Consider the following 144,179-nt stretch of genomic DNA (forward strand, 5'->3'; position numbering starts at 1 on the left):
ACCATTTTCTAACTCATGTTCATACATGATAAGTGGTTTTGTTTCTTTTTCCTCACATGCAGAATGTAGTGAAATAATACAGCATACTAGTAGTAGAAAAATGATCGATCTGGAACATACTAGAACAATCCAGGTCCCGCCTGATAGGAAGAACTCAATTCTCCAGTGTCGCATGATATGTTATGCCACACGTATCACCAGGAGCGGACCAAGGCAAAATTTTCACCTGGGCAAAGTGAATTTTTGGCGCCCCCCTGGTCGTAGCCTATGTTTTACATTTTATTACAGTGATTTTAATATTTTAAACTCATTTTTTAAAAAGAAAAACTAATACTCAAATACATGATAAAGGTATATTTAGTACTTACTCTGAGGGAAGAACATAGACTGAAAGTATTTGAGAACAGGATCCTGAGAAGAATATTCGGACCCAAGAGGAACGAGAATGAGGAATGGCGGAAACTTCATAACGAGGAACTACATAGTTTATACGGTTTACCCAACATTGTCAGGGTCGTCAAGTCTAGAAGGCTTAGGTGGGCAGGTCATGTAGCTAGAATGGAAGAAAGTAGAAACGCTTTCAAAGTCTTGACTGGAAGACCCATAGGAAAACGACCATTAGGAAGACCTAGGCGCAGATGGGAGGATAATATTAAGGTGGATCTCGCAGAGATAGGGATACAAAGTAGAAACTGGATGCAATTAGCTAAGGATAGAAGTCAGTGGAGAGTTTTTGTGAACGCGGCACTGAACCTGCGGATTCCATAGGCCATAGAGTTAGTTAGTTAGTTAGTTAGTACTTAAAAACATGCAGATGGTATCAATTACATGTTTCTTTATATTATTATTATTATTATTATTATTATTATTATTATTATTATTATTATTATTATTATTATTATTATTATTATTATTATTATTTATGTACCGATAAGTATAAACAAAAGAAACATCGAACAGCATTTATTAAATACTACTAATGGTGACATGATTACTGCTATATTGTAAATTGTTTGGTTATATCAATAACATCAGGAGGCATTCTACCATATATCCAACTATGTAACAATCTATTCTAAGAACGTGAGGAAATACCAATAAATACACTCCAAATATGTTGAACGTGTTTTGCGCACAGCAATATAAACAACCCTTTTTAAGTAGGTCCCAGTAGCTGAAGTCCATAGAGTTCATAAAACGTATCTCATGAAAACGTATCTCATGAAAACGTATCTCATGAATGAATGAAAAGCTGAACACTCTTAGAAGACTAAAGCTTAGTAACAAGTTTTATATTATTAGAAACCATCTAAATTTCGAACTTTGATAAGTAAGTAAACCATATCAAAGTCAATTTAGGAAACTTTATGAGAAAACGTCGATATCTTTTTCTTCAATAGAAACAGTACCTTAAAATCTAGAATAATTTACACAAATTGTTTTCCGAATTTTGCAACCTGATAATAAATAGCATAACAAAACTTAAGAAAAACTAAATAAAAAGTTACATTCCACTATTACTGAAAATTATAATTTTAAATACAATATATCCTTCTGAGCTTCTTTTGTCTACACAATCTGACAATGACATCTATGTCAATGTCTTGAAGAATGTCGAACTCGTTTGATATCATGACGAGTCCCAGGAAGTGCTCCTGGCATATGGTACATCTCAAAAAACTTTTACCGTATTTTACGGACTATAAGACGAACTTTTATCTTCGAAAAATTTCCTCCAAAATTCAAGTGCGTCTTATACTAAAAATTAGTATTACAATGTCCAGTGTTTCATTTAAAATTGCCGCCAATATTAAAAATGGCCATATATTCGATGCCGCGGGAAATATATGGCAGTGAAGACGCATCTTAGTGTATATATAAAGAGGACAATGATGACAAAGAAGAGGAAGAAGAAGAAGAGAAAGAAAGTTCAGATGGCGATATTCAGGGATTTTTAAAGGTCAGTTCGGTTTTATAAACTAAGATTTTTTTCAGTCTGACTTTGCAATCTTATAATAAAAGTTGTAAAAATGTTAAGGTATTTAAAAAATGCTTAAGAATTAAGGTGCATCCTACAGTCCGTAAAATACGGTAATTAATTTTACTTTTGAGAAGCTTCCTTTGCATGAAGCCACACTGACAGGAAGAGTGAGAGCAATTCTGAGTGCAACTCATACATTAGGGAAACTTTCAATCAGCTGGTTACTCTTCAAGTATTTTAATACTTAAGGGGGGGGGGTTAGCATTTTCATCTGGTAGTAGGAAGAGTAAAACCAATAGTTCCTGTTGAAGTTGGAAACCTTCAATATCACAATGCTCTTCATCTGTTAAAGCCACCTGAAGGTCAGGACATTTCTTCATCAGGGAATTCTTGTTTTCATTTTTGACCCTGTATAAAAACCCAAATACTGTAGGTCATGATGCTGGTTTAGTTGAGAAGACCGCTCTTCTAGTGAGCTTATGCCTTGACCCAAAACATGAAAATAAAATCTACTTTTGAAAGAAATTTTGGGATCCGCAATGTGCCCATCAGGGGGCGATTTCGAGAGTCATTGCAATTTCTCTTGCATCTACTAGTAGCTCTTCAAACCCTCTATCGGTTCGCATTGCTTCAAAATGACATTTCGGACAAGTTGACATTGCCTGGGAGAAGTTCACAATCAACATAGCCAGCTATAAACAATACCAACTCCCCTTCCATTCTTTCTTTTACATGCCATGTCTCCATTTGTTGATATAGCCTCCCTAGTACTCTGAAACTCTCTTCTTCCATGCTCGTTCTCTTTTATAACCACTTTTAACAGGTGTATTCGTTCCCTTTTATGAGCACCTTTTCAATCCCTAATTAACATAGCAGAGATCACATAAGACTACCAACCAATAGCAGGGGTGTACTCGTTCTCTTTTTCAACCCCTATATAACATAGCAGAAATTATATAAGACTATGAACACAAAGACTACGAACATCTATTTTTGTAACCCCGAAATAAGAAAGGCTACGACCGCCTTTTTAACCCTTATGTAACATAGCCTAGGGGTGTACTCGTTCTCTTTTACGACCACTTTTCTCAATCCCTATTTAACACAGCAGGAGTGTGTTCGTTCCCTTTTATGAGAACATTTTCCAGCCCTTAATTAACAAAGCAGAGATTACATAAAACAATGAACTTATATACAACCCCTATTTAACACGGCAGAAAATGAATCAATAGCAGGAGTGTACTCGTTCTCTTTTACGACCACTTTGAGCTAATCAAAGAGTATGGCACCTTTTTAAACCCTCATCTAACATAGCAAAAGCTACTAACATAATAGGCGTGTACTCGTACCGTTCTATCAACCCCTATGTAACATAGCATAGAATACATAAGACTATGAACACATAGCAGAGAATAATGGGGGTACACTCTTTTCTTTTACTACTTTTTTTTTAACATAGCAGAGACTACGAACGCAACACCCTATGTAACATAGCAGAGATTACACAAGAAAGGCTACAAGCATTTTTAACATAGCAGAGCTGATAAAAGAGAATGGCCTACTTTTTTAACCACTATTTAACATAGCACAGGTTACATAAGACTAAGAACATATATTACAACCCCTATTTAATACAGCAGAGAATACGTAAGACTATGAACCACTAGCAGAAGTGTACTTGTTCCCTTTTATCAGCCGCTATGTAACATAGCAGAAATTACACAAGCATTCATCAAGTACTACATGTCCCAAAAGTACTGACCATCAAGATCAAAAGTCAAATATTTAAACCCGATCAACTCGTAAATGGAGCCACATATTGAGGTGCTATTTCCAAATTTAGTAACAGGTTATCAACTACTACACGCCCTAAAAGTACTGACCATCGAGATCAAAGGTCAAATATTTAAACCCGAACATCTCGTAAACGCAGTGACGGATAAATTTCTGTGACCTATTCAATTTTGTATCAACCAGAAGAAAGTGAAGAAATAAATTTGAATGGCTTATGTACTTTTGTATTAAAGCCAAGAAACGACATTTTAACTAGTTCAGTGTTTTATACCTATTTGTACTATACAAATAAACGAAAAACTAAATTCGGATGGAGTATGTTTTTTGTACTAACCGGAAAAAGCAAAGATTTGCCATTTTAACTAGCTGAGAATTTTATATTATCTTGTACTATTTAAACAAACGTAGAGATGAATTTGAGTGGTATATTCAATTTTGTAGCAACGAGAAATGCCATTTTAACTAGCTCAGAATTTCTATACCTTTTTGTGCTATTCAAATAAACGAAGGGATAAAATTTAATGACCAATTTTGTGCCAAAGAGAAACGCCATTTTGACTAACTCAGAATTTTATATTATTTTATACTACACAAATAAACAAAGGAATAAATTTGAGTGTCTACTTACTTTTGTACTAACCTAAGAAAGGGAAAGAACAATTTTAACTAGCTGAATATTTACTACCATTTTGTACTATTCAAATAAACAAACGAATGTATTTGTACTAACCAGAAGAGGTAAAAAAGGACCATTTTAACTAGCTCAGAATTTAGGTATCTTTTGTACTACTCAAATAAACAAAAGAATAAATTTAGGTGCCCTACTTTTTATATCAACGAGAAATGCCATTTTAAATGCTGAGTAGTTTGAACCATTTTGTACTGTTCAAATAAACAAAGGCATTTTGTACTAGCCAGAAAAAGCGAAAAAGGGCCATTTAAAAGAGCTCAGAATTTAAGTACCTTTTGTACTACTCAAATAAATGAAAGAATAAATTTAGGTGTAATACTTTTTATATCAGCGACAAACGCTATTTTAAATGCTGAGTATTTTGTACCATTTTGTACTATTCAAAGAAATAAAGGAATAAATTTGTACTAACCAGAAAAAGCGAGAAAGTACCATTTTAACTAGTTCAGAATTTTATACCTTTTGTACTATTTAAACAAACGAAGGGATAAAATTAAGTAGAATATTTTTTGTCAACCAGATGAAATGAAAGTCCATTTTAACTAGCTGAGAATTTTATATCACCTTGCACTATTTAAATAAACGAAGGAATAAATGTCAATGGTCAATTCAGTTTTGTACCAACGAGTAAAAAAAACGCACATTTTAACTAGCTCAGAATTTTTATACCATTTTCTGCTATTTAAACAAAGGGAGGGGAAATTTGAGTGACCTACTCAATTTTGTACCAATGAGAAATGCCATTTAACTAGCTCAGAATATCTGTACCTTTTCATGCTATTCAAATAAACGAAGGAATAAATTTGTGTGGTCTATTTAGTTTTGTACTAACCTTTAAAAGGAGGAGGAGAAGGATTGTTTTAACTAGCTGAGTAGTTTAGACCATTTTATACTATTTAAATAAACAAAGAATTAATTTGTACTAACCAGAAAAGGCGAAAAAGGATCATTTTAACTAGCTCAGATTTATGTACCTTTTGTACTACCTAAATGAACGAAAGAATAAATTTAGGTGTCTTACTTTTTATACCAATGAGAAATGCCATTTTAACTAGCTCAGAATTTCTGTACCTTTTTGTGCCGTTCAAATAAACGAAGAAATAAATTTGGATGGAGTATTTAGTTTTGTACCAACCAGAAAATAGTGAAGAATGAATAGAATTTGGGTGGACTATTTCCTTTTGTATCAACTGCAAAAAGTGAAGGGCCATTATAGCTTTTGTACTATTCAAATAAACGAAGGAACAAATTTGAGTGGCCTATTCAATTTTGTACCAAACAGAAAAAAGTTAAGAGGGTTCATTTTAACTAAGTCAGCATTTTATACTTTTTGTGCCATTTAAATAAACGAATGAATAAATTTGGGTGTCCCAAATTTATACCAAGGGCTCGGAACTAAATCGTTCAAAATAAAACTCAATACATAGATTGGTATACTTTACTTTTGTATGTTTGAATTTAGAGAAGAGCTTTAAGAATGAACAGATTTTTGAACAAGAAAATACAGCCAATAACTAGAAGTAGAAAATATTACAGAATGGTATACGATCTGTGAACACTGTTCTCGTGGTTTACAACATATATATCTTTTTTCACAACCCCATTATTTTGACTGAAATATCCCATTGCAAGAGATGAGAATGGAGAAAATAGAACACTTAACTCTTTTTATCTCTCGGTCGAGCATAAAGGTGCCTTAATTTCGTACTAGGTGATTCGTAACGTTTCCAAAAAAAGTAGTCATCCAAAATAGCTCGTCGAGAAACAGTCGATTTTTTTCTTGATTCTACTACAGGTGGTGCGTCATGAAGGAGATCACGAAATTTATCACCTTCCTCTTTTCCAAATACTTTACTTGCGTTGTGTATGTCACTGAAATATTAAAAAAGAAAAAAGTATAGTTTTGTGAAATTATCTTTTAAAATTTAGTTTTATGTCAGAATGCTGAAGCCTTTCTTGATGACGAGTACTTACCTACGCCATCTATATTTTTTATAAGGAATCATTTTTCTGCTTTCTTTGAAAAATACTGTAATTAAATATGTGATGGGATGAGATGAGGATATTAAACATTCTCCGATTATCGCCGCGGGAACGTCTATAAAGGAGGATCATTTGGACTGCCATACCTGACATGGCAGCTATCAGAGTTCAACAGTACAATTAGAGCTGCTGTGTTAGCGTATGAAGCAACTGATTGCTGGAGACTCTCGTCGCTCATCCCGCGCCCTCTTCAGTAGTGTTTGGAAGAAACTGCAATGACGAAATGAAAAGTGGAAAGTTGAATTCAGTAATGAGAATTGCTTCTGTATTTGGGACAGTGACGAGCCTGTAGTGTTCGTAAATGTGTAGAGGAGCAAGAATCCCGCGTATGTTCGAATTCGCCATATAAGACCTACATCTGCCACTCGGGTACTGGAGCAATAAGTTATACATGTTGCTCGCCATTCATTCAAGGAAGTACGACTAGTGCGTCTTATATTCTAGGGATGGCCACAAAGTTTCGGTTCCGGCGGAACCAGTTCCTCGAGGAACCGGTTCTTGGAGATCTGGTTTTCAGAACCGGTTCCAGACCTGGATCCGAAATCCCTGTTTCAGAACTGGATCTTAGGAACTGGTTCTAGATCTGGATCTGAAAACCTGGTTCCTACCGGATCTTAGGGACCAGTTACAAACCTGGATCCGAAAACCCGGTTCTAGAACCGGATCTTAGGAACCGGTTCCAGACCTGGATCCGAAAGCCCCCAAAGACCCGTAAAGGAGGCAGAAAGTTCACCTTCAAAACACTGCAAAGGGGACCACGCGCTTATGCACTCCCCGCCCAGACCCGCTTGTGCGCCCCACAAAAAAATTTGGTTCACCAGTGGGTGTTTAGCCAAATGATTTTGCCAGTTTGCCTATTTAGCCAAGGAGTTTGCCAGTTACACAGATTGTTTAGGCAAATGAGACAAGCGGCCGTCGTCTGGGCGCCTACCTGTCGCTTCCACCATTTCTTCTAGCACTGTTCTCAGCCTGCCAGCAGCTCGGGTTTAGCGTAGGGATGGCCAGACTTGGATCCGAAAACCCGGTTCCAGAACCAGTTCTTGGGAACCGGTTCCAGGCCTGGATCCGAAGAACCGGTTGCAGACCTGGATCTGAAAAACCGGTTCCGGAACCGGATCTTCTAGAAGCGGTTTCATTCAGAGCCGAAATCCGGTTCCGCCAGGAACCTGTTCTGGTCTTCCATGGTATATTCATGACATAAATCCTGTCTTCCGATCTTATGTGGGCATTCTACTGGGTCGTATCTGTTAGCAGTCTAACACAGATCCCCACATCGTAAACGTAACTCAACGTGGTCTACATGGTATATGCCTTATAGCTTGACCTGCTAAGCCCATCAAGTATGCGTGGGACAGTATTGGACCGCCAGCTGGACTCCGGCAACAATCATTGCTTAGCTACTCCAAGATTTACAGTGATCGTAAGATTCCTCAGACATTCAATACAACCGGTTCTCTGCTGAACAACCATTCGTGTGGCCGCTTAGGGCGATAACACGTGCTAACATGCTATTAATGTTTGTATTTTGTTTTTGGACATCGTCGGGATCCATATTGGTATTACTACTATCTGCTATCATTTATTTATTTATTTATTTATTTATTTTCTTTTTGTACCTCTACTTTCAGCCAGGTCTGTGAGCAGTTCTTGGGCATTCTTAAATGCATTCCCCCAGTGTCTGTTTCTGTTTATTTAACTTTTGATGTGTTTGTTCACATTTCTTTATTATTTTAATTCTTCTACCTGTATCTCCTTATGTTTATTTATATATTATGCTTTCTTGGCTTTGTCATCTTTTTTTCTATAATTCATTATTCTTTCTTCGTAGGTAATTTTCTATTTACATACCTCTTAGCACTGTTTTGATCCAGATAATTTCTCTTTTCTAGGTCTTATCTTTTCAACAAACTTCTTACGTTGTTTAACCGAATATTAACTTCAGCCAACACCATATTGCAATATAAGAAGATGATTGCCACAAGAAAGGCCCTTGCTTTATTTCACTAATATTTTTTTCCTATCATGTTATAACTTTCATAAACTTTGTAAATCTATTAGACTACCAGGTATATTAAAATTCTTATTATATTATGCTTGTTAAATTGCTACCTATAAGTAGTAACTTCCATTTACAAGAAAAAAAGTGACTTTCCTCTCTTGTTCCTTTTTCTTAAATCGTATTTACCTATTGTATTGTCATAATATACTTATCAACAACTGTATTAAAATCCCATTACAATTATGCATGCAATGTATTCAATCTATCTATGATTTCTACTTTTTTTTGTAATTTTCTTTCACATCTTTCGTCGCATGATAATGAGACCTTTATTCCTTTTGTTATGTTTGATAACATCATTCTATCGTAATTCTATCATCTACAAACTTTATTTTCACAGCAACTGTTTTTTTTTTCAATAATTTTCCCACGACATTATGTCCAGTTCTTTAATACCTGCATAAAATATTCTATAGTTTCAGCTTTGTACTTCCTCACTACATTCCTATATATTCCCACTAAATCTACAATATTATTTTTCATTTCTTCTTTCAACTGTAAAATGGTACTTTCCATGTTATTATTGTTCATCTTGTATCCATATTCATTCTAAAGTATGTCGATTACCTATATTTTAATTTTCAATAGTTTCTCCCAAGGTATTCTCCTCCTTCCCAATGACGACATACTTTAGCTCCGGAATATCACACCTCATAGAAGACCATTGCACATATTTTTTTCGCATGATATTTGGAGCAACTAAGGAAGTTGGTGGTAGTTTCTCGTAGATTTCCTCACCGCAATGCCATAACAATTGAAGTTACTCTGACTATGCCTGAAACTAACGTTAAACTATCATACTGAATAGGGTAATTACTGACATTTCTGTTAACTTGATTACAGAAAGAATTATTCTTTTCGCAGAACACTGTTCGTCTGGTTACTCCACTCAGGATCAATTCTATTGTGATCCTTCTGATAGTAAGTAACTTTCGACTTCGTATTAAAACTAGGGAATTACTAACATGTTAGAGGTAATTAGACGCACAGGAACATACTAAATTTCGTACGATTTTTATATAAAAGAAAAAGGTAATTTTCTTACGAAGATGTAAAGAATTGATCATTCACAAGAAAAGAATGTAAAAAAAATTATACAGTTTTGGTTTGTGTATGAGATTGGAGTAAATTGGACTCCTTGAATCACGACTTTTGTTGAAAATACTCATACACCAACTTTTCTTAATGTTATACGAATTAGACACTTCAATAGTGAAGGAAATTATAATACACATTTCATTATGTCAGAAATCTTGCACTATCAACAAAGATGAATTCATGAAGAGTTCGGATTGTGACAATGTATTTATGTTAAATATATACAGGGTGGGCCATTTTAATTAATCCACGGAAATATCTGAAAAATGATAAAACATAGAAGAAATTTTTGAAGTACACGTTATATATTGCTAAGGGGGAAAACCAATTCCGCCAAAAGTACCCCTCCTCGCCCCCCGTAAATGGGGGTAACGGGGGGTAACTTTGACATGTCAAATGGGAACATGGGTCGAGTAATACCTCGTTCGAAAGGTCTTGGAAAACTAAGTAACGCTGTACCAAAAGATGTTTCATATTGTGCATCAGTTTCAAAATGGCCGCCATGATATGGTTCGGAAACTCCAGTACTCGTAGTATGAAAACCATGGAAGGTAAATGAATGGAACAAAATTGAAATACGTAAATATCATAGGGCATACCGAATGATGTAATCCCTGTGATCCCAGTGGCCTCCCTGAAGGGGTCTTGTGGGCTAACTTCAAAATTTCAATGTCCGACCGGACAACAATTCGGGCGTACGCTTGACCTACCCAATGCTGTTTGAAAGGCAGACTTCATGCATAGAGAATTGGTGCAGTAAGTTAACGCGGATGGCCGCAGTTACATTTTGATTAACTATTAGCATTCATGTCATATTGTGAGCTTGGGGGACGAAACGGTGTGTACGTATATCCCCGAAATGCTTTGTGAATAACCAGCACGCATTGCATAAAAGTTTCTCTTTTTTTAGTCACTACAGCGTCATATTTACAAACAAATGTTTCAACCACACCATACCTATTTGTAAGGTTAGCCTTAATTTACGAATTAAAGTAGAGTTCTCATTTGAAATCTCATAGTTACTTTCCAGCCCACTCATACAGAGCGCAGGGAGAGATTATTTTGCAGGACTTGGATTTCCCTCTATACATTATGGCAATTTTGCTCTAATATTTTTATCTCTGTTGTATTATTCTCGATCCTTGGAACGCCTCCGTGGTTTTCCTATTTAATTCTCGTTATTTTCATTTATGTCTAACCGTATTCATACTATGGGCACTAGACGTTTTCTTAGACACAGTCACCATGTCTTTGCGATCATTTTGAAAACGGTGTCTTATGTCGAAAATTTTCTTACAGAAGCATTTTTGATATTAATTTGCCTATGTAACGTGATGTTACTCGCTTCAAGCTGCTATTTGAAATTTTCAAGTTGGCCCCGGATACCTTTCAGTTGGCCCTTGGAGTCAGCCCGACAACACCTCTCGATGTGCCTTACGTCAGTTACCTACTCCAGTTTTTCTTTTGTTGATTTATCTCCAATCGCTTTCATACTACGGGTACTAAACCTTTTCTCTGACACGGATACTATGTTTCGGCGGCCTTTTGAGAACACTGCCATTTCACATCAATCGTTTTCTCCTGCAATATGTTAGATTTTGCAAGATTTATCGAACGAGGTATCACTCGACTCGTTACTATTTGAAATTTTGAAGTTAGCCCCCAAGACCCCTTTAGGGAGGCCACTGGGATCACAGGGACCACACCGTTCGATATGCCCTGTGATATTTACGTATTTCAATTTTGTTTCATTCATTTACCTTCCATGGTTTTCACACTACGGGTACTGGAGTTTCCGAACCATATTATGGCGGCCATTTTGAAACCGGTGCACAATATGGAGCATCTTTTGGTACAGCGTTACTTAGTTTTCCAAGACCTTTCGAACGAGGTATTACTCGACCCATGTTCCCATTTGACATTTCAAAGTTACCCCCCGTTACCCCCATTTAGGGGGGGCGGAGAGGGGTACTTTTGGCGGAATCGGGTTTCCCCCTTAGCAATATATAACGTGTATTTGAAACATTTCTTCTATGTTTTATCATTTCTCAGATATTTCCGTGGATTAATTAAAATGGCCCACCCTGTATATACTTCCACATACTTTCATGAAATAAGACCTACATATATTATGAGTCCGTAGGAGATAGGTTAACAAATTTTTAAATTGCTTTAAATGGAAAACGGCAAATTGCTTGGTGTTAACTGAAATACTGTCCATTAACTTTGACAAGTATCTATATTATTTTTTTCTTGGCTTATTGATTTGTATGGAGAATTATTTTTCATTTTTCTTTGAAATACACTATAATTTAGGGATGTGATTTTAGTTATTTTTTATATTACTTAAAATAAATTTTACTATTAAAAATTCAAATTATGTATTCACAACAAAATTTAATTTTCATAAACTAAAAAACATTTAAACAGAATTGAATAATCAAACCATTAAATTTACAATTCATTTCAAAGAAAAAATAATTTTCCATTTGACTAAAAACCAAAGACGTCACAGGTAATCAACATATGTGAAAAACTACAATCTCTTATATACGGTAAACACAAATTTAGGCGATGGAAAAATAGCTGACGGAAAAATAGGTGACAGTAGTAGAAAGAAAATTAGTGACGGAAAATTAGGTGACATATAGCAAATAGCAGAAATTTTGCGACAAGGTAAATAACTTAAAACTAAGTGATACACTGTCATGTGTCAAAATTAGAGGCTTGAAACCAGGAACAATTTAAAGTGCAAAGCAATTTTCACTACGAAAAACTCTAAACTTATTCATCACCATCACAATAGGTATTCTGGCATTATTGACAGGTCAGGGAGCTCCCTCGTGGCTAAGCGGTTAGTGTACGCGCCTTTGGCGTGGGAGACCCGGCGGGAGCTCATGTGGTTCGGATTTCACGTTAATCAGTAGGTTCGCGTCTCATATAGCCTCGCTGCTCAAAGGGACGCTAAACTAAAATCAACTCAACTCAACTATTGACAGGTCACTTGCCACAACTGAGATTTCCATGCTCCACGGTCTTCCGATAACTTCTTCGTCTTCACGTACGATTTCTCTGTTTTGATATCGTCCATTAATTGCGGTCTTCTTCGCTCCCTCCGCCTGTTTCCTGTCACCATACCCTCCAGCACGTCCTTCATGATACAGTTCCTTCTCAGCCAACATACCAGCCAATTTCTCTTCCTCTTCTTAATAATATTTAAAATTGTTCTTTTCTCAACACAATTCCTACGACCCCCTCATTCATTTTCCGCTTCACCCAGGTAATTATCTCAATTATTCTTCACATCCACATCTCGAAAGCTTCCAGTCGCTTTTCGTCATTTTGGCGTATATCCTTGTTTCTGCTTCATACAGTACAATACTCCACACAAAGCATTTTATGAGTCTTTTTAACTCTTTATTCAAGGTTACACGAAATATATTTATCTTCCTCCTAAAGACTTCTTTCGCCACGCCTATCCTTGGTTTCATTTCACTTTCACACTTCATATCATCACTAACAATACTACCCAGATATACAAAACTAGTCATCTGTTTTATTTTGTCTTCTCCTATTTCCATATTTGATACTGACCGCTTCGTTCTAATCACCATGGCCAATCGCAAGTCTTTCTAACATTTATTTTCATCCCATATTCTTCACAGCCCTTCTCCAAGTTTCCTAACATCTTATTGATTTTCTTTTCAGATTACACAACAAGCGCCATATCAAACATATACATCTAATCATTTTACCTCCTACTGAAACACCATCTTCATTTTGTAAGCTCTTTTTTATTATCTATTCTAGATAGATATTAAATATTGTTGGCAAGAGACAGCATCCCCTTCGAACTCCCCTTTAATTGCACTTTCCTCTGTCAGTTCCTTCCCTATTCTAACACTTACTTGTTGGTTCATATCTAAGTTTATCATGAGTCTTCGATCTTTCCATTCCAATCCAACCTTCTTTAGAACTTCCAACAATAATTCCCAGTTCACACCATCAAAATCCTTTTCTAGATCAATAAATATCACATACACCTCTTTTCCTTTTTCTATAAACCTTTCACCAATCACTCTTAATAATCCAAAGCACCTTAACTATCCTGAATCCGAATTGTTCGCTCTCAAGTTTCTTTCATTTGTTCTTCCATACAACCTTCTGTTCAGACTTGGAAGTAAAATTTTTGCTGCATGATGTATGAGACTACTAGTTCTATAGTTCTCACATCTCTTTAGGTTCGATTATGTAGCCATCAGTATCATGATCTTCGTCAGGAAGTCTTTTGGCCACTCTCGTGTTTCATATTTTTCATTGCAGAGTCGAAACAATTCTTCCTTGCTCTTCTTTTCCACATTCTTAATGAATTCGATTGGTATATTACCTATCACAACTGTCTTTCCATTCCTAATCTGTACTAGCTTTCTCAAACTCATTTCAAAGAATACCAAACCCTTTATCATCCTCACTTCCATCATTTTCTACTTCAATATCTAGGCTACATGGTCTATCCCTACTCTCATATAAGTCCTCAACATATTCTTTTAGCTTCCTAAGACTTCACTTTTCTCGCTGACTACCTTTCCATTCTTATTTTCTACTGTCATCGTCCCCCTTGTTTTCTCCGAAGTTCCATAGATTTCACCTCCTTTTATATTTTCTCATATTTCTCAAATCTTTCTAATTCTTCTATTTTCTTGTATTTTCTTTTGTAAAACTCTTCCCTTGCTGTGTCTGTTTCCCTTTTCAACTCGTTGTTTAACTTTTTGTATATCTTTCTGCCCTCGTCTGTATCAAGCTGTGTTCATTCTTCCTTTCCCTCATTTTCTGCAACATTTGTTCTGTAACCCATGGTTTCTTAGCCGTTTTGTGTTCGTGGTAACCTACTATTTCTTCTGCAGTCTGCTATATGCAAAGTTTATTATGCTTCCATCGTCTGTAACTACCCGCACAAATCCTTTCTTCATTTGAGTGTTTTTCTTCGAATTTCTTAACGAAAATAATTTTTTACTTTCTAGTTTTTCAACACTTCAGCATTCAATACTTCTGCTTACATTTTTAAGTCGAATATCCACTTCGGCAACCCAAGGTTATGATCAGAGAAAATGTCAGCTTTGGGAAGGATCTTCTCTTTCTTCAAGCTATTCCGATACCTGTCCTAAATCATAACAGTCTATCTGGTATCTTCCGCCAAGTATTGGGGATTTCCATGTATATCTTCTCTTGTGCTGATTGAACCATATGTTCCCAATTACTAGTGAATTATTTATACATTAGTTGGCCAGTCCTTTGCCCCATTCATTTCGTTCGCCTAAACCACATTTGCCTATAGCACTACCTTACTCTTTTCTCCCACAACTGCATTGAAATCTCCCATTACAATTACAGATATCCCTCTTCTTCCTGTCCATAATTTCTTCTATTTTCTCATAATTTTCCTCTACTTCTTCAACTGTGTGCGAAGTCGTCTATGCATATGTCTATGTCACTCCTAGAACCTTCTTCCTTCCTTTACACCTTAACATCATAACTCTATCATCAAAACATTCTACTTCCACCACCTTCACTTTTATGCGCTTACCAAGAATTATTCATACACAATTATGACGCCCCTTTCATTACCTGAGTAAAACTTTCTATATTCTTAGCTGTTCAACACACCATTACCTTCACATCTAATTTCACAAACTCCTACCAAATCTTGATTTTCCTCCCTGCAACATGATAGTACTTCCCTGTTCCTATCCTAAACCTTTTGTCCTTGCATGTCTTCTTTGCCTATCTATCTTGCCCGTATTGTTGCTTTCTCGTCCAATAGTTCTTCCCAGGCCAACCCCTTCCCGGAGATCCGAATGGGAGAATATTTTACCTCTGGAACTATATTTTGACATGCGAAAGTCCATTTACATATGTACTCTTTTCTACTGTCAGCCAACTAGCGAAAAATGGAGCGGTGGTTTCCCGTTGCCTGACACCGCAGAGTCGACCTCCCAGCCATTAAAGTCACTCTGACCACGCCCGAATCTAATGTCTACTATGATTTCCGCCAACTTGGCTACTGGAGAACTGCTGCCTTCTCCCAGAACACTCTTCGTCTGACTACTTCATTTAGACCAATTCGGTAGGGGTGGTCACTCTGGTAGTGAACTACCGACGACATAGCTCTAAATTACACTGTAGCACGTAATCCTCCTCACCCGACACTAGAGGCCTTATGCAGAGGCGTTTTGACGTATGATTAGCGTCATACTAAAGGTTTGACTACTGCAGGAAACATGTTAGTTCCACTTTTTAGTATGACACTAATCACGTGTAAGAACGACTTTGCATAAGGCTCTAAGTGTCTTCGTAAAGTTGGTGTTTATCGGGAAGACTAAACTTACTAAAGAACATAATATTTTTCTAATCCAGTGGTTCCCAACCGGTGTGTTGCAAAATTCCATCAGGTGTTTCCCGAGATTTTTGACTTTGAAAATCATGAAGTATAGAGTACAACATTCCCTTCACGAAAGTGCATTAGTTTTGGTGGGATTTTCGGCTCAACGAGAAAAACAAACACTCCCCCACAACTCACGTACTGCAGTGACAGGCGCACCTAACGAAGGACAGGCGAGATCATTCTGCGCTGAGAGAGAAAAATCACATTTGGTCGAAAAAATATGCGGAATACTAGTCTGTATAAGCTATATTATTCATAATAATAATAATAGAAAGCATGTGACTCGCGATGTCGTGAGCGTACAGTATAGTGTGTCTCCCTCTAAATCGCGTTGAAGTCGAACATGTAAAGAGAAAAATGAAAATGAATCTTGCACAGAAGTTTACAAGCAGTTTAACTTATAAATATTCAACGTTTGTTAGGCAACTTAACGAAAAAGCTAAGGCAATTTTGACTTTAGAAGAATTGTGCAAAAGAATGATTAGATGCCAGCGGTCATCCGAGAGTCCGCAACCTGAACTTATGTCGACAGCTTCAGGATTTTGAGTGTACAAATATTTTTAATACGCTTGCCAAGATACAGTAATAATAGGATAATATTTATGTTGTATTTATGGAGGTCAATGTGGATAGGTACTCTTTAGATGTATAATGCCTTGCGCAGCGTGTATAATTGTATCTGAAATACTATCTACTGAGTGGAGAAGAGAGGTATATCTGTGGGAGTAGAAACATCTCTTATACCATTCTGGATGTTGGATTCATGTGAATACTAGTCACATCTTTCGTAATCGTAATACTGAGTAGGATCTAGGGAATTCTTTCGTTTGTGGCGTACAAACGAGATCGAGAAGGATTGGTGCTTAAGACCTGGTGGTCACATTTGTGTACATTAAGTTTTAAGCTTAATATAATTACTCTGGAGGATTCTAAATTGCTGGGTTTTTATGTCAGAATTCTAACTTTTCTAAATCACTTTCCACTATTTCTGTGGTGTTTTAATCTGTTGTCAGGAAGCAATGCACATTTCTTGTAGACTACTTGCAGGAGCTATCACAATGGACAAAGCTCACCCACGTAGGCTGTTTTATTCTTGGCGAAACAAGCTATTTGCAATAAATTCTCCTTTTGTTTTAGTGATGTATTTTGAGTTTCTAAACTATATAGATCAAAATGATGTGTTCGATTAATCCCATTTTTATTTTACATACGTATTTCAACCCTAATGCACGCAAAATGTTTCGTCCATAATTCTCTAAATATGACATCCGCAAACGAATTGACGGTTGTATTTCATTTGTTACGTCATAAAGAATAATAATTCAAAATATCAGTAACACCGGAGAGTAAACAAAAAATCAGGTCTGAAAGGGTTAATCGGTACCAAACAAAGGTAGAATTTGTAAGTCAGATGAAGTAACCAAGAAGAGGCTATGCCAATCTCAAGAAAGGTCTTGCTAGTGGGCGTGTTGCAGAAGAAAGATCGAATATTTCTGCTGCAGTTTATTGATGAATTAAGTCGGTAAAGCGTTATTTAAGTGTGCACATCGCTTTTCAAGAACAACATAAATATCTAGTAACTGACACAGAATTTGTATTGTTTTCTTTATGAGCATTTTTTTTTGCGATATGTATACCAAATAACGAAGAACTACAGATTTCCTGCAACCTTTCGCAAAAAAATAGTTTTGTAAGCGTATGAATATTCTGATATTTACATGAGTAGAAGTACTGCCATCTATTGTTCCTATATTCACTAAGTTTATCTTCGTCACATACTATATTTTGTTTCTCTTAATCAGTTATAAATATACCTCTATTATTTCTCATAAGAGTCATGTCTGTAAGAAAATGTTTTTGTAAAAGTAGTTGTTTGGCAACTGTAGATAAAACATCATTAATCTATATATATAAAAGAGAACGCACAAAATCCTTTGTCCGCTCATCACGCTAATACGGCTGAACCGATTTCTTTCATTTTTGGGGGGTTGTTAGGATTTGGACCCTAGATGGTTTTTATCATATCACTTTAATTTTCAATTACCAGTGTCTTGAGATAATTGACCAATCAGGTGTCAATACGTACAAAAAATCCTTTGTCCGCTCATCACGCTAATACGGCTGAACCGATTTCTTTCATTTTTGGGGGGTTGTTAGGATGTGGACCCTAGATGTTTTTTATCATATCACTTTAATTTTCAATTACCAGTGTCTTGAGATAATTGACCATTCAGGTGTCCATACGTACAAATCCTTTGTTATTAGTTCATCATAGGTATAAAAATAAACGTATTTATATGCAACCCGCATGACCCTGTGACTCGGCGGGTTAACATAACTGACAGGCGCTATAAATCACTTGAAAGCGAAAAAGTAAAAATTATCTAAGTAACAAAGTTTATTGCGTTCCGGGATGACCGCAGCGAAGCGGGGCGGGTTGGGGTGACCGCAGCGAAGCGGGGCGGGTTAACATAAATGACAGGCGATATAATGTTAACATTAGTGCAATCTTCTATGGTTTTTATCATATCACTTGAAAGCGAAAAAGTAAAAATTATCTAAGTAACAAAGTTTATTGCGTTCCGGGGTGACCGCAGCGAAGCGGGGTGAACGCTGCTAGTAATGTAATAAAATGTTTCCTCATCATGTCATGGTGTTGATTTAAAGACTGCCATTTAACACTTTAAAGTGTAATGGAGTTGAAGAAGCATAAGGTACACAACCATTTTTTTACTTTGTACAAGCCTTCTCGATTATTTTGGCTCTACTTATGTCTCAGAAAGTTATAGAAAACTTAGTCGTCACATGAGGAAGGTTTTACAGTAAGGAGGAATTCTCTCATTTTCCCCCTCAGAAGTTTGGGATGTAAACGGTGCTGTATTAACTACGAACTCAAGAACAATTAGTCATTCCGAAAGATGGAATAATAAGTTTATCTTGGCTATAGTTATCCCTCGATTTGGAATTTATTAGTCGTCTAATTTTCCTCTAAGTCCTGTGCGTCACCCAATTTTCGTCCTCTAATTTTCCCTTATCAAATTTCACTACAATCTTTACTCACAAATATAATTCCTGAAATTGAAGCAGAAAAAAGAAAACAGGGATGTTGTAGGCATTGATACTTCACCCAAAACAGAGACAACAATAAAACACAATTAAGAAGAGGATATAAGATAGATAATGCCGAGCTACATTGGAAACACCTATTGAATGAACAATAGTTAAATATGCAGTCATAGCGAATTAATGACTTCTCACATGCCACGGTAATACAAGAAAAAGTCATCATTTACTTGCAACAATTAATGAAATAGAATGCGTATGTATAGTCTAACATACAAATCAAAACACATCCTTGAAAACCAACGATATAAAATTCATTGGTATAAACATACGTTTAGCAGATATCACAATGAAGAGTAAATGTGTGTATTTCATATTGCTATTCAGAACAATAAAAACTATACAATCGATTAATCACATGTATACACAGTGTATGCAAGAGAAATAGAAATATAGAAAGGTCTGTTAATGGAAAGCGAATAAGCCTACATTACAGGAACATTAATTCTCTAATAAAAGGATTATAGCAAAGAGTCTGAAACAATAGCAGCAGGTGCAGACTATGGAGATATGGAGACATTACGTTCAATGAGTTAAAAGATATTCATTTTATCAATATCTCAATATAAGGAAGCTTGCTTAGACTGTTTTTCATTTAAAAGAAATTGTCTGAAGGAAAAGAATAAAACAAAAGTACTTTCAATGGTCAACTCTAGGGATGGGCCCAACAATTTCTAAATTTGAAAAAGGAGAGACCTCCAGTTTTCGATTTCTTTTCGTTTCTACCTAATGACTCTCCTGCACTTCATCACATTTTTGATCTAATCCTATCTTTAGGCATAACAGGACTGGAGATATCCATTAAATTATAAATATATAAAACGTTGATATAAAATGCCCTTTAAAATATTTATTCAAACACTTTTCAAAACTTGGAAAATTAGGGAGAGAAACACCGTTAAAATTCTCCGCGAAAAGAAAAAAAAATCAATTTTATTAGTCTACGAAAGAAGTCCAAGTATAGATGACATGCGACTTTGCTCACCATTGATAGTGTGCCAAGGAGGGTAAGCTACTTTTATATAATTATAAAAGATTGATTTGTAAAAAATCACGAGCTATAGATGCTTTCGTGGTTTCAGAATTCTTTGCACAGAACTCGGATTATTGTGGAGCTGAAACAAGAGGAGAAAAGAGGAACATATAAGTTAAGTAGAGTGTGTTCAAAGAAAACTTCAAATATCTGTACCTCAGAAGCAAACTAAACCAGGTGATAATCTCGTACTTTTACAGCAAAACTGAAAAAACCTATTGAAGTAAGAACCTATTGAACTATTTTAAGCTTTATTAAGTATGCTTTTAAAAACACAAAGGTACCGTTTACTATTATGTTTCTGTCATGAATTTTATTAATAACTTTATAAGTGTGAGTGTAAAATGAAGGAATACTTTACCACAAAATTACACTTTTGTTAAATGTTACCATGGAATTACTGCTTATATTTAAAGCAAACATGCTACCTACCGTCTTCCTTGGGTACTGGCTCCTAGAATAGTCCCTAAAGAAACAGTTGATAACAACTTAGTTCAGAGTTCACGTCATGTTCAAGCGCAAATTCATAACAATAGAAAATAAGTGATACGACATGGGTAGCCTCAGTGGTTCGGAAATAAAGGTTTGACTGTATTTTACTTTTGCACACATGTATTTATATATGCGACTGGCAAGCTGAAGATTTCATAAGTATTCGCTCACATATAAATAAAAAAGAAAAATTACCTTAAACGAATTCCTATTTATTGAATGTATGCGTGTACATATGTGTAGTAAAAGAAAACATACAGATAACACACAAATTTCCACTTCATTTGAAGAACAAGAAAAAATAAAATATATCACACATTTTTTATCCCGAATTCGAACTCATGCTAGTTGCGTGTGTTATATTCTTGTAATGCTCATGCCAAACTTTTGAAAACAATTTCGATACAAGGTCTCTGTATTTTGAAGAAAAATATACAGGTTTCAGTTCATCACTTAGCTTAGGAACTTCAATTTGCCACACAGATTGTTGCGCGCACCTTCACATAAGCACACGTAAAAAAAAAAGAATTCATGGAAGAAAAGTTCCCGGGATTTATTTTTATTTGAATATGAACTACTTTTGATATAGATGCATGTTCACTGCTACATTTCTTGCACGGGCGGAAAAGAGTTAAACTATGTTCACATAACGCCTTAAAGTTTTTGAAATTTTCCAACTCCATATTGAGATCGGCAAAGGGATTCTTTTGTTTGTAATCAACATTTGTCAATCCCAGGGTGTCACTATATAAAAAAATGAGTTATCCTTTCTTACACGCTGAACATAAGGGCATGTTGAGGATCTACTTTCAACTCAGTGTGTCACCTTTTAGTTGCGAACCTGAATAAAAGTACTCGGAAATTGTATAAGTGAATCAGATAATTCAAAAAGAGCTTCAGTCAATCTTAGTTTTAAGAAAAATAAAGAAAACATTGCAGTTTTGAAACTAACCATTGTTTATGTAGATAAATATTACATTAATCGAATACGAAAAAACATCTTGTTTCCTTTTTTTCTCACTGCCATGGTAACAATTTTTTTTCTGTGGACTGAAGCCCTTCTTGCACGTAAATTATAGACGAAGTTTTATGGGAAGAAAGATATATTTATTGACTACATTAATTTACTAAGCACAATGCGTTACATATTGTGTTAAGGTTTGTTCTTTTCAAATAAAAAAACACACAATGAATCGTTTTGGACTTCTACCTCGATCTGCTCAACTGTAAGCCAATTCATGATCAATTCATAGAAGTCTTTCTGGTCATCGGGAAAATAGGACAGAAGTTTCCTGACGTCATTGATTTTGGCTTGATGGGAACTTTACCGGTGACACAAGGTGCAGGTGGTGGCAATGTGGTGTTTGTTGCTCATCTTTGCACCTTTTGAATGAGTGTGTCACTATACTGTCAATGGTTTGAGTTCGAAAGATTTTACCAAAGTTCTCTTTATAACAAAACAACTGCAGTTAATTTTAGGTTAGGTAAGCTAGTTGAGATACGGTTAGGTTAGGAATCTAAGAACATTAAGGGTGGCCGAAAAGTAGGTATACACCCCTGCATTGATCAAATATAACATTCGATTTTATGGATTTATTTGCTTCGACTGTTCCAGGCTTAAGTTATAAGCAAAATGACGTTAAGAACAAATGATAAAGAAACTAGGTCTACCTGATTGACAACAATAAGAATACAGTGAGCTGATCAGTACAGGGTTGTATACCTACTTTTGGGCCACCCTGTATAATGTGTTAGGTCTATCATAGTCCTTGTTTTCTTGGTCATGTCCTCTTTTCGGACCCTGTAATTTGTGCCCGGGTGGATTTTTCATTTAGATAAAATTGCTATTGCCCCTAACATATAAAACAAACATAATTCCCCGTGCAGAAACGGTTGAAAATTTAACTTTATTTGTTTATTTTATGTAGATCGAAGTCAATGGGATATAAGTTATCGATAAATATTTTTCATGTTGCTCTTCCATTTGAGGTTTAATGGGGCCAACTTCTACCTAAAGTTGGGTTGAGCAACTCTGGATATTCAAGATAGTCGGCTGGGCCAGTCGCCCCTTCCTGACTCCCTATAGTCACGCCTATGGATATTCATAATTTGATGTTAAAGTCAAATTTGGTATAATAATAGTTATACGTACGGATAGTGCCTTCGAGGAGAGCTGTTAATATTTGGGTTGAAGGTGGCAGCAGCAGCTAAGTATGGTCCTTCATAAGTACTTTCTTCCGAAACAGATTTCGATGGTCGTGGGTTACTCCAGCGTCTCTCCTGCAATAATAAAAATAGATCATAGTTAACACTTTTAAAATCATTAAACTATCTTATTGATATACATTTTTAATTTTTTAAGTATAAAGGTTTTTAATATACCGCTGTTATAAGCCTACAGCAAATAGGTTGGCACTGGCATCATGCGTAAAATTCTTCCAATAATACGATAGCTATAATAGTGAGTAGTGACCAGATCCGTAGGTAAACCAAGGGGGCGCCGAACGAACAAGAAGAAAGGAAATGTATTGGAAAAGAGTAAACGACGCGGCACTATATCGTCATCCTTATCTTCTGTTAGGGAATGCACATTTAAAACAATATCACACCACCAACCCTTAAGAATAATAAAAGAAAGTCTATCATTTACATATTCAACCCGTTTAATTGCTGATATTAATTAAACTGATAGAAATTAAAACGCTATTTGTGTGATCACATGCAGAATAAAATAACAAACGTTTACAGTTATTACTGGAAATTAATGCTGTCACTCATTCCGAACACTTTAAAAGCACATAGTTTCTAATGTATTGAAATTTCATTTCTTACCGATAGTATGAAACGTTACAAATGGTTACACTGTAAATTTCCACAACTGATCTCCAAGTGGATCTTTATACCAACCAAAAATAGTTTTGTCAAGTCAGGTTGACTGCCAAGGTGATTTGAGGGTACTGGTCCCAGGAGGCCATAAATTTCATCTTACCTTTGGCTCTGTTGTGGATAGTTATATCACATTTTTGTCGCGATATTTTGTTTCTCTCGAAAATATACCAATGGGAGCCGAGTGATTCTCATTGTCTCACAGTAATTTGTGACAATGAGCATCATATTGGATGCTCACGAACCTGGACAAAAGACGAATTCTGAATCAGCTCTTATTTGTAAAATAATATAATGATCGCTTTTGGCTGTCGCAATGGTCTGTCCAAGCAGCTCGATATATATATATATATATATATATATATATATATATATATATATATATATATATATATATATATATATATATATATATATATATATATATATATATATATAAATCAACAAAAGCTGCTAAAGCTTGGTGTGGTGAGCGTAGGGGGCGCTGAATTCTACTTCGCCCCGGGTGCTGAAATCTCTAGCTATGGCTCTGGTAGTGACATAGAGAAAGCAGATAAAGGAAAGTTTTACATCATAGAGGAGAAGTTTCTGGTCTTAGATTTTCCTTTCTTTTTCTTGTAGTGTTTTCAAATTTATGTGATAGTGTAACATAGCAACCAACATTAAGTTCCCCTATTTATCCTGTTCACCTTTTCCTCATTTTTCTTTTAATACTAAGGGGGAAAATGGAGGAGAAAACGGTACGAAATCATTGTTATAGCAAATATAGCTGTTGATTCAAAGACAATAAAGGATGACTATACGAACCACTCCGAAGAGAGGTCAACCCTCAATATTGACTGAAAAAAAGTGAATACTACGGATAGTTGGGGGTTGTCCCTCTCCCGACTTAAACGGAACATCCCGAATTTTAAGATTTTCAGCGTCCCGAATTACATATAAAAGGAAGGCACGATATGGTGGGACTGTAATATTACTCAATTCACTTACAAGATATGCGACAGATATTCTTAGTGACATTATTCTAAATTTCAACTCAAGATATGTATATATGACTATCGAGATATCGATATAGTTCTATAGCTCGATTTTTTGGTGTTAAGAGCAGCAAAATAACTGTGAATAATATTCTTTGTACCAATTCAATGATTCATAACCTCGTCTATTTAACTGATAACATTTATTTTGTCAGCTTGAAGGAGAGGGGCTTTTATAATAGATAATTTCAAAAGTTACGAAGCTTAGCTACGAATCATTGTTGTATTGTCAGTTGTCAACATAGTTACCTCATAATCACTTTTCGTTTCTCAGCTCCGCGCAACGTTTAAGAGTCTTCATCCCGGCGAAATTAAAATATCGCTAATTTTACAGTAATTATGTGATATCTTCAAATAGATAAAAGATAATTGAAATATGGAACAAGAGTGCCCTAGACAATATTATTTTGAGTGAGGTACCGTTATCACAAGTCACCTAGTGGCTTTCCGTTTTCAGCTGTTTAGAAACGCGAAAATAAATGCCGATTTTCAAAATGGCTCGAAATCGAAAGCAGATAAGTGAGTCGTGATAACGGTTTATCATGTAAAACAATATTGTTTAGGGCGCTCTTGTTCCACATTTCGATTATCTTTTATCTATTTGAAGATAGCACATAATTACTGTAAAATTAACAGTATTTTAATTTCGCCGGGATGAAGACTCTTAAGCCTTACGTTGACGAAGCGCTACCGTAAGCTAGGAAGAAATCGAGTCAATAACCAACATTGGGAAGCCAAGTAGAATAACGGATAATCAGCGTTGTAATTGTTATAATTTTAACAAAGGATTGGTGATTTTATGCAACGAGTATTTAATAACATTCAAGAATCACTGAAAATCAACATAAAAAGTTTATTTTTCTGTTCAGTATCGTATCTACACCAAGTGCAACATTCTCCATTATAGGGGAAGGAGAGGCACGTTGCAAGAGCGCTTTTTCTGCTTTAGCGTTGGTTCCACTGTGTTGAATTGTGACGTGTTTGAACACGAAACGAAAGAGGTCTCTCGTGATCAGTTTAACAACGGAGGTCCAAAGTTGTTGTAGACGTAGCGGGCGAAAGTTTGTTTTTTGTAGAGGTAAGTATTTTTTAAAAACTTTTGTCTTTCTTTACTACATCTTACACATATCTAACAACAGTAAGTAATATGTGGTATCCAAATAGTATCACAACTGAAGTATAATTACATTATATTTCTGTTCCCGTGTTGCTTGCTATTTAGTGCCGAGGAAAGCTTTTATGTACAAACATGTCGATGGGGTAAATTGCAACATCTGCTGCAACATGCCCCATGGCATTGATAAAGATATTTTTGCCGGTTAAGCATTGTTATATACACAATTGTTGTTGGTTATGAAACAAAGAGTATTATGATTGTTGTAGTTATTATTGTCATTATTATTATTATTATTATTATTATTATTATTATTATTATTATTATTATTATTATTATTATTATTATTATTATAGGACAACAGTGATGGCTTTGTTTCCCCTCATCTTAGTTAAAACTCCAGACTGCAAGTCAAAGTGAGCTTCATAGATCACCTGCAAATGAATCTAACAAGATAGTGCAGAATCCTTCAGATGATCAAATACCAGAGCCAAGTGGTCTTCCAGACAAACTTGACCTCTCACCTGAATATGTATGGGTCATATTCAAAAGCTGGACCTCGAAAACTGATAGCTCGAAAAAGCAAGAGATGTGCTATTCTCACACTTCAGAAAAAAAAAAGTGCTATCGAAATGGAAAAGAAGTGTCTAAAAAAGGCGGAAATGTGAAATCAGTAGCTAAGAAGAGTTTATTCTCAAGTCCTTCCACAGAAGATTGTAAGATTGTATCTGTTTGGTTTGTGAAGAACTGTATGAAGCAGAGGATGCAGAAGAAGACTGCATATAAGTTGTGAGAAGTGGTCTCATTGGTCGTGTGCCGATTGAAACTAGATTTGATAGCTAGATTGGAACTAGATTTAAACCAAGTTCGATTGTTGCAACTTACCCCAGATGGTGTTGCAACTTACCCCATGGGTGGGGCAAGTGTCAACAGTCGGACTTAGTTCAAAAAGTTGGTGCTATCAAATGTACCATTCGATGTTTTGCGCTTAAATTCTTTTGGTACGTAGCTAAGACATGTACCTTTTAATTCACTCAATATAGTTTTTGTATCTATAATAGTTTCCGAGAAAAAAAATCAGACCTGAAAAGTGTTGCAACTAGCCCCACCTTTCCCTACCAGCTTTGCCTATTATAAAATATAATTAAGTAATAAACTAATTGTTGAGCAAAGTAAACGAAGCAACTAATATCCTGTGAAAATATCTGATAAAGCCAAATGTTTAGTTGGCGAAACTTTTACAAGATATTAGTTTTATAATAAAATTGTGTTGCTTTGCTCAAGAATTAGTTTATTATTTAATTATAAAAAGTTTTTCAAATTCATTTTGCCTTTTAGAAAATATCCAAATCTCATAGATTTATAAGTTACGAATTTCACGTTTTAGAAATGTGATATTTATAACGTTTCAGATTTTAGAGAACTTCTTATTTTTTTAAAATTATGACTCGATGAATCAATCGCATCAAAGCAAGACCGCCACTGATGAATTCTAATCTCTAAGATAACAATGAGAGTCGTAATCAAAATTCCAACTCGTATCCTTGAAATTGGATATACTGACTGAACCTGAACCTACATTATATCTCGGATGTGAGATTGATATAGTTTTATGGTATTACTCTATTCCTTGTGGATAACTTATCTAATTTTCCTGTCCGGTATTGATGCCCGACACTAAAGCATGGAATATCCTCAAATAACTTAACGTACGGTAGTCCCATGACAAATGGATTTTCCCTTTAATTAGTAGCTTCCCAATAGAATGAACTGACCAGTTAGTAAGAAAAGGTGTGTGGTGGTAAGGAAGGAAGCATGCTTAGTAACGTACTCCCATGCGCAAAAAAAATTGCGCGTATACTGTAACTCACGATTTTTCGCAATTATTTCATTTTCCATATGTTTATGGGTAAAATTTAGTTGTTAGTAAGTGGAGATAATAGAAAGCAATCCATCTAAGGAGATATTTCCAAAAAATATAATAAAATAATAAAAATATAAGCAAAAAACAAAATTATGTTCGGTTTTGTGTATACTGGCAATAATGTTTTCGAGGGAATTTTTGGAGTAGCACAGCACGATTGCAGAGGGAATAACAAGATTAGTAGGAGAAGACCTGAACCAAGGAATGGAAATTGGAGTAAAATATTGCATTTATTGGCTTAAATCTAGGGTGTAAATTGTCTGCCAAATATAAATTAGCTTCTGTAAGCAAGATGTTATGCGAAAATATATAAACAAAGAGAAAAACTGTTGTCTTAAGTTTGGAAGTGACATGCTCTATAGCCATGAGCATTTATTTCTTAAGAAAAAGATAGGCAACAAAAGAAAATCTGTGTGGTCAAGTGGGTAGTGTGACGGACTAGTAATTCTTATACTGTTTTGACACCAGATCGAATCCCATCCGGTCCTGTTCAATTTTTTTTCTTTACAAAACATTGTAGAAAGTGTATAATTTTTATGTTGATAAAACTGAAACAATACAATTAGGAAATAACTTTTTGTTTCCTCTGATGACGTATTTATTTAGAATTAGTGTACTATTAGTAATACCGATTGCTTTCAGTTTATGATGTTGTATAGCTTCCTATATCATCCTCTTTTCTTGAAAAAAAAAATATCTCCAATAAAGTATGAAAAATATATATAGTCAGAATCAGACATCTTAGTATCAAACGTGATTTATCGTGATGAAATGAATAAGTTTCCCGTTATTAAAAAAGAAAACTATAGAAAATCATTGAATTTGGTCTTAAGGTTTTTATTGTGCTATATGTATTCTTTATAAGACTATACTTTATAAGGCAAGATGACCGATCATACCCTCAAATTTAGCTAGTGAGTGAAAGATGTTTTCGGCACAAATATTTTACAGGTTTAGGTGCATGAAACACCAATACGCCATGATCTTGACCTTCTTTATTTCACATTATTATCCGACATATCATAGCAGGTAAAAAGCAGCATCAATCGGCAAGAAGAACTGCAAGTTGTGGTCTTAGTCTGTTTTTGATGCTCCGGACTCGATCGCCTAGCACGCTCGTCTATACCTTGACTCATACGTCTATCATTCAGTGCAGGCACATATCCAGCTTTTCTTTTCGGAGGGGACCCGACACGAATCCTCGTAAGCACGTAATTCTAATGTTTCAAAAATATCAATAATAATAATAATAATAATAATAATAATAATAATAATAATAATAATAATAATAATAATAATAATAATAATAATAATAATAATAATAATGCAACAGTTCTGTATTTCTCTTAAACGTTTCTTACTTGTCATTTATGAATCGGTCAAACTTAATTCTAACTCACACGAAATCAAAAAATATTTTCTAGAGACATGTAAGGAAAACTGTCTGCTACGTATATCACATAACAAAAATAGCAAATGGCAATGAGTGTATCGTTCTAATACAGTAATGTTATAAACAGACCGGAAACGAAATTGTAATCCCATTTAAAAGTGTTCTTTAATTCCACCTGGTATCAATGGCATTACGGTATATTCTTACAAGTAACACTTCCCAAGTGTAACACTCCGATTTTTGAAAGTTGACGCCCGAAAGACAAAAACAAGTGGACCAAAGTGTACGAAATTGTGCACAGATATGGCAGACGTAAAATGAAGGAATACGTGTTTTGTATTTTCCTGGAAAAAAACGGTTAGATGGGACGCAGACCCCTCCAAACCTTTGATCATGAAATATCAAAAGTGCTAGTAACAATATGTCTGATGTGTGTAAAGGACGAAGAATTCCGATGACACGTTGTGTATGGACAATACGCAAAAACTAAACGAATGCCTGTTTTAGGGGACAAAATCCCCTATCCAAAATGATGAAAGTTGACGCCCGAAAGGCAAGAAGAAGTGAACCGAAATGAATGAAATTGTGCACAGATATTGTAGACGAAAAATGAGGGAGTATGGGTTCCGTATTTTCCTGAAAAAAAAAAAAAAAAACGTTTCGGTGGGACACAGACCCCTCCAAAACAATGTCAGAAGTGCTTAAAGGACATGAAGAATTGGAACGACACATTGTGTAGGGACAATACGCAAAAAAAAGGTTTATTTTCTGCGAAAAATTGGTTTTAGGGGGGCAGAATCCCCCCCCCCCAAATTTTGAAATCGTGCGCAGATATTCTAGACGTAAATTGAGGTAATTGTGTCTCGTATTTTCCTGGAAAAAAGCGATTGAGTGGGGCTCGGACCTTCTAAGCTGTTGATTAGGAAATATCAAAAGTGCAAATAAGTATGTATACGTCAGAAGTTCCTAAAGAGTATGGAGAATTGCAACGAAACTTCGTATAGGGACAATTTGCAAAACAATAAATGAAATGCATTTTAATTTGTATGAAAAAACAGTGTTGGGGCCTAGAGCCCCTCCAAAAAAAAGTTAATATTACCGTAAAAGTGCAGGAAGGAGTGGACCGAAGCAAATGAAATTGTGTGTAGATATTGTATAGACTGTATGTAAAATAAGGACTTTCGTGTTTTAAAGATGTCCCTATCAATTTTGGCACATCAACAGCAAACAGGAAATTAATCGGCACGTGTTTTTGTTTATGCGGAAAAACATTGTAAGGGTTAAAGTTGCCTCGTGAAATACTACAAAATACGCTATACTGTTTGTGCTTGTTGTTGATCTGCCAAATTTGAAGAAATCTGATGGAGACACTTGTGAAACACGAGAGGCTTTATTTTTCATATCCAATATCTACAGACAATTTCATTCGCTTCGGTCTAATCCTTCCGACACTCAACGCCTCGGTCCACTCAAAAGGTTTTTTTCTCTTTTCAGGAAAATACGAAGCACGTATTTCCTCATCTTACCTCTACAACATTTGTGAACAATTTCATTCAGTTCGGTACATTTTTTCTTGCCTTTCTTGCGTCAAATTTCAAAATTCATGGGGGGGGGACCTTTTGTCCTCTAAAACCGTTTTTTCGCAGGAAATAAAAAAGCCGAATTTGTTTATTTTTTGTTTATTGTCCTAACACAAAGTTTTGTTCCAATTCTTCATGTAAATTTAGGCACTTCTGACATACTGTTATTAGCACTTTTGATATTTCATGATCAAAGGTTTGGAGGGATCTGTGCCCCACCTAACCGTTTTTTCCAGGAAAATACAAAACACGTATTCCCTAATTTTATGTCCGCAATATCTGTTCACAATTTCGTTCACTTTGGTCCACTTGTTTTTGCCTTTCGAGCGTCAACTTTCAAATTTTGGGTGAGGGCTTTTGCCCCCTAAAACCGTTTTTCAGCAAAATAAATAAATAAATAAATAAAATAAAATAAAAAAATAAAAAAGCACTTATTTGTTTATTTTATGTATAGTATCTACCTGCCAAATTTTATCAAGATCGGAGTGTTGCACTTGGGAAGTGTTACTTGTTAGAATTATAACAACAACGCATTGTCCACAGTTTGGACACTGACTCAAAGTAATCTGACATAAAAAAAAAAACCTCAAAAGGGAAAAAGTAGGTTTATTAAAAAGTGCTTGAGGTTTGGTAAGGGACAGCTTCCAGGACCTCACGCTGGATATCACTGAGTCAATGCATTATATTTGTTTCTTGCAAAGATGATAATTAGATGCGTAATGTGTAAAATTATATCATAGTTTGACTTTTTATATGTCTTTCCTTAACACATCCATATTATCCGGCGTTTTGCCTGCCTGTTTTATGTCGGATAAGCGAAACTCTACTGTATTTTCAGATAGCATATACACAGGAGCTAGAGGTCTGCACGGGCCGGAATTTTTAGAACGGACCCGGCCCGTTCCCTTTAATTTATAATCTATAGGCATTAGCGGATTAAGGGCAGAGCCAATGGAGCCCAGGGCCCCCAGCTCAGGGGGCTCTTTAAAATCCCTCTGTTTAATACTTACGCTCGTGGTATCGCTAGATTTAAGTCTTTGCATCAGCAGCATTTACCTGTTAATAATGAATGCAATTATTTAATTGTTAATAATGAACTTAACTAAACTAATTATTGTAAACTTGGAGCACATTCAAATATTACAGCATAGTTCTCGGTAGTTCCATAAGTAATTTCAGAGACCACGGTATTTCAGTGGTAGAGCGTTCACCTTTGGTGCATGGAGTCCTTGGTTCGATCTATGCTCGCGCCAAGTGAACCTTGTGCTGGACAAACACTGTGTGCGTGGGTTTTCTCGAGGTTCTCCCGTTTTATCCCACTTTTTTCATTCCACCATTTCATTCATTTCTTATCATCACTGTCTCTTTTAGCCTATCCGGCATAATCGTGGGACGTAAAACTTAAAAATTTCATTTCAAATAATTTCAATCAAAAAACAGTTGCAGGAAGTACCGGTATGTAATTTCGAATAAAACAAACTACTATATACAATTCTGAGTATATTATTCTTTTATGAAATTCTCGCGAACCTTATTTCTAAATTGAAGGGTAAGAAGACTAAATTCATTCTCTTATTATTATAGATCCATTTCAATTGAAGCAGTTGGAATAGTTTAAAAAAAAAAAAAAAAAAAAAAAAAAAAAAAAAACATACCCTATATTCCAGTGTGCCACAATCGGTATAACGCGCCACACTGGTGTGTCCAGCAAAGTGAACAGTGTGACGCAAACTTTTTCCTATTATTTGCAAGAATATTTGTCGAGTTCCTGTTATATTATTATTATTATTATTATTATTATTATTATTATTATTATTATTATTATTATTATTATTATTATTATTATTATTATTATTATTATTATTAACGATTTTTTCATGGATCAGCTGTCTGTATACGGTTAAGCAACCACAAGTATCACATTGAAGGAATGAGTGTAATTATTTACTTTAATAGTAATACAAAAGTCTATTTGCTTGTATATTCTACCGGTAATAACTGCATCCGTCTAGAAAGCTAGGACTAACAACAAAGGGATACCAAGTTGTGACCACACACCGCCCCAAATCGTGGGTGCCACAAGTTCTCTTCTACGCCTTAGAACAATAAGGGATGTAGCGTTCAGGGAGAGAGAGAAACAACTTAATTCCATTGCAGTTATATGCTTATTAAATGTTAACTTATATTTATAAATTGTGTAAGTGATCGTATCGTTTTCTGTTTATTATTATTAATAATAATAATAATAATAGTAATAATAATAATAATAATAATAATAATAATTCTTATTATTATACATTTCTTAATACGTTGATTGCCATGTGTATGGAATTCCATACACACGGCTGTCCTGTACAGTAGAGCGTGATTATTTTCCATACGCAAACAATGTAGATATTCCAAGTTTGTTGTGTTCGTTCTATAGGTGTGTATGTAATTAGATACATATGGCGTAGAAATCAAAATTTAATGTCCATGCCAAGTATATGCAAAACCATACACAAAGACATTTATGGAGCTCCTCCGTGGCTAAGCGGTTAGCGTACGCGCCTTTGGCGTGGGAGTCCCGGGTTCGATTCCCGGCGGGAGCTCATGTGGTTCGGATTCCACGTTAATCAGTAGGTCCACGTCTCATATAGCCTCGCTGCTGAAAGGGACGCTAAACTAAAATCAACTCAACTCAACAAAGACATTTATGAACAAAGACATTGAGTTTGAGTTTAACGTCTCGTTCAGCAACGAAGCTATATGAGACGTCGGCCTACTGATTAACGTGGACTCCGAACCACGTGAGCTCTCGCCAGGAATCGAAGCCGGGTCTTCCACGCCAAAGGCGCGTACGCTAACCACTAAAGAGCTTATGACTGAGACATTTATGAGCTAAAACAAAGGCGAAAACAAAGATGTGTGATGTGATTTTGAGTTTATCGTCCCTTTCAGCAGCGAGGCTATATCAGACGTGGACCTACTGATTAACGTGAAATCCGAACCACATGAGCTCCCGCCGGACGAAAACAAAGACCTTTGGAATTGACAATTGTTTGGACATTCCAGTCGAACCTACCTAATATTAACAACGTTTCTACGATAATTTCGTAACTTGTATTATTTATTTTGTTGATTAGCTTGGTTAGGCTTATTTAAACACTTTCTTCTTTGCACCGACGTGTCACATCTCTTGGATGAAGATACACTAGCTCTCACTGGAAATCTAATCCAGAACCAATGCACTTGAACCATTTGACCACAACAAGGCACATTTAAAAAGAAGTTTCGATTTTGTTCGGAAAATTGTGATTAGGTGTAACATTTAAAAATATATTTAAGAAAGGGTACGGAGTAAACGCACTGTACTTTCTCGCTCGAATTTTTTACACTGACTTACGTTAGGCTGCAACTGTTATTGAAACATTTATTTGGGAAATTGCGAATAAAATAATGTTTTGGAAAACTTTGCTAGAAGAAACTTCAGGCCCAAAAGTAAAGTACCCATTGGTCATATTTCCGTTAGAAATAACTTGATCCATATATTAGAATTATAAAGGATATAATTGTATGTGAACTATAAGCAAAAGCGTCTGAGTAATTTCTGAGAAAATTATGCAAAAAGTCATCCCCAAGAATAAATTATCCCTTGTGGATCTTTTCAGTACAAACGAGCTATGCTATATTGTTAGTGTTTTCATAAAACATTTATTTATGAAATACGAACACAATCGCCTGAGTCGTTCTTGAGAAAATCGCAGGGTAAAACTTACTGTCAAAAGTAATATACCATTTCTAGATTTTCCGGATGAGGGAATTATACCATATAGCTAGGTTATTTATGTAACACGTATTTATAAAATATGAACAACAAACATCTCCTGAGTTGTTTTTAGGAAGGTCATCGGGAAAAGCTTACCCCCAAAGGTAAACTCTTCTATCTGTACTTTTGACAGTATATCGAGTAATTTTTAAGCAAATCGTCGGGAAAAATTTCACTGTCAAAGTAAACTATCTCTTTTGGATTTTTCTTTTCGGAACAAGCGAGTTATACCATATTGTAAGATTATTACAGAAAATATTTTTACTGAATTAGAACAAATTTGTCTCAGTTATTACTGAGACAATTGTCCAAAAAAAATCAACCCTTGAGAAAACCACTTCTTCTGTATGTTATCGGAATAAACTATTTATGCTCTATGTTAGTTTATTAATGAAATATTTCTTTACGAAATATGAACAAAATTGCCTGAGGCGTTAATGGGAAAACCATCGGGGGAAAGCTCACCCTAAGATTAAGCTACTCCTTCGAACGAGTTGTCATATTGTTAGGTAATTAATGATACGTTTATTTATGAAATGTGGTTGAGAAAATTGTGCAAAAAGAACGCATACCATACAGTAAATTACACCATATATATTTTTTCAGAAAAATTATTCATATGTGGTGGAGATTTGTTAATAAAATATATATTTATCAAAAGTAAATATAATCGTCACAGCTTTTTTTATTTGAGAAAATTGAATTATTTTAAATTTAAATTCTTCAGTAAATTACCCTTGCTTTTAGGTGTCGAAGGACATAAAATTCGAAAGATATTATGTTATTAAAACGTTATGTCTAGAATTCGGTGCAGATACGTTGAACAGTATGGCCTCTATTTGAGTGCGTGTAAAAGCGTGATGAACCGAGAGACAAATAGATGGACAGACATCGAAAAATCATTTTTTTTCGATATGTAGGAGCCATGTAACTTGAATTTATTGAAATCTAGTATTCGGTTTTTATAATTATCACCACACTTTCTTCCTTCGTCGCTCAAATGTGAAAACGAATAGGCCTACACCGACACGTACTGTGATAATTTGTAATCCCAAAAATTTAATTTGTTATGTTTAATGTGTGGTTACTCTAGAAAAAAAAGCTTATGCATGTTACATCATTTTATTATCAGTTTTTCATGCTATGTATAATTCGGTACGATTATAGTTAATATTCATGGCATCTTTTGGAAGCATTCGCGTTCCTCACAAAGAGAGCTGTAAAATTTAGTTTTGTTTAAAGAAAGCACTCTTGATTTTTTTTTTCACACAGACTTGCATTCGTTGCACTTGTGGATATGAAACAAAAGGAGAGAGAGAGAGAGAGTCAATACTTTAAAAAGAAACACACACACAGAAACACTAGAACAGTTTTTTTCTTCATGACAACGAGCTATCGCTGTGACTGTGTTCCTCACGCTGTGTGTAAAGCTGCAGGTTGCTCTTGTTTTGTTTTTTCCTGTTCCTGACTCATAGACACTCGCAGTGAGTTGAAGCTGTGTAAAAACGGAGAGGGAACGGTTAAGCATACCATACCATAAACTAAAAACAATCGCTATTAGTAATAAATAGTAAGCTAATTCTGAAAAAATACGTCATCAGAAAAACAAAAAGTTATTTCATTATTATATTATTTCGTTTCTTATTAACATAAAAATTATACACTTTCTGCAATGTTTTGTAAAGAAAAAAAAATGAACAGGACCGGATGGGATTCGATCTGGTGTCAAAACAATATATGAATTACTAGTCCGTCACTCTACCCACTTTACCACACAGATTTTTTTTGGTGTCTATCTTTTTCTTAAGAAATAAATGCTCATGGCTATAGAGCATGTCACTTCCAAACTTAAGACAACAGTTTTTCTCTTTGTTTATATATTTTCGCATAACATCTTGCTTACAGAAGCTAATTTATATTTGGCAGACAATTTACACCCTAGATTTAAGCCAATAAATGCAATATTTTACTCCAATTTCCATTCCTTGGTTCAGGTCTTCTCCTACTAATCTTGTTATTCCCTCTGCAATCGTGCTGTGCTACTCCAAAAATTCCCTCGAAAACATTATTGCCAGTATACACAAAACCGAACATAATTTTGTTTTTTGCTTATATTTTTATTATTTTATTATATTTTTTGGAAATATCTCCTTAGATGGATTGCTTTCTATTATCTCCACGTACTAATAACTGAATTTTACCAATAAACATATGGAAAATGGAATAATTGCGAAAAATTGTGAGTTACAGTATACGCGCAATATTTTTTGCGCATGGGAGTACATGATAAACTACAAGTTGGTAATTTGCGGAATCAGACAGACAACTGCCCCAAGCCTGATAAGAACATGGGCTTTGCTGACCAGATGATCATATAATTTGAAATAAACAAGGGGGATGGGATGTAAAATTGACAACTATTGTAAGATGTGCTCCTACTTGCATGATAAAATTTAATTACAAATAGTTTTGTTGTAAGTAAAGCTGACGTATCATGGTAAAGTTGGTAAAGTTGGGAAGACCTGTCTCAGGGACACACACATCCAGCATATGCAGGAAAGTTGGAAAACGTAAAATTTTAAGCGGAAAATGAGGAGTACTCCGCGGAGAAAGTATACAGAAATAAATAAATAAAATGAAGAAAAAGAGAGCAGTATCCAACCCAATGTGCTCTCAAAAGATGAATGAACTCACAGTTTCGTTGTTTGTTCTGTCAATTCCAACAAAGAGTCAGGTTATTGAAGAGCACTCTAACAAATGAAGGATGTCCAATAGCATTAAGTAATAATACTATTTTCTCTTGATGTAATTTATCCATTGGTATGAGTTTTTTAGATTTTTTTTTACATACAGGGTATTATATTTTCTGTGATATTTTTTTCATCACTACTGGTAACGTCACTTGTATTCTGAAACAAGGATCTTTTTTTTTTTTTTTTTTTTTAAAAAAAAAACTACATTTCTTTCATTGTGTTTACAGACTGATAAGGTAGTACCGTTAGAAAACTTGTCTTATTGTTCTATCATGAAGAGAACAATGTAAGATTCTTCGTCTCAATTAAATTGGCTAAGAAGTATATCTGCATGTTATAAAACTCCTTTCTCGCAGTGAAATATATCTCAACAGTAAATAATAATAATAATAATAATAATAATAATAATAATAATAATAATAATAATAATAATAATAATAATCTTTTGGACCTTGATACACCATTCTGTGTGAAATAAAAGTTATTGAGATTTATTGCCTGTTATACAGGGTGTTAATGAACTATATCGACAAACTATAAGGTGATTCCTCACATCAAAATAAGAGAAAAAGTTCATATGGACCTATGGCAAAAAGTACATATTTTCAGAGCTAGGGCTGTCCAAAATCGCACAAAAGCCAAATTTCAACAGGTCCTATTTCGAATTCCAGAAACTGTGGATGGTAGTCCTTATCAGCGTAAAATAAGCCAAGCATACACAATCCATAAGTGCATATTTCGTTAATATTCAATAGGTGTACAGGGCATTCCCTACAGGGTGTAATTCTCACATATGCTCTCAATAGAGTTTACAGATAAATCCTGATTTCAAGGAGGATCCAAAGTAGGCGGGAGGTAAGCCTTGACAATCATGGATATCCAATGCTTCGGAGGGAAGTTGAAAGTGTTAAGAGCCTGCCTTACTGAAAATAATACAAAATTTACCATTTTTCTTTTGCTTGTTTTTCATAAGTGAAAGGAGATAATAAAATGCAACTTACCACAATCAAAGATAATGTTATTCTACAACAGAAAATATGAACCTGAAGAATTTTCAGTGTTGCCATCCATATAAATTATAATGTTGCAAGAATAACAATTTCCCTAAAATCTAAGTTAAGGCAGCGGCTAGAGGAACGAACTCAACTGCGTTTGATTACGTATCACGTTGTTTTGGTTTCCTGCGAACTACTTTTTAAATAATAGTTGTATTTAGTTTGTAATAAACAAAATAGTTTTAACATATAGTTATTAAAACTAAATAATAATACTATTTAAAAAGTAGTTCACAGCAAACCAAAACAATACGATACGTAACTAAGTACAGTTGAGTTCGTTCCTTTAGTCGCTGCCTTAACTTAGATTTTAGGAAAATTGTTATTCTTGCAACACTGTAATTTCTATGGATGGCAACACTGAAAATTCTTCAAGTTCATATTTTCTGTTGTAGAATAACATTAGGGACCGCGCCAAGGTTGGACGACGACAAGCCTGGACACTTTTTGTGTCCAAACTTGTCGTTGGCCAACCTTGTCGTCAGCGACCCAAAATGAGATATGTCAAAGCATCTCGGGGTCGATCCCGACAAGCCTGGACACCTTCAGGAATGTGTCCAGGCTTGTCGTTGGCCAACCTTGTCGTCAGCGACCCAAAATGAGATGTGTTCAGGTTTGTCGGGGTCGACCACGACAAGCTTGGACTCCCCAGGAATGTGTCCAGGCTTGTCGTCGTCCAACCTTGTCGTCAACGACCCAAAATGAGATGTGTCCAGGCTTGTCGGAATCGACCGCGACAAACCTGGACACCCCAGGAATGTGTCCAGGCTTGTCGTCAACGACCCAATTTGAAATGTCTGTTCCAACAAACTCTACCAGTTAAGGCGTTTCCAGTTTATACATACATGCCCTTCAATATAGAGTTGCATGGCTCGCATCTATATCGCTATTGGCTGATTCTCGCCAGGCAGCTAAGTGGTATAAAAATAACACTGCAGCATAATCAGAGAGAGCAATTGCCCTTGTACATTGGTAACACTAACTGCCCTTGTACACCCGTACAAGTCAATAAACAGTTGTATTTGTCAGATCATTTAATTTAGAAAACGAACACTAACGAGCACTCTGGTTGCTTAGTGGATTAATACCAAGGTTCTTCGAGACCTTTCGTATTCACCCACCAAGTGACCACAAGTGATGGTTAGTTGTCCAATATTGAAGGATATGACAAACACAACTATATATCCATTTATTTATTTATTTATTTATTTATTTGACGAGTGTACATTTAATAAAATCCCACCTCTGAGTTTAAACCCGGCGAACTTGTACCTTTTCATACACACGCACAAATATATTCATTTTCACAAAATTTATATTTGGATTGAAATATTTTTTGGTAAAAAAGAACAAAGCAACTTCATGGAGCCTGCGGTGCTACTTTCCGGGGTATTTATCATCTCCCGAACCTGGAAACGGAACGAAACTTTTCTGGTGGAAATTCACGCAATGCTGCTCTTTCAGCGCTAAACAAACTTATTGCAACGTGCTTTGAATGCACCAAATTGGCCCATTGGAATGTGTCCAGGCTTGTCGTTGGCCAACCTTGTCGTCAGCGATCCAAAATCGATTCCGACAAGCCTGGACAACTCAGGAATGTGTCCAGGCTTGTCGTTGGCCAAACTTGTCGTCAGCGATCCAAAATTAGATGTGTCCAGGTTTGTCGGGGTCGACCACGACAAGCTTGGACACCCCAGGAATGTGTCCAGGCTTGTAGTCGACCAACCTTGTCGTCAGCGACCCAAAATTAGATGTGTCCAGGCTTGTCGGGATCGACCACGACAAGCTTGGACACCTCAGGAATTCGTTCGAGTCTGGCGCAAGAGGATAAATTGAGAAGTGTCCACGCTTGTCGTTGTCCAGGCTTGTCGTCGTCCAACCTTGTCGTTGTCCAACCTTGTCGCGAGTGACCAAAATTAAGTGTCCAGGCTTGTCGTCGTCCAACCTTGTCTGCGTCCCATAACATTATCTTTGATTGTGGTAAGTTGCATTTCGTTATCTCCTTTCACTTATGAATAAACAAGCAAAAGAAAAATGGTAAATTTTGCATTATTTTTAGTAAGGCAAGCTCTTAAGGAACCAGCAGCTTCATTTCGTGTGTGTGTGTGTTGGGAATGATAAGTATAAATCAAGTTATAGATGGAGTATGACATTAGTTTTTTTTTTTTTTTTTTTTTTTTTTTTTTAAGGAAGATAATTTATTTAAAAACTGAAATCAAAATTTTCCTATTACTTCAAGAAAGTAGAATCCGTACTTATCTTGTTCGACATCAATCTTACCGGTAGTTGGAAATATCTGGAAATTACGTTTAGATTCAGAAGCACATATTTTTGGTAAATGTTTATATTGTTTAAAACATGAAACTTCTGTTAGCTTGTTGATTCTTAAAAAAGAAGAAGAAGAAGAAGAAAGAAAGAAAAACTAGCACAATTATACCTTTATAAGCTTTTTGGGGGGAGGGGGTTGTTATTGGTGATCGAACGAGAGTACCAAACGTATCACCACCCTAAGAACACTCCGATTATATTTCACATGTTTATTCCCACGATAACAGTTGGTGTTTTGGTGTGTCACTTCCTCTGCAGAGATAAGATTTTAAGTCTTACGTGAAGTTCAATGCTTTCCAAACATATATGATTTTTTTTTTTTTAATGTATGATAGCTTTTCACTGCAAAATCATAAAGGATAATGTAACTGAAAATTGCGCGGTATTTTTATACAAAAATAACGATTTTGGCTTGGTTACATGTAAATCATTTTCAATCACTTTTCTACTAACGTACAGTACTTTTGTCACATTAAACTCTAAACTGATTACAGTAAACTTCCGATTGACCGCAGAATTGTGCGGCATGGTAACGGTGGATAAATAACCCGTAAAATGTGCGTAAAACAACACAAATGAACACGAAAATGATTTTGAACAGTTTTTATTCACAGTAAGGGCCTACATATACAATTATGACAGTACATATACAGAAGTAGTTTTCTGTAGACTACTTGCAAGTGTGTCGGTTTACCTTATCACCAAAAAAAAAAAAAAAATCAGTTTTCTTAAAGTTAAAATACATGTTCTTTACTTGTCACTGACTTTCTTGAACAACATTCTATCAAAGTGATGCATCGTATTGTATCTCCAGATACTGGACGAACCCGTAAATGTATGCTAGAGATGTGTCATGGTTCTCTTGCTTCTCCGGGAATGAGGCTTAAGACCGAAATGGCATCAGGGGCGTCATTTAGGAGGGCAGGAGGGGGCAATTGCCCCCCTCCCCAAGACTTCGAGGAATACATATACTTGAAACGGTTGTCTACTAATATACTAGTACAAAATGTGAAAGTCTTATGTCGTTAGTGCTCTTGCCCCCCTCAAGCAAAGTCTGAAATGACGCCCCTGAATGGCATACAGCCGAAACTTCAGCTCAGGGACCTATTTTGGTCCTATGGAATTCCGAACCTACGCCGCTGTCCTGAAATAATTTAACTTTTAATCATGCGGCTAAAAAACAATATTTATATTATCTGTTTAATCTGTGCTGCTATAAATTATAAACTATCGTCGATCCCATGCCTGTGCGGGTTATATGCATAGACTGTGTACGATCGAAATGGTGTATGACCGAAACGATATAGGATTGAAACGGTTTATCATCATCAACACTCAATAGGATTCGACTAAAGCAAAGATTTGTTTCTTATGAAAGCAACCAGAGCTCTGCCAATTGATTTTGAATTATAAGAATTATAAGATATTAACAACATGAATATGAATAATTGTGAGCGACAACATAATCATAGTGTTAAATAGTAGTGGATGCAAGATATAATTTCTTACGTGCTTGATCAAGAACATTTCATTCCCATATTTATGAATTTTTATACAGAATATTTATTATTATTATATTTCTCGTTTGTTCTATATTTGCAATTTGTCACTGACTGTAATTTCCTGCATTCATGCGAAACAAACGTACGACATGTTTAATATATCATTACAGAGCATGTTGTTAGATTAGACGCAAATTTTAGACATAAATTAAAAAATGTCCCGTATTTTTCATGCGCACTTAAAAGTAGATCGATAAAATGGAGCAATTATAGTTTATGTCAAACGAAACGAGACAAATTAGCAAGTCCGGTTCAAACTTTACTATATTGCCTGTACTATACTCTTACCAACATTCATATGTAAGTACGGTAAGTAAGGTTAGGTTAGCCTTTGCTTACTTAAATGAGGTTGTCTTACATATATGTGTAACGCCGATTTACCAATTTTAAAGTCATCCATTGCCTGCAAATCTGAATTGTATCGAGAGTTTCAAATTTATATACATATATGTTACCAGAAGGATAAAATTGTTATCGAACTTGCGCTGGTAAGAGTCGGAGAGAGCAGAGGCAGGCAAGTATCACATCCATGCTGGGGCAGGCATTGTTCGGAGATTATAGTATGTGTTTAAACGCTTGATTCGGTTGTCAGTTTACTAAGAAACGATATTGCAGTGTTCTGAGTATTAATATATGTTAAACAGTTAGCGAAAATGTCACAAACAAACAAAATGCCTCAAACAAAAAAAAAAAAAAAAAAAAAAAAAAGACAGCACAAGGGAGCTTTTAGTAAAAACTATGTGTATTTTAATTTCTTTCTGACAAGATATGCAAGGAGAGAAAGTGTCCTTCAAAAAGAAAGCAAAAGAACACTTTTAATATGGATAATGCACAAATATGTTCTGCTCACTTTTCAGCACAAGATAATCAAAGGATCTGAAGGTCTCCCGCAAAAGTTGTGTTTAAGATCTGACGCTGTACCTTCATTATCGATATCAAAGTGGCATGGGAAAGAGAAACTGGACGCTAGTCAAGTTGGAAAACAGATATGTAACAGCAATAATTTACTTTTATTGACATTTGTTTCTGCGGGCCTGAAATTTAAGGAGTTTATGTACGTAAAGCGAAGTGGAAGGGTGTACCAACGAGAATATAAATGTATACTCTCATTTATTATTTAGTTTAAATGATATTCTTAAGTTTTGTTGAGTATTTGAATCATTATTCTAGCAAAGTGCTCAAAGTGCACTTTGAGCAGAATATTCATAGGAACCTATTACGAACCGAACTTCACCTAACCTAATCTTGTCTAAACGAACCGTACTTGCTACGTACAAATTACCTTGATTTTATTTCTTCTCCAATGCCACATCGTGTGACAAAATCACTTGTTCTGCTCAAAGTGCACTTTCAGCATTTTTATAATTGAAGGGCTGACCGACAGAGGAGGCTAAGCCACGGAACTAAGTTTTAAGAAATTGAAGGGTAAAGTGTAGGACAAATTACTGCAAATTTTTATCTGTGAGGATGCTTTTTTATGTACACCACTTTTTTATGTGTATGTATACCACTCTACAACCTGTAACCATCTGATGTGCAACTTGTAATCTGTAGCACATAATGTAAAGTGTTGTATTGTTTAATAAACGAATACTAATACTGCAAAGGAAATATTTTGCAGTAACTATATGTGAGTTTGATTAATATACAGTAAATACAATAGATTAGGTTAGATTTCTAACCTAACCTAACCAAATTAGGCTAGGTTCGGTTATGTTAGATTAGATTTGGAACGTAACCTAATCTATCCTATCACAACCTAATCTAATTTATTATTACATGCCCAGAATCTCTGAATACTTTGAATCATGTTTGCTTTATGTATTTTACTACCTGAAATGCTCTCATGGAGTGGATTGGTTTATGGAAAGTATTTGAACTCCTCCCTCTCCTTATAATTCACGTTTCAATGAAAGTGTAATGACAAAAATCTGTAATGTCACCCCTTCCCCACGCCCAAAGAGGATAAATTTGAACTTATACGGTATCGGGACAGTGACACCGAAAATTATGGACTGAACACCAATTTCGGCTGTTTTCGATTATTTGTCGTCTCCTTCCTTCTCCTCTCACCCCCTAGCCGAAAAATGATCTTTTTTTTTTTTTTAGGCCTGGGTGCACTAAAGTATCAAAAATACTTGGTACTTTAAGTTAGTCAAGGAGGAGTTAGTCGTCAAACATTGTTACAATGATTTTTACCTAGGTATTTATTTTTATTTATATGAATAGAAATTGTTCCCTTTTCTCCTTAGAACGGAAATTTTCAAAAACAATGGGACATGTTTTCCTTTAAGTTTCATGAAGAATATATATACCAAGTTTCATCTTTCTAACTTGATGGGCTCGTGAGATACTATATTTTAGGCACAAATTTTGAACCCCTTCTAACCCCTTAGGATTCGCCCTTCAATCAAAGTAATGTAACAAAAATCTTAGTGAGGCCCGGTTAACTCATGTACTAAAAATTGTAAAAATCGGCCCAAAGGTCTAGGGTAAGTTAGCGAGCAAACATTATATTCATTTTTATTTGTATAAATAATTAATCATTATTGACGGTATTTATTTATTTATTTAATAAATTATGTTGTCTCATCTGTGAGTAGAGAAAACTAATTATTCGTATTTGAAAAGAAAAGGAAGTACATAATTATGTTGTGAATTCAGTTTTACGAGTAAAGCGCGAAGTGTAACAAGCAGGCAAGTGAAAATAATTCTCACCGATACCTCCACATGACGTCACGGACAGGGAACCAATCAGAACGCTAATCGCGAACTAGGCCTACCTGTTATTTTATATACCTTCGAAGTCAAGGATGTTATAAAATAGAGGATCTGCCCATAGAACAAAATAGTAAAGCCATACGTCACAACTTCGCCACACCTACTCTGCCCACTCCGAGCCACTAAGATCGCAATGTTTCTAGCCAACAATCATGGCGGAAACGAGAATAGCAAATCAGACGTGTTGGTTCAAACGATGCTCAGTTTTTTTTTTTTTTTTTTTTTTTTTTTGCTTCATTGAGTTCATATGATGAAGATACATATGGGCAGATCCTCTATTTTATAAAATCCTTGTTGGAAGTGGTGTCATTTTGTGTTGTTTCAACACCTCATTTTTTGCTGTGTAGGAGTGACTCATGTCATGTTTTTTTAAACTTTTGTGGTGAAAATGTTATCAGTAATTCTTAAAATTTTGAGGATCCCTTGATTATGGAGTCCTGAATCAAAAAATGAAAATTCGAGCGGAGTGACACTCCCGGACTTCCTTTTATTGTCGGGCAAGGGGGCAGTACGTACATGTGAGTGGGCCCCTAGAAAGTATCCTTCCGGTGGGCCCCTGGATTGCATACAGCATTGACGTCCCCCTTTTATCACACCTTCTTGCCTGCGACCCTCACAATTAATTTCCTGTTTATAAGTTTTTCTAAAATATTATTTTTGCTGTCATTTCAACTACCGGCATTTGACACACAACTCCAAATGGAGAGTGAACTATTCTAATCATCTGTTAGTGTTATATTAACACACACGCTCGCGTTATATTAACACGCTCGCGTTAACACATATGCACGTTGTTGAAATAACATAACGATTTTTTTTACAGTGTAGATAATCCTTCCAGATCCTTAAATATTATCAACATAGATATTCTATCATTATTGGCAGATCACTTGCCGCAACCGAGAAGGTTTCATGCACCCTAACCTCTTCGTTTCCTCGTACGATTTTTGTTTTAATACTGTCCATAAAATGTAGACTCTTTAGTTATCTCCCTCTTTTTCCTGTCACCGTATCTTCTAGCACGTCCTTCATGATTTATGTCATATGATTAATTTCAAATAATTACAATACATTTACAAAGTGATCAACATCTGTTTACACACAAAGGCATTATTTATTAGCTTGAAATTTTATTGGCTTGTATAAAAATACGTTTCACTTCAATTGAAAGTTTTTTACAATGAAAAGTAATGAAGAAAAAATATTTTCATGAGTAAAAAATGAATTCAAGGGTCCAGATTTCTCAAGATAGAATTATCTGCGTTTGAACTAACTACTGACGAACGCTGACAGCTATTGTTTCACGCAAGTGACATTTTCCTATAAAGCGAAGTGTTTCTGGGTGCGTATGATGTCATTGTATCACCATTTGAATGTTGATTTTTTTTCTGACATGTTTCAGCTGTTGCTACAAGAGGTTATTTTCTTTATTTCCTAATTTTACTGAAGAAAGTCTGGACGGATTTAATTTGCTTATAATTTTCATAAAAATGCTCATAATGAAATCAAATAAAGTGCAAACGGTAGCGGAAGGATTAAAATTTTTAGTTGGCAACACTGTTAGATAAGCGGCAACTCTGAACACGTTGAGAGAGGGAGGGCAAGGGTCAGTTTCTTACCAAATTCCATCCATTGTTGTTTTCATTGTTGTTTCAATGTTGACTGTTAAAAGTAAGTTGTAAGCTGTATTGGTGTGTGTGTCTTAAAGAAATAAATAAATGAAAAACTCCTCTGAGTAGACTGTTTTTTTTTTTACCGTATCAAAGATGGCGTCGGTGAAAGAGAAAGCACAATGTGTTCTGTGGTACGCATAGCTAAAATCACCAATTCTGGTGTGTCGAAAGTTCACCAAAGAGTTCAAAAAGCCGGCACCGACTGAGAGTGCAATCCGAAAGTGGCATGCTAAGTTCTTGGAGACAGGAAGCGTCCTGGACCGTCCTCGAAGTGGGAGGCCGCCAACATCGCCTGCAACAGTGAGCAGGGTAAGGGAAAGCATCATCAACAGCCCACAGAAGTCGATTCCTAGACGGTCCATAGAACAAAGCGACTTCTGGCTTTGGGGTCATGTGAAAACGGAAGTTTATGCAAAGAAGCCAAGTGGTTTGGAGAACTTAAAGGACAAAATCAGGGCGTCTGTGGCTGGCATTTCGGATCAAACACGGCGGAACGCTGTGAGTAGATTCCAGCGCCGCCTACGCGAATGTGTGGACGTAAATGGCGCCCAGTTGGAGGTATGGCGGTGAATGAACTGAGCTGGTGCAGATTACAGGTAAAAATTTAATCCTTCCGCTACCGTTTGCACTTTATTTGATTTCAATATGAGCATTTTTATGCAAATTATAAGCGAATTAAATCCGTCCATACTTTATGAAAACCCTGTATATATATATATATATATATATATATATATATATATATATATATATATATATATATATATATATATATAAACTCCTCTTTTGCACGGATTCGGCTTAATCAGTTTCGTCTGTCCTATTATTTTATCTAGTCGAGGGGGTAAAAGTGAGAGGGAATGCGGGAGGACGCCGTCCCCCCACTTCTCGAAAATATATGTGGCGTCTCCTCACTTTCTAAATAATACAATGGGCAAAGATAGCACGGGGGACGGCGTAACGTCAAGCGTCCCCCTTCCCTTTCAGATCCACTTTACCCCTGCACTAGTCTATCTGTCCAGTTACCTATAGTTAGGACTGATTTACTGGCTTATATAGGAAAAATGTCAAGGAAGTTAGCTGTTCGCATATGTTGACTGAAAATTTCCCCTATTCATTTCATAATCAATATTCTCCTATTCATGTATAAATAAATCCATGTTTATTGGAAAATATTAAAATTTTTCATCTAATATTTAGAATAAGTTGAATAAGATTTGATGAAATGTCTCTACGTGGACCTACATCCGCGACGATTCTGCTCTTCGAAGTGAAGTTTCAAGCTTCAGCGTTCAGGAGTACGAATTCTTTCTAGATTCCCCTATAAAAACGTAAAAATAAAAAAAAGTTTAACCGCCTGGATTCGAACAGGGAACTGTAAATTACAAATCCGACGCTTAAACCACTACGTTACAGAAGCATATAATATATTGGGCCATTGCAGGCTCAGAAGCAAGCGAGCGCCAACTTCAATTTTATGATTTTGATAAAACTTCTACCTCAATTTTCTCCTCACCCTTTGAGACTGAGGATTTCCCACTTGATAAGTGAAGTTATAAATACAAATACAATAAATTTCAAGTCATTTCAACATACTCAAGAATAAATCCAAATGAAACCTCTATATCCTACGCTACACGCATTAGTCATGTCAATAACAACACCTGATACAGCGTTGCCAAACTTTGGAGATACGATGTTGCTAATCTCTTCAATGTGATTTTTTGGGGAGGTAACCCAATTTACTCCGTGGGTGTACAAGAGACCCCAGGGCCACCTCTCCTAGGCAAGCTTATGTAGTTCGGGTTAGACATATTCTATTTATAAAAGTCAAACATCTCAATACGTCACGCAAATTTCTATGAATAAATGATCAGGCTATGTTGCTATCTGCTCTGTTTGCCTGCATGACACTAATAATATCGCTAAGTATGCAGGCAATTCGCCAATATAAAGTTAATGCGCCAAAATAATTGCAACTTAAAAAAAACTATTTTGTTTCAATTTAATTATTTCAAAATAGAACATAGGCCGTAACCGTATAAGACAGTAATGTGTTGTGACGATTTAATTGCAATTTATGCTGAATTGTTTCAATTGAATTATTTCAAAATGAATAGTGATTATGCTGAACATAAACGTGCTTAGGTCCTTGCTATCAGGAAAAAGGTTGCAATGATATTTAGATTTGAGCAATAATATTTTTGTAACCACATGTTCATTAGTGAGCAAACTCAAAAAATAAAGACTTTTTAAATGTGAACAATTAGAGCTTGTAATTTTGATTTGATTTTCAGTTTAGCGTCCCTTTCAGCACCGAGGCTTTATGAAACGTGAATCTACAGCTTAACTTGGGATCCGAACTACATGATCTCCCGCTGGGAATCGAACCCGCATTTCCCACACCAAAAGCACTTACTCTAACCGCTTAGCGACGAAGCTCGAGCTTTAATTAAGTATGATTTTAATCTATGATATACAGAGAACGAGGCAACGACTAGCTTTAAAGGTTAAGAACAAAGCTATTAAAATTCAAATAATTCCATATTTCAATCCCTGAACAATATGCAGTAAATGTGCTTTCAATGGGATGGAACAACAGCGCATCACACCAGGATAGAAATAAATATTCGAATAACAAATAATGACTTGAACAATTATTCGAATAATGGACGGAAACTTATTTGAATGACGAATATTCGCATTAATTTAAGATTACATATTAAGAATGAGTAGGTCCTGAAGTCGCTCAGCAGTATAGCTCCTACTTCTGGAGCGCAATTAAGCATATACAGGGGTGACCATCCCCCCCCCCAAAAAAAAGCTGATGGCGCACTTCCCCCCAAAGTGATGCCACTTTTGAGCTGGTTTTCAGTTTACCGCAGGCCCTGGAAAATGTAATCGCACAAACAGAAAACTATACAAAATATTATAATTAATTCATTTATTATACATCATGTAGCAATTGAACAGCATTACTTATTAAGTGTCGTATATGGTATAAATAAGAAATAAATAAATGCTCCCAGCAGAAAATGGGTAAATTACCTACACAAAGCGATAAACCGACCAGCCCATCCTTTCATATAGCAACTTGCATGGTACTTCATTCATATAGTTTCTAAGCAGGGGGTAGGGGGATTCATTCTCGAGATTTAAAAAAAAACATCGTATCGTGTTCTAATGTTATTCTGACGACAGCAAAATTACTTATTCGACATTAGAGTAAAATTCTTCCCCAATTTTTTTATTCTCCCCAATTTTTTCTCGATGGCACAACTTGCGCCATTCATCCCTCCTGTGGGCGGCCGTTCTCTCTTAAAACGAACCAACCTTTCCTTTCATACGGCTACTTGCGTGGTACTTCATTCATCGAGTATCGAAGCAGGGGGGTTCACCCCGGAAAATTTTTGAAAATTAGCTTCTCAAAATCGTGTTTTAATGCTATTCCGACAGTAAAATTGCTAGTTCGAAAGTAGAGTAAAATCCCCCCAAAAAATTTTCTCAATGGCGCAGCTTGCGCCACACTCCCCCTTGTGGGCGGCTCTGAGCATATATATTTTTTTCAGATTATTTTTAATTAGTGCTGAATTCAGAGTTTATTATATTTTGTTGTGTAAAAAAAAGTATGCCTAAATCAAACACTGCCTCTAGTGTCACCTACTGCTTAATAAATACTTAATTATTTTGAATCTCTTCCTCCTTTCATATAAACAACTACAAGACACTAAAAAGTTCCATGTAATGTCGATACTTACTGGAGGTATAACAGGTGGCTGATCTTTAGGAGCAGTTTCAGTCCGAGAGGTGGTAGCAGATGTGCTGGAAGAGGTAGATGTTACTGCAGGCCCTGTCGGGGGTCTTCTCTTTGTGGGACAGCACACACAGCAAGTACGAGGACAGGATACTGGTGGTGGATTGCAGTTACACATCTATAAACAATCAAATATTAAAATCTAAATTTATGTTCTCTTCCAGCATCTTCTATATAGATTAATTAATTCCAACAACTGAATGTTCCGGCACATCACAGTTCGCTGTTCCCCTTCTCAGTAAAACAGGTATGGAAAGGAGCAGGCAGGAAACCTGACGTAAATAATAATAATAATAATAATAATAATAATAATAATAATAATAATAATAATAATAATAATAATAATAATAATAATAATAATAATAGCGTAACAGGAACAAGTATATCGATAGTTTAGTCCAGTTTTTCTCAACCAATGTGTCGTAACACACTGGTGTTTCACGCAGTCCCCTAAGGATTTATCGCGAAACTTTAGAATTTAAAGATCGTGAAGAATTTAATAATAATTAGTTAAAATCGAGACAGACCGTGCCAGGCAACACCTCCAGTGGTAGCAATAATGCTCAGTGCTATAGCATATAGTATCATATAGTATATATGATTCAATCGTTGGACAAACAGTTGTAGGAATGAGGGTATGACGACTCACTCTTTGAATTAAAAATGTATATTTTAAAATTGTGTCCTAGAAAAAGGATATGGAAATGGAATTAGGGTCTCGAAACTTCAATTACTTTTACCTTGAATAAACAGAAATATACAATCTTCAGCACTCCTTACAAAAAGCTCTTAGAATCTGAGATGAAACTTTTCTGTGGTTGATTGATTGATATGTATTTACGTCGTTTGTCAAAAAGGGATGAATTACAGAAGGAGAACTAGAGTTTAAAGTTGGATTTGAACCATTGTAATGCATTCAATGTTCACTCACCGGGTATGAAACCACAGAACCTTATGCATCAAAAATCAAAGGTACATTCGCTAGCTACTAGATCAACAAACAGCATTGAATTTTGAGGCACAACATGGAAATATAAGGAAAGGGACCAGGGGTTCACTGTGACTTTTAATGGCATTTTATCTTTTCTTGGGAAATAACACAAACTGTTATTTTAATTCATATATAAAAGACTAAGCCCTGAGAGAATATTATTATTATTATTATTATTATTATTATTATTATTATTATTATTATTATTATTATTATTATTATTATTATTATTATTTTTATTATTATTATTATTATTATTATTATAAGATGCCCATATATCAGGATTCCTTACTGTTAGAAATGAGGATTGGTAGTTTGATTTTTCATTTAAAATAACACTAGTCAACAAGATTTTGGCATAGAAATGAAAATACTTGATTCTAATAGAACTTTTCACGTAGAATTCGAATCTGCAATCAGTTTTTCTCCATCACCCTCAGTTTCCCTGTGACAGAGGGATTTTCGGAAAATTTCCCCTCAAATTTTTCTTTTTTCTTTCTTTTTCTTTTTTCTTTTTTTTTACAATGTTTGTACCTGTAGCTCGGGTACCCGCAGGTATATAAACACAGAAATTATATTGTAAGTTAGCTTGATTTATACTTAGTAAGCCCTCCAAGTTTCATAAGAATCGCATTATTCTTTCTAGAGAAATAAACATATTTATATAAAAATATGCTATGTGTACTGTTCATTTTATCATATTCATTAGTGCAGATAAAAACACATATAACTTTCACGAAAATTACAATATAAGCACGGTTAATACCTCATTGAACTTCCAATAAAACATATTTTCAACGATGTGTACACCATGTCGCCATTTTTGTATGAGGGAATTTCTAGAGGGATTTTGTGAGAAATTCCCTCCAAAAGTAGTTTATAAGATTTTTGTCTTAACTTGCTATTTGTATATAGTGATACAGAAACAGGAACTGCACTAAAACATAGTTGTATGTCTACTTAATAAATAATGTTAATTTCATGTGAATCGCATTATTCTGTCTAGAGCAGCGTTTCCCAACCGGTGTGCCGCGAATGGGCCGCTAGTGTGCCGCGGAGAAATCGAAACAAAATTATTAATTCTATAGCAACCAAATTGCAAGAAATAGGAAAAAAATGTATATTTTTGTATTTCACACTACTATGAATTTCTACAATGGAAAAAATACGTTTAATTATAATATATTATTCTACATGTATTACTGTGTAGCAGACAGTATTTCGGCTCGTACACATTTCCACTGTTAGCTGCAATGTTACGCTTCAATTGAGAGTCATACTAACACCGAGAAATGGAAGCACTTGTACGGCATGCGTCAAATGAACGTTCGTAGAACGCTTATTCGCACGTGAATGACAGAACGACACTTTGTTCAACAGCTGTGTTTTGACTTCCACGAATCGCAAGCTGTGTGATTGCAATAATATGTACCGGTTTAGGTTAAAACAGCAAAGTTAAAAGTACAAGACATTTGTTTGTTTGTTCGTTATTTAGTGATCTTCGTTGTTAGTGAAAGGTTGGATACAGTTTTCGAAAAAGAAAGTGAATTTTTAAAAATCTGAGTCCTTTATTTCATTGCAATTATTTTCTATTTTAAAATTAGAATAAAAATAAGCATAATGAATTAGCATGGGGGAAAACCAGTGATCTCTGTGAGTTCATCTCTGTGAGAAGGAGATCAGTAACCACAGAAAAAATACAATGGTATTTTATATTTGCAAATAATAATAATAATAATAATATCTATGAGTGTGCCGCGAGAATTCATGTTACAACCGTAGTGTGCCGCAAGTTGAAAAAGGTTGGGAAACGCTGGTCTAGAGATATAAACTATTGTGTCTATTTATAGGTAATAAAGAATATACTATGCAAGACTTTTACCAAACACAAAAATCTAACGTTGACGTATTATTGTCGGCACATAGATGGATACTCAAATACAAGCTCAAATACACGCATGCTTTCTGTGGAAAATAAGTCACTTTTTAATATTTTGATCTGGCAACAATGCATAAAAAAATTGATGACTCACGTAGCCTGATGACAGTTAGTAGCGTTGAGTGACGGTCCAAGCTGGACGTGTTTTAGATGTGGCCGCGTGTAAGTTGAAGTGTTTGTGCATTGTGAAGTTCGAATAGATTGTGTTGTGTGGTGATGCACTGAGTTAGATTACGTTTGTGCTGCTTCATGATTGATGGAGTGTAGATTCGTGTGTGTATGTGTGTGTGTGATACCTTACAAGATGCCGAGGAAGTGTGTAAATCACCCGGACAATTTCTGTTATGTATGTGGGGAGCTGACATTTGAATCGCAACGTCGATGTTTTACTCCACTTGTGAGGAAGTGTTATCAGTTATATTTTGGTTGCTGTGTAGGAGACACGGATAAGAATTGGGCTCCTCACTACTTGTGTTGTACTTGCGTGAAACGTCTGACTGAGTGGGCAAATGGTGAACGAAACATGAACTTCGCAGTACCGATGATCTGGAGGGAACCAAAAGATCATTCTTCAGACTGCTACTTTTGTATGACATAGATAAAAGTAATAACCAGTAAATCTAAGCACACAATACAGTACCCTAATTTGCCATCAGCAATTAGGCCAGTTTCACACAGTGCAGAATTACCTGTACCAGTACCTCCTGCTCATCTTACGGTAAATGAGGATTACGTACTTGAGGAAACTACTGAAGTTCCAAATGAAGAAGATGATCCTACTTATGTAGGAAGCACATCTACATTGGATCCCTATCTGATAACTCAGGGTGAACTAAATGACCTCGTACGGGATTTGAAACTCTCCAAGATACAGGCAAAACTTCTTGCTTCTAGACTTAAAGGATGGAATCTGCTCCATCGTGACACTAAAGTGTGTATTTATTGAAACCGTCATACAGAGCTTCAAAACTACTATTCTCAAGAAAATGATTTAGTGTATTGTAATAATGTCTGTGTTGTGATGGATACACTCGGACATGTACATATAAGTACAGAGTGGAGATTGTTTATTGACTCTTCCAAAACTAGTTTGAAGGCTGTCCTTTTGCACAATGGCAACAAATTTCTCAGTGCCTTTGGCTTAGGCAACTAATATGAAGGAAACCAATGAAAACATCAAAATAGTGTTAGAAAGAATTCAGTATGAGAAATGCAAGTAGACAGTTTGCTGTGATTTAAAAGTTATTTCTTTGTTAATGGGTTTGCAGCTTGGTTATACGAAATATTGTTGTTTCCTCTGCGAATGGGACAGCAGGAACAAAGCGGAACATTACATCAAGAAGGAATGACCAAAGCGTGTATTAACTCCTGGACAGAAGAATGTTGTTTATTCCTCACTGGTGAGCCCTGATAAGATAATTCTACCTCCTCTTCACATAAAGTTGGGGTTCTTCGAAAACTCTGTTAAGGCAATGGACAAAAGTAATGCGGGATTTTGTTACCTCAAGGGAAAATTTCCTCGGGTTAGTGACGCTAAAATCAAGGAAGGGGTTTTTGTAGTCTCCCAAATAAGATGTTTGATTCGTGTCCAAAAATTTGAGGATCTCTAAACTCCAGTTGAGAAAGCAGCTTGGTGTTCATTTAAATGTTTAATAGAGAATTTTTTAGGAAACCAGAAAGCCAAAATTTACCGTGAAATTGTGCGATTTCCTGCAATCATTCAAAGAAATGGGTTGCAACATGTCCCTTAAAGTTCACTTTCTAGACTCCCACCTGGATTTCTTTCCTCAAAACCTTGGTGCTGTTAGTGATGAGCATGGGGAACATTTTCTTCAGGACATTTCCTCCATGGAGAAGAGATACCAGGGACAGTGTAGTTCACAAATGCTAGCTGATTACTGTTGGACACTCAAAAGAGATGTTCCAGAAGCCAAACATAGAAGAAAGTCGACAACTAAAACATTTTAGTTAAGATAAGTAAGTGTTCATTTATTAAGAAGATACCATTAACTTCTTTTGTGTTATTAAGTAGACATAAAATTGTTTTAGTGCAGTTCCTGTTTCTGTATCACTATATACAAATAGCAAGTTAAGACAAAAAAAATCTTATAAACTACTTTTTGGAGGAAATTTCCCACAAAATCCCTCTAGAAATTCCCTCATACAAAAAATGGTAACACGGTGTATATATCATTGAAAATATGTTTTATTTCAAATCCAATGAGGTATAAACCGTGCTTATATTGTAATTTTCGTGGAAGTTATATGTGATTTTATCTGCACTAATGAATATGGTAAAATGAACAGTACACATAGCATATTTTTATATAAATATGTTTATTTCTCTAGAAAGAATAATGCAATTCTCATGAAACTTAGAGGGCTTACTAAGTATAAATCAAGCTAACTTACAATATAATTTGTGTGTTTATATACCTACGGGTACCCGAGCTACAGGTATGAAAATGTTTTTCTTTTTAAAAAAAGGGAAATTTGAGGGGAAATTTCCCGAAAATTCCTCTGTCACGGGAAAACTTAGGGTGATGGAGAAAAACTGATTGCAGATTCGAATTCTACGTGAAAAGTTCTATTAGAATCAGGTATTTTCTTCCGTGTGCTAGAAAAAAGTATTTGTTTGTCGACTAGTGATAATTAAACATGTATCTGATCGTTTTTTTTTTGCCACTTAACGTAGAAGGGAAAGAAAAGGAGGGGGGTGATTCACTAAAATGCCAGCCTTTCTTTAAAATGAATGCCAGCCTCAAAACAGTATTTTCTTTTGTGCAAATACTGTACAAGACAGCGCATCTGATACATAAATCGCAGTAACTATGTGTAAAGTGAATCATGACACCCTAGCCTCCTAAACGGTAGTGCGTATTTAATTTAAATCTACAAAAAGAATATACTTTCATTAAATAATAATAATAATAATAAATCGGGTCCCAAAATGGAATCTGGGAATCAGGTTTACACCCCCTCTCCACCCCGGATTCATGTGCATCCCATTCTTGTAAATTAAAATTCTGGTCACCTTGAGGCTACGCTCATCTTCCAGGATGCGAACCGCCCCTTCCAAACGATCCTTCTGGATCGCTAGTGCTTCATAGGTGTAACTAGTGGAGGGAAGAAGGCCAGCCCTCCCCAGGAGCAAAGCCGGGTCTCTCTAGATTCTTTTAGTGGATGAAAATGTGATACTTTATCTCAATTTAAGCAAAACCATTTTAGAGGCATTCGACGTATTTAATAGTGACGCTACTTCGTTCACCCACTGATATTTTTTTAAAATTTGACCTTTGTGCCTGATTCTAATGGAGGTAATTGGACCACTGGGGTAGAGTCGATGGATAAAACATCTGTTGTCATAATTACCGAACATTTTTTTCCAATATAATATAGTCCTTCCTTCCACACTACCACTTACAGATATGAAGACAGTATCAGAAATTTCCTGGCAAATAAAAACACACAGAAAGTACAATTTTGTTGATAGCTATAGGTCGGCCTGCAATAACAACTGTTCATTCCTTCCTATGAGGCAGGGTGAATAAAAACAGAAATAAGAATTAATTGTAAAAAGAATTATCCGAATCAAGGCCAAAAAGACTAATTTATTTTATGTATCCTGTTTGTCCGTGTATCTGTCCTTTGGGGAGACAAAAACAAATGAATCAATCTATCAATAAATAAATCAAAAACTACAATCATAATCAATTTCAGCCAGGATATAGAGAGTCAAAAATGTGTGTGTGTGGGGGGGGAGGTTGATTCATCCATCGGAAGTGGCAGAAATTCACCATTCTATAACGTCAAAGCGAAACAGTAATAGCGTAAACCATTTTCCTGTAATTGATTAAGCGTCCGAGGAATATATTTCATCTCTATCCTTAACTCTCTACTAAAATCGTAAATAATAGAATTCCACTATGACTTTCGGTTTCAATATTAATTTATATAGAGCAAAATCGATGAAATGTGAGAAGCTTTTTTAAAATCTATTTAGCGTCTAAGAACAGGTAACGACTTCTCTCTTAAGGGTCTTTACTACAGCGAAATTAAACTACCGATAATTAGGGTTTTTCTGTAATATCTTCGAAACAAAAATAAAAATATTCGAAAAGCAAAAACGTAGTCCACTAGACAATATTATTTTGCATGTGATACCGTTATCACAATTCATTTATCTGATTTGGATTTGCAACTGTCGGTAGATTTAGGATTTTTTTATGGGTTCTGTACATATAGGTAAATTGTGCTACAGGTATCACATGCAAAATCGAATTATCTAGTGCAATACGTTTCTGCTTTGCGAATATTTTTATTTGTTTTGAAGACATTACAGAAAAACTCTAAAATTAACTATAGTTTAATTTCGCTGTAGTGAAGACCCTTAACCTTCTATTCCAACCGGAAGCGGCAGAATCAACCACTTCCACTTTTAACGTAGATCACTATAGAGTAAAAACGTTCATAGATAGAGAAGTGGTTTTCTGCAATCTATTAACCGTTCCAAGAATATATTCTGCCTCCATCTTAGTCTCTATTAAAACCGGAAGAGAGAAAAAAATTATTACCATCAAGTTTCGATATTATTTATAACTTAGAAAATATGAGAAAATACAAACCAAAATTCTCTACGTGGTGTGCACGTGACACTGCTGCTTGTTTTTAATTAGAACGGACTTTCTATAGTGCTTTTTCTAAGGAAATAAGACGGGATGTAATTATACAAGAGTGAGTACCTTAGGTAAGTGTTGTATCCTTAGCGACTACTAGATAGCAATAAAAGTTCCATTTTTACCGATGTACAGCGGTGGACACTTCTAAATGGTACAGCCATATGGAGATTTACGGCTAAGGTGTACCATTTAGAAGTGTCCACCGCTGTACGTAAGTCCTCCAACAGCCGCCAATGTTAATAAGGTAAATGTAAAACCATTGGATTAGCATAAAGAGAGAGTAAGTGAAGTGGTATGAGGAATTTAATGTGATTTCTTGTCACCTTCATACAGTCATTTGTGTAAAGTCAAATTATGTTCATATTCTTTTAAATTATGAGGCATGTTGTGCTTTCTGTTGCTTTAATCTTTAAAAGAATCTGTCATTGTTTGGAGTGTAAGTGTCACCATTAGGGAAACATAAACAATAGATAGAACACGTTTAGCTTGATGGTGAATTTTGTTTTATTTTTATTTTTATTTTATTTTATTTTATTTTCCATGAGGCCGCTATAATAATTTAGCAAATCAAGAAAAATTATAAATGCAATATTACTGGAAAGACCTGCACAAAACTCTTCAAAGGGGGCACATCGATCGCTTCTAATGAGAAAGTTCCACCAAGATCGGACCAATAGCCTCCTAAGGAAGCAACGGAACAAAGTAGACATTTAGGACCCATGAGACATACGCGTGTCGACAAGAAAGGTTACTGTTGGTCCCATGGGGCCTACGAAGTGCTAAAACGTGATTATCGAGAAATTGCCCTCTTCCTCCTTAAAGGCGCAATTTTCGAAAACTTCAGAACATCTATCTGGTTATTATTCGATTCGACTAAACTTGTGCTAAAATGTCATCTGGAATGTCATCAATCAGCTTAGCGACCCAGAAAACTATGAATTCGACAGTAATCTCGGTCATTTTGGACATTTCAATTTTCACGTTTTCTCCCTTCATTACGATGGGGCTGAGCTTGGACTTTAATGGCATCGAGAATGTCATTATTTATATTAGCGATAGCAACCTCCCACTTTTTTCATTCCACCATTTCATTCATTACTCATTATCACCGTCTCCTTTAGCCTAACCGGCATAACCGTGGGACGTAAAACTCAAAATTTCATTTTCATTTCAGCAACCCCGAAAACTATGTATTCGTCACTAATATCAGTCATTTTCGATTATTTTTACATATCAACTCCTTCCCACCCAGCCCTGGGATACCTACCTCACAATACCTTTTTTTCAGATTGTAAACCATAATCTGTAGATAATACTTTTCTTACATAAATCCAAACTACCTTACTTCACTACTTTAAATTAATACACGTATAACGAATATTGTGATTCACCACCACTTCCTTCATCATGATGAATTTTACGAAATTTATGAGATTGAATTGAAAATATATAGTGAAGAACTTTATGATATAGGCGAATAGATAATTTAGTCTGCACCTTTTTGAACAATTTTCTCTTAATGAGGTAGAGCAGAAGAAATCACATGTGCTCCAAGTTTGGTTAAAACTGTTCGAAGCGTTACAAAGTTAAGCTGGAATATTCGCATACATATACATCCATTTTAATATACATTTTAATATTTCTTCCAAATTTGAAACAAGGATGTTTATTGTTGATTCTTTTGCTTTCTTTGGTATATTTGACGATCTTTCAATTGTACTCTCCTTGATTTAAGGCTTGACTAATAGTGATCTGTATAGCTCTCATATAACCGAAGATTTCTTTTTCTGCGGTACTTCAACTTGTTTCTGCTTGACTACAATTTTATTTTTCGAGAACAAAATTTGTTCTAAAAATTAGTTTATTAAAATCATCGACCTTTAAACTCCCTCCACCGCACCGCCAACATCTTCTGGATCTTTTAATATGTACTTTACGGCCGGTTGCACAATGTCCGCTTAAGAGCTTAAACTCAGCTTACGGTAAATTTTACGTTGCACAATGTTGGCTTTGTGCAAAGCGGGGCTAAAAGCCGCTTAAATCTAGGCGGCATATGAACTACCGCTCAACTTCTTAAGCGGGGTTTTCTTGCGCATTCGATGTTTCGTTGTTTAGAAAATTCTGTTTCAGTGCTGGGTAGGATTAGAGATGCCGCCTTACTTATACTGTTGATGGTTTTGAAAGAAAGATACGATTAGACACCAGGAGTTAAGCGAACATTGTGCAGCCGGCCGATAGCAGTTCTCTTCAGACTGCGAAAATTTTGCAGTTCTTTTCCTACTTTCAGTATCCATACTCATCCAAGATCTCTTGCTAACAATTCACTTCCACAGCATACGAACACCAATCAGAGACCATTCCCTGAACTAATCATAAGGACACAAACGCTGAAAAAAGAAAATCGAAATGTCGAAAGTTTCATTGAAATATTGCCAGATCCAGAAACTCCTGCTTAACAAAGCCATATTTGAAAACTGATTGTGCAACAGACTACGGTTTAATTCTGCCACTCCGAATAAGTTTGGCTGAACTCAACCAGGAGTTAAGCGAACATTGTGCAACCGGCCGTTAGAGCACTCCCCCCCTCCAACTGTGTCAGATTTCAAAACTACATGAGTTATTTTTTCTATTCCTTCGTTGACTGGACTACATTCTGGGACGGTATCTTTAAATAAAGCTCTAGTCAAATCAGTGATCCTAACCTGTGGGAAAAATCCCATATCTGGGAGTTTTTGACCTTATTTTCTCGGAAAGGAATAATAAGCAGCATATATGGGATTTTTAAAAAAGATCGAAATTTACGGCTTATTCATTTAGATATTTTAAAAAGTGACTAACACAGAGAAATTTAATTTTTAATATTATAGCATAGTTTTAATAACGTGGGAAATTCACACGTAAAATGGGATTTTTTGCCTCTCGACATGGGATTTCATATTGCTTCAGGTTGGTATCACTGAGTCAAATTCCTTCCAATATGTTATTGATAATTGCTTCCAGTATAACGTGGATTTACATCTGAAATATAGTCAATATTAAAATATCAATAAAATAAAGAAATGACCTCAGGATATCAGCTGATGCGGTATAACTTACCTTGCTAAAAGTAGTTGAGAACCATTGTATTGAGAACCAACATGAATAATGTACTGATTTGAAGGGTTAATTATATATCTAATTGTATTTCTCAAACTTCGTGATTATTAATGTAATGTGAAATAAAAGTAATGAAATTGACACTAAAGAAATAACACGCTATCAAGAAGAAACCCACTTTCAAACTTAGAAGGAAACTTTCAGTTAGACTTTATCAGAGTAACTAGTTTGTTTCACAATTTTACTACTCTTTGATTAAGAAATATTGGAAATAACAATTTTCTATAAACTGCGCAATAATGTTTCCATCTCGACGATCTGTAACAATGTAATATGTGTGACTGCTTATTATTATTGTTCTCTTAAAACCTTTCTTATTTTTTCTTAGTTATCTTGCTGGATTCAGAGTAATTTAGCTGAGTATCTACTGTCTCTGAATCCGAAGTCTGCAATCTTTGAATTCTTGTAACCAAGATTAAACAGCGAAGACAAGACAAGACAAGACTATTGAGTTGAGTTGATTTTGAGTTTAACGTCCCTTTTCAGCAGCGAGGCTATATGAGACGTGGACCTACTGATTAACGTGGAATCCGAACCACATGAGCTCCCGCCGGGAATCGAACCCGGGTCTCCCGCGCCAAAGGCGCGTACAAGACAAGACTATTGTACCAATTGTACAATTAATGGCTAATTTACATATATCCTTTAACGAAGCAAGCACCTTAACAACTCTTCCTAAACAACCTCATACTTCTACAAGTGTTACTTCCCCTCGTACACTTTATAGTGAAATGGGCTGACAATCTTCTGCTGACAATGTATCTTCACCCTTTAACAAATGGATTTCAAATCATTCCCCTGCTTCTTCTACTGGCTCCGAACATCATATCCATCCAAATTTTGACCCCCCCCCCTCTTCTACTGCAGCTCCGTCTGAAAAGACACGGAAAGGCACACATAATGAACAATTTCCACCTTCTCAGTCTAATCTAAACAGTAAAAGAAGTTACTTGTTCCCTGCAGCGGTTCCTTCTAACTCTACCGTTCCGTCTCCTCCTTTTCCACCCTCGAAACCTACTCCTTCATAATTTCTATCTGATAATAAAGGTATCTTTGCATAAATGGTAAAACACCTTTTCGCAATCTGTACGCACGAACTAGTCACCCCCGTGAAGTTAGCGACCAAAAGTTTAATAAATCGATATTTTTTTAGAGTTCTGAGTAGCACTCAAAGAGTTCTAGAGTTCTTGCTAGGTTAGACCAATAGTTCTGGGTAAATAAAGATTTTATAGCGATTTTAAAATTTTGGTGCTAACTTCACGCAACACCAAAAATCTTAAAATCTCTAGATTTTTTTAGAGTTCTGAGTAGCACTCAAAGAGTTCTAGAGTTCTTGCTAGGTTAGACCAATAGTTCTGGGTAAATAAAGATTTTATAGCGATTTTAAAATTTTGGTGCTAACTTCACGCAACACCAAAAATCTTAAAATCTCTGGTGCTAACTTCACGCAACACCAAAAATCTTAAAATCTCTATATTTTTTTAGAGCTCTGAGTAGCACTCAAAGAGTTCTAGAGTTCTTGATAGGTTAGACCAATAGTTCTGGGTAAATAAAGATTTTATAGCGATTTTAAAGTTTCGGTGCTAACTTCACGCAACACCAAAAATCTTAAAATCTCTATATTTTTTTAGAGTTCTGAGTAGCACTCAAAGAGTTCTAGAGTTCTTGCTACGTTAGACCAATAGTTCTGGGTAAATAAAGATTTTATAGCGATTTTAAAGTTTCGCTGCTAACTTCACGCAACACCAAAAATCTTAAAATCTCTAGATTTTTTTAGAGTTCTGAGTACCACTCAAAGAGTTCTAGAGTTCTTGATAGGTTAGACCAATAGTTCTGGGTAAATAAAGATTTTATAGCGATTTTAAAGTTTTGGTGCTAACTTCACGCAACACCAAAAATCTTAAAATCTCTAGATTTTTTAGAGTTCTGAGTAGCACTCAAAGAGTTCTAGAGTTCTTGATAGGTTAGACCAATAGTTCTGGGTAAATAAAGATTTTATAGCGATTTTAAAGTTTCGCTGCTAACTTCACGCAACACCAAAAATCTTAAAATCTCTAGATTTTTTTAGAGTTCTGAGTAGCACTCAAAGAGTTCTAGAGTTCTTGCTAGGTTAGACCAATAGTTCTGGGTAAATAAAGATTGTATAGCGAATTTAAAGTTTTGGTGCTAACTTCACGCAACACCAAAAATCTTAAAATGTCTATACATTTTTAGAGTTCTGAGTAGCCCTCAAAGAGTTCTAGAGTTCTTGCTAGGTTAGACCAATAGTTCTGGGTAAATAAAAATTTTATAGCGATTTTAAAGTTTCGGTGCTAACTTCACGCAACACCAAAAATCTTAAAATCTCTAGATTTTTTTAGAGTTCTGAGTAGCACTCAAAGAGTTCTAGAGTTCTTGCTAGGTTAGACCAATAGTTCTGGGTAAATAAAGATTGTATAGCGATTTTAAAGTTTCGCTGCTAACTTCACGCAACACCAAAAATCTTAAAATGTCTATATATTTTTAGAGTTCTGAGTAGCACTCAAAGAGTTCTAGAGTTTTTGCTAGGTTATACCTGTAGTTCTGGGTAAATAAAGATTGTATAGCGATTTTAAATTGTCGCTGCTAACTTCATTCGAAACCGAAAATCTTCAAAGTCTTTATGTATTTACAATTGTCAGTATTGGCTAATGGACATTATCCTATATTTTGCGACCTGTTTATAATTTTAAAAAAGTAATTTTGTCACCCGACTTTTTTGTTAACAATGTCAACAACAATCCTTGTGTTTAACAATGTCAATAAGAACTCTGCAGCAAATACCATAAAAATACTATATATATTGTTTGCGTTATTTTTTATTCCTTGTATATAGAAAAAAAACAAAATGAAATTTATATTGACAATATAACAAAATAAATTTTCAGCTGAAATTGTATACGTAGCGGAAGTAGTAGCTTAAGGTGACCATCGAGTAGTCCACATAGTTCCACCTTAGAAATTATCTCATTCTAGTAAAAGGTATAATTATTATTTTTATACAAAATTATCGCATATTAAATGCAAGTAGTGTTATCTAAAAAATAATATTTTTACATACTACACTGAAGAATGGTTCAATTAAGCCCAATGAAAATTTAATTATTTTTTATTCTAACAAAATTAAAATTAGTCCGTTAACTTATTAAACTCTCTCATATAGACATTTTAAGATTTTCGGTTTTGCGTGAAGTTAGCACCGAAACTTTAAAATTGCTATAAAATCTTTATTTACCCAGAACTATTGGTCTAACCTAGCAAGAACTCTAGAACTCTTTGAGTGCTACTCAGAACTCTAAAAAAATCTAGAGATTTTAAGATTTTTGGTGTTGGGTGAAGTTAGCAGCGAAACTTTAAAATCGCTATAAAATCTTTATTTACCCAGAACTGTTGGACTAACCTATCAAGAACTCTAGAAATCTTTGAGTGCTACTCAGAACTCTAAAAAAATCTAGAGATTTTAAGATTTTTGGTGTTGCGTGAAGTTAGCACCAAAACTTTAAAATCGCTATAAAATCTTTATTTACCCAGAACTATTGGTCTAACCTATCAAGAACTCTAGAACTCTTTGAGTGGTACTCAGAACTCTAAAAAAATATCGATTTATTAAACTTTTGGTCGCTAACTTCACGGGGGTGAACTAGTCCGTTCGAAACCATGCATTCCGTTGACAACTCCATTGTCGGTCTTAATACTTCCGAATCTATATCTGGCCCTATTAACAATCGTCAATATCATAACTTTCTTACTGATACTGAACAACGTGCTCAGGAAGAGAATCGGAAATAATCCCGTCTCAATGATATTCTCAGCAATCAAATGAAAGCCATAAAACAACTCTTGACTACGGCCTCTCTTAGTTTTACTAATGAACCCAATCCTAAAATACTGAATAATTTAATTCAACAAGTTACTAGTATACTCAACACTAAATAGCTTCTTAATGGCTAACATTGTTTTGAAAATTTATTACTTCTTCAGTGGAACATGCAAAGTGCAAAAGGGAAGGATTATGCACTAAATCATCTAATTAAATTATTTCACCCACATTTACTTATGTTACAGGAGACCTGTTCTAAACCTCACTTTATGCTACATACTAAAAACTGCCGGATCATCGAACAACTTCTAGAAGATGGGTATGGAGGTATTGCCATTGGCATCCGTCATGACATTCCCTATACCTCACTTCCGATACATTTAACTCACACACTTCATACCTTCCAAGTTTTAGGACTTCAAGTACAAAATTTTTATTTTGCCAACATTTATGTTCCTTCTTCTTCGGTTACTGTTCAAAAAGATTTCTGTCAGGAACTATTTCATAATAATAACTTTGACGTCATAACCGGTGACACCAATACCCCAGGAATTTGGTGGGGTGGAGCGCGTACTAATTCAGCTGGTCGACAATTAATCAAAGTTTTATCAACAAGTGATTATCTTCTAAACGATGGTACGCCAACTCGCATCTTTGCTAGTGCACCCGATATCTCACTCATCAAAACAACTCATTACATTTATTCCTCATGGAATGTTTTTTGTGACGCTCTAGGAAGTGACCATTTCCCCACCTTAACGGAAGTGTCAAGTTGCAAACTACCTACTACCAAAAATGGTCACATTTCTCCTTTCAAATCGAAATTACCTCATATTACCACAGCTGTACATTGGTCTTCATATTGTGAGTTCATTACTTCTCATTTTCAAAACAATAAGTTGTTTTTCAATACCCTTTTAGACCAACAGAATGCAACAAGAAACTTTGATAGTCTTCTTAAAACGGCAGTTTGTCTTTCCAAACTGCAGTTAGCATATCCTAAATTACCACCTACTCGCTGTCCTCTAGCCAAACCTCCTTGGTGGACATTAAAATGCCAACAATGTCTTAACTTCCGACAAAGAACCTGGGAAACTTTTCTGCACACCAAAGAAAAAGTCAACTTTATAGCTTATCAAAAAGCGAATGCACTTACCAAAAGAATACTTCGCCAAACACAACGTCAACATAGGCAAGAGTTTTGCAACAACTTTTCATATCAAACTCCTAAAACAAAAGCTGGAAATTTTTCAAACACTCTTTGTCCAGCTTCCTGGATACGCTTGGGTCGAGGAATTTCATCAACAATTGACACCGTCTTCTGTGAATAATAATCGCCTCGATATAATAACTTATTTTTCTCCCACCCATACTCTACATTAGAACAGCCGTTCACAATGGAGGAACTGATTACAGTTCTAAAGTCAATAAAAGCGGACACATCCCCAGGTCTGGATTTAATACATTTTAAACATTTAACATCTCTTCCTCCAGAGGGAATTACTGCATTGCTGAAATTATACAATATAGTCTGGAAAACTTCACAAATCCCATCCATTTGGAAAAAAATTTTGATTACTCCTATACAAAAACCTAACAAACCCATTGACAAAGCGACTAGTTACAGACCGATATCATTGCCACCATGCTATTTAAAAACACTAGAACAGCTGATTCTCACCCGCTTGCAATGGTATCTGGAACACAACCAGCTCTTACCCCCCAATGTGACAGGTTTCCGAAAACATATGTCAACAATAGATGCTATCAGCCCACTCATATTAGACATATGGACCACTTTCCATCGTCAATATCTTATGGCAAGTATAGGTCTTCAACAAGTATATGATTTAGTCCAACTAGATAATTATATTGATTCGAAAATGGCGCATCTAAACTTTCCGGCCTCATTTATTCGATTTTTGCACAATGTTCTTATCAATAGAGAAATATATACTTCTCGACAAACTTCTCTGGGCCTTTTGCAAGGCAGCAAACTCAGTCCTACTCTTTTTAATATCTATATGGTGGACTTACTTCAAGCTCTCACAGGAATTGTTTCTGCGTCTCTGTATGCCGATGACCTACTAACTTACTTCATCACTGATGATTTGCATAGTGGAGGAAAGAAACTGGAGTATACGTTGGGAAAAATTTCAGCTTGGTGTCAGGAAAACGGCTTACAAATTAATTGAACCAAAACAAAATACACTGTTTTCACCAGATAAAAAAAAAACTAACCTACTTTTCCACCACTACAACTTCCAAATTTTGAACTCTGTAGTACAACATGCATCAAATATTTAGGATTATATCTTGACTACATATTAACTTGGAAAACTTATCTAACTCAAGTTATATAAGACTGCAAGAAAGTACAGGACATTCTTCGCAGCTTAAGTTCGAAAAAATGGGGCATTTACCCTAATATATTATACATAATTTTTAAACAATGCATTGAAGCTAAGATTCTCTACGGAAGTATTATTTACTTCACTACATTGCCACAGTTCTATATGTCTCTAGCAAAGCTGCAGCATTCCAAGCCTTGATTCTGTCCAAACAATGTCATCTTGGAGGAAACAAGCACGCTCACTTTACCTATAAAAATTTTTAAACTGGCCTGCAAATATCTTCTACTCCGACTCACTATTACTAATTCACCGCTTTTCAAAAAAAAAAAAAAAAAAAAAAAAACTAGGCAAATTAGAAGTAAGAAAAGACATAACAAGCTACCATGGCTCTACAAAGCTTTTCTATTTTTAAAAGTCTTGCGTTCGAAAATTATCAAGCTTCCGCATCTACCGTGCTTCAACTTTGCATATGAAACCAATACGACTACTATCAAACCTCTTCTACCGTTTTATGTTGATACTCAAAAGTAAACATCTCTCTCAAAATTTAAATAAAAATATTTGGTATAGTTTTATAGATCGTTTTCCTTCAAACATTATCTTTCTCTACACTGATGCATCAAAGGTCGAACATAAACCTGTTGGTGTGTCAGTTTTTATCCCACAACTCAAAATTATTCAACAATCGAAACTTCCAGTTTCTACAACCATCTTTGAGGGCGAAGCCTTAAGTATTCGGCATGCGTTATTATTAATACAACGTCACAATTTCCAGCACGCGTGTATATGTACGGATTCCTATAGTGTCTTGAATGCACTTTCTTCTATTCTTGGACCTTATCAAAACTACTTGGACCTTACTTAACATCAAATCTCTTTATCGCAAATTACTCGCCATGGGTCACACAATAGATTTCATTCCCGTCCTCAGCCAAATAAAATCAAATGAAATCATTGATAACTTATCTATAAAAGCAAGAGACACAGGACTTCTCGCCAATATCAAACTTCTCCCTCTATACTTTAAATATTACATTGACTAGATAATTTCTGAGCAATCTGTCATATGGAAAAACCAAAACTTATTATTGGGAAGTTTATCCCGCTCGTTCTACCACCTGGAATGCCCTGTGCTCCTGGTCTAGATCCAAAATCATCCTATATTATAGACTTAGGTTCAACACTGCAATCACACCTTACCTCCTGTACAAAATTCGCAGGACCACTTCACCCTTATGTTAGTGTAATGAACAGGCAGGCACTTTGAATCATCTTCTCTTTCACTGTTCTCTCTTGTCTAAACATAGGACAATAGTTATGAAAGTTTTACATCAATGCTATGGCTACGGCCCATTCTCAATTAAACAACTTTTGACAATAAACGATTGAGACATTTTGCACTACATCATTACCTTTTTCCAAGATAATGGTCTTGCATTCTGAAGAACTATAGCATTCTTATCTGGAATCTAATATTGATTATTATATATTAACATATACACATATATATATATATAATTATAATTTTTTAAACGTCTTTTCCTCCGCTTAAAAAAATAATTGATTAATTACACTTTACATAGACCTATATTCTGACAATCATAATATCCGGTTTTATTACCAAACTGAACTGTTATTCAAATTCACTTTTTCAATTTCAGCGAAAAAGACCCAATAGCACACCTTCCGACTAACAATAACAATTTTACATCGCTTTTCATATTAAGAATGTGTGTGAAACGGACTTAAGTCTGCACTCTTCAATTTTTAACACATATCGATAGGTGAAGTGGAAGTGGACTATTGTACCCAAGGATGTTATAAATAGAGGATCTGCCCATATGTATCCTATTAAATCGGTGAAGCCAAAAAGCAACCGAGCATCGGCACGTCTGATTGGCTACTCTCGTTTTTACCATCGTCTGATTGGCTACTTTCGTTTCCGCCATAATCGTTGGCTCAAAACATTGCGATCCTATTGGGCGGAGTGGGCAGAGTATGGGTGGCGAAAGTGTGACGTATGGCTTCAAGATTTTGTTGAAAGGGCAGATCCTCTATTTTATAAGATCCTTGATTGTATCTAACTTTTATGTATCTTGTTCTTGATTTGGTAACCTCACATAGAGGTTGTACAAAGAAGAAGATGCGACGCCGTAGTAGCTAAGTCCGCTATGGCCCTGGAATTGTTAAACGATAAAAACTAGATGAATCTCTGCTAAAGGCATTGTATAATGTACATTTGTAGCTCCTTGCATCCAGTGAAAATTCTTGAAGAAAGTAGATGTTGCGTACGCTGAAGACGAGTCTTCTAGAGAATGGTTTAACTTAGAAAACTATGTTAGTAATGATCTTGAAAATTGTCCTGGTGGGAAGATGAAAAATGTCAAGTGGATTACGGACAGTTCTCTGGTAATGAGAGTAATGCATAACGGGACGTATGTAGATCACGAAGATTGTCTGGCAATATCATAAGTGTTTTCGCTAAGAATTGAATCCGCTTTTTTATTCACTGATGGTCTTGCCTTTTGTATTTCGATAAGCGTAAGAAGTCAAATTGGGAAGAAAAAAATCACAGTCAAAGTCGGTATGTCAATATCCAGAAGTACTTTCGCTAGATGCATCATTAAATGCCTTCAAGTGACTCTTGTCTTTTTTTTTTTTTTCTTTTAAAGTATCCACGTAGAAATGAAGAGTATATGGGCATCTAGTTTGGTAGTTTTAGAGAGGGATACCATTTATCTGTAAAAATTCAATCAATAATTGGATGTGAGTCCAAGCGGTCGTAGCTAAAATTTGTGCGACAGAAAAAGGTCCATAACCAAGTGCTCTGTGTAGTTTGTTGATCATATAAGATCTGCCTTTAGTAAATTGTTCACAAACGAAAATTAAATAATTTAAAGATCCAACATCACGCTGACACCAACATAAAGGTGTAGCCGATTTATATATTTGATATAATTTATAAGCCGTAAAGGCGGTGTTAAGAGAAGACAGTAGAATATAATTACTTTGTATCGAGACCAATTATGTATAGTAAGCCATGGTTTGGGCTGAGAGAGAGACATGATTTGCCAATAGTGTCGCCCTGGTCCGAGCCTATTTTCGGATTTCCAAGCATGTAACGTCTGGACTTGATTTCGTTTGATGAAGGGAATGAAGTGACTAACTTTAATAAAAGCTGGTTGTCCATCAGTACACGCAGACTTTGCAGCTAGTTCGGTATCATCATGGAATTTGATATTATAATGCGATTTCGTGTATAAAAAGTGTATAATACATATTTGTTCTCGAAGTTGATGGTATAAAAATTTTATATTTAAAAGAAGCCAAGTAGTTTTAACATCCAAAGGTGTGTGTCATAGCGTTAAGGACACTGAGATCATCAGAGCAGATACAGGCATCGGAAAGTAGTAATTTTTTGATTAATAAAAGAGCTTGCCGAATGGCAAAGGTCTCACCTTCGAAGGTGGTAAAATATTGAGGAAATTTAAATTTTTTGGTAATATGAAGAGTGGGAACAACAACTGCTGTGCCAACATTCTGATGTATGTACTTAGATGCATCTGTAAAAACAAGCATACAATTTGAAGATAGCTGATCCACACAAGAGTGCCAAATGTATTTTTTTATATTTGGTAAATGTCCTGAAGTCGAAGAAGAGATGTAATGGGGAAGAATTGTCTTTATTTGCACCAAACTCGTTGTATACTGAAATATATAGCATGGCAGTGATGGAGATGGTAGGATCATTCCTTCGTACATGTGAACTTTAAAAAAAGCTCTGACTAGCCATGGTGAGTTATTTCTATACGACACCTTCTGATGTCTGTTTTCCAATATATGTTTAATATGATGAAGCTGTGCTATAAGAAAATTCTTCCTTTTAGCCACTCGTGACAAAAGAAAAGTTTCTGCCAATTCGGAGATTTGTAAATCAATAGAAATCATACCAGTTTCCTCAAAGAGAGTATTTTTCGAGCAGAACGTAGGTTGGGAAAGGATGATTTTAAGTGCATCATATAAAACTTTGGTAACTAGCTGGTAAAAATAGTTCATCTTCTCCTCAAAAAAGATACTTCCATAAAGAATTTTCGCCATCATACAGTGTGTAATAATTTTGTAAAGACAAGTTGGATTGAGTCCCCAGCGTTTTGCACTTAAGCTTTTGATAATATTGTAGTACGAATCCAAGGCGGTTGGCAACAGAGCTAAGTGAGGTTTCCAAGTCATTTTTGTGTCCAAATAAAGCCCAAGGTATTTGAGGTGGCGAACATAGCGTAAAGTGCGATCGTCGATATGAATGATAGGGAGTGTGTACAACGTCTTCGCTTGAAGACGGAGTATACAGTTTTCTCCCAGTTGATGTCGATACCATTGTTCATAGAATTTCTGTAAGGTTTGTTCAATAAGAATTGTCCCTCGGTGAAGATCATCCGTAGTCAGTATTAAAATAATATCATCAGCATACGAATTCAGTTTTACTTCATGCTGAAGTTCTGTTATAAAACATCTATGTAATTATAAATTCAACCCAAGTATGTTATAAAATAGAGGATCTGCCTATATGTATCTTCATCCTATTAAATTAATGAAGCCAAAAAACAACTGAACATCGGCAAGTCTGATTGGCTACTCTCGTTTTCACCATTGTCTGATTGGCTACTTTCGTTTCCGCCATGATTGTTGGTTCAAAACATTGCGATGTTATTGGGCGGAGTGAGCAGAGTAGGGGTGGCGAAACTGTGATGTATGGCTTCAAGATTTTGTTGTAAGGGCAGATCCTCTATTTTATAAGATCCTTGATTCAACCTTTGCTGTTACTTTTTCTTCTTCAAACAGAACTTACAAAAAACAAAAGATAAAAATAGAGATCTACACTGTGTCGTTGTGTATAAAAAGTGACAAATAATTACCTTGGTGATAATAGTACTTATTTGAGGCATTAGAAAACTTCAACTATTTATTCTTTCCTCTACTTTTTTTATTTTTATAAAGAAAATTTAGTGAGATAAAGTAGCAGCAAGAAAACAATGTATCTGTAATATAGGGTTATTATAAATGATGGACCCATTTTTAAAGATGTGTATTTATTAAAGTCCAAATCCAAAATGAACAATCTTTATACCAATGGGAAGTGGAAGTTTCAAAGTTTTTTTTGGAATACATTATAAGTGTTCAATGTGTCCACCGTCTGCTGCACGGCAAACATCTATGCGGTAGCTGAACTCGTCCCACACAGGAGCAAGCGTATCTACTGTTACTGAATGCACGGCAGCTGTGATACGGTTCCGCAGATCCTCCAGAGTTATTGGTAGAGGTGGGACGTAAACAGCTTCCTTAACATAACCGAATTTTGTACGAAATGCCCGCTGCACTAAAATTTGTGACTCACTTCTTGCGAACTCAAGAACGCAGAAACCCTTGTGCTCCACGGTATCCATCTCACTCACAACTGAGAGGGAAACGAATGGCGTCCTATTGCCGCGCGAACTCTACCGGCCGCTTCGGGAACTATCATTGGCCACCGAAACTTTCAACCTTCCTCTTTCCATTGGTATAATTTTGTTCATTTTGGATTTGAACTTTAATTACTACGAATTTTTAAAAATGGATCCATCATTTATAATAACCCTTCTCCCAGAATCCCAAAGGTAACATTAGCTGTATTAAGATCTATCTGGAGTGCTTCTATTTTATCACCATCAAACCAAATAAGTTAAGTTCATAATACTTATCGCATGAAATGAGCCCTGAAGATATGTTACCTTGACCATCTGATGTCCTTTTCTCAACTTATTGAATTTGAGCAAAGATACTATTCACAATTTGTGTGATGTGGAATGATCGTTTCACTCAGTCTGTTGGTCGTATACAATATCAAACCTGCAATTTTGATTAGTAAATGGTTTTGGAATTTGTCCATTACAAATATAGATGCATGTGTATATTCTTCGCTATTTATTATAAGTGCTTCTCAGATATTGATTAGGCATATTAAATATCAAAGAACTCTACGTGTTATTATACAGGGTGTTTGAAAAAGAACTCCCTGGTTTCAAATATAAATTTAATTGGGAAATGAATGAAAACTTATATCAATGAGTACATATAAAAGAGAATTCCTTCAAGTTTTGTTTAGTGTTGGTAGACTTCAACGTGGGATCCATTTGTGGCCCTCCACACGTCGAGACGATATTCCACTTCTCGCCACGTATTCACCAACATTTCAGGTGTAACTGTACCTACCGCCGTGACGATTCTTTCCCGTAAATTATTGATTATCTGATCTTTTCACTGTACACAACATTTTTTTTATGTGGCCCCCCAAAAGAAAAAGTCCAGTGGGGTTAAATCTGGGCTTCGAGGTGGCCAAGGTATTGCGCCAGCCCTGCCTATCCACCTTCCTGAAAAGCGAGTGTCAAGAGCCGATAGTTTTTGCTGTAGCTGGTTCACCACCATGCTGACGTCTAAAATTACGTTGCACTGTTATAACTGACTCAGTTTTCACAAGCCAAATAACACACTGCGCTTTCTGTTGCGGAGTACACATTGTTGCTGTTGAGTTGCTCTGCACTGCACGCCTACCTGGACTGAACTGAGGAAACAGAGGGAAAAAACAGCACTGGTGCCGTCTCAAGGTCAAGCAGACCTGCCAACTGCAGGGAAGCCAAACTTGGAGAGTTGATGAATCAAACACCACAATCTAGAATAGTTTATGTCACTTTGTACAGATTCTAGGATACATTAAAACTAGGAAGTTCTTTTTCAAACACACTGTATAATGGTTTATTGAGTTACTACTGCGGCAATAAATAAAAGTAATTTCATAGTCCATATACGAAGTTTTATCAAATGTCTAATCAGTGTTGGGTTACTAGTAAAAATGTAACGCGTTACAAGTTACTTTACTTTCTCTTAAAATGTAACGCGTTACTTGCCCCAGAAAAGTAACCGTTACTTTACTTCGAACGTAACGCGTTACTTTTAGGTCCAAAACTTTGAATATGTAAAAAAAATTCAATTTTGTGTATTATTATTATTATTATTATTATTATTATTATTATTATTATTATTATTATTATTATTATTATTAGAAGTACCAGTTGTCGATTGCAGTTTTCGGATCAAAGTCCTTAAGTGAAGGGATACTGATGGAAATTGTGAGCAAACCATCCAGTATGTTATCTTAAGTGGATTCCTGTAGACAGTCTTAACCAGGGGTGAATCTAGGACCGACTTCTGGGGGGGGGGAGCAGTGGGTTGTCATACTGCTACTTTAAGGGCTTCAAACTTTGGGATGGGTTTTATTTATATATATAAAATAAGAAAGTTTCCCCGCCCCGATCGCCCCCCCCTGGATCCGGCCCTGGTCTTAAATCTGTTGAGACTGTTAAAGCCTCTCTCACATGAAGCAATACTCACAAGTAAAATAGCACAAAATGGAACCATTTCAATTCAGCGTGGAAAGGAGGGTTGTTTAACTTTAAAAAATAAAATAAAAAAAATAAATTGAATAAAAATTAATTAAATAAACTGAATTAATTGAATGAATTGACTACTGTGTTTTTGTATGATGTTCCCTATCCTTGAGATTACATGCTATGTTGAATGTATCACTGACTAGTGACACCGAACCTACTGGGCCCGTATGGGCTCGTCATCAACAGTCACTGATACACTCACCAAGCCAATCATCTACGGAAAATAGAACTCAAATCTGGCCCGAAATATAAAGCTTCCAAACTCTCTTCCATCTCGACTCACAGTCCGATATCCAGGCCTGCAGTTCATCATTCACATCCCATCCGGAAATAGGTTGTGAACCACGACTACAGACACAGGACACCGACCTACGAGTGGAGCTGGCAATGAGCACAATGAAGATCTTAATGTTGTCTGTGAAAGCCCTATCTGAATTTTAAAAAAAATATCTTGAAACGGAATTTTGTAACTTAAAAAAAAAAATCCAAACTGAGATTTTGATAGAAACTGATAAAATGAGAAATTTTATACAGATTCGGTTGTTTTCAACTCGGTCACACTAAGGAAAAGTCTCTTCCCTGAATTTCACAGCTATTTCATTTCCCCAGTAAACTTATTCCGTACGTACTGCTCTTTGTTTTGCTCATGCTTCGCATGCATACCAAAAACATCAACTTCATATTTCTATCACTTCTTAAAAATTACAAGATAATTAGTTTTGTATACGAAAAGAAAGATGTTTTCACGGCTAGTAAATTTTATTCTTTAAAATATTCATGAATGTAGTGTTGGACAAAATATTCGATAACAGGAAAATCTTTACATTAAACTGACATACCCATCTAAGAAATATGATCGATTTCTATATCTTTCAGAGCCAAAACATTCTTTACTTTTGCTCATATTCCCAAAATATTCATATTCTTTAATATTCATTTAATATTCTTGACTTTCATAAACATTGACATTGAATCGACACGCAAAAAACAAATAAAAGGACACAATAGAAATACAATACACTACTGAAAATAATGCTTCACTGCCTACTGTTGTGGTTAGCGATTTTCACTTTTGTTTATATATTCTTTGGTGCTTAAACTTCTCTGTGCATAGAGATTGTGGCCGGCATAGAGGATTTACGCTCTTCGCGACCTCTCTTACAGCTCGGACCCACTAAACAATCTAGCACAGGTAAACATTCAATTACATATTGACATACTTAAACCTAAATCCCTACTCTAACTATACTAACTTAACCTAAACAAGCATATATATATATATATATATATATATATATATATATATATATATATATATATATATATATATAAAAATCACACATATATTTCACAAAGCACCATCCTTATTTTGTATTTATATTTCGTTTTTGTTTAGCTACCACATTCATACCGAAGACGCAGTGGTAACTTGCGTTAGTGTCGTTCTGAATATATTGAGTTTCTTAAAAAAAAGGAAGAAAAAGGTATTTACTAGTAATTATAAAAAAAACTGAAATTTCTAAACTTGATGGGTATCAGATTTAAAATATTACGAAGGTTTAGCCTATTGCCGAAAGTTTTCAGTTACCGGTACGCAAAATTCATGTACCCTTGCACTTAACAGTAGCCGTGAATCTGACACTTATTTACAAGAAATCAACGTTTAGAATCATTTTGTTTCAAAACCAAAGAAAACATGCCAAAATAAATAAAACTTAATTTCGAGCAGTGTTACCGAAAATGAATACTTTCAAGATTTTTGGGGAATCTAAAACATCTTTTCTTCACTGGGGGAAAATGTGTGTGTGGTACACACATTTTCTTGAGGTTACGACAATCGCTCTGTGCTGAGATTCTAGCTTTCTTTTCCCCCCCCCCACCGAATGAAATCACGATGTCACATTGCCCGAATCTGCATGTGTGCGGCGTTGAGGGAAACTTTACGCACTTAACACTTCATGTTATGGATTTTACACATACACCAGAAAATATAATCACACATATCTGTTTTCGAGCCAAGGAAATGTTAAAAATGCCAAATACCTGGAGTGAGTTTCACTTTCACTGGTTCTTACTTACTTGAATCCGCTTCTTAAACAGAGACTGAACTGATATATATAAAAAAATTTCCTGACGCATTTCTCCACTTGAGTTTTCTGGGAAACTCTTAAATTGTGGTCTCAAAACAGTTTAGGATACCAACTCCTGCAGCACCTATCCGGAAAAACCCATCGAGCGTCGCTTGACTTCTTCTTCCTCGATGCCTGCACAACGACTCAATGTTTCCTCTCCGTCACCGTCTCCTCTGGCTTCTCCTATGTTCTCTGACTGACCGAGAACGCAAAATTTGCCAAGGAGCTCATTCCGTAACACTAGACACCTTCCATGCTAGTATCCCTTATGCAATACGAAATCACTTCACAATTGAATATTACTGGATTAATAATTTTGTTGAAAACACCAAACACAGCACGTTTATCTCTGCTGACAACTTCCAATATTCGCCAAAACGAAGAATTTATCACAGTTTAACGTAACCACAAATTATTCCACAATTTCTGCAGACGCTGAACACCGCACGTCTGTCTCCTGAAATGGCTGACGCCGTAAGACAAAGAATTACATGAAGATGATCCCTAATTGGAAGATAATCGTGACGTAACTATCGGATGATAGGCTTCTGTGCGAAGATCAAAGAAAGCCGAAATCTCAGCCGCAGCTGTGATTGTGGATTATCCAATCAAATAATTTACATCGAAACAAAGAGATGCACCAAGAAGAAATTATGGCTGACTTTCTTAATTTGGAATTTTGAAGAAGATTTTACGAAATAAAATTTTTAGCTTTCTTGTGAAGATTCCCTATGCCGAAATATGAATAGAAATGAACTGAAAACCATTGAAAAAGCTGGAATATACACTTATTTGTCTAAAATAATGATATATACTTGGATAAATGCGTAAAATATATAAAATATAATTAATAATCATGTAATCTTCATATAATATCCATTGAAACGATCTGTTTTACAAAAATTACACAAAATCTTCGACCTACGGTTTTCCTACTATAAAATAAAAGTTTTCTCTTACATTCTAAATAAATTTTAAAATTTCCCTGCCAATATACAAGGTGCTCAAAAGCACCGGGCCATGTTACGTTATGCTGAGCATAAGGTAACATCCTCCGGGAGCTTCGGAGAAAGAAAAAAAAATCTCAACTTATGAGTTCTTCTTAAGTTTTTTTTCTTTCTGTTACTACTAAATTACTGGAGACTATACAAGACAAAACATTCTTTTTTTTCAATTCTAATTACAACTATACATTCTAATCAATCCTAACCTAACCTTAACCTATAAACTAAGTTTTTTTTTCATCCTTCTAATAATTCCTTTCTTTTCTCTTCTGAACAACGAAACAATTTTAGATTGTCAAAACTCTGAACTCCTATGTTTTCTCCCTTCAGAGTTTGCAATCTCGCTGAATTTCGAGTTAGAGATACCACTTTGTAAGGTCCGACGTAGGTATGCATAAACTTAGCGAATACCCTTTTTGGTATCGACGACACATGGTGAGTCTTCACCATCACCAAAGAACCTTCTGTGACGATGTCTTGCTGTTTCCGCAGCTTTCTCTCTTTCTTCGGTTCTGCTGCCGGAATAGAAACTACAAATTTCTTGTCTTCCTTTACTTGCACCGTCTCTTTGGGCCAAATGAAGTTTTCTTTGAAGCTCTTGGATGCTGAATACGATAAGAAACGCTCCGCTGGAGTACATCCGAGAGCATCACACCAAGAGTGATTGCACAAATCTTGGGCTGCTTTTAGAAAATTACTCCATTTGGACTGGTTGTCACTGCAATACAGGCGGAGAATGCGATGAAGGTCACGATGTCTGCGTTCGATAATGCCATGAGAAGCCGGATGGTATGGCGTGGTAAGTATATGTTTTATCCGGTGTTTTTGACAAAACTCTTTCCAGACGCCCGATAAGAACTGCGGACCTTGGTCACTCACCAAATACTTCGGGTATGGTAGTTGATAATAATATCTCTTTTCCAGGACCGCCACAATCTCTCTTGTGTGTGCCGTCCGAAGAGGGAAGAAACACACAAAACGACTGTAGACGTCCAAGATGGACAAGATATATTTATATCCCTGGCTCTTAGGAAGAGGCCCGACCAGGTCGAGGCATTGCTTCTCAAAGGAAGAAGACGCCTCAACATGACAGGACTCCTTTCTAATCACCCTGTAGGAGTACTTGGTTCGTGCACAAAGAAGGCACTCTTGAATATACTTTGTAAAAGTCTCACGCATACCTCTCCAATGGAACATGGCCTTAGCGAACGACAAACATCGCTTCACTCCAAAATGGCCTTTATTGTGGATTGCCGAAACAATATTTTCACTGAGCTGGAAGGAATGACCAGCAACCAAACAGAATTTTGAGAATTTCGGACATAAACCAAATTATTCTCCACACGTACCCTAGTATTGTTTTGACAACCCTTCCAAATGGTATGTAATTTTCTACAATACGGATCTTTCCGCTGTTCTCGCCTCAGTTCCGTGACATTCAAGAAGTCAGTGTCTTCCGCGGTCAAGAAATTTACAAAATGATCCTCTTCTGCCTGAGGAATCTCTGGAGGATAGCGACTCAATAGGTCTGCGATTTCATTGTCCGTGCCTTTGATGTGAATGAACTGAAGATCAAAGCGTTGCAGTTTAAGCAGAAGACGAGTAGTTCGAGCATCTAGGTTCTTTAAACTGAAAGCATATGTGACTGCTGCATTGTCACAATGGACCGTAGTCCGTCGACCTAATATGAAGTATGAAAATTTTTCGCAGAGGAAAAGAACTGCAGCTAATTCCAACTGGAACACTGACAACGAGGCCTCGTGCGGTTTTATTCGCCGACTCGCATACGCAATAACCTCCGGATCATCCTGTCCCGGGGGATATTGCGCCACATAGCCGGCCAACGACTCCGCAGATGCATCGCTGTACAAATGAAAATCAAGGTTGAAATCCGGTTGCGCAAGTGCGGGAGGACTACTTAAAAGTTCTCTCAACTGATCAAATTTTTCCAGTAACTCCGGAGAGTATTCAATCTTTCGGTCCTTTTTCAGAAGATCATAAAATGGAGCTGTTAACCCCGCAAAGTCAGGGAAATGTCGCTTTCGCCATCCCACGAGACCAAGAAATCTTCGTAAAGCTTTCTTAGTCCGCGGCAGAGGAAAGTGACGGATGGCCTCGTTACTTTTTGGATTAATTTCGACGGATGATCCTGAAATAATGTGGCCAAGAAAAGGAATTTGTACTTGAAGAAAATTACACTTTTGAAAATTGAGCGAAAGATTTGCCGAACGAAGAGTTTCAAAGACCTTTTCCAAATGCCGAAAATGTTCGTCAAGAGATGATGAAAAACAAAGGACGTCATCAAGGTATACAATGAGAAAGTTTTTGAAAGGTTCTAAGGCGAAAAAAGTATGCATGATTGATTGGAAAACTGCTGGAGATGATTTCAAACCCATGGTTAGACGTGTCATTTGATATTGACGACCTTTGTAAATGAAACTGACATATTTGTAAGAGTCTGGATGGATCGGGACACTGTGATATGACTGCGTACAGTCCAACGAGGTGAAAATGGTTGCACCACTGACTCGCGCGATTAGATCGGAGATCGGTTCGACTTGAATCTTTGGTGCAATCACACGCTCATTGGTACCACGCAAATCAACTACAGGCCTTAGCTCTCCAGACGCCTTACGCACAATATGTACAGGGCATCTGTAAGGTGAAGGACCTTCTATGATGATTCCAAGTTTCAACCACTTGTCCAGCACTTGCTCGAATTCCTTCTGAAGGTGAACAGGTACAGGATACAACTTTCCTACCACGGGAACGTCGTCTGAAAGCTGTATTCTATACGGCTCAACCTTCACGACTCTGGGATTCTCTGTAAAAAGACAACGAAACCTGATTAACAAAGAAAATAAACGATTCCTAGAATCTGAATCTAAATCAGTTCTCTGAGAAACAAAATTTTGAATGTCTTCTTTCGAAATAGCTGGTTGGTATAAAGAGTCTTCCTCGTTATCTGATGATACTTCCGCAACTGTGACTCGACAACAATGCTGCTGTTCCATGTTGATGGAAATGGTCTGTCCAGAATCAGTCTCAAGAGAGACTTCTTTCGACTTGCAATTTAGAAGAACATGATACCGAATGAAAAAGGGAAAACCTAGAATACAATCTGTTTTTAATTTCTGAATCACATATACTGGAACCTCGAAAACGTAACCTTGAATCGTAAAATTTAGAATCTGAAAACCCTTGACTTGAAAAGATTCGTCTCCTGCGAAACCTCGTAATGATATGTTGGATTTTGGACGAAGTTTAGCTGACGGATAAATCTCCTTGATTCTCCTCCAAGCGTCTCCAGACAACAAATTCGTGTCCGCTCCAGAATCCAAAATGCAAACTAAAGTTAAACTTCCAACTGAACAACTTAACGTAGGTGAAGGATAAGTTAACAGAATACCTTTTTCCGCACTGGAGTCACACTCCTTCTCGTCGATCACGAAACGAATCGAGAACAGAGGCGTGCCCAATTTTGTTTCCCGATTTTCGGAATCTGCCAAAACATTGAATTTTGAATTTGGAAGGTTGGTATCAAAATCGAACGAGGTTGTTACCAAATTGGAATTTTGACTACTCGCTAACCGATCTTGTTCTTTCTGGGGAGTTGAGGAATCCACATCGCAGTCCACACTCTCCCCTAATGAGGGCTGCGGTATGCATTTCCCAAACTATTCCCGTTCGTTTCCGGTGGCTGAGCCATCGTAGGTACGAATGTCGTATATTGCGGATGCCATCCAGTGGACATCGCCATGTTCACTCCTGGGGAAGAAGTGGACGTGGGAGCCGCCACTCCCCCTCCAGGAGGTAAATTCGGCGCGTATCCCGGATAGGCTTGCGCTCCTGCTGAGGTCATCGCGTTTGGCGCGCATGTCTGAGATGTACCCCGCGGATACCCGTAACTCATCGCTGCTGGATAGTAGCGTTGGTTGTACCCATACGGAGCATTCCGATTTCCATTACCATCTCTTACCCAATTCGGTCTTCCTTGATTGGGCCAAGGTCTTCGAGACTGAAAGTTCCTTCTTCGACCCCTGCTTCCGGAAAAATCGGTCATCTCCTTTGCCATTGGAATTTCCTTCCTTCCTCTTGCCTTCGTCTTCCTCCGTCTGAGACGAAGTATCTTTGGTGGTTTGTTTTCCTGACTTTTCGGTCTTTTTGACGACTTTCGCCTGAAGCACCTGAAAGCGTCTAAACTTCTTGTCCGTGACCGGTTCACTCGGCTCTGGATGTCCCTCTATCTCGGCTATTTTGACCATAAGGTGTTGAATGTTTTTCGGCTCAACGGCCCTCAACAACTTGGCATCACCAGCTGGTAAACAATCCAAGACTATCTCAATAAGTTCGGTTTCATCCGGGTGTTGTGCCACCGCATAATATTCCGCTACAATTTTCCATGCAAAGTCCGTCAATCGGTTGTACTTCGCTCGATCATACTTCATTCCCTGAATGAACTTCTTTTGCAACCTTTCCATCCTTGCCGAAAAATAGTGTTCCCGGAACAGACGCACAAAATCCGCATAACTATTAATGTCTTGACATACAGTCTGAAACCATGTCTTGGCCCCAGCTGTTAAGCAACAAGGTACCAAGGTTAGACGTTCGTGTTCTGATGCCGAAATTACCTTAAAAGTTTGTTCCAAATTTTCTAAAAATGATCTCGCCAAACCATATTCACCAGAAAATGTAGGTAAGTGATTTAATTCAGAAAGTCTTAAATTTAGAGTTCGCTTACCAATGCCTTCCTCGCTTCTACTGGGGTTCACGGGAGAATTGTGGCCAACGACGGGGCTCTTTGCACCCGAGTGATTTTGACCGAAAATAGAATAGTGTTGGTAATTTTGTCCAGAAGTTAAGTTGTCTGGCATTGATACCACCGCGTGACCACACATTCCCTCCTGAACTCCAGCACACGAAGGAGTCATGTCTGCTGCATTACTAGAGGACACCACATGGTTCAAACGACAACTAGTATTGGAAGATCCTGACACCTGAGGTGAAACTAACAATGGATTCGACCTCCTGGACGACGCCTGATAACCTATTGTCTCAACACAGGATGTATGTGACTTGTTTAAGTTCAACGTACGTGAAGATAATTCAAAAGGAAGGACATTTGTGCCGTGAATGTTGGTCGGCTGACAGACAGAGACAGTCACCGTGGGAATAGTACGAGTCTCCCCAACCGAAGAGACCGGTACATCCACTTGGATGTCTGACTCGGTCCCGTCAGACTCGATTCCATCGCCGACAACAAAGTCTCGCGCTCGTTTACGTCCACACCGTTTATCTTTTCTTTGGTTTTGTTTCTCTTCCAACGTCTGAATCCTGGCTTCAAGTGCCTGACACGACCTTTGGGTACTTAGTTCGAGATGTGAGAACTCCTTAGTCAAGTCATCACATCGTCGATTCTGCGCCTCAACCGATAACCGGAGACCTTCCTCAACGGCATCTACCCGCGCGTCTATTTTATTCTGATAGTTCCCAACAGAGGTATATAAATCGCGAACTTCCGACCTAACAGCCTCTACGTCTTCGTTTACACGAGCCACTTTCTCATTAATCATTTGTAACATTTCGAATTTGACATTATCGAATTTTTCATTCATATCCTGAAATTTACGGTCAACCTGATTACTCATCGCCTGAAAGTTACTATGAATATCCTGGAACTTACTATCTACTTTTTCGAATTTATCATTCAGCGTTACAGTTAAAGTTTGACTGAAGCGTTCCATCATGGCTGCAAAGTCAGCTAATTGCACATTTGAACCGGAAGCGACGTTTCCTCGACTTCCTTCCTCCTTGTCAGAATCGTTCGGGCTACCCCGCGTTACACGTTCACCTTCCTCACTCTCGGTTTCCGATGATTTCGGAAGTGGCAACACTGTCACCTGTTTCGCCAGGCAAGGCTTACATAACCACGGCTCACTACTCTTGTCTAACTCCTGCACTTGTTCCTCTGACAAACCATAACATTGGGCATGTACCCATCTAAAGCAACTGTCACAATAAACACTGAACCCTGCAATTTCGTCAGAACAGCATATATATTCGCTCGGATGACGAGATTCGTTACTCGATCTGCTACCCACAGACATTTTCACTTTCATTAAGTTTGTTTCCCACAACATCACGCACATACAGATCCAGAAGTGACCATGATTCATTCAATGCAGCGATTGTCATAATGATCCCCATTACAAATACTCTGCTGTGATTGTTTGTTTTCCTTAGCGCTCGCGTAGGATTGAAACAACAGAAATCCTGGATAATGGGTCGCCATTTTAACTTTAAAAAATAAAATAAAAAAAATAAATTGAATAAAAATTAATTAAATAAACTGAATTAATTGAATGAATTGACTACTGTGTTTTTGTATGATGTTCCCTATCCTTGAGATTACATGCTATGTTGAATGTATCACTGACTAGTGACACCGAACCTACTGGGCCCGTATGGGCTCGTCATCAACAGTCACTGATACACTCACCAAGCCAATCATCTACGGAAAATAGAACTCAAATCTGGCCCGAAATATAAAGCTTCCAAACTCTCTTCCATCTCGACTCACAGTCCGATATCCAGGCCTGCAGTTCATCATTCACATCCCATCCGGAAATAGGTTGTGAACCACGACTACAGACACAGGACACCGACCTACGAGTGGAGCTGGCAATGAGCACAATGAAGATCTTAATGTTGTCTGTGAAAGCCCTATCTGAATTTAAAAAAAAATCTTGAAACGGAATTTTGTAACTTAAAAAAAAATCCAAACTGAGATTTTGATAGAAACTGATAAAATGAGAAATTTTATACAGATTCGGTTGTTTTCAACTCGGTCACACTAAGGAAAAGTCTCTTCCCTGAATTTCACAGCTATTTCATTTCCCCAGTAAACTTATTCCGTACGTACTGCTCTTTGTTTTGCTCATGCTTCGCATGCATACCAAAAACATCAACTTCATATTTCTATCACTTCTTAAAAATTACAAGATAATTAGTTTTGTATACGAAAAGAAAGATGTTTTCACGGCTAGTAAATTTTATTCTTTAAAATATTCATGAATGTAGTGTTGGACAAAATATTCGATAACAGGAAAATCTTTACATTAAACTGACATACCCATCTAAGAAATATGATCGATTTCTATATCTTTCAGAGCCAAAACATTCTTTACTTTTGCTCATATTCCCAAAATATTCATATTCTTTAATATTCATTTAATATTCTTGACTTTCATAAACATTGACATTGAATCGACACGCAAAAAACAAATAAAAGGACACAATAGAAATACAATACACTACTGAAAATAATGCTTCACTGCCTACTGTTGTGGTTAGCGATTTTCACTTTTGTTTATATATTCTTTGGTGCTTAAACTTCTCTGTGCATAGAGATTGTGGCCGGCATAGAGGATTTACGCTCTTCGCGACCTCTCTTACAGCTCGGACCCACTAAACAATCTAGCACAGGTAAACATTCAATTACATATTGACATACTTAAACCTAAATCCCTACTCTAACTATACTAACTTAACCTAAACAAGCATATATATATATATATAAAAAAAAATCACACATATATTTCACAAAGCACCATCCTTATTTTGTATTTATATTTCGTTTTTGTTTAGCTACCACATTCATACCGAAGACGCAGTGGTAACTTGCGTTAGTGTCGTTCTGAATATATTGAGTTTCTTAAAAAAAAGGAAGAAAAAGGTATTTACTAGTAATTATAAAAAAAACTGAAATTTCTAAACTTGATGGGTATCAGATTTAAAATATTACGAAGGTTTAGCCTATTGCCGAAAGTTTTCAGTTACCGGTACGCAAAATTCATGTACCCTTGCACTTAACAGTAGCCGTGAATCTGACACTTATTTACAAGAAATCAACGTTTAGAATCATTTTGTTTCAAAACCAAAGAAAACATGCCAAAATAAATAAAACTTAATTTCGAGCAGTGTTACCGAAAATGAATACTTTCAAGATTTTTGGGGAATCTAAAACATCTTTTCTTCACTGGGGGAAAATGTGTGTGTGGTACACACATTTTCTTGAGGTTACGACAATCGCTCTGTGCTGAGATTCTAGCTTTCTTTCCCCCCCCCCCATCGAATGAAATCACGATGTCACATTGCCCGAATCTGCATGTGTGCGGCGTTGAGGGAAACTTTACGCACTTAACACTTCATGTTATGGATTTTACACATACACCAGAAAATATAATCACACATATCTGTTTTCGAGCCATGGAAATGTTAAAAATGCCAAATACCTGGAGTGAGTTTCACTTTCACTGGTTCTTACTTACTTGAATCCGCTTCTTAAACAGAGACTGAACTGATATATATAAAAAAAATTTCCTGACGCCTTTCTCCACTTGAGTTTTCTGGGAAACTCTTAAATTGTGGTCTCAAAACAGTTTAGGATACCAACTCCTGCAGCACCTATCCGGAAAAACCCATCGAGCGTCGCTTGACTTCTTCTTCCTCGATGCCTGCACAACGACTCAATGTTTCCTCTCCGTCACCGTCTCCTCTGGCTTCTCCTATGTTCTCTGACTGACCGAGAACGCAAAATTTGCCAAGGAGCTCATTCCGTAACACTAGACACCTTCCATGCTAGTATCCCTTATGCAATACGAAATCACTTCACAATTGAATATTACTGGATTAATAATTTTGTTGAAAACACCAAACACAGCACGTTTATCCCTGCTGACAACTTCCAATATTCGCCAAAACGAAGAATTTATCACAGTTTAACGTAACCACAAATTATTCCACAATTTCTGCAGACGCTGAACACCGCACGTCTGTCTCCTGAAATGGCTGACGCCGTAAGACAAAGAATTACATGAAGATGATCCCTAATTGGAAGATAATCGTGACGTAACTATCGGATGATATGCTTCTGTGCGAAGATCAAAGAAAGCCGAAATCTCAGCCGCAGCTGTGATTGTGGATTATCCAATCAAATAATTTACATCGAAACAAAGAGATGCACCAAGAAGAAATTATGGCTGACTTTCTTAATTTGGAATTTTGAAGAAGATTTTACGAAATAAAATTTTTAGCTTTCTTGTGAAGATTCCCTATGCCGAAATATGAATAGAAATGAACTGAAAACCATTGAAAAAGCTGGAATATACACTTATTTGTCTAAAATAATGATATATACTTGGATAAATGCGTAAAATATATAAAATATAATTAATAATCATGTAATCTTCATATAATATCCATTGAAACGATCTGTTTTACAAAAATTACACAAAATCTTCGACCTACGGTTTTCCTACTATAAAATAAAAGTTTTCTCTTACATTCTAAATAAATTTTAAAATTTCCCTGCCAATATACAAGGTGCTCAAAAGCACCGGGCCATGTTACGTTATGCTGAGCATAAGGTAACAGTTGCATTACAACGTTGTAAAGACTGCTTTCCATGTCCGTTGTGAAGACTTCACACTCCGTGTTTTCTCCCACTCAGTGACAATTATTTTTGTACGAAACATAAACTGCGCAGCCCTATGAATTTAGGCAAAAATCAATCCCACTGAATACTGGTCGCCAGCTCTAAATTTCTAGTCGCTAATGGCGACGTGGCAACTGGAAATTTTACGCCCTGCTCTAGCATATGCAAACTGATCTGAAAGAATTTCAATATCACATACCACCAACGAACTATTTTCTAGTAATAAATTGGGCCTGCTAATCAGTCACAGTTTATTACTATATATCGTTAATTATGACACCCATCAAACATATCCACAATATATATATATATATATATATATATATATATATCAATTATATAATATATTATCAATATATTGTTACACAGTTGTGCCTCGAAGTCCTAGGCCGGACTCCAAATTATAGGGCGAGACGCCCGCGCGTTTCAAATTGTGTATGCAGTAAGGGAAAGAGAAATAGGGAGAACGGAATCAGGTGAGGTCCAGATTGAATTATCAACCTGATGCCTCATTGACACCAAACCACACGCATGGAATAGTGGTATGACCCTAGCTTTGATTTTTCTCAGATCACAGAGCTGGGTCCTAGAGGCAATAGTTAGGGAATACCACGAGAGCAATAAATATATGAAATCTATTATGTAGTTAGAACCTGGTATAAAACAAAAACTGTAAAAAGAAATGTAAAATAGGAATTTCAATCCCGGCGTGATAGAGAAGAAATCATAGAAATACTAGAAGTCTTAACCACTATTGAGCATGCGCGTGAAGAAGTCTCTCCCATGCTCGATGAGGCTCGTGACGTCGCCTTCGAGCTACGTCAGAAAAGGCAGAAATGCGTGGGACGAAGCGCCTTTATAAACGAGGCTTGTCTGCCGCACCGGTTGATTCTACGGACGGACGGCTAACAGTGAACTTCGCTCTGGTTAGGGACGGTCTTTAGAAAAATCAGGTATGTGCTAATTTTTTCTAAGTCCCCCTCCACACGGGATGAGCACTTTGAGATTGTTTAGTGATCAATATGAGTTTTATTTTCAAGTCCCATCAATCTGAGACCACATTCCCTCTTCGAGACTTAACATTTTTTCCTTTCGGGCCAATGCAAGTTGCGATGTACAAAGTTCACACTTTACTATTTTCAATAACTCGCGGTTTAGCATAAAAACCTTCTAGCACCCATTGAGTATTATAGGGTTGTGCTCCCACTTGAATAATGTAGGAAAAACTTCCAAGTTGTAACTCCAAGTAACCGATTTTGTTAAATTCATCTGTATTCTTATTCTTTATTTTTTTTTAATAAAAAGTAAAGTGAAATGGTCTCTTTGATTCAGTCAAGCTATCACACCTACTTAGATTCAACTCACAGTCTTCAAGTGTTACCTGGGTTTCGATTCCTAGTACCAAGCTCTACCACTGTTAGTGCACTTTCTCATCATCTTCGAACCAGTAGGCTAAAGACGTTTTCAAAACCGAGGCTATTAGGGAGTTGGACTCCGAACCAACTTCGTCGTACTGGGTGGAGAGTGAAGAAGTGATCTCAATTACGATTTCACAAAGGAAAGTGTACACAATTGCTACGCCAATCCCAGAACCAAAACATCATCATAACATTTTATGGTGTTCGGTGTTCGCCGGGTAACCAACTGTGTGTTCTTGAAACGCTAAACAAATCTCTGGTGCTCATTCACTTTATAGGGGAACCAACTATCTCAGTTGCCTTAAAACGCGAGTTTAGCAAATCGGGAGTGATTTTTTTTTTTACAAAAGAGCTTTCAATAGATAAAAGTGAAAAGTGTACGCGAAAGTTTTCTTTTGACTAGTCAAGTGGTGTATCAGTAACATGTAGAGTCAGTAAAGTTCAGTGGCGTACTTAGCCTAGGCGGTGTTCAGCCTTTGACTCTGATATACAAATATAATTTTTTTTGCCGCTCTAAATAGTGCATTTCACATGTAGTGAAGTGGCGACGAAAATTTTTTATTCTCAACTTCTCTCGCTTTAAGTTGTTATAAGTCAGCGGAATAGTTGCTAGGTTCCGCAGAGCGAGACTCAGTTCACCTCACGACGTTTCTTGTGTAGTAAGGGAAATGGAAAATCGGGACGCGAGTGTTAAAAAGGAATTCAGGTCTTGTCTCATGTACTTGCAAAACCCTAAGTCTGCTTATGCTTCCGCTCGCTTTGGTGGGGTCACAGTCAGTTTTATCTCTGGTCAACAGAACCTCCCGTTTTACGGGATGAAAGTTCGACTAGTTTGTCCGGCGATAAGTGGCTAATACCTTTACCACTTATTTGGGGAGGATCACAGGCAGTTTATCTCTAAGACAGCAGAACCGCCCATATTACGGGATGAAAGTTCGACTAGTCTGTCCGGCGATAAGTGTCTAAAATCCTTTCCCATGCAAAGCTTGGGGGTCACAGGTATCTTATTCTCCAGGTCCAGCAGGGCCCCTCTGTAATAGGGGTGCAAGCCCGACGGCTGCCTGGGAATAACTGCCTAAAACTCACCATTATGCAAATGCAATACCTAAAATCAAAAATGCAAGTACATGAACCAATGGTTGGATGATCGAAATCCCCCGTGTGAATTTAAAAAAAAAACAAAATAGTTTAAAACAATGTTGTTTGGGTTTTGTTTAAAAAAAAAAAAAGAAAACCAGTTAAAGAATAGAAGTAAAAAGTAAAACTCCTCATAAGTGAACAAATAGGCATTATCTGTTATAAACAGCTGTCTAGTCACTTTCCGTTTCCCGTTCTAAAAAGTAAAGCAAAATTTATAAAGAAAGGGAAGTTGAGTATTCAAGTTCAAAGGAAGTTAAATGAAGATATTGAATTAATAATAAGTCTCATAATACGTAAGAAATTTTGACGTAGCATTTCCGAGGGAAGTAGCTATCAGTGATTAAATTTTTTCCATATCAGAGGAAATAGGTTGATTACCCACTGCCCTGGTTTAAGAGGCCACTGACTTGAAAGAAAACAGATTTATTATCAAAAATGAGTTTTGCGCAGAAACTAAAAGACAAGCTATTAGATTTAGGGCAATCTCATTGTCCTAAGACGCCCACGGGCAAGCACCGTTATATTTTAGATCGGTGGAATAATTACTATTGTATTGAGTGCAATAAAATAAAAGTACACGGGCATTCTCCCCCTGAATTTGGCCGTTGGAAAAAGAATCCATTACCGAGATACTTGGATACGTGGAGTCAGCCAAGATATCGTGAACCAACGACCGCTAGTCCGCAAACCCCAGACGCACCAGCGAGTGGCTGCGATCTAACGCCGCTGGCCGCGTCTAGCCCTATTCCGACTAGAAATGATATAGAAATACAAAGTGCTGGTTCAAGTGAAAAACCAAGGCCAGCTCCTAGGACGATATATGTAAATTCAGATACGGACGAGACCCCACCGGGGGTAGATCCGAAAACTCTAGTGAATGATGTAAATTTAAAAGATGAACTAGAGATAGCCGAACTAATAATTGCAGGTCAGGAATGGCCTCAGGCAACAATTGAGATAGAAACAACAGCAGGTGTACTACCTGATGTCCCCTCGAACCAAAGTCCTTTAGATAATAATAAGTTAGCTGATAAGGAAAATAGAATAAGTGACTTAGTGTTAAGTTCAGAAAATAAAGATATTGGTGTATCGAAGGGACCAGATAGCCCAGTAGCGCTATATTTTCCTATAAAATACGAACCGTCAGAACCTAGAACGCCATTAGAAATTCGAAGACCCACCTTTCAATCCTTTTATGCTGGTAGTAGTGATGAAACGGTTTATGCCGAGATCGGTCCTAGAACCATGTATGCTAACTTAGATACTGAATCACGAACATCAATGAATAAAGAGCCAATTTACGAAAATATTGGTCTCGAACCCAAGGCTTTCACGAATAAAGAGCCAATTTATGCAAATATAGGAACCGAACCAAGGGAAACGAAAATTGAGAACCCTGACGAGAATAATGAAAATGAATCGCGCTCTTTGTCACAATCTAACGATGAAGAGTTAATAGACCAGATTAAGCATTCATTACAAACAGAACTGTCCCCGGCAGTAGGAAACTTAATTCGACCCTTAACTAGACAACTACGAAACAAGAAAGTACAGGTCACAGTTGTTCGTCGCCAAGGTGACGAAGAAGAGAAATTAGGTATTTTATTTCAAGCGGACCCCTCAGCCCCCTTTGAAGATTTATTACCTGAGGAAAATGTAGTTGGAAATTTTGATATGGAAATACAGACTGACGATCTTCAAAAGAAAGATGTTAGCGTTCAGACCGAATATAAGTTTCCCAAAATGATCCGTATTGACACAGATCGTGAACTTAAGGTTATTCGGACAACCGCTACTCAAACCAATCCTGTCATGTTTGAAGATAGCCTTACCCTCCAAGAGAAATTGCAATATTTGGACAGTATAGATAACATACTCAGTGTAGTTAGTAAAATTAGGTGGTCAAACGGAGATATTAGTAGTGCCGATTCAGATGGGGGTGAATCTTTGAAAGACGATTGGTTGGGATATGAACTACAGAAATTAAAAAACGAGGAAATAGCGCAAATACAAAATGGCAAACCGGAGTCTCCTCCCGCATCATCGCCGGAGGATGAGTCAAAACCTTCGTGGAACTCCGGAGAAGAACTCCGATCTGACCATTGGGATCCTCCCACGGTTTCTACTCCCCGAGCAGCGAACCAAGACCCTCCCCCAGAGCACGCTGACCAGAGAAATGACCTCGTTGCCCCTGCTCCAATTGAGAGGAGGTTAGGCGAAGAGACGAAAAGTGATGATGCTTTTCCCTCAGTTTGCTCTGACCACCAGAAGCAAATTGAGAAAGAAGAAAAAGAAAATAACGATTCCTGGTCTGAAAGTAGAATAAACGAAAACATTGGTAAAATCTTTGATTACGCGGAATTTGGTACGTCAGTAATTTGTTTAGATGAAGTAGAAAATAGAGACGATCCCTCAACCTCTCCAACCCAAAGTGAGTCTAACGAACAAACTGATACTGTTAAGAATAGTGGTTTACAACCTTCAGCTAGTACTAGTTCTAAATTTAGTTCCTATAATGAACCTAGTGAATCACCTGCGACTAAAGAAATGAAAAAGTACCAGCAAGAGGAAAAGTTAAATCCCTTACAGATAGTGTTCATGTCGCCACCTAGTAGCGTAGTTACACCCATGGCCCCCATGGAGAAATTAGAGTGTAGCGAAGGGGAAAAGACAGAAAAATCAGCATTCAGCGAACAAGATAGATCTTATACCTCAGAATTTAGTTCAGAACAAACCTCCGAGTTAGAAAATAGAAGCGTAACTGATACCGACTATAGGTCCGTTTCTGAAAATTTCAACACCTCGGCTTCTTTAGACCGGTCCTTAGATCTGAAAGATGAGCCCGTCTCACATTCATCAAGTGAAGATAAGACCTCTGACAAGCAAAAATCAAGTTTTTCGCCCTTTTTAAAAGTAGATCCTGAGGATAAGCCTCACATAAATTTAAAACCTGAGCAAGAAAGTAAAACTAGTCCGGTTACCGAGCCATCTATACCATATAGTTTTGAGAAACCTAAATTTACAGCTACGGTAGTAACAGGCAAAGTTAGCAACCCTCCTCCCGAGGGTGACAATCAAAATTCTCCTATTAGTGCTAAACCACAAGTCTTTAAGATCTATCCAAATGTTGAAATTCCCTCCTTCTCTGGTAATAGACATGAGTGTGTGGAACTTTTCCTGCAAGAATATGAATTAGTGGCTAGCATATATGAATGGTCAACCCTAGAGCTAGTAAATTACCTTCCTTACTGTCTGAAAGGGGAAGCTTTCTCCTTCTATTTAGTAGACCTAGCAAACCGTTTACCTTTAAACTATAGAGAGATGAAGGAAAAACTTAAAAAGGCTTTCCCTAGCATTGAGTATACTGCAAGGTTAGAATATGACGTAGATACCAGAAAACAACAACCCCATGAAAGTACTTTAGCGTTCATTTATAAGTTAATAAAGGATATGAAATTCTTACGAGGTTGGGTTAATGAAAGTGAATTGATGAGTAAACTTCGAATGAGTTTGTTGCCAGACATCCTAAATAAGCTGATGCTTGAAGTGGATGATTGCGATGATCTCGAACAGTGCCTACAATATCTTAGAAAATTTCACACAGCGCAAAGATTAGTTAGTCAGAGGAATGGTTATGACGTAATATGGGAAAATGACCGCTCGGACTGGTCATGCATTAAAGAACAACACCAACCAGAATTTGTACAGATTAGTTCTTGTTACACAGACGAAGTAGTAGCAGAACCGGGTTACAAAACGTATAGGAACAATCACCAAAATACCTATGGCCTTGGCCATGGGCAGGCGCAGCTTTGTACAGTCAAGATAAAAATAGGAAACCGCTGGGCGCAAGCTCTTATAGATTCTGGCTCTGAAATTTCGATAGCTTCAAAAACCCTCTTACCTCCAAAATTTCCACTAGCGGAAAGACTGAAGGGTTATGTGAAGCTTCGCGGCGTCGGTGCTCAGCCCACAGATTACATTCCTGTGGTGAGAATAGCGTGTTGCTTCAAGGATCACTTGAAAACAACCAAACGAAGATTCCTAGACGTAGCTATAGTTGACCCACAGTTTTGCGCCTATGATGTCATTTTAGGGATAGATTTCCTGCACAAGTACGTCACCACCATTCATTCCAAATACATGGAATTAGCAGATAAAGACGGGAATCATGTTGAAGACCTATGGTTCACAGTCCCAAAAAGTGCGTATGGGTATCGTCATGGTGTGATTCATACCTTAGATTTAAAACATGTTAAACGATACCCACCATCAGTAGGAAAAAGATCGTTTAATGATTCCCAATCAAGACAGAACGGTAATGCTGGACAAACGGCTTACTCTGTCCCCCCTCATGGAAACAAACCAATTTATAGGAAACGGAACCTCTCATATAAGAGGAAGGATCCGTCTCCAGAATTGGTCACCGGAAATCACATAAATCCTGTTGTTAGCGTACCTAATAAGAGACAAAAACTTCATACTGAAGAAATTACGTCCCGCGTATTCGTGTGTTCCAGGGAAACTACAAAATTTTCCTCGGAGCCTACGAATAAAACGAATAGAATAGTCAATAGACGTAGGAAAGCAAAACGTAAACGAACTAAGAAAAGCAAGGTGTCTTCCAGTGCTCCTGAGCTGGAACTTACTAATTCGCCTGACTTAGAGAAAGAGGAAAAGAACCTATCCAACTTTGACCCTCAGCCAGGCCCTAGTGGAACTTTGGCAGTTAGTCCTACAGAAAGTTCGGATACAGAGATTATTTCTAGAAAGAAAAAGAATGCGCCTTATGTGACAAAACATAACAAAAAGAATCAACACTCTGTAAAGCCACCCCTGGCCTCCCAGGCGCCTCATGAGCCTGTAGAGGAAAAATCAAACAGTGGACAGTTAGAAACATTAGAAAAACAATTGCTAACGCAAGGAAGTGTAAATGATCCCACAACTCTCCCTGACCTAGAGAGTTCTGCTCAGGATCATAGTCAGAAAGAGGTCGTGCCAGACCCCTTGAGGCTGAGCGACGAACTTTTTGATATCTATCCGGACAATACCTATAAAGTATACCTTCCAGCAAATGTCCGAGTGCCGTCCAAGGCTTCATATGACATAGAAATTACCGCCCCAACCGGAAACGTGCAGATTTGGGAATTTTTACCGTCCAAAGGTATTCGATATTGGCACTCCTGTTTGATCCCGAGAGGTCCAGTTTTTACTGAGAATGAAAATATTACTCTGACTATTTTTAATAGTTCAGATCGAACCAGATCTTTGTCTAAAAATCTTTATTTAGGGAAACTTGTACCCCAGGCCGAGTCCTTAAATGATGAAACGGAGACTAACGTACAGGCCGTTAATCAGATCATACACCTTACTAACAAAGATGAAACAGATGACGTGGAAGTCCCTGAACAACCCCAGAAAGTCCCCCAAACCAAGGAAGAATTAGCTCAAGTACTAAATATTGGCCCAAACTTAAACCCCGAAGAAAGAAACCAATTACTGGACTTATTGATGGAATTTAGGGACGTTGTAGCCTGGGACAAGTCTCGTCTGACTGCGGCTACCGATAAATTTATGTGTCCCCTAGAGGTCATTACAGATATACCTGTTTCTCATCCACCCTATAGAGAAACACCAAAACAGAGAGAGATAGTCGCGGCAGAGATTCAGAGAATGTTAGATAGCAATATTATCCGAGAAAGTCAAAGCCCATATTCTGCACCAATTGTGATAGTAACTAAAAAAGATGGCTCCCCGCGTATATGTGTCGACTTCAGAAAACTGTACTTAATATTAAGGCCCAATTATACGCCAGTGCCGCGTATAGATGATATATTAGCATTTCTGAATGGTACCAAATACATAAATACGCTCGATATGCAAAATGGTTATAACCAATTATTAATCCGTCCGTGTGATATAGAGAAGACTGCATTCATCTGCAGCCGTGGAAAATTCGAATTTTTGAGACTACCATTCGGACTAAGCACGACCCCGGCTCTTTTTCAAAATATGATGAACGTTATCTTTGGTGACATTATGTGGAAGTATGTAATTTGTTATTTAGACGATTTGGTTTGTCCTAGTCCTTCTTTCTCAGATTTAATAGAAAGAACGAGAATTATTTTATCTCGACTCCGGGAGGCCAACCTAAAACTCAACCCTAAGAAATGTTACTTTGGTTACGAAGAAGCCTCTGTGCTTGGTCACATCGTCGGTAGACGAGGAATTTGTGTAGATCCCGCAAAAACGGAAGCTATAGCAAAGGTACCATACCCTACTACAGTCAAAGAAATACGTAGTTTTATTGGACTTTGTTCATTCTACAGAGCTTTTGTCCAAGGGTTTTCTACTATTGCCAAACCACTCATTTCATTGACTAAAAAGAATGCCAAATTCGAGTTTGGAGAAACTGAGAAACAAGCATGGGATACTTTGAAATCTTGTCTTATATCTGCTCCGGTCCTTGCCCACTTTGACCCGAATCAGGACGCCATAGTCTATTCGGATGCCTGTCGAGACGGAATAGGCGGATACGTTGCACAAATTAAAGAAGATAACAAAGAACACCCAATAGCCTATTTTTCAAAATCTTTGTCCCCAGCGGAGCTCAACTACTCCACGGTTGAGCTTGAAGCGCTAGGAGTTACTAAGACAATTTTGCATTTCCACTTTCTATTGGCAGACCGTCCCTTTATTGTGCGAACAGATGCTCATGGTATATGTTACCTAAGAAACAATAAGATGCTAAATTCTCGCTTTATGCGTTGGGCAATTCGTTTACAACCCTATCTATTCACAATCGAACACATCAAGGGCCGCAATAACGTGACCGCCGACTTTTTGTCAAGATGTCCGCTAAAGGATGAATTACCCTCCAAATTTGGTCAAGAAGAAGATTGTGCAGACGTGTGCAACCTAGTATTATGTCCCAAAATAGATATCAAAACAATGCAAAAAGAGGACGATAAAATTAGAGAATTAATACAAAAGAAAAAAGACAACCCTACTGATCGTGCTCTAAAACCCTATGTTGTGGTTGACGATGTGTTATATCGAGTCATGAACAAAGATAAGAAACTAGTGATACCAGAAAAGGCGATCCCCGACATTTTACAAGAGGCCCATTCGTCCCCGCTGTGCGGAGGCCATACGGGATTTTCTCGCACTTACTCTAAAGTGAACGAACGTTACTATTTTCCGAACATGGGGAAAATAGTTAAGGAATACGTACGCTCTTGTGACGAATGTCAGAGGGTGAACATCCCCAGAGAAAAGAAACAAGGTTTCCTTCATCCCTTACCGGTGAAAGAGGAATTATTTTCCCGCTGGAGCTTAGATATTTTTGGCCCGCTACATAGTAGCGCAGGCTACAGCTATATCTTAGTTATGATAGAATATCTCAGCCATTTCGCAATATTAGTACCGCTACGAAATATTAAAGCCCCGACAGTGGCTAGGGCCATGTTGGACGAGTTAATCACGCGTTTTGGCCCTCCTAAAGAGGTACTGACGGATCGAGGAAGTAATTTTTTATCAACGATAATGGCCGAACTGAATGACTTATTTGACATTAAACATGTTCGAACTGCAGCATTTAAACCGTCAACGAACGGACTGTGTGAGCAATTCAACTCTGTCATTGCAAGTTTCCTTACTAAGTACACGGCTAAACAGCCTACTAAGTGGGCGGAATATGTCCGCTTGTGTGCATACGCTTATAATATATCAACCTCCCCTATTAGGAAATATTCCCCATATGAGATTGTCTTTGGTCAAAAGGCCAGGTTTCCCACTCAGTTGGACACCCAATATCAATTCACGAAAATACAGGAACATCAGAAACAATTAAAGTTAATCCGTAAACTAGCCCAGAAGGCTATGACACATGCACAGCAGCAGACTAAATTACGCGTTGATCGCACTAGACAACCTATTAAGCTAAAGGTTGGTGACTTAGTATTATGTAGAGATTATTTGCCTAAGAAGGATATTTCTCCAAAGTTAACACCCAAGTATATGGGACCGTATTACCTAAGGAGTATTTCTCCCACAAATGCTTGTAAAATCGAATTAGTAGCAAACCCTAACCACACTCAGATTGTAACTATTGAAAGATTGAAGAAGTATTTCCCCCGAGACAACTCACGCGAGCTGGAAAATTCTAGCGATAGTGAGGACGATGAATATTAAACGTGAAGTACACGTTGATCATGAGGCCTCGCCGCCTCAATTTAGACAAATTTATTAAAAAAAAAAAAAAAGAAAAAAAAAAAGAAAACAGGAAAACTTGGCGTATATTCATTAGTGAGTGTGTCGATTCTTGCCTACATCACATAGACCACTCAAAAGTGGAGTACCTGTAGTGATGCAAGACCTCTGGTATACCGGAACACGTGCATACAGGGCTATAGATAGAGCCTGAAAAGAATACATTGTAAAATTAAAAAACAAACAAAAAGTTATAATATCCTCTTCATCAATCTAAAAACAATAAATTACTTCCTGGAATCCATTCTCCTCTCCATTCGATGCTGTAACGGCATTAAACACCCATGGCTTACTATGGAAATAGGCAGTCATCCTAGTGGGCGGCGCTAATACGTGGTCTGGGGAGCAAATAAGTCATTTTTAAAATTAGGGCCCTACCACATCTACCAAACCTTCCATAACTACAATACCAAGGAAAAGTTTGACGCGTCACAGAAAAGTTATGTCGGATTAATACCAAAATAAATGTTTTGCCAACATATTGGGATGAATAATTTTTTTTTTTTTTTGTTCTTTGTGTGAATGTGCCCGGGCACGAATGAGTTACCCTTCTTCTTCTCCTATAGGACTCCCAATATGCTGCCAAACACAGAGAACCTAAATGGAAAATAAATGTTGACATAACCGAAAAGTAAAATATTATTAGTAGCTACTAACATTAATACGTACAGGTATAACGCCTTGAATATGTACGCCCGACTTTTAGCATATGTCGTTGCAGATGCAAACTCTTCAGTCACAGTATAGGATTCCATCCGTAGCCGCCGCCTGACTATTTCATTTCTCTCTTGCGAGAAAACTCGCCGCTCTCCCTCTTTGTGTCTAGGACTGCATTAACCTGGAAAGTAAAGCAGAGTCAATATTGCCCGCTCTGGGTTGTTCCGCGACAAACTTATGCCTACTTAGGATACACGCATGCTTACGGGACGTTTTTCCTGTGACCCAGGATATCTGCCTGTTTAAAAAAAAAACAAAAAGAGAAAAGGGAAAGCTGGAATTCCCCCCCCCACCAGATATTTACATAGGTTACTCCACACAATGCCTACCCCATTTGTTTTTCCTTGAGCAATTATCATTTTTATTTTATTTTTTTTTTCCGCGTAGTTCGGGCGGGAAGTATATTGGTTAAATTTAAAAAAAAATAAAATAAAATAAAATAAAATAAAATAAAATAAAATAAAATAAAATAAATTAATGTAGAAAACGAACTATGGAGAAATACGCCTTAGTCGCTGACATGTTGTTTTCTGCTGCTATTACTGCTGCTATTCATAGATATGAGTGAAATTTTTCTGCGACCCCTTCTGGGTGAACACAAGTGACCCTTTTGCTGTTGTGAACATGACCAATCTCTTAGCAAGGACCAATCTATTAGCAAACTACGGCAATGTACGTGCATACTGCGCATATTGTACATAATGTAACATTATGTCTTCCATTTCTCTTAAAGGAAGGTAAATAGCTACTTGTGTACTATACTTGCTACATTTAGTCAGTAAGATTTCATTACCTTTAAGTTATGTTCAGTTAATGTTGAATGATGATCAAGTATTAACAGTGATGCTCGTTTTAGAATAATGTTTTCAGTTATGTTTATCAAAATACTAGATAGTATCATATTGTATCATTATTTCATTGTGGTAAGATAAACTTAAGTTGGTGTTAAGGCTACCATATGTATTTCGTAAGAATATTGGGGTAGATTGAGCCCCCCCCATTTTTTTTCTGTCCTCCCATCATTGGGTAATGGGCTAGAACCCGCTCATTGTAACTAACTTGATTATATTACTATCGCCATGTATGTAAAGTCACGGTTACAAAATTGACACCATTGTGGGCTATAGTAACATTCACGATGTTGTCCTACCACTACACCACTATACTCGTTAAAATCTTGGCTTGAATTGAATTAAAAGGCACACCACGCTGATAGTACCATGCAGAGTGGTATTAAATCACGTTATCATTGGTACATTAAAATAATAATAATGACAATAATAATAATAATAATAATAATAATAATAATAATAATAATAATAATAATAATAATAATAATAAAAATAATAAAACATTGGAAGCGAATCAGTACGTGTACATCATTTCGTAATTAGGTTCGATACTCGGATAATAGAGATTTCCATAAATTAAAGGACACATATTAAGGATATTCGAGCTCTGTCAACTTGTTTATAATGAATCTAGTATAACTTACTTAAATCTATTTAGAATAACACTTATGAGTATACCCGTCAAATGAGTTAGAACTACAAGTCATGCGACTTTCAGAATTCGGTGGCCCCCTCAATAAGCGGCCCTGTTTAATAGGTGGAAAACACTGCTTCACAACAGCGCCTGGCGCACATAAACTTTAGGATATAAATATATGAACGTGACAGTATTTAAAAAATTAAGTGAAATAAAATGTGAAAATAAACAAACATAAGGGTAATCTTTAAAAATTAAAAGTTAATCGAATAGCATTCTGTTTGGGTGCACATATTTATAATGTTCACAGATACTTCCTCAACACTCGTCTTTCATTCGGCCTTAAAAACTAAAAGCAAATCACCTCTTATCGGGTGACGGAAGTGAGTCCAGCTGTTAACAAGGACTCAGGATGTTGTTGCGTATAGCTTCTATACACACCAACATTTATAACGGGAAAATAGATAAATAAGAAAATAGGGAAATGACGTCACAACGAAATGAATAATAATAATAATAAGGTTGCCTCATAAATCATCACGATTGGGATAAACCATAGTCTCAGATAAACAATTGATTCTTAGCGATCCCTGGTTCGAGCCCCTAATGGATCATTTCTTTTATCCTATATCTAAATTATCGCTCCTCACGAGCGCAAGTTTGTATTTGAATTGGTTATGTAAAAGTAGGTTAGAATCAAATACTTTCAATGGACACTTAGTGGATCACATATCATCACTACCTACACTAGATGTCCTGAGTTCGGGCCCCGAAATATTCAATTCAAACTTAATATCGTTGTAAACATGGTCTCAATTACCGGAATTTAATGGCAGTTACGCAACTGTATCTCACGTTGAAAGGAAACAGTCGGAGATCGAGTCCCGACTCACGCACGTTTTGTATGAGTGACACACACTAAACAACGTTTTTGTTTTTCTTTAAGGAAACACTTAATATATTCACAGGTAATGCAAACCGCACTTCGTATGATCACTGTTACATTGTAACTTTGGTCACTCTCTTTCATGGTGATTATTTTTTTCACTTCATTCAGTAATAATAAAAATCGGTATGGGATACTCCCGGGATATGAACTGCGAATTCGTTGCACTCGAGTTAGCACTCAACTATGTAACACTCACTAGTAAAACCAATTGGTAGCCTGACGGGAAGAAATTGAAATGCATGCTTCCAAAATAACACACTAACCAGTCAAGGAGTTAGTACTTACCCTGTACCAAGAAACCTCCCCTATTGTCTCTGGAGACGTGAGTCTTCCCTTCTCCTTCTTTTACGTTCTCCGAGCAACAGATGATACGAATACTCCAACAAGCTGAAAAAATATGAACCACAAAGTTAAGATCTTATTTAAACTCGTTGATTATCATACTTAATAAATTAACACAGTGCAATACTCAGCATCATACCTAATATTTAGAAATTAAATAAAGGTACCTTTTCTCTAAATCCAGTCATGCCTTAACTACCAAGTTCGTCAAAATTCGACTAATACGTACCCGGGATACTACACTCAACTTCAGGTTCCCGCGTCCAGCCTATAATACTATGTGTGTGTGGGAGAATTTTTCGTTTCAGGTTTTTCCTTACAGAAGTCGAAGTAGCAGAACCTGCCCAGAAATAAGTGGTAAGGGTGAAAGCAGTGAAAGGACCTACTCCTTGGAAATAACTGAGTATTCATTTTCCTTTTTATATTTTTGTTAAAAGATAGTTATTTTTAATCACTTGATTGTCAATTCACTTTGACAAGGGAATTTGACATTTTCCTTTATTATTCTTCCTAAGTTACTTACAAAAAAAAAAAAAAAAAGGATGCAATATAATGGATAAATCACCATGTGCCCAAGATAAGACGGCCTCCTCTGAGGGACTCATTTATCTTAATTAACCTTATAGAATTAAAACCCCTACAGTATTATTTTAAGAAACCTATAACGATTGAGACAACAAATTATTAGAGATTTAGCGAGACACTACAATTGTGAAAAAATAATATGCACGTTAGCTGAGCATTTCTCAAGTGCTGGATTGCCCTATTGTGAGATACGTCTTGTCTTGAACACTATGAGTACTTAAGGTGTAATAAAGTGTAAAGCTAGAAATGCAGTTCCATTATGAAATCTTGCATGTTTAAAGTTATATCAGTTCTCCTTGATTGTGTTTTAGTTCAATTAGTTGCCAGAACCTTTTATTAGTCTGCTTTAGACAAGTTACAATTATTGTTTTTAGTTAAATTCATTAACAAAATTTTGATGATACTCTGGAACTAATTTTCTTAACTAGCATATTTGCAATGGTATAACTAAATTTATTTAAATCTTGTTGAATCTAAACTCTGATCATTAATTCTGTGGTTTACGCAGTAACCTAGAATAAAATCTCACCATAAAGAAAAGGTAGATAATACTAACATTTCAAGGTATAAAAGATTGTATACAATAGACCTCTTGGACTCATGCATGAAAATCTGAACGACTGACCACTTCCTCTCCTCTAAATTAGAGAAAACAATGCAAATATACTTATCTGACAATGCTGAGATGTCGCTGGTCTGAAGCTGGCTTCTGTAACAGTATACTAGATGAATTCTCTCAGTTGCGATGCAAAACCCCCTTTTTCCCCTCTCTCCCGCCAAACATTCGTCAGCTGAGCTGATAATTTACCAAGCCACTTGTCAGTATACCAAGCTGTATAATTAGCTCTCTTCCGCCACGCTGGCTAAATTCAAACTTCCTTTTAATACTCTAGTTCTCAACCTGACTACAGCTGAAACAAAAGATACGGCAAAAGTATGTCAATATGGCCATTACGTCCTGACGTGTCACAACACACTAGGTATTGACCCATCTTGTAAAGTACCTTGGATTTACTCACCATACGATTCATCACCCATTAATCGTAACAGTAAGTGGAAAGAATATTTAACAATGCAGTTTCCTCCATCATTAGCATTCCACTCACAACGAAACAAGCCGAGTTAGGTACATCAATCAATTTGAGAAGAACTTGTCTTACCAGGACATTGTTCGATCTTCATCCACAGTCACAGCTTGAACACAAGAGGCATCCTGACAATAATGTGTGGTCAGCGCACATACCCTCTATTCTGGTTTATTTGTTCAATGATACAAAATTGATTCTTGTAATATTACTACAATCACATACAATATTTAAATAGGTTTCTATGCCTAGATGCTGACGATGTGTGGTCAGCACATTCAGGACATCTGGAGGAAAAATATTCTGTATTCGAATCTCATCTTCGAATAGCCTCATTTTTGGGTAACCCCTGCAGGTTCCATTGATTACTATATCTTTCTTAGATTTGATGTGTGGTCAGCCCCGTTGAATAAATATATATAATAAACAATTAAAAAAGGAATTCGGTGGACTTCCTATGTAAACAAGTACTTCGCATAAGACAAGGATATTATGTAACGCATTAATGATTATGTAGTCTAATAGTCTCTCTGATTGCAGAGCCATATCCATTGCCTACCCAGTGTGATGTCTAGAGTAAGGCCCCCCCCCCTGGTATCTGGAGGTACCCAAGGATCCAGATTGCAGCCTGTCAGCCCCCTCCAGGGCTGATCCAGAGGGATGATATGGTAATCGATTACTGTTATTGATCGATCCATCACTGTTTAGTAATGGGCAACAGTGATCTAAAATCTGAATTTCCATCCGGATCCAGAACTTTCTTTGTGCTACAAAATTTTATAAAATCCTGCAGTGACAAGGAAATCTCGTTTATCTACGGACAGACTTCCATTGACTTACCTCAGTTCTTTGCTTACAGGTGAAAAACTCTTCTCGTAGCAGTACAAACACAAAATTTGGACAAGTGATAAGACTCAAAATAAAAGGAATAAAAACTCCTTTCAAATCAGCGTTGTGAAAAATCATAAGAAGATTGTAAACAATGTCAAGAGACTTTAAATATTTTTCAATATATGAAACAACTCAATTTCATTGTAATATCCACGATCTAACGGACCAATAACAAAAACCATGAAAAGTTATTGTATATCAAGTGTAAAAATTCAATTTCTATTGTTGGTCATGTAAAAGCACAGGTTTGTTTTTAGACATTTAAAGAAGCCTATATGTGAGTATAGTAATCGAGTTTACACATTTTCATTCCACCATGTTAAAGACCGTAAGTTTTGGAACCCTCTGTATAGCTATCTTTTGGCAAACACCGAAGCGAAAAAGACAAGGAAGTAATTTATTAAATTATCCATTGCACGTTGTATTTAACTGTGCTCAACAACAGTTCAGCGTGACGTCATCATATAGAGTTATTCTCCGCATAACTAAATCCCTTACACTAGGCATTTAAGATTTAAAACAGAAAAGTTCACCACAACGGAAACCGAGGCCGGTTATCAGTCAAGGCTAGTAGAATTAAAAGAAAGAACGGAACATACTTCCGGTGTGTTTTAAAACCATATCAATCATAGCTTATGTTGTGGTTAACTTTTGCGTTTAAAATCTATCCTATAAATCAACAAGATTCACTAACATGATGAAACATGATGTAATTTCACTTCGTAAACTTTCCTTTGTAACCGCAAAGAAATCCCTCTCGATTTCGGTGTGTATATTAAAAAAAAAAAAAAAAGGAGACATAAAATATGTTAATATTATCAATAATAATAAGAATAGGAATACTAACAATACTAACCTATAAACCCCCCCTAACATTCCCCCATTATTATAAAGAAATGTTATGTAGTCCCCTGTAAAAACATGTACTCTGCTATAGCAAATGTAACTGCATCCCTGATTATTAGACTTTGTATCTGTTATTACCATAGGCCATTAGGGCATAAGCTAACACACTAACCATAGGGTCAGTATGTTAACCATTCAGACTCCCCCTCTGCTAACAGAACCACTCATGGAAAAAGAAAGCTAAAGTAATGGCATATAAATCTCTAGGTGCGCTAAATCGCACCCAACATTTGTAATGTCTGTATATTGTCAGTATACGTAAAAGTAATCCATGTGTATAGTGTATTGCATACCACACAGGATGAGAGAAACCAAATCGAGGTCGAAATAGCAATCAAGCTGAGTAGAAGTTTAGAAAAACACATGTACATACTATGATTACCCTGTATAGAACAAACCTATACAGTAAGTTTGTAATATATTACATTTATTGCATTATCAATGTAAAGAGCAATAACTAATAATGTGAGATTCATTCTTCGATAACATTAACATGAGTTTTAATATATTATGCGTATAGACGCACTTAAAACCTTTATTAAGCATTAAGCTACTGTTTTAATCGCTAGTTGTTAATTACTCAAGTTATTTTACCTAGGCGATTTAATCATTTAATATGCAATCGCTTCTATGTTACAAATAAATATATTACCAAAATATGTAATGGAGTACTCAAAATACTTTAAATACATTACAGGTTATAAAATATTCACTTGATTCTGGAAAGTAGAGTATAGCCTATGATTTACGAAGTATAACTGGTATATAGAAACAACATAAGAAATGTTGTTCACAAACTGTAAAGCACAACCCCGCGATAATTTAAAAAAAAAAAAAATTCAGGCAACACAATTGAGTGTACTAGTCTATATCATTGCATGTTTCTCCCATTTGGTTTATACTATAAACAATGAGAACTACTCTTGTAATTTTATCGTTCATCACAGTCAAACTTTAAAGCGCTTCACGCTATTTTTTGTTTGAGTGTATTTAATGTTGAATTCCTTTCATTTATAGTTGAATAAAATTAGTAGCCTGAGACAAGCACATTTAACACGTATAACTATACTTGTACTCAGTACCGTAAATACAATGGTAATTAGCAAATCATTGGATTCACAAAATCTTACTTTTCTTTATACTATTAGAAGCTGTACTCATAATCGGTTCGAAGTCATGCTTAATAATATGGTTAGGAATTGGTTTTAAAAAAAACAAAAATTATAAAATAAAATATATATATTATGGTGAGTTGATAACTATAAGCTAGAAGGAATCCATGGTTGTAAGGTTTCATCCTACAGAGTTTTAATCTAAGAGTTGTTAATGGAATTGAGTAACATTTATACGTACTATAGTTAGTTATGACACATGAAATCTTACAATCACGCTCTCTTGCAATTTAGTCGTGCATAATCTCCAATCCCTCAAGAAAGTTTGTTGTTAGTTCCTAACGCCTTGTGTAAGGCCAGTTCTATATTAACCCTTTACCTCCCAGCAACTTGCCTTGGACAACCGTTGTTGTAAATGGATATAGATGCTAGAAAGACAACTTTCGACATTTTTTTTTCGTTTATTTTTTTTTTTACCGAGGTCGGCGGGTAACTGTTACACAGTTGTGCCTCGAAGTCCTAGGCCGGACTCCAAATTATAGGGCGAGACGCCCGCGCGTTTCAAATTGTGTATGCAGTAAGGGAAAGAGAAATAGGGAGAACGGAGTCAGGTGAGGTCCAGATTGAATTATCAACCTGATGCCTCATTGACACCAAACCACACGCATGGAATAGTGGTATGACCCTAGCTTTGATTTTTCTCAGATCACAGAGCTGGGTCCTAGAGGCAATAGTTAGGGAATACCACGAGAGCAATAAATATATGAAATCTATTATGTAGTTAGAACCTGGTATAAAACAAAAACTGTAAAAAGAAATGTAAAATAGGAATTTCAATCCCGGCGTGATAGAGAAGAAATCATAGAAATACTAGAAGTCTTAACCACTATTGAGCATGCGCGTGAAGAAGTCTCTCCCATGCTCGATGAGGCTCGTGACGTCGCCTTCGAGCTACGTCAGAAAAGGCAGAAATGCGTGGGACGAAGCGCCTTTATAAACGAGGCTTGTCTGCCGCACCGGTTGATTCTACGGACGGACGGCTAACAGTGAACTTCGCTCTGGTTAGGGACGGTCTTTAGAAAAATCAGGTATGTGCTAATTTTTTCTAAGTCCCCCTCCACACGGGATGAGCACTTTGAGATTGTTTAGTGATCAATATGAGTTTTATTTTCAAGTCCCATCAATCTGAGACCACATTCCCTCTTCGAGACTTAACATTTTTTCCTTTCGGGCCAATGCAAGTTGCGATGTACAAAGTTCACACTTTACTATTTTCAATAACTCGCGGTTTAGCATAAAAACCTTCTAGCACCCATTGAGTATTATAGGGTTGTGCTCCCACTTGAATAATGTAGGAAAAACTTCCAAGTTGTAACTCCAAGTAACCGATTTTGTTAAATTCATCTGTGTTCTTATTCTTTATTTTTTTTTAATAAAAAGTAAAGTGAAATGGTCTCTTTGATTCAGTCAAGCTATCACACCTACTTAGATTCAACTCACAGTCTTCAAGTGTTACCTGGGTTTCGATTCCTAGTACCAAGCTCTACCACTGTTAGTGCACTTTCTCATCATCTTCGAACCAGTAGGCTAAAGACGTTTTCAAAACCGAGGCTATTAGGGAGTTGGACTCCGAACCAACTTCGTCGTACTGGGTGGAGAGTGAAGAAGTGATCTCAATTACGATTTCACAAAGGAAAGTGTACACAATTGCTACGCCAATCCCAGAACCAAAACATCATCATAACAATATATATATCAAGTATAAAAAATGCGCTATTATTGAAATATTAGACTGCACTGTAAAAAATATTCACTTTAGTATTCGTAAACTGCAACGACTTTTAATCACTTCTTTTACATGTATATATATGTGCAAAAGGAGGAGTGCGAAGTGTGTACAAAACGTGTGAGAAATGTGCACTACTTGCACCCTTGGAAGTTTTTGGATATTTCTCACACATTTTGTACACAAAATTAGCATTCCTGTTGCACGCATATATGGATGTAAAAGAAATGATCAAAAGTCGTCGCAGTTTACTCGTACAAAAAGTGTAGGATTTTTTACAATGTGTGTTGCACTATTTGAAGTTGCTGTAGAATAATGTAAACATATTTGTTGAAAAATAAAAAAAAATTTGAAAAGTAAATAGGCTATATATATATATACAAGGGCGGATCCAGGATATGATCAAGGGAGGAGTTAAACCATACTTTGTGTTTTATCCAGTGAAAACCAGGATTGAAGCCCATTTTATCCAGTGTATACCTGAGCGTCAAGGGGGGCCATAGCCCCTATAACCTCCCTTGGATCCGCCACTGTATATATATATATATATATATATATATATATATATATATATATATATATATATATATATATATATATATATATATATATATAAACCATGATTGTTAATTATTGATTTATAAGGATATTCATATCCTGTAAAACAGTTTACAATATTTTTACATCGAAGTTTTGAAGTTTCGCTAACTAATTTAAAACCTATTTATTCTAGTTGAAAGATTGTATCATAGGAAAGCACTCTATCATTGTCACGATAACCAATCAACACATTAGAAAAAAAATACACCTCCTATTTCACCTACATTCAATATACATTTCTTTATTTAATCCCTTGAGAATATAAAATTTTATCTTTTCTTTCTTATTTTGTTGCAATAGAAACTTTTCCCCGACGAAGTTGTAAGTTCAAAGGTCTCCATAAGTATAAAAAGAATAGTACTACACAAGAACGAAGTATTGAAGAAAGCATTAATATAATATTATTAAGAGCACGATGCTTTCTAAAATTTGTAGTTGAACTCCTGTCTGTTGATAACTATTTCCTGTTGGGCACTTCAGACACATTCTATCCACCATTATCCTCAGCTTTTAAGAAAAAATATTTTTTCAAATGTTCGAACGGTAAAATATTTTCGTTCTCCATCTTCATAGAAACAAGACCAACCAAAGTAAATTAGACTATAATATACCATGGTACTCACAATTCACTCACTGAATGTATTGATTTGGAGCTGTCGAAATTTAGGACAAAATCTTCCGATGCTTGCAGGTGATTTTCCTGAGGTTGTACTCATCTTCCGAAAACAGCAAGTGGCACTAAGATCTTATCTATTCCTCATGTGTCGGTGGCTGACTGTCGGTCACCGAAATAAGTCATGCTCCATTGGTCCATTCTGAGAAACATTTGTTCCTGATACATATATTGTAGTTCCTCATCCGAAATGTAATACAAATTAGGTACGTTACTTAAAAATTTGTAACGCGTTACCGTTACAGTTACTTTGAAAAGAATGTAGCGCGTTACCAGGAAACGTTATTTAAAAATTAACGCGTTACTTGCGTTATTTTACTTCCCAAGACTGTGTCCAATCTCCAAGTAACTACCAAGAACTGGAGGGCTGAGATGATATGTTTTGCAACTGAGATAATATACTATGTATTTGTAATGATCATTAATTTCATTGATTTTCAGGTACTGTTGGATATTTTAATTGTGCTACGTATCTATAAGAGTATATTTCATACAACTATTATACTTAGTTAAGATAAATGAACAAAATGAAATGAAATGAAGTTGTTCTTCAAATCTGGAGACTGAAGTTGAACTTTTATTGGTATTTAGTACAACTTTTCTATTTCAACCATTGACATCCGATTTACAGGCTACATCCGGTAATTAACTTTCTTCCCGAGGATCATACTATCGTAATTCGGAGCTCGCAACCTTGATAGTCCTGAATTTGAAAAAAAAAATTGTTGTACAAAAAGTATATCGGGACAGAACTACTCAATTAATTACTCTCTTCGGCCTTACGTGAACACTCGTCTGCGTAAAGAATGGTGTATCAACCGTGGCGACGGGATTTGTCAGGTTGCTTTACGAACAGCTTCGTGATTGAGAGCTTACGGTGGGAGTTGTGTTGTCCTAGAAGTGTTGATATTCCAACTAATTCTCTATTAAACCATGCTAACTTAGGATTCCCGGGGTATTTTACACACAACGCAATGCAGAATACACAAGTAGAGATGATTGAAAAATAGAAGGCAAAATGTTGTGTTTCATTGACAAAAAGCACTTAAAATATAGACAGGTCCTCTACATGATATTCAATAAGGAATAACAATTTCTTATAGATATCATTTTCGTTAATATGAACTGGCAGAACTGTAGACAAATGAAATTCAAATCATCATCGAACAAAAAACTAACTACAAGCGTTTTGTAACAGCAGAACGAAGCGGCAAGCGATGTAAATGTGGTAGTATTTTTACTGCTTAAACTTGTTGGAACATATAAAACTAGCTTGTATTGTGCTTAAATGTTGGTATAACGACAATAAGGAAGTCTGCAGTAGGTAGTGTAATATAAAAATTTAAATAAAATAACTACTAAGTCTTAGGTTCGGATTAAGCTAAGGAATAGAGAAGTTCTAATTATGGGTTGGGGGAGGGGAAGAATTTTTCTTAACAATTCATCCTTTTTGGGGGTAAACTTTACAATACACGCTCCAGCTGCGCATCGGTAAGTAGGGCTGTTTTGAAAGGGTATAGTAGAGGGGAGGGCTGATATTTAGTATCTCCCCCAATCTTACACATGTAAGATCTCCATTGTTACTTCACAATATATAGCTGAGCAAGCGAAAGGGGTTAGAAGCCCCAGGGTACGTTTTTTTCCCTACCTCTATTACAGTTTAGATAAAGGAAGGCACTCGGTTCTGGAGTTATGAAACGAGTTTGGTAAGATACTAAATGCAATCCGAGTAGGGTACGGATAGGAACGGGTTAGCTTAGGGTTATGGAAGTTTTCGCCCATTTTCGTGAAATCAATAGTGTAATTTCTTGTTTCTGAGTATGTATATCAGCTCGAACGGGCTTTGTAAAATTAACCCCTTTTCTGATAACTATAGCCTAATTTTGATTGATTACATTAGTCCTATTTACCTTCGTGGGTTGTATTGGCCCCCTGCAATTAGAATGAACCCAAAATACATAATCTGATAAACTGCCTAAGAATGTCAAATTTTAGATTTACGAATGCTGAACTTGATTTTATATTGAGTGCAGTAGTGGCTCAGTGGAGACAATACTCACTTTTGTGAGTCCCTGGTTCGATCTCAGTTCGAAATGAGCTTTGTAGTGGACGAACACTATATGCGGCGTAGGTTTTCTCGGGGTTCTCCTTTTTCCCCCACTTTCTCATTCCATCATTTAATTTATCATCATCACTCTTCCTTAGTCTCAGTGCAAATACGCAATCATTTAACTAGAAAATTCGGGTAAACTTTACAAGACACGCTCCAGCTGCGCATCGATAAGTAGGGCACTTTTAAAAAGTATAATAGAGTAGGGTTGGGTAGAGTACAGTAAGATGTAAATGAGTAGGGTAGGGGTTAGGAACGGGTTAGCTTAAGGTTAAGTAAGTTTTGATCCATTTTCATAAGTGTAATTTCTCGTTTCTGAGTGAGTATACCTGCTGGAGCGGGCGTTGTAAAGTTAACCCGAAAATTCATTTAATTCAATTCTGTATTCTTGTGTATATTATATAAAAATAGAGGAGATAGTTATACGCATAAAATATTTTATTTTAAGTCTCTGAATGCCTTATATTCATGTGTTCAATTACATCATTAGGCTTATCTTACGCAGATGGCGGCTAATATTGGACCCACATGGACCCACATGAATCAACGTTATGTTTTGATTTGTTGTTATTTTAATCATACCTTACGTAGAATTTTGTGCCTTCCACTTTTAATTGTTAGTCACAAATATTTCGTATTTTTACGCTTTCTTTGTTCTTCACTAGATAGTATTTATCTGTATTACTGCGCAAAATTAGTACTTTCCAACTTTTGTGTTGCAAACTACGCCTATTCAGAAACGACGAAAATAATTTATCCTCACCTAGTCATGTTTCTAACCAGCACTAGAAACAACACCCTCCTACGATATTATGTGAATAAACTTTTAGAGAGGGGATCGAAGGACGGAGCCCCTATCATATCCATGCCAATGGACATGCACAGCGCATACATAATACTGATTTACCACACCAGGGCTACTTATATTCTTGAAGTATGAACTTCTCTTAGCATGAAATGCACTCTTACTGCCTTAGAAAGCGTTCCTTAAGAAAGAAGTTGCATTAATAATTGCAGATTGACTTTAGGAGGGCAGAGTACAACTATATATATATATATATATATATATATATATAGCATAAAACTGCTGTGCATTAAACGAATTAACTTTAAAACACAAATCAACGTGTGCTAGGTGGCCGCTATAAAGCACGAATGCTATATAACCGAGCGAGGGTAGGAGTGCAGCTGGGTGCCCGAGGGTGAGCGAGATGTTACGTTTGTTGGGAGCAAGCGCATCAGCGCCGATAGATATACGCATGAAGAAGGATAGTAGAAAAACACTTTATATCGCATAAAACACACACCTTGTGCGTGACACATCTTTGCGACGCTTCTATGAGCACTTTGTAAGTGCTTCATCATGTATTTCTTCTGGAGTATTTCGTGTGTAAAGAACACACTTTCGTATTTGGGTGATTCCACGAAAAAGGGAAATTTTCTGTCACGGGCAAACTACTACTAGAAAGAATCACCTCATTTTTATTTTGTTTGGTAGTAACCGTCACAAAGTAGGTATGCCATGTATAACAGTTTGCAAATATAACATGAAACATACGTAAAAAATTAATTATTACCCAATTTCTCAACTCCGTGGGCTGTCACAGACTACAATTGGCTGATTTTAATCAATAAATTACAACTGAAGTCGCAAATCAAACATCATTTAATGGTAATTAAATGAAAGAGAACACTTCAATGTTTCGGTTTTGTGGAAAGTAAACCTGTATAACGATTATTTTCGAAAGCTTGACTATGCTTCGTTTTTGTCACCTCTATTTCGTCTCAACTCCATGGCAATAGAGAAAATTATCATTGCTCTCAACATATAGCATGGTCGTCCACATTGGCAACACCCACAAGAAGACAAGGCAAACATATTTGACTGAAGAACAGAAAAAGTTGTGTGCATGTGTTAAAAGCTATAGGAAAAATATTTTTGTGTGTGGAAAGCAGGTGCGTATATTAATTGATTCTCAACACCATGGTATTTATTACTGAATGTATTTGTATGGTATATACCTTCTTTCCCCTGAGGAACCTACGCCTTAACGTAGAAAATTCGTACACAATTACTCACATGTACTGGTTAAAAAGTGGGCCGGTAAAAATAAATTATATTCGATTTTCTCAACTCCATGTCCATCTGAAAACTAAAGAATCCACGGTGTTGAGACAAGTTCACGGAGTTGATAATCCTGTAGTGTTTGTTACGCTCATGCTCTTCCAAATATTTGTTCTTTCAATATATTGATTGAAATAAAGCTCGTTTATCGTCTAGTGACTAGCATGCTCGCCTTTCGTGCGTGGTTCTGGGTTTGTTTCCCGGTGAAAGCTCAAAAATTAATGGTGTTTACTTCGCACAGTGAGGCAATTGAAAAACTCATTTGAGTAGAGATGTACTGAAACCTGATCGCGCAAACCATCGCAACGGTCGTAGGAGCCGACACGCTGACCACGTGTCATTCACACTCAAAGACCGGCTGGTGGGTCCTAGCCCATTTAAGGAGTGTTTCGCGGAAGTTCAGATTTGGGGCTGTCAGGTAGCCGGAGGTAAAACTTCAGTCAAGTCAAGATGGATGGTATCTGTTTTTAATCTATTGACGTCTGAATCTTATGATCAACTAATTGTTTTCTTTTCAGGGATTGTCGAAGAGTCTGAGGGCAATGTACGGACAGTCAATTTTATGACGCGGATCGGGAGGAATTTCTCCTGGCCTACTAAATCTGACGTTTAAAAAGCGTTGGCAGTTGTCATTCTGTGTAGACTAGAACAGCCCTTCCCTGTTTCCTCAAGACATTTCCTTCATTGGAGTGGAAAATGAGGGCTACTTAACAAAGAACATCGAATTATCCAAAGAAAACAGAAATGATGAGTGCTTACACTGTCATTTAGTGTGCATTATACAGGGCGTTTCGAAACAATACGACAACGTTTGGGAGGTGATTCCTAACACCAAGATAAGATAAAAAGTATAGACCAATCTGGGTGCACAAATGCTTCCTTTCGCAGTTATAGGCTGCCGAAAACATGAAAAAAAAAAAATGAACTTTGAAGGTCCATAGCATAAAACTATGGGACCTACCGTAGTCGGGTCAGACTTCACTTAGGAATTAGTATGTGCGCTATCGAAATATCCATGTTTCAGAATCTTGCGGTACTTCCACAACAACTTTTATAGAAGTAGTTGGTGAGTAGTTCAGATTATACGCCCGTAACCAAACTCCCTCTATAAAAATTGCTTTGTGAGTACCTCAGGATTCTGAAACATATTTTTGGATAGTGCACATATTAGTTCCTAAGTGAAGTCATGACCCGACTACGGCAGGTCTCATAGTTTTGGAGCTATGGACCTTTAAAGTTCATTTTTTTTTTCATGTTTTCGGCAGCCTATAACTCCGAAAGGAAGCATTTGTGCACCCAGTTGTCTATACTTTTCGTCTTATCTTGGTGTCAGGAATCAGTTCCCAAACGATGTGTGTATTGTTTTGAAACACCTTATATATACCAAATATGCGGTACAAATACACTTACCAGATGTTGAAAAACTATTGCACTTTCGACGTGTTGACTTGATCACACAGAGAAGACAGACGGTTTACATAAGCTCAGAAAACAAATGAAGTAGACAATAGACAGGTTTAGTGACTACTTCGTCTGTTTCGTAAGCTTATGTGAAAAGTTTGTCCTCTCCATATGATAGTCAACATATTGAAAGCGCAATAATTTTTCAATATTCGATAAGCGTATGTGTATTTCTTTATGTAAATTATAAGCTTAATCACTTATAAACCAAAAACTTATCACCCAGATGTATCACGTTTCTCAACTCCACTGCAATTTTCAACTCCGTGTTAACTAATCTCAACTCCGTGGCCTATGGTCTCAACTCCGTGGGTGCTGAAAAGTTTATTATTTTTTATTTACTACACCAATAACGATTCAGCTCTGCTGAACACCTAATTAACATGTACTTAGTAGTAGTAAGTGCATGTGATATTTTTATTGAAATAGGCGACCATCAACGGAACAAAAATTTTCTAAGTGAAAATTTCCCTTTTTCGTGGAATCACCCATTTCTAATTTATGATACATGTAAGAGGTAAGATTCCGATATATTTTGATCACTTGTACATTTCTATTGTGAAATCAAATTACATATTCCTTGCATGAACTTTACAAATTCATGGTCCCATAAAATGGTATAGAACCCAAAAGTTTTCCTCACGTTACCGCATTTGGTTCAGATACAACTCCTCTCTTGTTAGTTTCCGATCTACATTTCTGTATTTTCCTCCTTTCTGAGCATACACGTTCTAGATTAGTTAATAAGACAGTGGGTTTCAAGCACTTTCATGTTATGCTCTATTGCCTATTTACCCAATACCATATCTGTACGCAGATTAATATAGTCTAGAATTTCAGGCTTTCCAAGGCTCCTATTTTTCCTGCGTCTCTCCCTATAAACTTCTATATTTCCTGTATTTTAACGAAACCTCCTATATATTTGTGGCATTGCTAGTTCTACTTGTGAAAATAACATAACAGCATTAATAGAATAACTGAAACTGAGTGGGACCATAATGGCGGACATCTTGAAGTCCACCACTTTGGATTCAGACCCAAAAGTTTAAATAGAGATGAGGTCATGTGACACATCGTTTTGGGGTAGGTTTTTTTAAAGCACAAATACACTTTTGTCTTTGGTTTCGACTTATCTCTGATCTGACCCTGATGAGGTTAGATCGATTCTTCCTTTGATCTTGTACCTAGTAACATGCTACTGAAAAGAAGGAAAACTAAGGGAGTTCTAAGAATTCATAATATGAGTGCTGTATTTTCAAATGATTGTACACATCCATTACGAAGGTTTTAACTCAATATACAGCGCTCACCGAGAAGTTCGGTTTGATGCCACTGAGGTGCAGCGGTGGAACACCCACCTCCGATGAGTGGGTTTTCCCGTTTTTTCTCAGATCCTTCAATCCACAATTATTATCTTGGTTCCCTTAGACAGACTCTGAGCATAATCATGGGACGTAATCTTTTAAAAATATAGTTTTACTTTTTCGCAAAGTAAAGTTTTTCTAGCAACCCATTTCTCTTAAATCTCCCAGTATGTATACTAATATATGTATTTGTATGTATGTATGTAAAGGGTGGACCATTATATTGATATCTTGTAACATTTAAACAAATTCACACAAAACTCTTAAATTTCGTACCATGAAAATATCGGCAGAGGGACATTGTTTGACATATTTTGCAAGACTACTAAGTTAACAATGTTGCCACCCGAACACAAAGTTAGGTTTCTTCCAATAAGCTAGTAATTTGTGTTATTATATATTTTAAATCTACATGTTAAACCAAAATTTATGGTACCAGACTTGCTATACACTGTTGCAAACTAAGGATACTACAGTGTCACAAACATCGAAAAACAGCCAAATTTTGGAGGTTTCTATAAAGCAAATGACATGGGTAGAACAATGCGCATTCGAAGTACCTTACTGTAGAATACTACAGACATCATATGACATACTTCGAACCACTGGAAATAAAGTTACATGAAATCGAAAATTTAACTTCTTTTTTTTTCAAGGACTTTATTTAAAAAAAAAGTGTTTACGTAAGTGTTACATCTAATTACGTACATGATTTTCAAAAGACATAAATATCATAATACCGTTTACAGCAATTTGATAACTCAAACCGTTTAAGAGATCTTTAAAAAAAATGTAAAAATTGCTATTGCTTAATTGTAAATATTACTTAAAATGGCATATTTATGTCAACTTTTAGAAACAGTTGTTTATTTTCTTTGCCATTATAGCATAGAACAATACTGTTTGGTAGATATAATTAAAGATTCTCGGATTTACATAATTTTAAACAGTGTTGCAAACTTTACTAGTATTTAGTGATGTTTTAATTATATTGTTGGAAGGAGATCGCTGAAAATGTAAGTAGAAAGGATTACGCTATTGCTGTGTTGCATACTTACGTTGTTCGTTCCGCGACTTAGAATTAGTTCCCTTTTTTCCTGCTTCTAGTTTTAGTGATTGTCCTTCAAAAATATAATTAACTCATCACTATGTCACTACATAGTAATAGACGATTTCAAATTTTGATTAATTTAGGAACTCTTTTAACTAAGAAAATTTACCATACATTGGTGACATAAAACTTATTGAAGGATTTCATACTTATTTCTAGATATATTAAAATGTTGAAATTACTAGTCCATCAGTTTGGAAAGCTTGGTATTTCACCTTTGAGCCACCGTTTAACTTCATTACAAGGCAGTACAGTCAATGAGCAAATAAGGGTGAGTAATTTGGTGCTTTACGTTTATATTAATTATAATGCTTGTTACTTATTTTACTAGAAGTTTTATTAATTTTTTTCTTTCTTTCTTATTCGTGGGTGTAATGATTACTTTGTATTCTGGGACCTACAATACCATAGATATACGCATATAGTGACAACTTTATAATGTTCCAAAAGTAACAACCAGTAACAGGTGCAAATCGTAATCGGATGATTAACTCCTGGTATGATTTCGTGCAGTATATTGCTTCAACTTCACAAGAATATTTTTACATTATTTAACTTATTCATTCTTCATAGAAAACACTAGAATCAGCAATCACCTTTTGAACTGTTGATAGTGAAAATTAATCATAAATTAAAGTGCAACACTTCATCTTCCATAATGTTTGTATTGAGATTACTCATCTCTGCAATCTTTTGTATTTTTAAATCTGTAATGGTCGTCACTTTTAATGTTTCTGTGTGGTATATTCTCTTTTGATCGAATAATGAATTAAGAAAATAAATATACGTATTATTATTATTTCAGACAACTTTCATTCTAAAAAGAAGATGGCCTCCCGGTCTTCATAGAAAGGGATTCAAACCTAAGAGATTGAAAGCTAAGCATTTCGTATATGATTTAGTAGAAGATGAAAATACGAAGAAAATTGAAAATATTAATGTTGTGCTAACGCAATATGTAGAAGGTAAATTTTTAATAATATCCGAATGAATTTATTTATTCTTCTATTATGTTTATGAGGTACCATATCTTCATTATTTTACTTAAATCTGTATCAGTATTAGTATACTTTAGGTATAGCTTATCTTTATAGTGTGTATAAGTATGGACATGTGAGAGAATAAACTAGACTTTAGCTACGCATATGAAAAATAATAAGTAGATAGGTAACACTCCATAGTAATCCTATTGCATCACTTGTAACAAACTCTCTGTAAAAGTTGAGTTGAAATTATAATTTGTAATCATTCTTATGAAATATTTAGTTTGTAGTAAAGTAGATGTTACAGCATAGTTTTGTCTAGCATGGGTTTAAAGTCGTAGCAACGTGAGGAAATTAGGTTTTATGATTGACTGGACGAATTCTGTTAATACACGGTGTCTCTTTCGGGGCGTCTAGCAACACTCTGGAGCCTTCCACTGGCTTTTTACAAAATCGAAGAAAATTCATGGAATCAGTTTGAACATCGATAATAAGTACGGAAAGAATTGGCTGTCAGAAAAAAAGGCGCAGAAAATGGTTTGAGCGTTGAAATTGGCGTATCAGAAGGGAAACATGTTGAACTTCCGTTAGTAATCCTCAATAAGAGTAATGAGAGGAATGTTATGGAAGAAGAAAAGACTAGAAAGAGAAAAAGGCATCAAAGATATTCCTATTTAGTGCAGACATCAACCATCCTTTATGTGAAGACTGCATTGTCCTGTAAGTATTTGTCACGTCCTTATAGAATGTCCGGAGTACTCCGACCTCAGAGAATGTTCAGGGCTGGCGGGTTTTAGAAGACAGTGTTGCATTGAGTGACCTTATTCCCTTAGGTGTTTTCTTTTAGTTCCTCGTTTATTTTATTATTACTATTTTTTATTTAGCATTCTTATTATTTATTTTCTATTTGCTATTTATTACTGTGACTTTTTCAAGGCCTTTATTTTAATTTTAATTTTTGATAACTATATGTATTTTGTATTATTTTATATTTGTTCGAGCTTTGTTTTCTTTCATAAGTAGACACGGCGCAAGCTAGCTTTGCACTTTGAAACCGTTACTTCCCGAGCGAGTGAGATAAAAATGAGAGGAAATGGTTGATACTACGCATGCGCAAGATATGTTGCTAACCGCGATTATCCAAATTTCTCAGTAGTAGACCCTAAATCGTTTATTTAAAATAATAATAATAATAAACTAGTTTGTTTATTACTCTCCACTATTTTTGCAATTGGTACAATTGATAACAATAGACCATCATTTGCTCTTTCTTTCTCAAAGTAAGCTCTGACATTATATATCATTTCCCTACTTCTGATCGTAGTACTGCTCCCGAATTTTTTAAAAAAGATCTTTTATCTTCCATATCATAGCGGCACAGGACATTTGGGCGCGGACGTTTCGGCGCTGCCGTTTGGGCGCCAGACGTTTGGGCGCGAGCTACATAGTAAAAATCACAATTTACGACATATAAAGTAAGCTAGGCACTGAAAACTAAGCGCGAATCAAGATATATACATTTCCTATACTTCTGTTTTTATCTCACCTCATTTATCTGTATATTTTCTAAATTAAATAGTTTAATTCGTTTGTAGTATTTGTTGCCTAACCTCGTCATGGACTGATTTTTCGCTTGTTCACTATTCTTGTACTTCTGATCTAATGATCTATTTTTTGTATTATATAAGAAAGCTAGAAAATGAAGGAATCAGACGACTGTTAATAATGCCGGGGTGATATCTAATTTACAAGTCCAGGCCGCTTCCTTCCTTCCCTTTCCCCGGATAGTGTGCTCCCTCAAACGTGACGGGTTAAATGGCCTTAAATGCCGAGAACCCAGAAATCTAAAAATCCTAAATCGTAATCGAGTTGAGGGAAAGATGTTAATACAAGGTGTCTAAGACATTGAGTTTAGGAACTGCAGTATGCCGTATTTCTGGTATCACTTTTTTATATTAACATTCCAGTATAAAAATCAAAACTTAACACACTTTTTTTTTCGTCCCATTGTAAGCATTTAATCTGCATTAAAGAAAGTGAAGAAAGGGAAAAAAGAACGATTTCAAAGTGAAAAATATTGTTAAGTGTACATATATTGGTCATTTAGCCACTAGAAATGTGTTTGACATTCACACTTATTGCATAACCACAGTAGAAGGCCTGTTTAAATTTTTTAATGGAATAGGCTCACTATGTATGTAATGCAGTCAATCATATCTAGTCTGGTCTACTTACTTTTGGCTTGAAAAGTTATCAAATAAAAAGCACACTTAACTTTGGCTGAAACTTAAATTTACAAAATTTAATTGTTAATTCAGTTTTTAGAATTTTGAAATTCCAGTATTTCTAATATGTAAAACAAAATCCAGTATAATTCAAGGACTTCCACTACAGTAGACACCTTGTGATATTTTGATTGGAACTTAGTACTCAGCGCCTGCCATAATGACTTTTTAATTTAACTCGCGCCCAAACGTCTGGCGCCCAAATGGCTTCGCGCCCAAACGTCCAGTGCCCAAACGGCGGGGCCCAAACGTCCGCGCCCAAACGTCACGTACCGTATCATAGCGTTAATTAACCAAAGTATAAGAGAATTTGAAATCAATTATTAAAATTAGGAATAAGTGAATGTATCAAACACCTGAACGTGCCGGCATAAAAAAAAGGGGTAAAGAACTCATACAAATATATTCACACAATCCCAGATATTAACACACAAAAGAATAGATACACATAGTATTTTAGTTCTACAAAACACAAAAATTCAGATTTATATACACCACTATAACACAATGCTAAGTAATACTGAGTGGAAAACATTTTTTCACTCTTCTTATTTTGACCTTTGGGTTCCAAAACAGATGTGTGGGAAATAAAAAAAAAAAAAAAAAAAAGCCTCCCACACATCTGTTGGTCAACAGAACACATGGTACATTTTGGCAATCGTAGCATTCCATTCGCTTAGGATCTAAAACAAGAGACATGGCTCACTCACCCCTCGAAATAAGATATTTCCGATGCTTGCGGAGGTTTGTTCTTTGGCTGGGTTTCGTGTAGTGTGCTAGTAGATTGAAAATAAGGTGTTTGTTGTTACGAGGGTGTTATTATCGTATTCCGGTCCAGTGTAGTGTGGATGGGCTAGTGTAATAGTTTGTAGGTGTATCAGTATGTGTTGTAGTGAATTGACGTGACTATGAATGTTATAAACTCCAAAGTGAAGCACAAAAAGGTCCATTCACAGGCTAGAGAGGTGATTTGGAATGTTATTAAATTTATGGAGATGGAAGCTCGAGAAGGTATCTTCACAATTCCTGTTGGAAAAGCTTTAGAAAGAACAGCGAAGGCTGTAGGGGTATCATTACGGACGATCAAAAATATTAAAAAAGAAGGGCAAACAGTTAAAGCTTAGAAAACTTGTTTTGAAACTCCGAATAAGCCTGTGGTTGGGGTAGATGATCTTGACAGTGATGTTATCGGAGAACAATTTACGGCTTTTATAAAACGGAACACACAGCTCCTACTGTTTCGACACTGAGGGTAAAGCTTTCAAAATCAATAGGTTTTCAGGATGGGTGCACAAGCCTTAGAAAAATTCTAAAAGATCTTGGGTTTCGGTGGAGAAAGACTAAAACTAACAGAACCGTACTTGTCGAGTCTCAAGAAATTCGGGGAAAAAAGAATTTTCCTACTTGAGACGTATAAAGGAATATCGAAACCAAGTGCGAAATATAGTTTATGTAGACGAATCATACATATTATCATCTCACGTTTCAAACAAATCTTGGACCGACGACAGCTCCCACGGTCTATTAGCACCAGTCTCTCGGGGTCAGAGGTTAATTATGATTCATGCAGGAGGGGAAAATGGGTTTGTACCCAATGCATTATTAATATGGAAAGCAAGTCAGTCTACAGGTGACTACCACAACCAAATGAACCAAGAGAATTATGAAAAGTGGGTTACAGAAAATTAATACCAAATCTCCCTCACAATTCTGTCGTGGTTTGTGATAATGCATCCTATCACAACGTTATTTTGGAAAAAGCACCTACCTCTAGTTCGAATAAGCAACAAATGATGCAGTGGCTGACAGAGAAAAACATTTCTTTTGATTGTAATATGCTGAAGCCGGAACTATATAGTTTAATCCAATCACATAAATCTAGATTTAAAAAGTTTGAAATTGACGAAATTTTCAAACGCCATGGACACTCTGTGCTTCGTTTACCCCCCCCCCCCTACCACCCGGAACGGAATCCAATTGAAAAAATTTGGTCTTTGGTGAAAGGATGGGTTGCGTCACGAAACACAATTTTCAAAATTAATGATGTTCAAAAACTCTGTAAAATTAGGTTCGGGCAAATCGGGAGGAACGAATGGATATCCGTTTGTAATCACGTGAAGCAAATTGAAACTCAGTATTGAGAAGCAGAAGGAATTATGGATGAAATTACTGAGAGGGTCGTTATCAGTCTCGGTGGTGTCGATAGTGATAGCAACAGTGATCCAGAAGAGGGTACTGACGGTGACTTATCCGGAATAGAAGAAATGTAGGTGAGTGTTTCCTTTATGTACGCATACACATAGATGAAAAATATTTGATATTTCATTTTTATTTGTGGAATACAACGTCTATTATTAATAGTAATGATCTGGATATACATAGATGAAAAGGTACAACGTACGAGTTATGAATAATACCTCACATTTCTAGATTCATGGCGAATATTTATTTCAGTTGGCAACGCTGATAAGTTCAATTTTGTCCTCCTAAATCACAATCAGATGGAAACCAAATCGCGTTGAACCAAGTCACTCAAGTGCAGAGTTGTGTGCCGTGTCTAAAGCTCTTGTTCATTGTTTTTTTTGTTTGAAGTTACGAATAGTATCTATCTGCTATTGGCCTTTTCGTCACCGAGACAAATACCTTTCTGCTGATACCACATTAAACTCTCCAATCAATTTGTAGATTTAATTTAACACTAATCTTAATTGTTCCACGAATGATGAGTATATACCCTTAAACTACAGAAGAAATTATATCATATTTCGGACAATAAAATGTTACATATTGTTTATATGTTAAGGATTTTTTTTTTTTTAATTCACTAAACGTGATACAAAATTGTTATGGCAACATCGAGTTTGTAAGGTTACATCGCATTTAAATCCATTGAAGCTTCTGGTGCTGAAGACTAGATAAGAAGACATGTTTCAATAGATTTTTATGTAAATTCCTGAAGCTTCTTATCGTTAACCTTAAATATAAAAATTTGTTTAATGTCTTATTGACTTCAGATTCATATATGATATACAGGAAATAAATACATTATATTACCGTAGATTGTCGTGTTAACGTTTGAAGAACTGTTATAGATTAAATTTATAAATTAATGAATGTTACCGAAAATTTAGCTTAAAACATCCCGATGAAAGGCGGTCAAGATTTAGGGTGGAAATATTGGTGAAAAATTTAAGAGTAGATATTTCTCATCCCTGCTGGAACATATAACGTTGGTATAGTGTTAAAATTATAGTGTTCTATACGTTCAGTTCTATACTGTAACTTATGGATGCATCAAAATATCAAATAATACTTTCGACAAAGTAGATACTTCCAGCATCAGCGTTAACAGACCAAAACCATATCCACGAAGAATTTAAATATCTACTGAAAACAGGGTATTCGTGTTATTACAGTATTCAGTTCAAAATCTTTTGTCGTCGCAAATTCTGTCGAGAATTTGAAGCTTAAAATATATAAAACGACAAGCATGCTGTTGTGCTACAATGTTGCGTGTCATGATCAGTGGAAAGAACGCAGACTGAAAATATTTGACGAATATTCGGGCGTAACAAGAACGGGAATGGGAATGGCGGAAACTTCGTAACGAGGAACTGCATAATTTATACCATTTACCAAACATTGGGGTCATCAAATCTAGGAGGATCAGACGGGCAGGTCATGTAGCCGGAATTGAAGAAAGTAGGAACACTTTCAAAGATTTAATTGGAAATCCAATCGGAAAACGACCATAACGAAGACCTAGTCGCTGATGGGAGGACAATATTAAGGTGGATCTTGCAGAAATAGGAATACAAAGTAGAAACTGGATCAAGTTGGCTGAAGACAAAAGTCAGTGGATAGTTTTTGTGAACGCGGCATTGAATCTCCGGGTTCCATAGGTCATAGAGTTAGTTATATGCTCAATTAGTTGTTACAAGTTGTACATATTAACTTCACGAAATCTTGTAACCTTTGTACACCTATTTCCGTTATTTTTGAATCACTTTTTTGTAAAGCTGATATAAGTAAGTCCAAGGTATTGAGCCTTTTGCGCACAAGATGGCGTTAGCGTCCCACAGCTCACGATATGAGTCTCAGCGGATCAGGCATAATGTTATCTGACAGCTGAAGTTAGTAGATGTGTTAAAAGTGCTGGAATCCGTGTAATCAGATGTAAAGTATGGCGCCGTGAAGATGAATGAACTTTCTACAAAGCTGCGATACATTTTACAATTTTATTTCGATAATGGGCAGATGCTTCGCAGGCCTGTGAAAGAATTTGTGATGTTTACGGGCAATATATGTTATCAAAAGCTACAGCTAAATGATGGTTCAGTCGCTTTCGTTCTCGAAATTTCGATATCCACGAAGCTCTTCGCAATGGGCGACCAACCAAAGAAAAAGTGGATGATGATTTGACAAAAAGAGTTCAATAGCTCCAACATGTGAGCAGTCATGACTTCGCCAATTTATCACCAAACTGTTAAACCATTTGGAGAAAGCTGCTACAAAAGGAAGCTTGATATTTGAATACTCGATCGATGATATCCCGGTGGGGTCACTCGGTCGAAAAAGTGTAACACGCTTTTTCAGGCCAGCCACCCTAAATGAGGTTTTCCTCATTCACACCAGGCAAATGTCGGGGTGGTGCCTAACTTCCAGGTAGAAGGTCCCAGGCCGCTTCCTTCCTTCCCCAATCCTTTGTTCCTTCCGTTTCCCTGGATTGTGTGCTCGCCGACGGACGTCGTCCCTCAAATGGTGACGGGCTAAATGGCCTTAGATGTCGACAGCCCAGAAATCTCAACCCTCAATCCCCCTCGATCGACGGTTAATCACGAGTGACGAAAAGTGGATAATCCACAACAATGTGCAAAAAGGATTGTCATGGAAGCGAGGATAAGCTCTACAGTCTGTGACAAAGACTTCACTGACGTTCAAAAAAGTTATGCTATGCGTATGGTGGATTTGTTAAGGGCATTTATGCATCACGAGCTACTAGCGTCAAGCAGGACAATAGACTTGGACCTGTATTGTCGACAGTTAACGCGAACACTTAGGAATTCAAAAGAAACGGCCGGAACTGGTCAACAGAAAGGGTGTCGTATATCACGCTGACAACGCTTGACCGCATATATATTTAATAACCGGACAGAATTTGAGAAAATTTGACAGGGAGGTTTTAATGCATCTACCGTATAGGACCTGGCACCGTCAGACTGTCATTTATTACGGTCTCTCCAAAACTCTCTGAATTATTTCAAGTTAGTTTTAGAAGAGGTCTGTAGAAACCACGTGTAACAATTTTTTGACCAGAAACCATAGAAGTTTTATAGCGACGGAATTATGATGTTGTTGGAAAAATGACAGAAAGTTATCGGATGAAATGGTGCATGTGTAGTTTCATTATGTTATTTTCAAATCACAAAAAAATATATTCTTAATTTTGACTGCCAAATGCTCCATACTTTTTAGACAACCTGGTGTGTTAGTATGGCATCATTAAGTATTGGATTTCTTTTTTTTTTTTTTTTTTTTTAATCTTTCGAGATGTTTTGTATGCTGTTTCATAAAGTACGTAATATGTTTTGTATGCTGTTCTCTGTATAAGCACTAATTTTAAATTATAATTAAGAATTTAATTCGCAATTTGTTTTTAAGGCGTTGGACTGCGTGGTGAGGTGGTATCAGTGAAACCAAACTATGCACACAAACATTTACTGCTACCAGGACTTGCAGTATACGCTTCACCTGAAAACATTGAGAAATATTCAAAGCTAAAATCAGAGCAGGAAGAAACGGAAAAGCACAGTACTCCGACAGCTGGTTTGGTAAGCATTGTATTTTCCTGTAAGACATAATTAACATTATATGTGTTCAATAACAAAAAGTAATTAGTTTGGGATACCATTTTATTAGCTCCTGGCATAAGCATATGGAAGCTTCTAGTTCTATTTGGGGCATGCGTGTTTAACTCTGTGTGGGGTGGTAATATATTTCTCAATAATTATTGACCGGATCCAAACGAAATTTGGGGGCCGCGGTGGCTCAGTGGTAGAGCGTTCACCTCTGGTGCTTGAGGTCCCGGATTCGATCCAAGCCTCCGCCAAATGAACTTTGTGGTGGACAAAAACTGTGTGCGTGGGTTTCCTCGGGGTTCTCCCGTTTCCTCCTGCTTTCTTCATTCCACCATTTCATTCATTTCTCATCATCACTGTCTCCTTTAGTCTTGCCGACGAATGGACTGGCCTGCCCGTTTTCCCGATTTGAATCCCATCGATTAGTTCAGGATATTATAAGGAGACGTCTTGTAGCACGTCTAGATGCGCAAAGGACCATCTAGCAGTTATAAACAGCACTGGTGGAAGAATGTAACTCCATACCGTTCTGGGTAATTTCTCTCCTCTCTGTTATAATTGTTGGTTACGATGTGTCTTTTTTTTTTAAAAAAAAAAAATCCTTCTACCTTATGGTTGTTGATTACGGTGTTTCCGTGAAGAAAATTTGTTTCTTCCCCCCCCCCCCCCTCTACATTATCATTGTTAATTACGATGTTTTCTTGAATACAGTTATGTACTGTACCTTACGCAAAGTAATTCATTCTGTGAATAATTTTATTCTTTCAGACGGCGAATTATTTGTCAAAGCATGTTCTCGGAGTTGTAATGAATAAAGAAAACCCATGGACTATAGAACCGTGGCATATTCGAATGTCCTTCCGGAAGAATGGAATTCACGTTCCGGAAGATGCAATAGAGATGCCTGAGAAGCCTATTCAAGGACCTGACCTCGCTTTAGAAGGAAAGTTGTTCTATGTGACAGTAACAGTAAGTATAAAATTTCTACAGTTAAATAGGTAGATCCTTCGGAAAGTAAATGTCTCAGGAATATGTACAAATTTGTTTATATATATAAAGTAAAATCCGTTTGTGAATATAGTTTGAAATTTGGGGTGTCCTTGTAAATAACTGTTCACGCAGGCCCCTGGCATCCCTTGCATGCAATCGCATGCCATTTGTATTCACGGTGTCATTCTGTACGCTTCAAAGTGTGAGGTTACTTCGGTTAAGAAAATCGGGAGTCCCGTTAACTGTAAATACGCTATACCAGATTGAAGGTTGAATGTATTATAAGTTTCGGAATGTACTAGTGTTGAGTACTTGTGAGTTAAAATTAGAGATAGTTTTAAAATTTTGGCAAAAGAACAATTGGAGCAGGCGTAAATACATGGGGAAAAACCCTAGTTCGACTAGGAATGCACTAAACCAACAGGTAAAAGAAAACGTGCAAAACTGTTTTGGTTACAAAACCGGAACGATAGAACTGCACAAAATATCATTGACATCAGGTGGGAAAGTCTCAAAACTTTTAGAACGAAGATACGTGATTTTTTGACAGCTAAAGAAGGTAACAGTATAAACAAAAACGTTCGGAACATGTATAGAAGCATCAGCGAATTTAAGAAAAGCCATCAACTTCGTCCATATATATTGAACACAATGTATGGCAAAATTTTTATGGATACGGATAGTATTTTGACTAGATTGAAAGATCTCTTTGACAGTTTGCTAAACATGCAGTCGAAAATAATGTTCATGAAAAAGATGAAATGCATATGGCAGAATCGTATATGTTAGAGCCTAATCGATGTGTTGTGATGTGATTTTTAGTTTAGCGTCCATTTAGCAGTGAGGCTATATGAAGCGTGAACCTACAGCTTAACGTGGAATCTGAATCACAGGAGCTCCCGTCGGGAATCGAAGCCAGGTCTCCCACACCAAAGACACGTACGCTAATCGCTTAGCCACGAGAGAGCACCAGAGCCTAATCGAATAGAAATAGAAATTGCTATTAAAAAATTAAAGGAGCACGATCTCCGGGTATGGACGAAATTCTTACTGAATTAATTTTAGAGGGGAGAATTTGTGGAATAAGGAGGAATTGCCACAAGAATGAAAATAACAATAATTGTTCCAATTAACAATAAAAATGACAAAACGACTGTAATAATTATCGAGGCATCTCTTTTTATCAACATCCTCTCAAACATTGTTAGCAAGATTGGCCCCATAGACAGATTAAATTATTGGAGATCATCAGTGCGTATTTAGAAACTGATCAACTATCGAACAACATACTGGTACATCAATTTATTTATTGATTTCAGAAAAGTTTGCGACTCGGTTATGAGGTGAACATTGTACAACATTCTTACCGAATTCGGTATTCCAAAATAGCTAGTTAGATTGATGAAAAGTCCGACAATGGAAATACTTTATCCACTAGCTTTCATGTCGAAAATGGTCTGAAACAAGGAGGTGTATTTTCGCCGTTAACGTTCAATTTTGTGCTGGAATTCGCTATAAGGAAAATTTAAGATCACAACCAGGGTTTGGAACTGAATGGCACTCACTGGGTTATAGTTGAGCAGGAAATTCATGTTGTCATTCAGTCCAAACTCTTTTATGTTCACCAATTCTGTGGAAGGATTTAAAGCTTAAAATATATAAAATGGTAATTATGTCTGTTGTATGCCGTATGGTTGCAAAACATAATCGCTTACTCGTAAGGGAAAAACCCAGGCATAAAGTATTTGAAAATCTTCGGACCCAAGAGTGACGGAAATGTGAAATGACAGAAATTCATAACGAAAAAATGCATAATTTACTATATATTGTTCAGGGCATTAAGTCTAGGAGCTTCAGGTGGGCAGGTCATTAGGCAGAATGGAAGAAAGTTGGAATATTTCCAAATTTTTAGCTGAAATCCAATCGGTAAAGACCATTAGCAAGACCTAGAGGCGGAGATGGGAAAATAGTATTAAGATGGATTTCTCAGAAATAGGAATATAAGGTAGAAACTGGATGCAGTTGATCAAGCAGAAAAGTCAGTGAAGAGGTTTTATGAATGTGGCGTTGAACTTGTGGATTCCATAGATCATAGAGTTAATTAGTTACGTTTATTTGTTTCCTTATCATTGCAAAACGAACCTTAGTGAAAAGGTAACACTCGTACAATTCGAAGTGTTAAGTGACGTTTCCAGTTTGTTCATAAATTTGTGAACTCATATATAATTTGCTAAAAATAAAATATAGAATGGTATTTATTAGTAATGCTATTGTTCAGTAGAAATGAGTGGAGGAATTTCGCAGACTTATTGTGAAATATAACCCCCCATATGTATATGTTTATATACATATATATATGTATGAACATACATTCAAATTAATTTTTGTAGTATATGTCGAATATTAATTGATTTAATTAATTTAGTCTTTCATCGACAAGTACGAAAATCAGACTCTCAACTTTCCTGTGATATCACTGACACTTCACTAAATCCTGCACTGACACAAATTAAAAATAATTATTTTTCTTTTGAGGTTATGAAAGGGCTAAAGACACTTTCTATGGATCTCCGAGATATACGGGGTCTGTCCCGAAAGTAATGTGCCCCATTTTCTTCTGCCGTGACTATCCGTCGCACAGCGTTGCCGCTCGCACAGAAGGGTGGGTGGAGTCTTGGGAACACAGCGGGACTAGCGCTAGTCGGCTCCGAGCTCCTGGAGAGTCATAGTGCCTGTTTCAGTGAACCCTTGTGTTAGTTCTCGGTCGAAATCAAGATGGAAAAAATTCTCGAGCAGCGATAACGCGATAAAGTTTTGTTTCATCTCAACACTGCCCCTGCCACCTTACAGACCTAATATGTCCCCGCCCGACTTCTTTATGTTCTCAAAGATTAAAAAATCCCTCAAAGGACAGCATTTGGGGACGCTGGAGAACACCAAGGTTACTAAAGGACTTCCCTGTGACTGACTTCCAGGACGCATGTAAAGCATGGAAATCGCGTTGTAACAAGTGTGTTAAAACAGGAGGAATGTATTTCGAAGAATATCAAGTAATTGTACGAATCGGTTCAATAAATTGTCTCTAATGTGCATAAGGCATTTATAAATGTTCAAAGAAGGAACTGTCATGATTTGCATTTCCTTAAAGAACAGTCTACATGATACAGTATCTAGCAAACCTTTTATTGCTCTTATAGCTTTCTTGTCATTTGAAGACAATTTGAACACCCGATTAATTATCCCATAATAATACCGTATTTTAAATGACAATGAAAAGCATAAAATACTGTAAGGAGCACGGTTTCAGTTGTCCTTAGTCTGCGAATTAAAAATATTATAAATAGTCTTTTACACTGATTTTCAGTATGTATATTCCAGTTTAGCTTTAGATCTAGATAGATTCCCAGAAGTTTTACAGAATGGCATACATCTACATCAGCCACATGATTACTAAGATAAAAGCGAATGGTTTTTGTCGTAGATTCGTTGGAATAAAGTTTGTTGTACTTTAACCATATTGATGACGTTTCTAACATTTCGTTGTTTTTAATTTTAACTCCCATTAAAGTCTTGTCTGTGCTTAGGAGTGTTGAGCTTTCAGCATATGAAACAGATTTATAAGGTAGAAAACTTGGGAAGTCATTTACCTAGATAAGAAAGAGTAAAGGTCTAACACACTCCCCTGAGGCACTCCTGACATTACAGTCAAGAAACTTGAGCTTTCATTTGCAATATTGACAGCCTGTCTTCTATTATTTAGATAGGACTTCATTAATGGCAACTCAATTCTCCTGATAATATAATTACCATGATAATATAATTTTGCAACTAGTGAATCGTGTGACATTGTATCGAAAGCTTTACTCAGATCTAGCAATGTTGTACATGTATATAAATTACTTTCAAAATTGTCTAATATGTGTGTTACTATATATCCACGTCCTTAGTCGTGGAAAACTCCTATCTGAATCGAAATTACGAAATGCGAAGCAGTTTATTTGTTTCAAGATGGTTTGGTAATTGATTTTTAATATTACCCAAAAACTCTGTACATAATTTTTATTAAGGATATAGGACGATAGTTATTAGACTTACTTTTATTTTCTTTTGTATGGATACTGTGGTTGTCAATTTAAGACAATCGGGAAAGATTCCCTCTAGATGCATCCAGTTAAATAGGTAAACTAAAGGTTCAACTATATCATCAATTATTTTTTTAACAAGTTAGAAAAACCATAGAAATCCTCACTGTTTGAATGTTTCAGTTTGTCAGGGTTGGCTAAAACCATGGTTTTTATTGAAAAACCAATTTTTTTTTTTTTGTTTAAACCAGTTTTTTTAATAACTTGCTCTATGTATTTATATTACATGTGAGCAGAAATAAGTTTGTTTTGGGTGTTATTATGCAACAGCGGGACTATGCTGGAAGGGGTCACATAAGCGTAAGGCGGAATTCAAACTGCTTCTCGGCTTACATCAAAGGGAAGTTGTTCTCCATTTGGACTCGAAACTGCGATTAATTGGCCACAAATGCAATGAGTCTGCCGACTCACTCACGGAGGACTCCTGATAAAAATACGTTGTACTGATCCTGACATATTTGTTAATATAATTGTCAAGAGTCATTTCAGAAGGACAAAAAGATAAACAATTGCACAATTGAAACCATTATACAGAATTATATATAAATCGGGAAACTCCCGCCTTGGACATTGGGAAAATCCTGTTATTACTTTAAATGTAAAGCAATAACGAGAAAATCCCGCTATTGCTTGGCATGTAAAATTTTATGGTCAACGTATCATAATCAGTACGCTAAAACTGAGGCATTAAATTACAAATTTAGTATGTAGGTATCATAAAAATTAAAACTGAAAGTCCTATCCAAGCTAATATTGGAAGCTACATAGACAGTCGATAAATTTTGCCAATTTTTATCTATATAATTAAGCAACCTTGGCTTCTTTATAAAACAACAGGCATTCAGGCATACAATTTGGTTTCGTTTCGTGTGTTTAGGCTTAACATCCTTATATAATACCGAGGTAAGAAGACGACTTTCGCTTAGTGACATCTGAACCGCTACTTGGTCCACACTTGAAAGAAGGTTTGTGGTTCGACCGAAAATTGAACATGGGACGCCTTGATTAAAAGGTGAAAAGGAGATAAAACTAATGCAGATGGTTGATATGTGGAAACGTCACCATTGGTTCATACGATTTAAAGCATTTTTTTTTTTTTTTTGTTTTTTTGTTTTAAACGAGTTGCTTTTTTTTTTTCTTTCTTTTAATAGCTGGTTTAAACCAGCCAACCCTGCAGTTTATTAACGATTGATAAAACTGACCTGATATTTATTGCAGTTCATGAAAAATTTGACTCAATGTTACTTACGTTTTGCTGTGCCAATGAACTTCTAAAGTCAAAATCTTAATTTTCAGAGAAAGAGCTTTTATCTTTTAATTTATCACAATTCTCTTATACTGTTCAGAAAGTATTCATTGAACTCGTTTATGAATAGTGGTATGGGATCTTGAACAGTTTTCCAATTTTCTTATTAATTATAGACCAAGCTGCTGGACATTTATTTTTTGAATTATTTATCAAGGTTTCGTTTACAGTAATTTTTGTTGCTTTAATCTCCTTTCCAGGGGTGCCCATCCCCCCCAAAGCTGATGGCGCACTCCCCCCCCAAAGTGATGCCACTTTTGAGCTTGTTTTAAGTTTGTGCGATTACATTTTCCAGGGCCTGCGGTAAACAGAAAACTATACAAAATATTATCATTAATTCATTTATTATACATCATGTAGCAATTGAACAGCATTACTTATTAAGTGTCGTACATGGTATAAATAAGAAATAAATAAATGCTCCCAGCAGAAAATGGGTAAATTACCTACACAAAGCGATAAACCGACCAGCCCATCCTTTCATATAGCAACTTGCGCGGTACTTCATTCATAAAGTTTCTAAGCAGGGGGTAGGGGGATTCATTCGAGATTTAAAAAAAAATCGCATCGTGTTCCAATGTTATTCTGACGACAGCTAAATTACTTATTCGACATTAGAGTAAAATTCTTCCTCAATTCTTTTCTCGATGGCACAACTTGCGCCATTCATCCCTCGTGTGGGCGGCCCTTCTCTCTTAAAACAAACCAACCTTTCCTTTCATACGGCTACTTGCGCGGTACTTCATTCATCGAGTATTGAAGCAGGGGGTACGGGGGTTCACCCCGGAAAATTTTTGAAAATTAGCTTCTCAAAATCGTGTTTTAATGCTATTCCGACAGTAAAATTGCTAGTTCGAAAGTAGAGTAAAATCCCCCCCCCCAAATTTTTCTCAATGGCGCAGCTTGCGCCATACATCCCCCCTGTGGGCGGCCCTGCTCCTTTCTGTATGTCGTTTTAGCAGTTTTATATTTTTTCTTGTATCAGTCGGTAACCGTGTAGTATTGGCAATATTATGCAATATGATTAGTCTATACCGTTGTGATTTAAGATGTGGTGAGATAAAGACTATTTCAATATATTTACTTCCACGTATGGTAGTTCTCTACCTCTTAATCTTTTCCGGACAGCATTCATTCAGATAGGTAATCAAAGTAGTACGCATAAAATTATGAAAAGCTTCCGAAATGCCTATACAGTTTAAAATTATACTTTCCCAATTTAAGTTCCTTAATCTAGATCTTAAAATTTATATGTGAACTTCACCTAACAATCTGATTTTTTTTTAAATACACAATAGTTAACATTTTTGTCTGGTGTTACAGGAAACAAAAGTCATACACCTCCATAGTCAGATAACAAAGACTGTACAGTTCTTCATAATAATCTGCAGTTTTAATCGTGAACATTATCTAACTTTGCATATTTTCTTGTGAGCTAAGTACATCACAAAATAGATGTATCTGTTGTTCAAGCCGAGTGTGTCTCATATATATATATTATTTTCATGAATATATAAATGAATTCCGTCCCAGGTAATAGTGAAAAATAATCACACATACTACAAAGTATGTTATAACCGCTTTTGATAAAAACTTCATGAGACAAGGAAGAAAAATATTAGCTCTGAAACGCTCAGCTGGACGCCGAAAGGAAGAATGCTAGAGTTTCTGCACGGTCAGAGTATAAAGTTGTATAGATGGTTAAGAACTGATTAAGGTTCTTTGTGTTGTGTAAGCGAATGAATGAATATGTCATTCGTTTTCTCTTTTTGTTAGTTTAGGATTAGTTCAGTTCAATATTACTGCTGCAGGCGAAGAGAGGCAGATTGGTATTCAGGAGAAGAGAGGTATCGGAAGAGCATGGCTGAATAGAAAATTACCCATAAGTGTTTGTTGTGGAGTTTAATAGGCAGGAAACTCCCAAACATGAGAGAAATTTTCCAATATTTCCACTGTAAATTTTAAAAGATTAGGAAATGATTGAAAGATCAGATATTCAAGAATAATGAAGAAAAAGATTAGGATATTCATTTAAAATTGTAAAATATGCATCAAAGGATACATACAAACTAACCAAATAAACGAAATGCACGTTTATTATATGTTGTACACAATAGATTTTACTTCTGAAGATATAAACTTTTTTTATTTTATTATTATTATTATTATTATTATTATTATTATTATTATTATTATTATTATTATTATTATTATTATTATCATTATTATTATTATATTATGTTTGAAACAAATTACAATGTGCTTTTCAGTATTTAGTGTAAGAAAATTTTTACATTTGTCTCAAACTGGAAAAATCATCTTTAAGCATTAGAATTTTAGTGATGCTGTTTCACCTGCCCAATGATTTTCGAAAACTTGAGATGAGATACTACTTAGCATTTACATTCTGTAAGAATTTCAGTCCTAGGTTTCTTTATTACTAAAGCTGCGTTTAAGAACATTTCCATATTGTCCAGGCAGAGAGGGGAGGGGGGGGGGAGGAGTTCATGATACTCAAAAAGCTTCAGTGAGTAGAAAGTAGTAAACCTTTCTTTAAAACTGAGTAATTGTCTTAGGTAGTGACCAAAAATGAACAATAATGAAGGTGTTAGATCGAACTAAATATTGTCAGCGCCAAAGTAATTATTTGCTTTCTGTTTTTACCTGGCATATTGTGGGTCTAAACAACCTAGTACCTGAAAATGTATATTGTAAGTACAATTCATACTAGTCTTAAATGTGAGATCAAATTCACATCTGCGGTTTAACTAGAGCTGAAGTTTTATAACGGAAAATCGTCTCCTAACTGGCGAAAGAATTTGTTTAGTATTAGTATTTTTAATTTATATGAAAACTCACTCAAGGTGGAACTAGTGTGATCGAAGTTTTGTTTCGGGTCGAACAGGGTTCTACTTTTAACAAATCCATGTGATACGGTATACTAGGTGTTGTTAGTTGTGACTCACAAGTTTGATCACCTAAAATAAGCTTTTACATTATACAAGATTTAATTTGAAGAACCTTGTCAAATTATTACTATTATTGTTTTCTTTTAAGATTAACAATGTTGAAAGGGTACCAGTTAGATGTCGAATCCACCATTGGAGCACTAAATTGGAAAACCGCTTGCCGTTTGTTCCTTGCTTCTGGGCGCAACCAGCAGATCCAGTTTTCCCTGAACAGGCTGAAGTGTTGAATTCTCTTCCTCCTATACCGCCACCACCAGAAATGGATGGAAAAGAACAGACTAGATAGGAAAGAGGCTGTATGTACAATTTTTGCTATGTTATAGTTCGTGTACTTGTAAATAAACTTGTTTTATAAGATTTAAATTGTTTTAATAGCATATAGTACTTACGCTTAATCTATCATCCTTTACTGTTAACCAGTCATGGTTTTAATAGAAAGATTAACGGACATCCCTGAAAAGATTCTAGATGTCATATCCCACCGAACGAGAACCAGGTCTTATATATACAGGTAAAAGGTACATGTTATTGTAGGAGTACATTTCTATAGATTACACTTGCACCCTACAGATTACACTTCATATCTTGCTGGAACACATGATTTATGTGCCTCTGACTTGGTTTCTCTCCAGACATGGACTCTGACATCTCTATGACGGTTTATTTCAACACTGTTTACTGAGTTGTAAGGTATTCCCGAATCTCGCTTCATGAACAGACGCCGAGAATCGCTCTCCAGGCTAAAATGACTTACTCATGGATAGTTCAATAGCCCACTGTTCCTAGAAGCCAATCAGGTGGACAGTACACCTTGTTGGGTAGGCCTGCCAATGTTGGGTGAAAAATGTATTTGGCAGGTTGTTTTGCATGCGGACCCACCTGATGTAGCAATAATGCACAATTTATTGGAATACGCGTGTTCCAGAAACTGTTACAGTACCTCCAATCAGTGTAGGTTATGTAATAGTTGGGAGCGTGCAGACATTTTGAACCAGATAACGGTCAATGGCATGGATTGTGGCACAAGAGTGATCAGAGTGTCTAATAGTCTGGAAAACCTGGAAAAGACAGGGAATTTTATAATTTCTAGAAAAATCAGGGAAAAGTCAGGGAATTTTCTGTATATTCTGGAAATGTTTGATAAAGTTAGGTTTATTTTATTGCTTTTACTACATTTTGTCTGCACAATGTTTGGAAAATCTCTTTTTGCAGGGAGTAATCTACACCCTCCCAACACCCCCCTAACACCCCTCCAAATTTCTTTACACACACCTCTGGATGGAAAAGGAATACTCCCCCATATCCAATTGTATCAATCAGTATAATATAGGTTCTTTATTACATCAAGTTAAAAAAAAGTTTAGCGTTTAAGAAAAAAAGCAATATTCTTATTTATTTATTTCACTTCAAAATACGAAGCGATCTCGTTCTCACATACGGATTCGAGAAACACATGACATTGTTTCGGGCGATGTTTCGATCGAAACAATTGACAAAACAGACCGTTGATACCTACCCTCCTGGGCTCCGCGGTCGTTTCTGAGAAAAGAGATTGATGGATAGATGCAGATGACTGAAATGGACAACGTCTTGAGCGGTCATTCACCTACCTCCTCCTCAATAAGGAAAAGTGTGGCAATATAGTAATAAGCCTATACCAGATTCAGTTGATAAGTGCTACTCTGCAACACGCTCGCAACCAGAGGAGGGCTAGGGAGGGCCTGGCTCTCCCTAAATTTTTCATGTCCCCTCCAGACCTCAAAACAAAATGCACAATTTAGATATTTGTAAGAGAATTTTTAATGACTTGGCCCCTCCTAACATATTCATGGCCCCCCAAAGCTCTGTGGCTGGTTTTGAGCCTGTTCTGTAAGTAGTGTATCAACGGACGGACGTTAGAAGGGTGTAGTCAAAACGCTTTTAGAAATGAAGAGATCAATCGAAGTAAGAATCAAACTGAGTCTAGTGTTATGCAGGAACGCATTTGGCGCTAACTTAATTTTTTGCAAAGTATGTTTTTATTCACATAAATTTATTGAGCGGAACAGGGCTCATAGCGAGTCATTTTTTTTAACTAAAATTTACTCTTTTTTTTTTAATTGGTCACTAAAAGATACTTTTTTCAAATTTGTCACTAAAAGTTACTTTCTTGAGAGGTAAAGTGAATTTTTCGTGTGATTTATGTTTTGCATTGGCAGTTTTCTAAGAAAAATATAAAAACAAATGGGAAAAGGCAGAAACTTGTTCCTCATTACTCTTCTGAAAGCTTAAGTACTTGCTACCACATGTGAAACAGTCAGCTTTATTCTCACTTCAGCTTTTATTCTTTCTAAAGCACAGTGGAGGTTGGTGGATGCTTAAGGTTTCAAGGTGGGGTTGAGAACCCAATGTGTCTGTTCTTTCTTTTATCATAACAATCTTTTAGTTTTCTCTCGTAATAATTAACGCTCCGCTCAACGTTGTGTGTGTGTGTGTTTGTATGGTTCATCATGTTCGTCTTGTGTTATGCTTCTTGTATGTTCTTAAGAGTAGCTGATCAATTTGAATATTTCACGTTTTTGAGAACTCTTAATGCGAAGTTAAATATAATGTCTGGGATAAAGAAATTCGGAAATAGGCCAGAACTGGTTCCACTTACTCAGAAGCTTTTTGCATCTCCTAAGTCTGCTTACCGTAACTACAAAGTATACTTTGAAAACCTAAGAAAGGAGGAAGCTCAAAAAGAGGAAGTAAAGAAGAAACAAAACAACAAACAAAGAGAGAGGTGATGGAGAAATTGACAAAGGAAAAGGGGGCATGATAAGATTTTGGTTACTTTTTCGTGTGTTTTTGGCCATTCTTTGGTCACTTTTCAACTATTTACAAGATACCAAACCACTATTAGCCCTGGGATTATTAAAATTAGGGTATATTAAAGAAGACAAAACAGAAAGATACAAAATATTTGTAAATTGAAAAACTGGATTTCTGGAAAACAATTAAATCAATGAATAAATTTCTTATGAAAGATATTCAGAGCCAATAAAGTAGCCAGGAAGGGGCAGGAACGGAAATTAAGAGATCAAATAATACTACATCAATTAACATTAACAACAGGGTTAGAATATTAAAATAATGAAATTGGAACTAGGTAAAGTATTAATTACTAAACGAATGTGATTTCAGCATGGAACGAGGGAATTTTTTCCCAATTAATATTTAAAAAAAAAAAATCACCCACTAAAACTAATAAATTAAAATAATAGCAGAATTTTGCAAAATAATTACAATAACTGGTATGTAATCAATTCACTTGTAATTACTGGGTAAAATAGTGGAGGTTAATTCCTAATACAGTGAAACCTCTCTTAACGGGCATCTCTCAATAATGGACATCTTCATAAGAGAACAAACGTTCTTATTCTTCCATGTCATATATATGTGTGGTGTGGTGTTATGTGTGAGAACCCTTCCTTTTAGGGACACCTCTCATTTACGGACAAATAATCGTGTTCCACCGATGTCCGTTTTGAGAGGTTTCGCTGTATTACTTAGTTTAATAATAATAATAAATGCTCAAATGTGTGAACTTACTTTATTGAACATACCACTGCGAAGAGCTGATACTATTATTATTATTGTTATTATTATTATTATTATTATTATTATTAATAATAATAATAATAATAATAATAGTAGTTGTAGTAGTATTGCAATAGTTGTGTAACAAAATATACTGTTTTCTTGTTTGAGTTTGTTTAAAAATTATATCAGTATTCTGAGAGCACACACCCCCTTTTATTTTGAACACCCCCCAAGTAAAAATTTCTGGCGTACTTACTGTTGCTATAACAGGAGTCATCATACAATGAAGGACTACTGAAAGGAGCTGGCAGCCTTGCGTATGGAGCTCGTGGTTTCTAATATCCACGTTAAAAAAAAGTCCTCATGTACAGAGGTGTAGCTAGACTATTGCAATCGGTGACCCCCAATAAAGTCCTAAATAACTCTGTTCAGGGATGTTCATCAAGGATGTTCTGATCCTGTTGATTTTAATGTAGCGATAATTGAGAGCCTAACTGTGTATAGTTAACTCTTAATTTATAATATAATGCGTACCTACATTACTTAGATTTAAAACTCGTATTCCATTTTCAGTGTAGTTTGGCGTTCCGCTTGTCTGTTGTGGTGTTTATTATTATTTTGCAGGTAATTTCTGTGAATGTTTTTGGTATGGTTGTAATTTTTTTAACAAGATAATTTTTTTCTAGCAAGTGCTCATATTTTTATAGAGAACGTGACTGTAGTAGACAGAGCTTAGCGATTATTAACCACACTTGAAGAAGTATGTCGATTCAGTTTTAAGTAGTAATCGAGAATCATCTTGTGAAAGCTTTAAATTTGCTAAGTCATGTCTAAAAGATTCTTTGCTTGAAGCTAAATTAGCTTTCTTCCAAATTGCAAGTGCAGACATTCAACCTATTCTTAAGAAATTTTAGTCACTCACCAACGCTTCTTTTTCTTTATGTTGAAATACTTGTGAAATCCTTTATAATTTAGATGTTAAAAAAAAAAAAAAATGTAATTGAAGCAGCAAATTCTGACGACCTGATGAAAATTTGCTTAGAAGATGAAAGTAAGGATCTGTGTTCGGCTAAGCAGGTTGATATCGGATTTGAAACACTACAGCATTAAAATGAAATAAGTTGTCTGAACTGGATATCCTTCGTTTTCGGAGGGATTATTTGCATATTTTAACAGGTTTTTGTAAGAAGATTCTGTATAAATTTCCATTGAAATACAGACTTACTTATGGTGCTGCATGCCTCTGTCCCGATTCAGTTTTAAACAAGAGACTTGGGGAGGAACAAATAACTGTAGCGTTGGAAGTTCTTGTAGAGAATCTGGCCCTGCTGCTGACGAAGTAAAATGACTCTACAGTGAAATTTGTACTCAAGATTGTTATCACAAGAATGAAGAATTTCGACATGACTAAGGATCGCTTGTGGTTTTTCATCTTTGACAACACTAACACTAGCAACAACTTTTCAGCATTTGTTAAGAAAATTCTAGTGTTATCACGGAAACGCTTCTGTTGAACGCAGATTCTCATTGAATAAGGAGTTTCTTGTGGATAATCTACACGAAGAGGCAGAGAGTAGTACATGACTGCCACGTTTCACGGAGGTGTTCAGGCAATGCCAACCTCAAAATAATTAATTCGTGCATCAAGAAAAGCATATGCCAGATGGAAAAGGGCTCTCAGAATGAAGCAAACACAATTGAGATAGAGAAAAATCGTTCTAAAGAAAGAAAGAGAGCAGCTGCAGAGTTGGAAGAACTTAAGAAAACGGAGGAAAGAATCCTTGAGAGGGTAGGAAAAGAAATCTGCGAAGTTGATGAGTACATGAAAAATCTTCAGAGAAATGTCCAGTAACGTGATCACAATTGGAAATCTCATGTAGATTTTAGCGTTCTAGATTATAAAATATACTGTATTTAGCATTCTACATCGAAATACTAAATATAGAATACTTTTATAATCTAGAACACTGAAATCTATAATGTTTGTCAGTATTTGTATCCCGCAACGACATTCTTGTTAGTATCCATATATCTGCGTGTCTTGTCGTGTATGTATTAGCCCTACTTCGTGTCCTGGAATAATAAAAAATCTAATAGAAGTAAATCACTTGAATAGGCCAGTTTATGTAACTGAGTATACCTCACAAATACATTGTGTGAAATATAAAATCTTTATACGCATTTTTGTGTATTATTATGTATGTTTTGTCATTCACACTTTTAGTGTTTGAAAATATATTCAGGGTAGTAAGAAACTATCTGAACAAATTTCGGGAGCTTATTCTGACACCGAAACAAGCAAAAAAGTCCTCTGGAACTTTGGTTGGTGAGGGATAGTTTCGGCGATATAAGGTGCCGAAAGCATGGGAAAATGAACTTCAGAGGGTTGTAATTCTAAAACAATAATACGTAGAAGTGTGGTTTAGAACATGACACTCGAAGTCATGCCTGCTCGATTGAAAAATGTATGTTTCAATCCTCCGCACGATGTGTGTGAGGGATTTCCCAAAGGAACGTAGGAATCCACTATAACCTGGTAAGTAATCTCTACGTACCTTTGGAGAATCCCTCACACACATCTTGCGGAGATTTGAAGCATACATGTTTCAATCAAGCAGGTGTAACTTCGAGTGTCATGTTCTAAACCTCGCTCTCTAAGTTGCGTTGTTTTTGAATTACAGCCCTCTGAAGTTCATTTTTCCCACGCTTTCGTCACCTTATATCGCCGAAACTGTCCCTCACTGACCAAAGTTCCAGGGGACTTTTTTGCTTGTTTCAGTGTCAGGAATCAGCTCCCGAAGTTTGTTCAAATAGTTTCTTACCACCCTGTATATATTAGTTGCATTGAAACAAGGAGCGGAGAGGGGTGGCTATAAGGGAGACGGAAGGCCATTAAAAAATACATTGTCTTTAACAATATTGTTCTTGCCAGGAATACGAGGGTGGCAATTAAATAACGAGACTGCCCAACTCCTGTCGCGCAGGATCGTGGGGGGGAGGTAGCTAATGATGTGTTGTTGATCTTGAACCTTCACGAGCAGCCATTGTTTGTTTCATGATTATGAAAGCTTTTCTTTTCTTTGCAGGCTTGCATGAAGAGGACAGTGTTCTGTAGTAGTGCCGGAATCATAGTGAACAGTAAAGTTGAGCAGAGCATTGACATCAAATTTCTGGTGAAATTAAACAAAACACCGACGGAATGTTGTGCAATGTTAAAAGAGATGTATGGTGATAATGCTATGTCACATGCGCGAGTTTTCGAATGGCACAAACGATTTTCAAAAGGTAGGGAGGAGGTTGAAGATGATGAACGACCCGGCCGCCCTTTGAGTTCAAGAACGGACGAAAATGTTCAAAAGTTAATGAACTTGTGCGGAAAAACAGACATCTGAGCATTCGGATGATCGCAGGCATGACGAACATTAACAAAGAGACAGTAAGACAAATTTTGCATGACAATTTAAAGATGACAAAAGTTTGTGCAAAAATTGTCCTGAAAAACCTCTCTCAGGAACAAAAGACCATTTGCTGTGACGTCATGGAACGACTCAAAGCAGAACCAGACTTGCTAACATGTGTCATCACATGTGATGAAATATGGAGTTTCCAGTATGACCCCGAGACTAAGCGTCAAACCATGCACAGGAAGACTCCCACATCGCCAAGAATGAAAAAAAGCACGAATGAGCAAGTCGAAAGTGAAGGCAATGCTCATCGTTTTTTTCGATATCAGGGTATCATCATGACTGAATGGATGCCTCAGGGTGAAACGGTGAATCAGACCTACTACAAAGAAGTCCTAATCAAGCTGAGGGAGAGAATAAGAAAGAAGAGACCGGATTTGTGGAAGAACGATGCATGGGTCCTCCACCAAAACAATGTGCCTGCCCACAATGTCCTTTCTGTGAAACAGTTTTTAGCAGCCAAGAGCATTCCTGTGTTCGGCCATCCTACGTATTCCCCAGGCCTGGCTCCATGTGACTTTTATCTATTCCCAAAAGTGTGAAGTGCATTGAAGGAAACACATTTTGTCTGTGGAAGAGGTGAAACGAAAAACGGCAGAGTTGTTGAACAGTATAACATCTGATGACCTACAGCATTGCTTTGAAGGCACGTATGCAGCAGTGTATAGATAGGGGAGGGAAGTATATTGAAGGGGATAACAGTCAATTGTAATTTTCTTTGCAATACATCACATTTATGACATCAGTTTCGTTATTTAATTGCCACATCTAGTAAATAGATACTTATTTTAGCGTTGTTCATATTTTTATAACAGCTGTCGCAACTAAGAGAACAGATATTATAAAACTACAAGTGTTTAGAGAATAACGGTTACTTAACGTTACGAAAATATAGACCAGAAAATTTTCTGTTTTGGTCTGGAAACCTGGAAAAGTCAGGGAATTTTATT

The 144,179-nt window shown here is 36.3% G+C and overlaps 2 protein-coding genes across 6 annotated transcripts; one reads left to right on the forward strand and one right to left on the reverse strand.

Annotated features, from left to right (window-relative positions):
* Positions 1 to 5,898: 5,898 nt before the first annotated feature.
* On the reverse strand, positions 5,899 to 68,737 carry LOC145669226 (uncharacterized). Of its 2 annotated transcripts, none has more exons than XM_081737555.1 (4): positions 68,622 to 68,737; positions 50,409 to 50,582; positions 22,909 to 23,036; positions 5,899 to 6,338 (listed from the first exon to the last, which is right to left on the reverse strand). In XM_081737555.1, exons 2-4 carry the CDS (start codon positions 50,580 to 50,582, stop codon positions 6,125 to 6,127), a joined length of 516 nt encoding a protein of 171 aa, XP_081593681.1. In that variant the 5' UTR covers positions 68,622 to 68,737; the 3' UTR covers positions 5,899 to 6,124. The 2 variants fall into 2 exon arrangements, with proteins under 2 accessions (XP_081593681.1, XP_081593680.1); XM_081737554.1 differs by lacking the exon at positions 68,622 to 68,737 and adding an exon at positions 61,170 to 61,471.
* A 41,845-nt stretch (positions 68,738 to 110,582) lies between these two features.
* mRpL9 (mitochondrial ribosomal protein L9) lies at positions 110,583 to 136,558 on the forward strand. Of its 4 annotated transcripts, none has more exons than XM_081736015.1 (6): positions 110,583 to 110,722; positions 117,828 to 117,939; positions 118,474 to 118,633; positions 126,598 to 126,767; positions 127,563 to 127,763; positions 136,290 to 136,558. In XM_081736015.1, exons 2-6 carry the CDS (start codon positions 117,838 to 117,840, stop codon positions 136,485 to 136,487), a joined length of 831 nt encoding a protein of 276 aa, XP_081592141.1. In that variant the 5' UTR covers positions 110,583 to 110,722; positions 117,828 to 117,837; the 3' UTR covers positions 136,488 to 136,558. The 4 variants fall into 4 exon arrangements, with proteins under 4 accessions (XP_081592141.1, XP_081592142.1, XP_081592140.1 ...); XM_081736016.1 differs by having other exon boundaries at positions 110,597 to 110,716; XM_081736014.1 differs by having other exon boundaries at positions 110,662 to 110,817.
* The last annotated feature ends 7,621 nt before the right edge of the window (positions 136,559 to 144,179 follow it).

The sequence above is a fragment of the Thermobia domestica genome, chromosome 13 (assembly GCF_964235325.1).
Source record: "Thermobia domestica chromosome 13, izTheDome1.hap1.1, whole genome shotgun sequence".
In the NCBI taxonomy this organism is placed as follows: domain Eukaryota; kingdom Metazoa; phylum Arthropoda; class Insecta; order Zygentoma; family Lepismatidae; genus Thermobia; species Thermobia domestica.

Coding starts and splice junctions, on each gene's coding strand:
- mRpL9 (XM_081736015.1), top strand. CDS start 117,838: ATGTTGAAATTACTAGTCCATCAGTTTGGAAAGCTTGGTATTTCACCT. Junction 117,940..118,473: donor CAGTCAATGAGCAAATAAGG/GTGAGTAATTTG, acceptor TTATTATTTCAG/ACAACTTTCATTCTAAAAAG. Junction 126,768..127,562: donor GTACTCCGACAGCTGGTTTG/GTAAGCATTGTA, acceptor TTATTCTTTCAG/ACGGCGAATTATTTGTCAAA.
- LOC145669226 (XM_081737555.1), bottom strand. CDS start 50,582: ATGTGTAACTGCAATCCACCACCAGTATCCTGTCCTCGTACTTGCTGT. Junction 23,037..50,408: donor AGCCACCTGTTATACCTCCA/GTAAGTATCGAC, acceptor TTATTATTGCAG/GAGAGACGCTGGAGTAACCC. Junction 6,339..22,908: donor TCTCCTCGAAGGCACTATCC/GTACGTATAACT, acceptor TTAATATTTCAG/TGACATACACAACGCAAGTA.